Source organism: Pezoporus wallicus, unplaced genomic scaffold, assembly GCF_028554395.1.
Source record: "Pezoporus wallicus isolate ANWC-B61680 ecotype Strahan unplaced genomic scaffold, APGP_CSIRO_Pwel_v1 contig_4012, whole genome shotgun sequence".
In the NCBI taxonomy this organism is placed as follows: domain Eukaryota; kingdom Metazoa; phylum Chordata; class Aves; order Psittaciformes; family Psittacidae; genus Pezoporus; species Pezoporus wallicus.
The window spans coordinates 545,931-690,109 of NW_026637828.1; the positions used below are offsets into that span (position 1 = coordinate 545,931).

Below are 144,179 nucleotides of genomic sequence, written 5' to 3' on the forward strand. Positions count from 1 at the left end.
GTTCAGCAGTAGCAGTCATGTTTCTCCTTCTTGGTAGCTGGTGCAGTGCAGTGTTTTGACTTTCGGCCTGGGAACAGAGCTGATAGCGATGTTTTGGTTTGGCCAAGGACTTTGTGAGCCTCATGCTCTGCCAGGGAGGAGGGGAAGCCGGGAGAAAGCAGAGACAGGACACCTGACCCAAGCTAGCCAAAGAGCTATTCCATACCACAGCACGTCATGCCCAGGATGTAACTGGGAGTTAGCCGGAAGGGCTGGGAGACTGCAGGGTTGGAGGAGGTATGGGTTGGTGCTTGGTCGGGCCTGGGGGGCCGAGTTATCAGTTGGCTGGTGGTGAGGTGATGTATTCTCTTCCCTTGCTATTTCCTTTATCATTGTTATTGGTGGTAGCAGTGGTGATTTATGTTATACCTTAGATACTAAACTGTTCTTATCTCAATCCGTGGGAGTTGCGTTTTTTTTGATTCTCCTCTCCATCCCTCTGGGAGTAGGGGGAGGGAAAGAAGGTGGGGAAGTGAGTGAACAAGTTACCTGACTGGGTTTAAACCACGACAGTGGTTTAACTATACGGTTATAGTTTATGGTTATAGTTTATGGTTAACCATAAACCATGGTTAACCATAAACTAAGAAATGGACCATAAAAATGGTAAGAAGGTTTATCCAATTCCAAATAACAATTGTTTGAACACCAAGCAGCTTAAGAAAGCAAGCAGTATGATCGTTCTCATCCAGAACAGCAAATCATTGCTGAGGTAAAATCGTTTGGCTGGTGGTAGCACAATGAAAATATTAATCCTAGTTGTTAATCCTTTTAATTTATACATATTATATAAATCATGTTGCTTATTTTTCTAAGCCTGCTGTTAGGATTGGCTGCACACCGTTCTCCTTTGGAGGATGGCTTGTTGAGGACTCCACTGGTGGGCCAGCTACTTTGGGCATGTTTCAGATGTAATTACTGCAAAAGTTAGCCTGAAAATTGCATCAGGTAAAGTTAAGTTACTAAAAATGTCTATACAAATACCCTACCTATCAAACACTTAGAAAGCAAAGTAAATTTTGTGTATAAAACAATTTGTATTTTCTGCCATTACTTGACATCTCTCTTTTGCTTAGGATAGCCAGAGATGAGCATTTCTGTGAATAAAACAGGAAGACCTATTGCACATTTTTGTAACTGGCCTGCATATGAAGGAGGATTTCCACCAAAGGTATTGCCAATATTAGGTTTTGGTTTGCCAGTACGGGGTTTTTTGTTGGTAGTGGTGGATTCTACATGTCTCCACAATAAAACATTGAGTATTGCATGCAAATTGGGCTCTCTAACAAGGCAAGTTAAACTGTAACTTTTATGGCATGAGCCTGAGGTTAGCTATAAAGATTAAGAAGCTACTTAGCGTTTTTCTTGCTTGTTGAAACATTGTTGGAAATTGTTTAAGCTAGTGAAATACGGGGTTTTGCATAGAAGTTAGCGTAGAGATCCATCAATCATAACCTTTACATAAAAAAATGACTATACAATAGAGAATATCTTGATTTTGTTTCAATGTCTCAGTCCTAATTTGAGGCAAAAGTTAGAAGTCAATAAAGATTCACTCTGTGATGCCTAGACATCACTTGGAGATTGTTTTACCAAATCCAAGATGAATTCTACCTTCCATAGCAGCCGAGTCAGGATCTAGTAGACCAGCAGAGGGCATAAGCCCCATTCTGGTGCATCCTAGGGGTGCTGGCCGATTTGTCGGAGCTGAGTCTTGGCGGGTAGCTACAAACTTAGGTCTGACCTGAATCCACAAAAAGTAGGAAGTTAATTCTTTTAGGTTGAAAGGTTCAACATTAGAAAGGACTTCTTGAATTTTTTTTTCTTCTTCTTTAATGTCAAGCTGTTTCAATATTTTAGCACACAGAAAACAAATGTATTATTGTTGGAGAGAGTCCAGAGGAGGCCACAAAGATGCTCCAAAGGCTAGAGCACCTCTGCTCTGGAGACAGACTGAGAGAGCTGGGCTTGTCAGCCTGGGGGAGAGAAGGCTCTAGAGTGACCTTAGAGCAACTTCCAGTGCCTAAAGGGACTACAAGAAATCTGGAGAGAGACTTTTTACAAGGGCATATAGGGATAGCACAGGGGGTAATGGCTTTAAACTGACAGAGTGGAGAGTAAGATGAGATCTTAGGCAGAAGTTCTTCCCTGTGAGGGTCCTGAGGCACTGGCACAGGTTGCCCAGAGAAACTGTGGCTGCCCCATCCCTGGCAGTGTTCAAGCCCAGGTTGGATGAGGCTTGCACAATCCTGGTCTAGTGGAAGGTGTCCCCCTGCCTGTGGCAGGGGAGTGGAACTGGATGAACTTTAAGGTCCCTTCCAACCCAAACCAGTCTGGGATTCTATGATTATGTGTGGCTGGCTGAAATTTGTTACTACCAGCCACTATCAGGAGCATTAGCTTCAAGCCTCTGAATAGCCTCAAAGGATAATCATAAGTAAAATATATGGCAGTGTGCCAAAGTTATGTATGATTGGTGTAATAAGGATGTGAACAGAAAAGATAACCATTTTTTAAAATGGGTGACCTGTTAGAGATCTGTTAGCCAAAAATAAAGTGCCACTCTCTGCTTTCAACATTCTCTTAAGAGCAGTAAGGGTTAGAATGGGCAGTAGGTTTCCCTAGCTAGCTTTTTCCTAAGTTATCTAAGTTACCTCCCAGTATGCTTGGAAACAAATCAAAATGCATCACCTTGCTTTGGCAGTGGAAAGAAAAAAGACGTGCTTGTCAGGCTGTCAGTGGTTTAGTCTGTCTCCTGATATTGTCACATTTCAATAGGAGGAGTGGCAAAACTGGAACCACATGGAGCCATACCTGCAAGTGCCTCTAGAGTGACTACTCAAACCCACTCTTCAAACCCACTGTCCCAAAAATGCAGCAGTTAAATTTTTAATCATTACAATCAAGGTACTTAGCTAAGATACCCTTCTGAAGTGTTAGCTGCCCAAATTATGTAAAAATATGCAAATAAATTTTGTTGCTGGGCTAGAAAATTTAAGATTCATTTGCACAGCCATGCAGAAAGCTTTGAAAATGTGATTTAAAAATTAAATAGAAGATGTAGGGCATTTTTTATTAATTCAGATGAGAAACACTAAAGAGTAAATAAATTTGAATGACTGATACAAATAAAAGTTCTGCGCTGTAAACTTAACTTCCATTTTTGAGCTTACTGAGCCTTGACACTGCATACCCTTAAGATCTATAAATCTTTTAAGGTGTTTTACCATTTTCTTAAGGGAGTCACATTTGCAAAATTTCTTATGATCAGACAAATGTATCTGTCTGGACACAAAGGCTGTTATTTCATTACGAACCATAATATACATGGCTTCAATTCTTAATTTAATGGTATCTGATCTATTCCAGGTGATGGTAGGTAATTTTGGCCAGGGTAATGAGCAGTGTCAGTTCTGTGGGCAGTTCTCACAGCACCTCACTTCATATCCAATGAGCTAAGCAAGGACACTTCCTTAGAGTACAGAACATATCCTGAAAAATGAGATATTGATTTATACATATCAAGATGCTTCAGAGCTTCAAGGAAAGCACATCATGAAAGTACTCATTTGTCAACTTTCTTCTTTGAGAGAAGGTTTTAATTCTTAACACTGTTAGTCTTTACAGTTTCCCTAAAGAGTATCGGATTTTCTTGTACCCTTTAGAAATACTCTTTTCCTATGCCCATTTAATTTATTGGATTATTTTATTCTGTTTGATTTTCTCTATCTGTTGTCTTATTTGTGCATTATAAACACACGTTGGAGATTAAGGTGAAGAAAATTACACCTATTATCTGACCTATTTGCTAACATAATCTTTACATCACTGTTGGAACTAGCTAACCCATTATCATAAGCTTCAGCTGTTTACATCAGGTCTTAATTTTGTCATTTTCTTTTCTGTAACTATGGCTGCACTGATGAATTTAACAATATAAGATGTGTCTGATACTGCCTTGGAAGACAGAGAATGTCACTGCATCCACTGTTAGTATGAATCTCTGGAAGTGTTTTACTCGATATACAATGTTTGTTGTAGCTGTACTTTACAGCAGTACGTTTTTGTTAGATACAATATCTTGAGTTTTCAACTCAGTAGTCCTGTCTTTATTTGCTTTTGTGTTTAGAGGTTAACTAGAACAGATATTTAATGCTGAAGAATTCTAGTGTAACTCAAAAGATGGAATTTGGGTAAAGTTAATTGATCTCTTTTCCATCACAGGTTATATATGAGGTTTAAATCTGTCCATAAAGAAGATGGAGAGGGGAAAACAGTGGTTTATAATCCAATTCATTTAAAGAATGGTGCTTTAGCAAATAACATGGGCAGATGTGAGGAATACCTCTCCTGTCTCATTTTACCCAAAGGAATCCAGGTCACATGCTCTGAGACAACTCTATAAAAAGCACAGTACATAGCTTACTTCTGAGCCAGACTAAAATGCTAACACTTTGCCAGTTAGATTGCTCGTAGCAGGAGTCAGTTCTTTGAAGAAAGTTTTGCAAGAGACCTTTGCATAAACAAGCAGGGATCAAGCCATATTTCTCTTTTTGCAGTCAGGTATCCTAATCACAAGATAGAGTGTCACTGGTGCATGGTTCTTTCTCTCTCACTTGAGTAAGAGACACTAATTCTTTTCACAATTTCAGCAAAAGGAGTAGAAGCAGTAGTTGCTTACAAACCTCTTTAAGCTGACAATTAGATTATCCTTTTAGTAGGAATGCCAAGTAGGTTAAATATCTTCAAGGCCTCTAAACTGCAGCTCTTCGATCCTGAAAGCTAGTAACACATTGGCACTATGTCTGATTCCCTGCAGTCTTAGGTCAAAATGGCTAAATGTTGCACCTCTCTGCTGTGTTTAATCATATCCGTGTGGCTAAAATAGAAAATCCCCAGTCATCATGTTGGCTCTTAAGAATTCTTAACTCCATACACTATGGAGAAAGTTCAGGCCCTTCCCATAGAGAATCAGCCACCACAATGCTCAGTTATAGACCAATACCTGCAAACAGTATAAGAAGTTATTCATCAGCTGATCTTAACTGTCATCCTTATTCCAAACAGTCAAGCAGTCATCTGAAGCTCAGGTTTATAAGCGCTCGTAAAAATAGCAAAGCATTTTCAAGCTGACTGAGTATAAAAACACAATTAAGGAATTCTTCAGGCTTACCTCTGACACATTTGAAGGAATTGGAGTTTCAAGTTTTAACAGTAGTGTTTACTTTTTGTTTTATATCATTCTACTTCATATTAGAGAACCTGAAAACCAAACCCAAAACCATTTTAATAATCTGTCTCCTAAAATGTAGTGGAACAAAAGCCACATTACAAAACTAACAATTTTATGTATACACTGAAAAACTCTGACTGAATTTAAGTAAAACCTTAAATAAGGGTGTCCAGACTTGTTTAGGTGCTTTTGACAGAAAACCAAAGGAGGCTGAAGCTAGCTGGTGTGTTCAACCTAGCTTATTTCCGATTTTATACTGCTGAGTATTGAGCTGATGACAGATTTTTCTGTTCTCTTTACAATCGTTACTGAAATACAGGATTTCTCTTCAGAGACAACTCTTTCAGAGACAAGAGTCTTCCCACCCTCTCAACACACACATGCTTTTCCACTAAATTTGCTTGTAGAATTCACCTTTTATTTCTTCCTGGCAATCTTCAATTCTTGACTTTCCTTGACCAACAAACTGGTTTAAAATAGAAAAAGGATAAAGAAAGACAGCATTTTTTTCTAAACTGCAGAAATTACTGATCAGTAATGCTGCCGTGTATTAAGAATTATAAATAGGTACAGGAGTGTTTGGCAATGGGTACATCAGTTGTCATCAACAGTCATGTCACTAAGAGATCTATCTAGCCAGCAACTGAAACTTTAAAAATGTGTCAAACTTAGATATTAGAAAATTGTATGTTGTCCTTTCACTCCTCTCTTTTATGGAGAAGCAGAGTCTTCGTTTCAAAATAGAAAAAAACCCAAACAATGCTTCATAACTGAGATTCTGTCAAAAGAGAAATATTTTAAACCAGCACATTTTCAGGAAATCATAGAAATAGAGCAGAAAAGCATGAGAATGCTTTGCATGGGGATTGGAGCAACTTGGTCTAGTGGAACATGTCCCTGCCTGTGGCAGGGGGTTGGAACTAGATGAGCTTTAAGGTCCCTTCCAACCCAAACCATTCTATGAATGCTGCCATAGACACCCTAAGTATTTTCTTCCTTGGGGATCATACATTGCATCCCTCTGTTCAGCACCTTGGTATTCAAGCTGGTGTGACTCTAAAAATATGAAATCTCAGGGATTTAACTGATTTACCACTGAAGTTGATATATGAACAACACAATCAGAAATTAGTGATTCCACAGGGAATTATTCCGAAGGAATTAATTAATATCCAGAAAAATAAGGTTAGCACATCTTATCTGAAAGAGCTAGGATGCAGACTCAAGAACTGTGGGAAACAAGTGTGAGCTACTGTGCTACCACTGCATAATGTAGTGGCGCTGACATAACTGCAGCGTGAGCTGTATTGTCAGCATCTAGGTATGTACAAGTTATTTCTTTAAATACACACAATTTCAGAAGTGATTTTCAGAGTTCCATGACCGTAGACTAACACACTTAGTTTCACAAAGTTCTGATTCTGAAGTATGAAAGAGAATCCAGATGAATCCAGTTTACAGTGGCCATTACAAATAAAGGCAATGATAGAGCAGTAAGACCTTTCACAACAATTTTTGTCCACATGGGTATTACAAGACAGGATATAGGATACAGGAAGTAATGGAGAAATGTTTTTAGGAAACAACTGCAATTGCAGCAGGATTACACTGCCATTAACATAGAAGTTGCTGCAAGAGGCAGAGTTCTGCTGTTTCTCACAACTGTGCACTAATCAACTTTTCATTAATTTCATGCTCTTTTAATATGTTTTATAAATCAGTTTTTGTGTTTCTAATCACTTGTGCTTCCACAAAATTTGAGTTTTGAGTTGGTATGCTGTCAGACTCAAAAGCAACCTTAGATGGTTGAGTTTTTAACTTGGATGCTGTGGCACCCCACCCACTGGCTGTATACAAAAGGTTTTAAATTGACAGGGGAATTAACAGTCTTCCAAACTTCAGTCTGGAGAATGTATAATTACACTAAGTCATTGTCAGAAGCTATTTTAAAAGTAAATGTTGCCTGCCTTCTGAGGTTTTTCTATATCTATATAGTTTGGGCATGTCAGCCTTTCTTTAAAACTACAGCAGCATTGTTCTTGATAGAATAAGCAGCAACTAGCACACTTAAAAGCACAGAAAATAAGACGAGCAGCTGGGCTTTTCCAAGTCTCTATGGCCACCTTGCCACTGACTTCGTATAGAGCTTCGGTGATCTTGGGTCTCATTATTTAAATTTGGGAAATGCAGCTTTCAGATTTTAAACTTAAGCAGTTGTCACAGTGATTATTTGTTTACATAGAAATGGCCTTTCTTCTGCAAACTGCTGAATCTTAGGTATTAAATAGTTTTATACCTTTTTCTTTGTTACCTTTTAGAGATAATAGGAATGTACTGGCTTAGCTGAACCTAACCTATAATAAATATTGTTTACAGTTTATATTTTCTCAAGGCTAGAGTTTCTTTAGCTGTCAGTTGAAACATTTTAGAATTGAGCTATTGCTATTCCTCCCTTTACTGAAAGCTGTCCCAAATGATTATCCCTACGAATATTTGAATGACTAAACCACCTTTTTCTTGCTCAGAAAAGAAAGTCTGTCTTCATTAAATTTCATTTTTACTATAAAAATGACCCACTTCAAATGTGCATAGGCCCATCTTACTGTATGTCAATTGGTTTTAAATAAACTCTCCCCTAACAAGGCTGTCCCATCTCTACTGCTGGTGCCTACTCTCGATTCAACTCTTTTCCAGCCACAGCCCCTTACTAGACGTTCTTCTGTTAACAGAACAGGAAGTTCCTTATCTTCTAAAATTGTCTGACTCCAAGTTTAATTACATGCTATAAGTAGATAGAAAATATTACTTGCTCAAAGAGAAATTACTTGGGCTGGTACAAGAAATTTCAGGGCCTGTGGCTTACAAGTCAGGTGGAATGATCTGACCTTCAACTCTGAAAAAATGACAAGTGACTTAAGCTGAAGAAGAAAAGATGATGGGCAGAGCCCAAGCCAAAGTGATGAAAAGCAAAATTCAAAGACCAAAAACCTTGGAAAGAAGCAGCCTACCGTAAGCAATTACACTTGTTTTGATGGTGACCCTTCTGTAAGGGATTGTGCTGCTCAAGGTTCTCACACAGGTTCCTGAGTCCAGTATTTCAAGTAAAATGAGAACTGCTGCAGCTCCTCCTCTTCCTTCAACTTACAGTCATAATGATCATAAAAGGACCCACCTAATTCCAGTCCTTCCAGTTGTGGGGTAATCACCTCAATATGCAGATTACAGAAAACTAAGGGGGATGCAATATATATGAAATAGCACAAAATGCTTCTTTTTTATATGAAAAAAAAAGTGTTTGTTTAGTGCTTATATTATTTAGTGCTTGCTTTCTGCCCGGAGGAAGATGCATTCGCTTCCCTACTATCAGGATGAAATCGTTGCAGAGAATTAACTGCTTTGCTTTACATTTTAATTCTACTTCATTATATGCATATGCAAAACACATTTGCACACATCTGCAGGCAAACTTAAACAAAAAGTAATGTTGCTTAAAAAAAAGTAACAAATGAAAAATAACACTTTTCTGGAGGTGAAAAAAATGAACCTCCAGCAGCATCTCAACACAGTTATCCTTGAACATCCATGGATTTGACAGTGACGTACAGTCATAACTTTTGTTTTTTAAAATAAATATTCTACAGGTATTTTGTTTGGTGGCTCTCAGAACAAAACAATCTAAAGTAAAATTCAGTATAGTATTTTACAGAATTAATTAGAATTGCTTATGTAATTCAGTTGGGGTATGCCTCCTCTTGACGCTCCATTCTAAATAAGACCTGCACACAAGCAAAGGTTATCTGTTCCTGGCAAATCCTTCATAGGGATTATATTGTGTATAAACTAATAAGGGTTTATCTTTTCTTCTTTCTGGCAGAGGAAATAACTAGAGCAACATTTAAACATTAACATGGCATTGAAGAATTCCAAACAGAATTAGGAAATGAAAAGGTTGGGATTCTCAGAGCAATATCAAGTCACCATTAAGCATGCAGATCTTACTTGCGGACCACATGTAAAATTCACAATACTCTGTGTATGCGGTACCATTTTGCTCTGTGAAGCAAAAATGTCAAGTATGCACAAGCTGTTTATTTTAAAAGATCATCTAATATTATCAGCATCAAATTTTATATGAAGTCCCGTATTATTCCTGTTTTTTGAGATGCCATTGACACAAACCAAAGCTAGACAAAATTTTTACCATTCTACATCATTTAAAAGAAAATGCCTATTATTCCTGTTTATTCCTGTATTATTCCTGTTTTTTTGAGATGCCATTGACACAAACCAAAGCTAGACAAAATTTTTACCATTCTACATCATTTAAAAGAAAATGCCTATGGTGAAGTAACTGAGAAACAATTAAAATGTGCTAAGCTTTACACCATAAAAGAGGAAAATATATTTAGTACTTGCCATCTGAAAGAGTTTCATGAGCACAGAAAAATGGCTGTTTGGGAACATGACTGTTGATTTCTGCAAAATGTGAAAAGCAAGTCAGTGAAAGCTATAATGTAAATTTGAAATTAGGAACTTACCAAAGAAGGCCTTGGAGGAATGGACTGCTTTGTTCCTAGTCACCTTTCAGCTGCTGGTTCTTGAGATCACCTGTGATTTGATGCTACATGTATTTTAGGTAAGCTTTAGTGCTTCAAAGAATTTAAATCCATTTAGCAAGATTCACAATCCTTGTGAATTGAAGAGAAATTGTGAGTTGAAGAGAAAGCTATTATTTTTAAAACTTTACTATGACTGATTCCTTGCTCCTGCTTTTTCTTGCTATCTTGCACATCCTGATGCCAGTTAGCAAGGCCTGTTCCGCGCAGCATAGCAAACTTCCTGATTCTGTATAGTAAATGCAAAGAGAATGACAGTTCCATCACTGTTGTACAAATGGGGCAGTTTGTGGTATATGATGTATTAATTTTGTGGTGGCATCTCATATCCAGTTAGAACTTTTTATACGTAGGAACAATTTTCTTCATATATGTTATTTTAAAGCATAGAGCCCCTCTATGTGTTAAGGATGGTATGAACTTTATTAGTTACAGGAGCTGTAGACAAGAATTTTTCGACTCTGTGCAATTCAGTAAATAAAGCATCATCATTAGGAATTTGTTTTATTTTAAACCAAGGAAGCAATATATGTATTTGGATCAGGACATCTTCCTTGTATTAAAATGAAACCAAAAAGAACAACCAAGGCTTAAAACTGCCAAACTGACTGGTGTCCTAATTTTCAATATGTACAATGGAAATTTTGCAGCATTTCTATATGTGTTTGAAGATTTAGTGAACTCTGCAAGTTAAGCATCAGTATTTTGCCTGAGTGCTGCATATTTACAAGGTACTGGGACTTCACTACAGCAGCTACCTTCAGACTCAACTGTTTTCTTAGCTTTTTCTGATAATGAGTCTGCAAGTCTTCTGTTGTAAATGTCCTGACCATGTCTTTTCTTGTCTGTAACTGATCACTTTTAAGGAACTATAAAACCTATAGAATCATAAACGCCTTCTTAGTTTTAGGAAAAAGTATTCTTAAGCCAGTAACTGATACTGCAAAGAAGCATAAGCTTAAGTCTTTATAATTACAGGATATATAAATTGTTCTAAATTGTTTATATAACATAATACTCATGACACTTGTGTTTTCTAAATGTGGTGGAAAATAGGCCTACATAGAAAACTTAATAATATGCTTGTCACGATGGCCCAGATTAGAGAATGCATTTAAACTCTTGCCTTGTATTGAAATGAAAATCCTTGCTTCTCACTGGAAATCAAAACAGCAGCTAGTGGCTAAACAATAGCAGCTAAGCAAACATTTTACTGAACATTGCCCTGCATGTTGTGCACTTACACTCCATGCATACTCCTTGGCAAATGACTCTTACATCTTTTGGCTGATTTGGAAGTACCTTGTTTATTTCAGGTGTAGCAAATCATGATGCTAGTGCTGACAGTTCTCTGGTTCAATTACTCCTCATCCCAACCACACTGCAAAGCAAAAGTAAAGATGGGAGACAGTCCAACAGCAACAGAAAGATACTGTTGATACTTTTTGATCTGAGATGTCTTAAACTACCACCATATTTCTGGTATTCACTTGTTTCCTACTGATAAATTCTCTAGCTAATCCAGACGTTCCCCATCCCTCAGTACTTTGTCTCTCAAGAATACACTGAATTTCCTAGTTCCCAAAGCAGTCTTGATGGCATTTAAGCTGTTTAAAGATATGTAGCCCTTGTGCTGATTAGCCCAGAACAGGCAAGGGCTACATTCTACTCACTCTTCCTTTGATGGACACATAACTTAGGCATTTTATCTTCTGGCAAGCGTCCAGTTGCCATTAAACTCTTCACAGCTGAGGAAGCAGACATCATGAACAGTAAGGTTGTGAAAAGTAGACCAGACAAATGGGGTGTTATAGAACAAGACAATAAGAGGTGAACAAATAAACAGGTAAGAAAAATCTGCATTCTGTTTTTAAGCAATTTAAAACAGTTAGAGACAACAAAGAGCCAGTAGACATACTAAAAGGAAAAGTTACACAAAATCATAACATGCATTTCTGTCCTTCCCTCTTAGCAGAATGTGGTCTTCACAGTCTCTATAAATCCACCGTCTGTCTTCACCTTGAATACTGTACAATTCTGCAGTTTCCCCCCATCTCAGTAAAAATAGACATGGAAGAAGATTCAGAAATGGTCAACACGGACAAAGGCACAGAAATGGGGTTTCAGAACAGTGAGTCAGATTGACAGTAAAGTATTTCTTTATGAAAAGGGCACTGGTGCTGTTTATGACAAAGCTGTCTATTTAATAAAGTAGGCAAAGTCTCAGCTCTCTTTGAATTCAGTATGGATGATTTCCCCAATGCATTTACATAGCTTAGTTGGTGATATGTGGGAAAAATAATTAATCAATTAATTTGTTATTGCAGTAGAACAGGCTACTGCCTTCCCTGCCTGCAGGGCATAGTTTCATGAACACCTTTAGGCAAAACAAGCAGCAGTTTTGGAGTCTCTTTCCCTCCAAGTCTGCAGTCCAACTTTCTGCTCAAGGCAGGTTCCATTAAAGCAAATGCCTCTTGTGCACCTCTGGGAAGAATCTGACTCCATATTTTCTACACTGTTCCGTGGGGAAGTAGTAGTCAGCATATCACTTCCCCTCACCATCTTTAAACCTGATGAAATCCAGTGCTCTCAGCTTTTTGTATGTCATCAACTGCAGCCCCCTGAACAGTTTGGTGGCCTTTACGAGTCTTGCTTAGCATGTGAATGCCTTTCTTAAAATGAGACTTGGAACTCCAAATGTTGTCTCACAAGTGTCACGTGGAAGGGAAGAATCTCTTGCCTCCAAACCTATCAGTTGTGCTCAGCCCAGTAAGCAGCTGGACATGTTTGCTGCAAGAGCACACTGTTGACTCACATTCAGCTTGTGCACCATGACCCCCAGCTTCTTTTTTATAAAGCTGCTCTCTATGCAGTCAGTTCCCAACCTGTCACAACACATGGGGTTATGCCAACCCAGATGCAGGGCTTTGCATTGGCCTTTGCTGAACTTCATGAGGTTCCCCAGCAGCTCCTTTTTCCAGTCTGACTGGGTCCATCAGAGTAGCAGCCCTGCCCTCCAGTGTATCAACCACTCCCCCAATTTGGTATCACCCACAAATTTGCTGAGAGGTCACTCTATCTCATCATGCTGGTCATTACATCAACCATTTCAAGAATCCAAGTTGGTGTAACCTATGTAAAAGCAAGCAAGTCAAACATCCTTCCAGAGATATGCTAGAGATTTAAAATTTTGTTTTACAGAAATGCAGGAGTTGCATTGCTGAGTATCTTTTCCTTTAGATATAAAAAGTAGCCCTAGGTTCCAGAAGAAGCAGGCCCTGGTCTTTTTTTTTGGATGCAAATACTGAAATGTAGAACTTGATTTACTGTAAGAAATCTTCTGGAAGGCAGAGATGCTTGTTGAGACCGAAGAACCAAGCAAGTCAGAAATTATTTATAGGGCCCTTCCCCAGAATCTTCCTGTCTGTGGCTTTGCTCAAAGACAGATGATATATTTCTGTATCTTAAAATGACCAGAGTTGCATCAGTCTACGTGGTACTCCGGGAACATACTTGCAATCTTGTTATTTGCCTGGGTGGTTTTATGCACAGGATGGACTTTGTGCTTGTAGCTGTTACACTTAAGGAGCAGAGGGTAGAATCTGCAAGAGAACAAAACCAGAAAAAGAGAGATGAAAGAAGAAACCTGTAGGAGTAATTTAGCTCCTCTGCATACATTATAAATATAAACCACTTTCAAGAACATTTATGTAATGACAGCTTTTCCAGCACACAACTGTCTGTTATGGGCAGCTATGCACTAGCACAGTATTTCTCCAGAATGGACAGAATAACATTACTGCCAAAGGGCATATAAAGGACAATGCTACAAACACGCTCCCCAAAATTCTCTCAGAACATATTATGCCACTCATAGGCTTACTATTACCAAAGACATGACAAGTTATACTATAGGCTGGTATGGTCCTAAATCGAAGTTGGATTTTGTTCTGTATGCTAGAAATAGATATAATACCAAGTACATTGGAAATACTATAAAACAGCTCATCAGAATGTTTTCTGATCTTCCACATGGAGCTTGTCTCTCCAGACTATGTTTTTTAACTGTCATGGGTTTTGGAACAACATTCCCAACAACATGAGCTGAAGAAAACATCCGTAAACAGGAAGCATTGGTTGTGAAAAGGAACTAAGAGAAGATGGAAGGACATGAAAGAGAAGAAAGTCAGCCAAGCCTCTAAAAATGGGAACAAAGGCACTGCATGTTTCCAAACAAATACTTCAGTAAGCAAGGCTGTTTTGTTTCTTCTACGAAGACAACGATGATAAAAGAAGTTGATTGTGTACTACTTGGACATCCAGTACCTGAAGGAACTTAAACTTGTAAGGGATGTATTCCAGGCCAACCCTGTGTCCCAGTCCAACGTTTAAGAAAATGTGGTGTAACTTCAGGACATAGGATCATAGAGTGGTTTGGGTTGGAAAGGACCTCAAGATCATACAGTTCCAAGCTCCCTGCCATGGGCAGGGGCACCTCAACCTAGACCATGTCACCCAAGGCTCTGTCCAACATTTGCCAAGTACAGCAATCAAGTAAATTCAGGCAGTTGACTTACTGCTGGAAAGCAGCTCTTCAGTTCTGGTTATTCTGATACCTTCACAGTGTATCAGGTATGTGTTTTCTTTCCTTATTTTCCTCCAGGAGTCAGTGCTGCAGAAGAACCCAATCTGGGACTTGTGCTGGGTTGCAGAACACCAAGGTACAGCTCCTCAGCTCTGCTATAGCCATCATATAACACCACGAACAGATCACCCTGTCATCTCTAACAATGGGAAAATAATTTTCACCATTCTTTATTAGTTCATTCATTCAGTGGGGCAGTAAATATATCATATAGCTTAATTGTCACAAGCTTAATGCAGCAGGATCCTAATTTTGTAGGACTTTGCTTAGATACCAAGAGACCATATTATTTCCATACTCATCATCATTATTACTGATTTTCCTAACAGCTAAATGCAGAATATGTATAGATTTCACCAGGCAGGTGGTAAATGCTTTCTCATTTCTCTGTAAAAATAACTGCTCTTACTAAACAGAAAGTGTTAATGGAACTGACTTCTTCTGTTACAAAAATACAGCTTTGCAGCTGTTTAGTCAGTAGTAAATATACTATTACATTGTTCTCAAAGTCACTAATTTCACCTGCTCACAGGAAAGTGGTAACTTGATTTACATTAACCATACTTTAGACCATTCTAGCACTTTCCATCAACATTTTAACATTTTGGATTAATGTACTCGGTCATCTTCCTGCATATACAGGATCATGGACACTGAGAAATGAGTCTTTTACAATTGACTTAACAGTTTTGCCCATAATATTGTTATGCTGTGAGAAATGTTCCTCAGTACAACTGTGTGTCTCAACTATATTAATCTATTTTTCAGATTTAAAACCAACTCAATTAAAGCAACCATTGAGCACATGCAACCTTGTTTGATAAAGTATATTTGAAAAGCAAATGCTTCTCCTCACCTATGCACAGCTCCAGTTGCCAAAAAGAATTCGTCAGTGAGAAGGAAAATGCAATTTGTCATAAATGACTTACACCAGTCACCAAATGCTTCAGATAAATGAAAAGGAACACTACAAGAAGCAAATACAACAGGTCTGCACTGCCACATAAGATTTATTTGAAAATTTTATGGGAATTGGAAATCTCATTTAAAAAATAAATCATTATCATTGTAATCCATATTAACTTCCAGTCTGCAACTAGTATATTTTCTTAGCCATATGCCATGGCACTTAACTGGACAACCTAAATCTACCTCAATATAAGTATTTCCTTCTATGAGATTTCTCTGCCTTCCATCCCGGTTTCACTAGATGTTCTCCTTTGAACTCTTACTACAACTTGTAGGAAGCAGAACTCGTGACTTGTATTTCTTACGTCATGTAGATTTTGTCACTTTCACATCTTTGACTACTTTCTGGTAGAAGCAGCTGTAGTCTGAACACATCAGTCTCACTTGATTTTTCATTGGTTTTAAGATTACTTTCCTTCCTTCAGTGAAAAACGTATCAACTGCACTAATCCAACACCAAGTACACTAAGACATTTCATCAACTGGTCTCCTGAAGAACATTCACGTTTCTCCTCTGGATACTGTTTTCATTGTCATATCCAATGGTATGCTGGATGGGATACTGTTCAACTGGAAGTTGCACTAAACAGCTGTTGAACACTATTAAAACGTTCTAATAGGTGTGACTTATGGACCGGAAGAGTCAGTAAACAAATGCAGTATAAGTGACAGTATGAAAATGGACTAACAGCAATTAGCAATGAGACTCCATGAGTAACAGGGAAATTGCCTTGACCCAGTTGATGGCAGGAGCAGCATAATCTTTAAAAAAAAAAAAGGATATTTAAAAAAAGAAAAATCCCTTTTTTTTTTTGTTTTCTGTTTTGACTGGTTTTCTCTTATGACTTGTACATTTACCAAGACTTCTTAGGGTCATTGACAATGGTTATGGTTGCCACAGATTCCATTTCGCTGGTATTCTAGTCCATCCCCACTGGGAAATGGTCAGCTATGTTCACAGACACAACAGAGTGTGGACAGTTTTCAGTGGGCTAATGCATCATCTCTGGTGTTCACCATGTAGTGTTCACCATGTGTATCAGGTGTACTCAGGCATAACAATATCCTACCTTAAACTGATGTGCTTCCATATTTATCCCACACTACCCTAACTTCAGTGCCAACACAAACATTTCATAGAGTGTGGATTAGTAAGAGCATAACAAAAACAAACCTCATCTGTCTGTGCATGCTTTTAGCCTTTTGGAATCAGACCACATAGGATTTTCTACTTCTGATTAAAGAGGAGTGATGTAAGGCAGAAATCGGAGCACTTCAATGCAAAAGTAAAATTATCCTTCAGTATGCACATGAAAAAGCATTTCATTTCTTTCATGAAAATATCATTCGGTACCAAAAAGCCTACCAGCTGCTCTCCAACAGTAAGATGACATGATGAAGAAAAAGTTCTTGGTAAGTTCTGTAAAATCCCCTTTGTTTCCCTCCTTCTTTATCCTAGCAGTGTAGGCCTCAGTGGGATCTATGGGGGTCATATCCTGGAATATAATGATGCCACAAAAACGCCAAAACAGAAAAAAAAAAACAACCCAACCCAAAAAGAAACAAACAAAAACAACCCCCCAAAAAAACCCAAACAAACAACAAAAAAAAAAACCAAATCAACCCAAACCAAATAAAACCCAAACAAAAAACTTAAACATAAACACACACACAAGATCAATACCCAGAATTTCAGGGGTCCCGACTGCTTGAACAACTGCCAGAAAATGCACTGACTGATGAAATACTTGGAACTTATGCGCAAGGAAAAATAAAATCACACAAAAGCAAGCAGTATTTTCTGTGGGTTGAGAGGCAATGAAAGTGTGATTGCAATCTGGCATCTAGCTGTAGGCTTTACAAAATATTATAAGAGCTGGAAAGGTAATGGGAAAAAATATCCAAAGATTATACAAGGTACCAAAAAATACTCTGTTTTGGTTGAGAGAAACTTAAAAAGTTGTTTTGATCCAGCTACACATATTCATAACCAGTTCAGGAGTTGATTGTTCTTTAGTTCTCCAAGAGAAGTAGCAATCGGGAGGTGAAGTTTGGCAGATTCAGAGTACAGGCACAGCGCTTGCATTCAGCACCGGTTATAATTAACCACTAGAAGAATTTACAACACGGCTCACTTCCGTCTTAACTCTTCGGGTCGAGATTAAATAACCTAGGTAGTGCTGTAACTCAAAGAGAAATAACGGCTATAGGAGCAGGCGAGCCCTGGGGTACGGAGGTGAGCCTTCCCCTCCCCCCCCGCCACCCCCCTTAGGGGTCCCTTCCCCCGCTCCGTGGCCGAGTGTCCGGATCCAGCGCTCCCGCTCTTGCAGCGGCAGCTCCTCCCTTCTGCCTAGATGGACAGCGGGGCTCGGGGGACCTGGCTCGGGGCAGAAAGCAGCCTCTTATAGGCAACACGGAGCAGTCAGGCTCACACCTCCTCGCCCCGCCGCCGGAGCCGCACCCGCCGCGCCACCCGTGGGACCCCGCCGCCCCGCAATGCCCCTGCGCCTCCTGCTGCTGCTGCTGCTACCGGCAGCCGGTGAGTAGAGCCGCCGCTGGCTTGTGTGGGGCTCAGCATAGGGTACCGGCCCCGCCGCTCCGTGCCCCGTCCAGCAGCGTCTCCCGGGCGGTTGCTGCGGGATGCGTTAGCCCTTCTCCCGGCGCTCAGTACCCGGAGGGATGGGGCTTGGCTGCATCTGGTGGGGGAAGAAGGAGGAGAGGAAAGAGCGTTAGGAGACATGACCGTGGCAGATGAACACCTCCACGAGCTGGAAAACAGTTGTTTGAAAGACTGTCGCTTGGGCGCAGCCTGGGTGTAACTCACCCGAACGGGAAACGAGGTGCTGGCAGAGAGCTGCAGGCTGGAGCAGTGCTGACAGCCCGTCCTGTCCCAGCCTGCATGTGGAAGGCAGGAGCTCTGCTGGAGGGTCTCGCACTACTTTTGTAAAGTTCATCAGTAATGTGCAATGGTGTTAAAAAGTGCGGTATTTGGAACCATACTGCAGGTTGCACGTGTAATAATCATCTTTCTACAAAGCAAATACATCTACCCACACTCTTCTTGTGGGATTAGAGAGCTACCTCCAAGCACTTCAGTTACGAAGCAGTTCAAAAGCCAAGAACTGCTCAAACTGTGATCACCGGCAGAACCATAACTGGGTTATTCTGAAAGAGTGAGTCAGTCTTCATGAATAAGTTATGATGTGAGGATGTAATTAGAGGACCCCTGCCTCAGACCTGAGTACAGCAACTACTCACTTAGCAAGTATTTAATTAATTTTTTTGTCTTTTATGTCCTATGTATTAAGCAGTATTAAAGGCCAGTTGTAATAATTTACAATTCATTTCCTCATAGGTTTTCTGAGGTATTCATCAGTGTATCTGAATGTACTTAATTCTTTCACACTTCTGTGAAACTATGTTATCATCCCTCTTTTTCACATAGGTAGGTGGGCTGACACAAAAAAGCATCCACTAATTTTAAGTTCCCATGGTGACATGTTAGAACCTGATTTTATCTACAACTACTTACAATTAATGTAGAACTTTAACTCCTCAAAGCCTGGCTCTCAGAGTGTTGCAGCAGGTTGGTACTCTAACCCCAGGATATGCAGCAGGCATGAGCATACGATTAGTAAACATGTACAGGCATTGTTTTAAAGTGATTAAACCTCATGCTGAGTCTTTGTGACAGCTGTAAGGATAAAATCCAGTTTTCCAGAACAGCATTCAGCTGCCTTAATTCAGAGATTCTCTTTCGTCTTCCTGCACATTTTTACACATACCTGCACAACTTGCAGAAGCAAGGACAAGAGCCTTGCTTCATTCTTATAACAGATTCTGTGCCAGAATGAAGCAGGGTTGGGATGAGGAAGGGGGGTAAGGCAATCACATGATTAAAGGCCATAAGGTAAAGTGCTTGCATAATGGGGCCAACTTAAGACCCTACCAAGCTCACTGCCCCAGTTCTATTGCCTGACCTCAGCATGCCCCTGTTATTCCCTCTGCGTATTGATCATCCTCCAGATCTCATCCTTTGCACGGCACAAACCTCAGAAAGAACATGAAGGAAAGCAAGGAAATACTGTTTCACTGCTTCTGCCAGCCTGGAGTAATCATTACAGAGAGCCTGGCTGCTTTGGTCTGATAGCTCTGAGTCAGGCATCCCAGTCACCCATTCCATAGGCAGCGAGGAGGATGGGAAATGCAGTTTACCTGTTTCTTGGTGCTTGGTCCACAGTATCAAAACAGGCAAATTTATCATTTTGAAAAATTTACATGTGACCCCAGGCTATGGAGATAGCACAGCAGCAGTCTGGGCAACAAGACAAGGTGAACAAGGTGTCATGATGGCTTAAGTAACAAGAGTAAAAAACATAAGCAAAACCAAAAAACATTTCAGTAACTCACACAGTTCAATGGGTTCCACTTCTGGCAAGATCTTGGAGATGCATCAGAAAGTCTGCTTAGTCCCAGGCTCCGAGTTCTGAACTACTGGAGCACTATGACTGTACAAAGAAAATATCACTATAGTAAATACTACACATATTTAACATCAGAAAACATTTCTGTAGCCCCAGTCTTTGAAAGAATATATTAAAATTTCTTTTAAAACCCACAAAACATAAATTGTATTAGATACTAATGACTAATGTAGTATGTATCATAAATATGCAAAGCTGTGCATCTCAATAAAAAACGTAATTACATCTCTGCCAAAATAATTATTATGTTTGCATTGTGCCCATTGCAAGGAGTAAAATCTTATGGGAAATGGGACCTTTCACAAAAAATGAATGCACTTCTAAACATTTTTTCCCCTCTATGCATCTGGAAATATAAGATTTTTAAATACTATTGTAAGCTATTCGGAAAAGTAGGAAAAAAGGAGAGGAGGAAGGCAGAGTGGAAAACAACTTGCAAAGACATAATAAGGTCTTTGAACTCTCTAGAGCTTATACAGGCAACAAACCAAGACACAGGTCAAGCCCTCCAAACATGGCAGGGTTCCAACAGGGATGACAGTTTTGAAATCAAGCACGACACAAGCATAATATGATCACTTACCATTCCTTTCTCTCCGTCTGTCTTTAGTGTTTCCTTAATTTCAGTCTTCAGGAAGCCACCTCAAGGCTTTTGATCTCTCTGACTTAGCCACTACAATCACAAAGACACCTGCATAGATTTGTTTGTTGGTTTGGTTTTTCTATCTGCTACTCTATGGTACCTAAAGCAGCCTTAGGATCCATATAGCTTTGGTTTCCCTTCAACCTTTACTTTTAAAGCAGCTACCTCACATCCAATTAAACCTGAGTTTGCTGATGGGCTGATCTCTTGGGGTTTTTTATTCTCCCAAATATCCGTCTTGAACATTTTCTTTCAAGAATTAGAACAGCTGAAACTTTAACAAAGTTCCAATTCCTATTCTGCAATAAACACTGGAATTAAATATTACAATATTAAAAGCCATAACAAGACCAGACTCAAACTGTCTAATGCTAAATTATTTTTGTACACTTAGATGTATTTACATTCTGTGACCTCTAGTTATAAAAACAATGTGGGCTTAATTTATTTTTATACACATTACAAAGCAATGAAATTTAAATAAACACAATCTGGTTCCCTCCCTTTTTCCCCACCCACAACACTGTGTTTGAAGAGCTGCACATACTCTGCAATCTGACAAAACAAAAGACCAGACCAGACACAGAGGGAGGACACTACACTTTCAGGAATGTATAATCAAACCTAGAGGAATATTCTTGTCCAGAGGAGGGCCACAAGGATGCTAAGGGGCCTGAAGCCCCTTTCATATGAAGACAGGCGGAGAAAGCTGGGGCTGTTCAGTCTGGAGAACAGAAGACTCTGTGGAGACCTCATAGCAGCCTTCCAGTATTTGAAGTGGGCCTATAAGGATGTTGGGGATGGACCCTTCATCAGGACTGTAGTGACAGGGTAAGAGGTAATGGGTTCAAACTTTGGGGAAGTTCAGGTTAGGTGTAAGAAAGAAGTTCTTTACTGTGAGGGTGGTGAGGCATTGGAACAGGTTGCCCAAAGAAGTGGTAAATGCTCCATCCCTGGCAGAGTTCAAGACCAGGTTGGACACAGCCTTGGGAAACATGGGCTAGTATGAGGTGTCCCTGCCCATGGCAGGGAGGTTGGAACTGGATGATCTTAAGGTCCTTTCCAACCGAAACCATTCTGTTATTCTATGAAACGCGAAGTCTTCATAAAACCGAACAAAGCCACATAGGAGATTTCAAAAACATACCTTAATCATGAAACACCTGGAAACAGGCAGAATGTCACTTCACTCTCTGGGTATATTCCACAGAAGTTCTGATCAACTACTTTGGAAATGTTACAATGTTGCCAGTATACTAACACTACCATCATCATACTGATACTCTTATTGACAGTTCTGCAAATTATAGAATGGTCTTTCATTGCTTCTAATAACCTCAGGTTACAAGACACTTCTCCTTCAGTCATATTCAGAGTATCTACAGCACAATACAGTCTTGCTTTGTTGTGCACATCCAGATGCTGTAACACAAACTCCAAGGATAAAAAGTTCATGTCATTTTCTGTAAGTTACAAGACAATTTTTAAAGATTTCCACTTGAGCTCCTCAGGGAGCAGACAGTTCATCACTTCTACTTTACACTGATATAAATCAAGGGAGTGGCAGTTGTCCAGTGTTAGCAAACAGTTCTCTGATGAAACCAGGAGTATGACTTGGAAATTCTTGTTTTCCTCTTCCAGTCGCGTAGCTCCCCTGCACCATCCTTCCCCAGTTACCACAACTGAGGCATAATGTAAAACTTCTTCACTTTCTTCAGGGATTTCTTCAGTATCACATATGTCTTGCAGAGCAAGCCCAGCTCTGCCTGTCAACCATTAATATGGTTCCTTCAGCCACTACTGACTAGCTACGAGAGTCTAGCCAAATATTCCTAAACGTTTAAGAGTATAAGCAGTTGTTACTCATAATGCTGCAGCCTTACTGCAGTGTTTTTTTTCAGATGGGACTTTACTGAACCTGTACTGACAGTGAAGATAACACATTTAATGCTACTGTAAAGATAAGAGTCTGGTTATACTCAAATGGATGCTTCTGCTACCCAGAGCTGAAACACATACTGAGAACTACCCTGGACTGGGAAATCCTCAATCATGTGTCAGTTCCACAACATGACTGTTATTCTGACATCTAGAACTACAGGTTCTAAAGAGTCCACTCACTACGCCTTCCATTCCCCTTGGGAAAGCATCAAGAGAATCATCAGAAAACCTGGAATGGGAACCATGACATAATAAATACTATTCACTATCTCAGCAAGGAGGTTTTAGTGCCAGCAAAACAGTTTTTAAGTGAAACTGCAAGTGACTACATAACCAAGGAAGCTTTTTTAACTCCTTAAGATGTGACTGCTTTTAATCAATGGGCCAAAAACGCATGTGCAAGTTAAACCACTTTTGTTTCAACATCTTCTCCCTACATCACCTGCCCACAAAGCAAGACGGAACAGGATCTGGGAGTCACCTCCAGTCAGAAAAGTAATAAATACTGTCTTAGGAAGCATAGCTATTTTCATAAGTAAGGATTACCTACATTCTTTCTAAAGCCTTTTTTACCATTCTCACAGAAAAACAAATTTTATTTCTTAATGAGGTGATTTCATGAGGTGTTTAAATCCCTTTGTTTCATGAAATTACAAGTGCTGGAGATCACCACGTATTTAAAGTTACTAAACTGTGCTGGAAACAGTGTTTTTCTGTCAGATTTTCTATTAACTGATTATATAGTTAATTATAGAATCTATTATAAAAGTCTAATAGTCTATTATAATAGATGACATGATTATACAGATTATATACAAACTGTATAATCATATAGTTATTCTGTAGGAAAAGAACTGTCAAAGCCTTCAATGACAAAGTCTAAATGTTTTTTCTGCTCTCTCTTACACAGACATTACCAGTTATTAAATGTTAATGTCCTTCCCAATCTGTATCCAGTACCGAGAGCTAAGATTTATAAACTGTTCCTCTCGTATCAAATCATTAGTTTAATCTGTAAGAGAACTCTAATCAGCAGCCTTGATTAACCCCCTCATTTGTTGAGTGCTCATCCAACTTCTTAAAAAATGATGCGAATACCTTGGTGCCTGAACTACAAGGAAATGCTGCCTGTTACCATGAAGGGTCTTTGATGCATTATCTCAATCTGAAGGATGACACAATGTCCTAAAAAACGTCATCTGGTGTCTCAGTATTTATCTGCTGCTCTGGACCTACTTTAATACTGACACAGAATAGTTAAAATTCCTAAATACAGTCTTGTTCCAGAGAAAGAACAATGAGAATCCCTTAAACAACAATTAAATGCAAACACAATGAAATAATAAAAAAGGTAACCCTTCTTCTAATACAAAAAATATAAATATAAAAAACGCAACCCTGGAAATAACTTCAAGCACCCACTCATTTCCTTGCTCTGCAACCTGCCCCACCACCCCTGTCAGTTATTTGGCTTTGTCTATAAATGACAAAAACCAGAACCCCATCAGAGAGGACATATTTGTTCAAATGTAAAGCATTACATTTTAGAAAATGGGCAAAGTTGCATGTTGTGACAAGGAGAAAATACCACAATGCTTAGGGCATCTAATTGTAGCAGATTAGTGGACCTAGAACCACAGAACACATGCTAGCCCTTGCCAGATTTAAGACTGGAAATGACTTAAGTCTGCCGTTGTATGCTGTGCTGATGGGAAGAAACCACTGCAGCTATTCAGAATGCTGTGAAGTGTTCTGCTCACTCTAGGTGGGGGTAAAAAGGGACTGGGTCAAGCAGTGCGATGCCAAGCATCAACAAGAACACGGTATTAAGTATGGACATTCATTATCAAAGTTCAATTTTGTATCTGCAGGTTTGATTCGATAAAAAAATAAAAGAGGTTTTCTTCCACAGTTTATAAAGGCACTCTTGGGGAAGCCCGTTTTAGAAATCGAAGAGGAATACTTGAATTAGCTGGAGCCATTAGATGTACTACAGGTCGATCTCCTTTTGCCTACTTACGCTACGGATGCTACTGTGGTCTGGGAGGAAGAGGATGGCCCAAAGACAGAGTAGACTGGTAAGAGTTAACTATTTACCTGAGTAATTAAGTGATGAATGTATGCAGATGGCAGAGTAAAAGGACTACAGTATGAATTAGGCCTACTTAACACCAGTGAGGGAATTGAGTTTAAACTCATCTCAGACTACCAAGAAACTGAGGCAGTAAAATTATGTTCCTGTAGATCTGTGTGAGACCTACTTGCCTTTAACTCAAACTCTCATTGCATTAATACTGGATTCACAGTACAACTGAGGTTCTTTGCTTTTGCTGCTTCGCCAAAGCTGAAGAACTAAAGTCTAATTGTAGAAGCTTTAAATGTCAAGCATTCAAGCTATCTCTTTAGGGTAGAATATAAGGACAGTTCAAATCAGATTTTTTTTTTTTTAATAAGCATTCTAGTTGGAATTAGACCTAAAACTTCTAGAATCTTACCCTACATATTTCAAATTTCTGGATGTGCAATCTGTTATTTTAAAGACAACTTAGGAGAATGTAGTTGCTACTTTAAAGACTGGGAACACACATTAAAAGAACAGACTATTATTACTTCTATTCATCTGTAGCACTAAAGATAATGATGGAGAATCTGCAGTTTGCTGATCTTTCACTGTAGGCCATTTTTCCACATTGTAGTAAATCCCACAGCAACAATAAGCTGCTTCTTCACAAAACATGGTTAGCTATTTGTGGTCTGGGTTTTAACAGCTACAGAATGTTAAGAACAAGCCAGAAGTCAGTGTTCTTAGTCTATCTACTGCATTTGACTAGAATCAAGAATTGAATGTAGACACAAACTTTCTTACCAAGTCTGACTTCTTAAAAGTTTTGATATACATCGTGAGCTGTTTACATTTAGAATGCATGAAAACAAGTTAAGAAATACAGAAATACTTAATCTGAAGTAAAAACATCACTAATGGAATTATTCCAGTCATAGCTATTGCATTTTAGATTTTTGCCTGCCACTTACAAGAACTCCTTTGAAATGGGGACAATCATATACTGCTTTCATAAGCTAAAATATAAAATCCTTAAGCATCTGTTTTTATTTTAAATGCTTAAAAGAGGACTAAAGTAATTCTAAAAATTGTTGTAAACACATGAAGATAGTCTGCACACTAGCAAAAACCTGGGTTATTTACCCCAGTACTGCTACAAAGACTCATTAGATTCATTTTTTTTATTTCTATGGATGAAATGGAACTATGCTACTTCACAAGCATGGGCTTTTCCATTGTTACGTACCACAGGATCTTTAAATGGCAATTCACGTGGAATTACCCAGTAATTATTTAATAAGCGTAGGACAGAATAGTAGTTCAAATGAGATCTCACAGCATTAACTTTTCTATTGCAGACACAAATTCCTCAATCTAAACACCACCTAAACAACATGTGCCTACTGTAGTAGACCAGGAGGAAAACAAATGAGCGAACATGAAGTGTTTGCAGATACACCTTGGTGTTCTTCCACCAAGTCAAAGAAGAAACAGTATGGTTACTTTGCAGCAAGACCTTACAAGCTATCTAATTTCAGGTCTTTGTTACCTCCCCTACTTGGTATACTGGGATTCCAATGAAGAACAGTTTTTTTCTAAGCTTTAAAATACACCGTTAATGCTTTTCTGTGACAGAAAGTCTATGAATGAATTCATTGTCCCAGTTGTAACAAGAACAATTTTTGAAACCAGCATTTTGGGCATTTTTTCCAAATTCTTTGATGATACTAAGCAAACAGTTTTAGTTCTGACATGGCATTAAACAGCACCTATGCTTATTCCTTACTGAACACTTCATCTGCTTTCAGCTTTTCTGCCACCAAGGACTTTCCTATATGACAACATTTATGATGCTACAGCCCAACAAATCTTGTCCCCTTCCTGTAACTAACTGTTACAATAGCATTGATAACTGCCAGAAAAATACATCATCTGGCAGACTATCCTGGTTTTTCATCTTTTCTTGGAAAGGGCTAGGAGAGAGTTACACTCACATAAAAATTTACTGTGTTTAAATGGAGAATGCTTCAAAGATTCCTTGTACTTTCATCTATAAGGAAGTTCAACTAGACTAATGCATATCAGGCATTATCGTCAATTACATGAAAGAGCAGTAATTTTTCCAGGTGATCTATTAAACAATTACCCTGTTCTGCTTCCTGGGCAGGTAACTGGTTGTACATTCACATATGTTGACTGTTTTATCATTTCACAGCCTGTAGAAACATGCTGATGATAAACACCCAGATTACATGGACAAAAAATAACCACAGTTTGAATTAAGGCAAACCCACTTCTATCACTCTCAGGTGCTGCTTTAACCATGACTGCTGCTACGGCAAGGCAGAACAAGCAGGTTGTCACCCCAAGATAGAAAGTTACCACTGGGAATGTGAAGACAATACTGCTGTGTGTGGTGAGTGAACAGTTCTAGCTGGGGGGTTTGTGTGATTTGGGTTATTTTGGGGGAGGGGTGGGGGAGAAGCAGAGAAGTAGCTTTGTTTATCCTTTTTTACTTCTCCCATTTGTCTCATTGATTTAATAGAAAAACATTTTTTTTTAATTAACTGTAAAATTTTTATTTCACCTTCCTTCCTTTCACAACTTTTTTTACTCTCTGCCTCCAGGAAGCACAGCTATGCCAACCAGTTTAATGCAGTTTCCTCTTCTAATCCCCACCTACTGACATACATAAAGCAAGCAAAATTCTTATCTACAAGCTTTTATTACCCTTGCATGACACACTACCAGAAACCCTCTCTTTTACACATATTGAGGAACCCATGTTTGGCTAGTCTCTGCAGGTCAAAACCAAAAGCACACAGCTACAAACAGGAAATTACAACTGTTTAAAAGGATCCTTTTTATACTTAGAAGGTATTTCACACCATTTTAAGTCTACCATGAACAAGTCTTTGACATACTTACCACTGATCAGTTGCACAGCCACTGCTAGTGGCTACAACTGATGAATGAATTCACAATTACAACTTCCAATTTCAAACAGGTAACAAAATATTTGATGGCTATGTTTATTTATGGAACAAGCCATAACATGTTAATTTGAAGCGATTTATATAATTAGCATACAAGTTGCAACAGATGGTTGACCACATCCTGATATTGTTCAATTGCTCGGAAATATGAATGTAATATACTGGCCATGCTGTAAGTATGAAAGGACAAAGAGACCTCAAAGAAACAAACAAAAATGTGTTTAAAAGGAAAAGCAGCATTTCTTTTATATTAATTGTTCATAATTCCCAGGGTTCTAGCAAATATTTCCCAACACACTTCAAAAGCTTTTTGAACTGTAACTTCTCACAAGCCCCCAAATTTGCAGGTTTTTTTCTTCCTGTTGTTAGGTTTTGGGATTTGTTTGGGTTTTTTTGTCAAGTCAGGTGCTAGGTCAGTTACCTTGCATGCTACTACCTGGAATGCAAATCAGCTTGAGAACTGGTTATTATGTGCTCCACAAAAATACAGCCCCTCACATAAACCTGTTTACAGTGAGTCTGAGTTTCTGACTACCATAGTTTAAAGGCAACACAGTAGGCTCTTCACAGAAGACTCAAAACCCTCTAATTTCATAACTCAATTTAGAATTTGCCTGACCTGACATAAAATTAAAGGTTTTGACACTATTTTATTTCCTCCCTTCCATTCAATCTTTACATTTACTTTTACTTTGCCCAGGTGCCTACCTCAAGCAGAATCTCTACTAGCCAGTTTCCTCCTCTACTGCATAAGTACTACATGTCTTCTCTCTCAAACTACCTAATTAACTGTCAGGTTACAGTCCTCCTGTATCTGGCTGTAAAGCTTCGGCTCCTGTTCCAGTCTAGAAGCTGACAATATTTTAAAATACTGGCAAAGACAGTAGGGCATACCATGGAGAAGATTAACTTTCAAGCAGTAACAAGAGAACGAATAATTTTTCTCAGTTACAGTTTGTTGGTTTTTTTTAATTTAGTCATGTTGTTTGTGCTTCTTAGGCTATTGAGTACTTCTTAGGGTAGCCAGTTGCAGCTTCAACATATATACATTAAGAACTTCCACAGCAGACTTCGAGTTCATTCACAAAACTGACAATTTGTTCTGCTCCTAGATAAATCTTAAGGAGAGATTTAGCTAAGCTTTTAAAATGTTAACTACTCAGACAAAATATAATAAAGGATTCTTCAGTTTACAGACAGTTGCATAGAGAAAATGCACACATTTCTGGGTTGGCACAATAAAACCAAAATATATTGCTGTAGGAGAAAATGTTCATGCCAAGAAGAAACGTTCATGCCAAGAAATCTGTTAAGTTACAACACTAAAATTATAAAACAAATATCGCCAGACATGGATATTATCGTTCTTAAAACACACTTTATCTTACTACTGAATGCCTTAACAGAAAGAGTTGGGCAATTTTAAACAGGGAATATCTTTGCATCCTTTATTTCACATATATAATTCAAATGTGACATCGTTTAGTAGATTAAAGTGTATGCGAAATGGAAAATACCTTCCAAACTCCAGTTCCACTGGAGCAACAGGGTGATCGGGGAGGGTCACATACCACTTTCTAAAAAGGAATCAACTATCAGAGTTCCTTCATTGAAGAACATGAGAAGGGTATTTAAGTCTTTATCCAATTATTATTGTATTTTCACCTGCCAAGACAGTTCCAGTGATTATCAATCATCGCTAAACTAAACCATGCTTGTATATTCTCTGCTGCTGAGATGTTCTAGCATGGAGCTCTACCTAAAGAGCACGAAAGAACTGTAAGACTTGCTAAAGCTTGCTGCAGTTCCTATTGCACCTGAAATATAAGAACTATTTATATGGCAAATATGGAACATGAGGTAGCAATTCTTGGTATTCCATTTGGTATTTTTAATTACCTGAGACTAACAATAAACTTACTGTGTTTTCTTTCAGAATCACTAGAAGACAAATGTCAAAAAATGGCATGTGAATGTGACCGTGAAGCTGCCAAATGTTTTTCTAAAGCTCCCTATCATACAAAACACCTTTTATGGCCAGACTTTATGTGTGGTGAGATTCAGCCTTTGTGTAGGTATTAGATATATGACATCAGTCTTCATGAAATAAACTCTGTATTTAAATCTAAATTACTATTTTTTTGAGTCACAGTACTGACGACAGATGATTTTCCCCCCTTCTTGATCCTCCTTCTGCCACCTCAGCCTCTCCACTCTAGAATGGCAAAAGTAAACATGTATCCTCTAATTTACCTTCTACATTGCACAGACTAAAAGGAAGGTCATCAGTTCTGTGTAAGTTCTTACTGACTACATAGAAATTTGAGTTTTTTGAGTAACTGACTTTAAATTAATTCTGTTTATATTCAGATTCAGAGATTTTTCAGACTCATATCATTCACTGTAAACTCCACTGGCTGTAAGATAAAAATCAAACTTTTGTACTAACATTTACCTAAACGTTTGTTAACTTTGAACTGACCATTAAGAAAGGCATGAAGTGACAGCGTCAGCATGAAGACCCCTCTCAACTATATTAAATACTTATTATAACGCCTAAGTGAACTTGTGTCTCATTTACCTTCATCTTACATGAATTAAAAACCCTAATTCTTTTTTTCTAGTATTTACTTTTTAAATACAATTTTCTAAGAAGTTCATTTCATGTGGTTCCAGCTTCTTACTCTATGTGCACCTCAAGTATCCTGTGAGCACAGAGAGAAGTTCTACAATTTCATTAAAAACTTCAAAGCCAGGTTTAAAAGTGCAAATACAACCCATCACCAAGACAGATGAACGCAAAAAGCAGCAGTGACTGGGATCAGCTGCCTTCTCTGTATTTGAACAGCATGACTTTGTTAAGTTCAGAAGCATATATACCTCATAAGGCTGTACAGAGGTTTCAGCTAGTGTCACTTTGTAGTTTTTCTCTTATGAAATCAGTAACATGAATTGATGAATAATACACTTTTTCATAACTGCTCATTTTAACTGTTCAAGAAGCAGGAGTGTTTTATGTCTACTTTCACCCACCTCAACTTAAACATGCAGGACTACACAAATTTGCACAAGTCATAGCTAATGACAAGTACATCAATATAAATAAAACCAGAACACGTCTTTAGGAAGGATGAAGATTTCAGAAGAGATCTTTAATCTTTAAAAATATTCATATGCAAATTTAAAATTCATATTAATGATACAGATGAGGAAAAAAAACCCAAACACAACAAAACCAACCAATCAAAAAAAGCAAACCAATGGAGAATGCAAGGGAACAAAGCTCTTAAAAAAAAAAAAAAAAAATCTAACTTTTGCTTCAGTCAAAAAGCATACACTAACAAATGGCAATTCTGATTACACAAAATAAACTTTCCAGTCAGTATTTGCTCACAGATCTAGATACACACATTATACTACAGCAAGATGTGTCGTCACTTTCCCAAACTAATTCTTTTTTAAGAGATAACCCTGAATTTAAGGATTAACAACAGACTTCAAGAGGAGAGCATTAAAGAAACTACTGATGAAGTCTAACCGATCTGGATCACCACATATTCCAGAGAACAAGAAAACTCAAGCAGCTTTTGCCTTCAACAGCAGGAATTTTAGAATTCCCTGCTGTGAGACTGCGTATTTGACAGTCACATCTTTACACAGAAAGCTGAAAACACTGAAGTACTTTCAGTATCAAGCCTATCCAGGAAGAGCCTTCCTTTGGCGTACTGAAGTAGAGGAACACACAGTAGCTCTTCAGAAAACTCTCATTTTAAGGCAAGCTTGAAAATAACTGGAATGCTCAAGATGAAATAGGCAAGATTGATCTGATGTAAAATAGAGTGACATGACTGTTTTAAGTTTTATATGGCTAAATCAGGAATGCAATTATTTTTCCCCCATAGAAGATTACTATTGGATAATAAAGCCCATCCTCTGATTTGGAATCAGCTAGTTTAAAAGTAACTTATTTTAGGGATTTTTTTTCTGTACGTTTAAATTAACATAGTCTACCACTTTCACTGCCACATATATAAAGAAGAAGAGCAAAGTTTATTTTAAGTCCATTTTTACAAGCTAAACAGCTCAAATGTTCCAATAGCAGTCACTGCACTTAAGTCTCATGACGCCTTACTTCTTTAACCAGCTGATCAATGTTTGTAATTGGGTTAAAGTACAAGGCCCAGTAAAACAAACAATTGCAGACAAATTGAGGAATGAAAGGCCAAAAAATGGCAACAAAAAGACCCTGGGTTAAGGCTTTCCAGAAATGTCTCCACATTCTGTGAGGAACAGTCCTGTGAAAAAGGAAAGGGAGAGGCTTAGAGGAACTTTTCATTTTGCTTTTACCCATTCTAAGAAAAGCTAGAATGTGCTATAGCTGCAAGTTATTTAGCCCTTGCTCGGGAACCCGTAAAACAGTATTTTGCACTCCAGAAAAAGCTTTCTTAAAATACAGTAATACTAGATTTTGTATGAGGAAGCATTAAATCAATTTATTCAGACCACAAAGCACAGCAAGTTAGAGCGGTTGATCCCAGATTATTTCCATGCATCCCGCTTTTGAACATGCTCTGCCCCCTAGCTGCTGGCACAGAAGGTGAAAACGCAGTATACAACAAAACAAGATTTTCCTTTGCCAGCTCTAAAAAACTGTAACAGCAATTATGAAGTAACATTAACAGCTTGAATTAAAGCAGTAACTGAAAACAGCAATTCTGGTCACCTATCAGAAATAATATCAGTGTAATAAACTTAGTCATGATTCTGAGGACTCATCTTTTAATAACTATACTGTACGCATTTAACGACAAAATTCATATATACTTAGTTCTCAGCTGACAGATAATACCAGTGACCATAAAAGGCAATTCTCAAGGTAAGAGTTAATATTTACCCAATGGTTAAGAACATGCTTATTACCATTACTGTATTTGCTACATCTGATAACTAAAACCAGCTATAAGAAGCCCTTTCAAGTATTCAAAGAAGTATAGTCAAGAGTGAATACTAGTGTATGTGTGGATTCAGACTCACATGTTCTTATTAACCTCAGAGTTGTGGTTAGACACTGTCATTTCAGTGGGTAACTGTCAAATTGCAAGACTGTTGCTTTCTATTTATCAGGCCACGTACTTCCTACCCTCGTAAACAAGCTCAGTAAGACTTACTTCAATTCTCTTCTTGACCAGAGCCTCCAAAAGGAGAATAACTCCAGAACAGAGAGCAACATGGCATTTACAATTATAAATCTTGATGTCCAGTAGTGCACGTCTAGCCAATCCCAAGCAAATTCGGCTATCAACTGGTATGGCAGAAATAAATACTTTACAATGAATTCTCTCCACTGTTTCCAGGAAGGATCTTGAGGGTCCTGTAAATTAAGATAAAAAGACTATTAATCAATTTCATAGTAAACAGATATAATACTGACTTATCTCCACTACAGTTTTGTTGAGAAAACTGTTTTTTCATACATTGAAAGCAGTAATTTCAATGTATGAAATCCTTTCTGGTAGATAATACTATAACCCTGTAATTTTCACTAGATAAAACACTACAGACAGCCAGACTTTACAATGCCATTTACTAAAATACAGATATTTTGAGTGAGCAGCCTTTCTACAGTCATGTGAACCACAAAAAAAACCCAACAAAACAAAACAAAAAAAAACAAAATCAGTTTCATAGATTTAAAGTCTTAAGAGCCTTACATCAGTCTTACTAAAGGTAATGGTCACAACACTGGTGATCACATACAATAAAATCAAGGAATCATTTACATTCTTTATTTTTTCTTTAAAATTGTATTGTACAGAGAAGAAATGGTGCATAACTATATCGTGTTTTTATGCTGCTATGTTAAAATGCTTATAACTAAAGCAAGTGGTATATTTAATGTTTTGAACACTTACTATTAGTTTTATGACAGTATCTTCATACACATCTTCTTGTGTGGGGCAAATTGTGTGGATAAAAGGTAGGAAAGCTTCTGTGTAATCAAACAAATACAGGTATAACATACTGAGTCTTGGAGAACTCTTCAGTGCATACAGAAGAAAAAGGGACTTTCCTGGATTTACTGCCTGAAAGATATCAAATTATTGTTTCAAATAATGAAAAGACAAAATGAAAGGGATGTGCCAGTTCTTAAGATTTTTCTGACAATCATTGTTCAAAGGATCATTTTTCAAATACAAAATTCAGTAAACTGAGCTGTTTTCACAAGGATAATTCTACTACCTTAACATTCCTTCTGGCTTTAACAGGATTTTCATTTAAAGATATTTTTAAAATACTTAACATACATGACAGGCTTTAGATAAGATTTACCTTATATTCCCAAAGGTTCTGTGGTGGTTTAACACCTAAAGCTTTCACACGTTCCAGTTCTGCCATAATAGCTTTCCTGTGGTTACTGCTCTCTATACTGTAAGGCTCTTTTGTGAAATCCTCCTCTGTCAGTGTTAGGAGGAGTCTACAAAAGCAGAATTCAGAAGGTAAACAGCGACTCTTCACCAAAAAGATACAACTACAAATTAGCCATTACATACTGAAACAGTAAGTGACTGATAGAAGTCATCACCTTTTGAATTACAGAACCATAGAATGGTCTGGGTTGGAAGGGACTTTAAAGATGGTCATTACGCTCTATATCAAGTGTCCTAAACCAACTGCATCTCAGAGCCTGTGTTTTAGATACCCCTCATGTTTTTTCTTGCCTGCTTTCAACATGCAAAATTACCAGCTTGTTGGCTGGCTACTGAACACAATTCTTCAGTACTTCACACATTGAATCAGGTCTCCTGAAATCAAACCCAGAGCTCTTCAGTGGAATGCAACAAAGCATATAAAATTTGCATATTTTCACAAGAAAGAAAAGGTGGAGGGGTGGATAATATATTAGAATTCTACTTTCAGTACCACTAAAATCTGCATTGTCAGCATTTAAAGTAGTTTGTACAAAATTTTCAGTTACCTTGCTTAGCACCTACTACAAAAGTTTTCAACTACAAGTGTTAAAACTTGCCTGGAATTTTACTCTTGAAACATCAACAGAATATTCCCTCAATCTATAGAGCAAAGTATGGTCATTTCATAGTGTACCATCCCTAACAAAAGCTCTCCAGTAGTCCTATCAAATAAATGATAGGTGTTTTTCACAGTCAGGCCTCTTACCTTCCATTCACTTTCTCCAGTAGGAATCTTTCCTTATAATGTGAAGTCCATGGGCCCAGCTGCTCTAGCCAAATTATCACTTCCTTAGCAGTCCATTTAGCAACAGGCTTGTGGACAAGATAATCTTCTTCAAACTCTCTGCTGCTCCAGTGATACCCAAGTAGAACTACCTATAGGCAGATTAAAAAATAAATAAATAGAGAGATATCCTTTACCTACAAAGCAAATATACAAATAATACAAATAAACAAGCATTGAGTGGCTTGACATGTCGAATCCTCTGTTTGATGGACCCTAGAATATTCAGGTTATTCAGACAACCCTGAATGCTACCTTATTTACTCTGTTCAGCTGAAGCCTGTTCTGTGCTGATGATGTTTTGTATGTGCATGTAATTTAAGTATACCAGATTGCATGCTTAATGAAGTAAATATGGAAAACCAACCAGATGAAACTTACTGCTACACAAGTTAAAGCTGTCAGAACGCCTGAGAAAAAACCTCCTCCTTGAGGATTAATTCTTCCTGTGTTCCGAACTGTAGGCATCTGGTCATTCCCATATTTTTGGAAGGTTGCTAAGCTGCGTGCTACATCACTGTTTTGTAGAATATCTTCTTTTCTTTGTTCAATGGCATCAGAAAATAGCTTTTCAATAACATCCCTAATGGGAAAAATATTTGTCACTGTACTATAACCACTGAGACTTAATATTCAGAAAAGGGACATATTTGGTGGGTTTTGTTTTCCAGCCTCTACTTGAGACTGTCAACTTTGAAAGCAAGAAAACATTAATTATTAATACTTAGCAGACTTGAATCAATTATTTCCAAACAAGATTTTTTTTAGCTTCTAAAGATAAAGGAAATGAAAATATAGCATTGAAAAAATTCCTTCTTTCTTACATAAACTAGGACTCTGTGTGGCACTGGCAGGCTTTGTTTATTCAAAAATGCTAAGTAAAAGACAACATAAAATCCTACCATCAATTGTACAATCTATTTACTAAAATATTACTAACCTAAGAGAAAGTATTACTAACACAAAAACTTGTGGGTAATTCATGACAGCAAATTGGTATTTCTAGCTTTGTTCTGCAGTCAGATCACATTTCTTCCCATAGATAATTCCTATTACAGAAGTAAATATACAATTATCAAAGATCACTCTAACTTAGAATTATTAGGAAACAACCAGCTATATATAAAAGATGCAAATGTCTCAATACCAAATAAGAATCCCTTCTCTCCATCACCCCAAAAAACCCAGGATAAAGTAAAAAAAACAAACCCAGAGCCCCAGACACAGCCAACCAAACCACCCCTTAGTTCCATGCAGAAAAGTGTGCCTGAACAGATCAGTACAGGTGCAGAACATGAGAAACTTCAGGATTTAAACATCCCTGTGACAGTCTGGATTACCAATAAACTATGAAAATGTGCAGCAAACTCAAGAAAGCAGACGAGTTCTGAGGGTTTTAGAAATCCAGAAATGGCACAGTACACTCACCTAAAGAGGATGTTGACTTTGGGGAATCCTTCCCATTTTTCTCTGCATTCAGGACATTCATTCTTCTTGGAAGACACCCACCACAAAGCTAGGCAATGTCTGCAGAAACTGTGCCCACAGTTCAGGGTGGTGGGATTGACCATAATGTCGTAACAGCAGTGGCAAAGGAACTCACTCACTGATACCCGCCGACTGCCCTCAGGAGCAGCATGTGTTTCAACCTCTGCCCTCTCTGTTTCACCTTGCAAAGTCTCATCTTCTTCCATCTTCTTTTATGCCTTGTGCAAACAGAAAGCTCTCTTAGATCTTCAAAGCAGGTAAGGAATTACTTCTGCCAAGCAACAAGATAAACCTTCTCAAGAAAGATGAGAATTGCAAGCAGTATAATTTATCGTCATTCTTTTGTCACTCTGATGGTTTTAAATAACTAACTTAGCTCTCCCAAAAATAAAACATGACCTTCCCTTTTCATCAACATATTCATTGCAAGCTACAATCAAAATCCAATTCTACATGTAAACAGCAGGGCTCAAATCTCCCTGTATTTCCTGTGTTACAGGACACATGAAAGTGAAACAAAAAACTATGATTCAGATGACTTTTGACAGTTATTTTTAAGCAAAGTTTTAGTAAAAGACACTAATCAAAAGAAATATCATTAAAAAATACCATCAGAGAATAAAAAAAAAACGAAATACCAGTATACGTAATTTACTTCATCACTATTCTTTCCAAGCACATGGAATAAAACATTACTAACAAAGGTCAATGCTGGACATCGCTGAGCAATGTTAAAAAAAATACAGAAAAAAAAACCCCGATCACAAAGTCATACATTACAGCATTACAAGGGATTGATCTGCTTGCATCTCAAGGACTGGACTTTGTATCACTTTACCGGTAATTACTCTTTGCTCGTATTACAGAAAATGTACAAGTTAGAAGAGTTTTAAGATTGTTCTAAGCTTACCAAACTATTAAACCTACTTGCCTGACGTTCCTATTATATTCTCTGAGATTGCTAAACCTAGTTTCTTAAGAAAAACTCTGATCCAGATCATGTACTCGTAAGTCACGGTATGTTAGAAGCTATCAAAAACTACAATTTTCTCTTCTGGCACTACCAAATCAAAATATTTACACACTCCACCACGTGGCTTCTGCTTAGTACTAAGTTATCATCTTTCCACCCAGATCAAGCACAGAGAGATAAATATGCAAACTGGTAACGAATAAACAAAAAATACAGTACAGAAACACAAACCGATAGCGCAACCAGGATCCCTAGACTGCTGAGTCAGTCTTTCCCCAGTAAGGCAAGGATTGCTGGCTTTCCAAGACAAACCTGAAGCATCAGTTAAAAGAGCAAAACTCCCCAAAACCCCCAACGTCTGGCACCCAAAACATTCTTCTGGTTTTCCTGGAAGAAAGAAGCAAAGGAATTTCTGAAGGTGAAAAAGTTATTTCACCAGTCTTGCACCAAATTAGGTAAGAGTCAGAAGGCTCACCGGTCCCTGTCCTGCCTCTCTAGCCTCAGCCCTCTCCCTCCAAAGCTCCCATGTTTCGGGCCTGCACCGGTCTCTTCCTGCCCCCTAGACCAAACCGGGTCCACGGCAGAGGCGTCACCAGCCCACCCCTACCCCCCAAGCGCCGCGGCTCGGGCAACCCCAGGCCACAAGCGGGAGCGGAGGCTCCGCGCGCCCAGTCCGGCCTCAGCCCCACCGCCCGCAGCGAAGGCGCGGCGCCGCACCGTGCCCTGCCCAACCGCCCGACTCACCCGCTGGCGACCAGGGCCCGCACACAAGGGAAGGGCCGCGCTGCTGCGCCCAGCCCCCACCGCCCCTCCGCTGGGGAGGGTCGCACAGCTCCCGCGACTCGTCCCAGCACCCCGCGAGAAGCCGCGGCGGGCATCGTCCCTCCGGACGTATATGTCTTCCTGCGCCCTGCCCGCCCCGGGCTGCGGAGGGAAATTGCACAGGCCCGTGGGAGGCTGCGGAAGGAGCGGGGCTGTTGGGGCGGCGGCATTATTTAACGCCGCGGTCTGCCCTTGTGCCGTGCGGCGGCACCAGGCTGATCGACGCGGTCCGTGTCGGTTTTACCTGCAAGCACCGTGTTTCAAAGCTTTTCAAATCACCGGACTGGAACACTACTGTATACGCATTTTTCTTAATACGCTCACTTCCACATGCGCGAGTGCATACGTCTGCTGAATGTATGCCTACGCACCCAGGTGACCTTCCTTCACAGCAACTTTGTTCAGCTTTTGTTCTACAAGTTAAGGTCTCATCTCAAAAGTAAATGAGACTTTCAGATGCTAGCTTGGCTGCAGTGCTACACACTCAATTTTTACCACATGGACGTGTATCTATATATACACTTATCCATAATTATTTATTATTGGTCTGTTCCCTTACTGCATTTATTTTTTACAAGAGCCCAAAGAAAATGGAGTGATTAAGTAGAGATGCATTTTTTCCCACTGTGCAACATTTTCTGAAATTTTATGTTTTGACACAAGCTGACAGTCCAGTTCCATTTCAATTATCAAACCCAAATAATTGTTTAATTATTCCAGCCTATTTCAATAAATAAACCAGTAGTCTCTCATTGTTTCCTCTCCCATATTATCCAGATTTCTCCAGAATACGATTAGTGCGGTAACCACACAAACTATAGTTTGTAAATCATAAGTGTAGTTACAGTTTGCAAATCTTCAGTGCAGCTGCTTTAATATATACATGGAAGGGAACCAAGCAGGTACTTTAATTTGGAAAAAAAAATCATTTTCTGAAACTAAATGAAAGCGAAGATGTATGCCTTCCGAAACACTTCCCAACATAAAGACTTGCAAGCAGAAAACTAATTAAGGAACATTACACAACAATAGGGATTTTAGGCTTCAGCTGATTTACTGCAAAAGAGAAAAACCTCTGCTACTGCTTTAACCTCTTACTTAGCACCATTTAATCATACAGATGATATGCTGGAAAAGCCTGTAGAATAAATTGCTTATACTTTAAAGGGACAAAAAACTACATCTTGAAGAACCTTGAGCAGCTTTCTCTTCTCAGTCCTGCTTAATTCTGTATATTCTATTCTATATAGAAATTACCTCCAAATTAATGTAGAATTTTCCATTTGTTTTTATTCTGCTAGAATTCTGGAGAAAAATTCACCTGCTGTTTGAACTCTCAACCCACAGCACATACACTGAACTCTGCATGCTGTCCTGGCCCACAGCTGCTCTTTCTGCTCCTGTGCAACAACTCATCTCTTGGGCAGTTGTTCCCTTCCACAGCACACATGCGCAGACATCTTGCTGGGCACTGAGCCTTATTTACAGTTATTCCGCAGTGTCGTGTGAAAGTGATGGGTTTAGCATTTTAACAAGGAACACAAATGCTTCTTCCATAATACCTCAAACCTACAAGCTCTCTGGGACTATCCACTATTAAGGCACAACCACCGCAAGTTCTACATTATGCTCCTGGTATGTTCTCACACACTCCTATTCCCTCTTTCTTGCTGGTGCTAGTTCTGCCTTTCTGGTCTGAAAGGCCAAGGCGGCGTTTTCCCACGTGTAGCATTTCAAAACACCCCCAAAAGAGCAGCTCTGTCAGAAATCCTTTTCAGCCAGCGGGCCCCTTACAGCTTCTCCGCTTGGCGGCGGGGACAGGCCACTTTTCAGGCCTAATAGTCGGCTGTTGCATTGGCCCTAAGTCTGCTGCCGCTCACCCATCGGTGCGAGACCGGCCCTTCAACCTCCTCACCAGAGAGCAAAGCAAAGCAAACCAAACCCTGAACCCCTCCTACAAATCGCCAAGTGCCGCCGCAGGGGAAGATGGCGGCTACCGCCCCGCCCCGTCCCGCCCGCGGGCTCTCACGTGGGCGCTCACGTGCAGCAGGGCGGGAGGAGGGGTTTCCGGCAGCGCTCGGTGGAGGGTGAGGGTGTCGCCGGGCCTCGCCGGTGCGTGATGGAGGTGACCAGAAGCAGTAAGTGCCTCAGCCGCCCATCTGCGCCGTGTTCGAGTCGCACCTCGTTGGTCACGGTGGGATGCCCCGAGCCGATGCTGCAGAGGACGTCCCAGTATCCCAGCGTCCCGGCTTCCCTTTTCTAGGCTGATGGTGGGGCCCAGCCTTACTCTCTCCTTTAGCGACTGAGGGGGTGCGCGCGTCTCCCCTCACGCGTAGGGCACAGCCCGAGGGCTGAGGGGACAGCGGGCGGGCCCGGGGGTCTCACAGCCCTCGCTCGCTGGCAGGTGCGGGCCGCCTCTGCCCGTCTGACGGGCGGCGGGAGCCCGTCAGTGGTCTCAGGTGTGTTTTACCCCTCTATCCGCAGATTTTAAGGATACCCTCAACAAAGTGTATGAAGCCATTGAGGAGTCGGACTTCCTGGCTATTGACGGGGAGTTTTCAGGTACAGTCGCACCTGTGATTGTGAACCTTTGGCGGTATCTGTGTGGGATCCAGGTGCCCATGCTCGCTCATGTAACACGTTTCCGTGTCAGCTTGAAAAGGCTAAGGCTATGCCAGAATGATTTAACTACTTCTTACATGTGGAATAGTAAGAGTTTGGGCAAAAGCAGATGTCATACTCATACTGCTTCTACTCCCTCTATGCAGTAATCTTTTAACATGTTAATTGATTTTCAGCTGTAGCTCAGGAAAAAAAAATTAAAGATTTTGTATGTGTCACAGTGGCAAGAGGTTGGGATAAATAGGGGAGTGTTTGGACGGGGAAAGATGGTAGTAAGAGCTTTATATTTATAAAATTCAGAGGGTTTATGCATCAGTAATAAGTGCTTTGGTTTTGGGATGCAGATTTCACTCAACCATAAAGCATAAATGTCATCAAAACTAGCTTTATTAGATGTGGTGCTTATAAAAATATGGTTGTTAAGTATTGCTTAAAGTGTCATTCAACAAATCTATGAGCAGCACTCTTCCCATTTTTATGTTGACTTTGGTCCTGCATTATGTTGTAAAGACCCATCAACATTATGTTACTAGAAGGTCTTCCCATGTTGCTGGTCATGTTGAATAGGAGCTAGAGCAGCAGAACTTTACTGCTAGAACACTACCGTTGAACTGTGTGGCTTTTATGTTGACGTGCATACTTCTGTAGTAGCAAATCTTTCTCAAATAATATTAACACACACTTTAAATTAAAATGTTTTTCTCAAATTACAGTTGCTCTGTTTCTTTGGTGTGGCTAATTTTGAAAAGCTTACCCAAAACAAAATATGTTCTATTTTTTCAGGCATCAGTGATGGGCCTTCTGTTAGTGCATTAACCAATGGCTTTGACACTCCAGAAGAAAGATATCAGAAACTTAAAAAGGTAAAGTGTTTACCTCGACTGAAATGAAAATGTTGGAAAAAGGTTAGAAGTCCTTAGTTCAGAATGGAGACAATATAAGGAAATATGACAGAGGACTGTAAGACTGGGTTACATAGATCAGATGGGGATTACTTGGCTCAGTGTCTCTACTAACAAGTATTGGGGAGTGTTACATTAAACTCGCAGAAGTCATAGTTGGAACAGACAGATGTCATTCCTCATGCAAGAGTCAGTAGATTGTAGAGCTTGTGACGGGATGTTGCAAGTGTTAACGGGATGTTGTGAGTTCAAAGGGGGACTGGGTAATAGAAGTTCAGTGACAGAGAGACTACATCAGGATTGGGGTCCTTCCCAAACTACCTCCCCTGCTAGTATGTACTGTCCTTAACAAAACGTAAATGCCAGCTGCCAGCACCACCTTTGCCTCTCTGCAGCACACACACACAGAAGAAAGGTGCTGGAGGGTGTGGAAAGAGTTTTGAAAAGTAACCAAATGAACATGAGGGACAACATATGGTGTGTGAGGGTCAAAAGGTACAAACTGTGATGCTTTGGGTTGTGGGTTTGGTGTTTGGTGTTTTTTTTATTTTCTCATATTCTTTCAGTGGTGCTAAAAACCTTTCCAGTATTGATCCAACAGTTGTGAAGTACTAGAGAACATGATGATAAAATGCCTAGTGACTATGCTAGCACATATGTCGCACTATTCACTGTTAACCATGTGGGTTAGAAGAATATTAAATGCATTATTACACTTATTTGAAAACTATACATAGCCAGTGTCCCTCACAGTGCGCTCCCATGTTATAGGGAATATAAATGAATGTTGAGAAGGAGACTGACAGCTGCTTTTAGGTGCAGCATCTCTTGTGTGTGAGCAGTGGGTGGAGAGAAATGGAACTTCCATCAGTTCTTGTCTGTTTATGGAATGGAAGTGCATACTACAAATCAGCCTTGGTAGTAGTTTTTTGGGATGAAAACTTGTTGAAAAGCTCTGGTATATTTACTTCAAAATTACCAGTAGATCAAATATTTGTTAAGAAGATTCAGATTTGCTTAATTTTGAAATGGAAAATAATAATTTATTGTGGATGCACCTACTGATCTTTGAATATGTACGATTTTTATTCTCATGCAAAGTTTTCCTTTCCTTTCCAGCATTCCATGGATTTTTTGCTCTTTCAGTTTGGCCTTTGCACTTTTAAATATGATCATACAGAAGAAAAGTATGTTATTCTCTTATTCCTTGTTTTCTTAATAGAAGAATTTATGAAGTAATATTAATAAGCTCTATTGACATGGAACTCTTCTTTTCTACAGGTATATAATGAAGTCATTTAATTTCTATATTTTTCCCAAACCCTTTAACAGAAGTTCACCAGATGTCAAGTTTGTCTGTCAGGTTAGTGGAAAAAGAAGTTTAATTTTGTTTGGTTAAAGTATACCTGCAATAAACTGAAAAATATTCCCATGAAAACTACATCATTGTAGATGGAGAAGTGGTTGGTTGTTTTAACAGCTTAAAAGGCAGGAAAACATAAGGTTTTGGGTTTTGTTTGTTTTTATTTTTTTTCTCATAAAAGAAATAGGCAGTGGTTAAGAGCAATCCCTAAAACTGAGCTTTAAGGGAATCTTTTTGACTTCAGTTTTTAGATCTTATTACACATTACATTGTGTGGTTTCTGGAATTGGAGATAATGCTCCAAACCTGGCAAGATGATTCTATTTATTTTTTTTCCTTTCTTCTCTGACTTCCTGGTCGCTTGCCTTTTCTGTTTGATCCTTTATTCCCATCTGCTTATCTCACTTTCACTGCTTCCCAGGCAATTGCCAGCATTTTTCTGGTCTCAGATTTGTTCTCCTGAACCACATTTTGCTTTCTTTAGTTTCCTCGCTCCACCTACCTTATTCTTTCATCTTTATCCCTTTTATGCGTTTATTGTTCTTGTAATTTATGGAAGTTAAAAATAAATAACAAAAGTAGCAATGCATAAAATCTCTATGGCTTCTTTAGCCTCAGCAACTTCGGTTGATCTTCACTTTAGACTTCATACAATTTCTTAAAAATTGTAAAATTAACTAAATTGATCATTTTATGCCACAGATACTCTTGCTGATTGTAAGCTATTTTATTTTGTTGTTGCAGAGTTCAAGTATAGATTTTTTAGCAAATCAAGGATTTGATTTTAATAAAGTGTTTTGCAATGGTGAGTTCTGTTTCTTTTCTTTCAATACTTGCAAAAATCATGTTTTCGTTTTATGCAAAAAGAAAAAGGCAGCCATTCATGACATAATGTAGTTCTTAGAATTATTCTTCTGCAATCTACAACTGTGCTGATAGTTACTCTCTTTTAAAAAATTTGTTGTATAGATTCAACAGAATACATAGAGTAACAAGTTATGTGTCTGTGTAATGGATTAGTAGTAACATTTTAGAAAAGGTATCAGTGCATTGTAATAGGAGCTGCTGCCAGCTGTTATTAAAGTGATCCATATAGCAAGGAAGAGGAGTGCTAAGTATTGTGATCTGCAGCTCTACAGTCCTCTTGCAGATGAGGCATATAGCTCTGAAGAGTCCAGTGTTACCAGCTAATATGGCATATGGCATAAGGACACCTGTAGACACAGATAAATAATGGGCTCTAGAACAGATGATTGAAAGGGAAAGACATGTTTTGAGGCTTCAGGGTCATAACACAGGCAATTGCTTGGTTAGTAGTAAGTTTTTGCTAAATCACACATCCCTAATTTGTCTCTAATTATGATGAGCTTTAAAACGTCTTTTTTTTCTTTATTATTATTTTTTTAAAGGAATTCCATATTTAAATCAGGAAGAAGAAAGACAACTAAGGGAACAGTATGATGAAAAACGTTCTCAGGCCAATGGTGCAGGCTCTCTGTCATACATTTCTCCTAATGCCACAAAGTGTCCTGTAACAATTCCTGAAGACCAGAAAAATTTCATTGAAAAAGTAGTGTAAGTAAAATAATTTAATATCCTCTGATGTTGTTGAAATGAAGGCATAAACAATAGCGACATGTTCATATGTTGAAGCTATTTTTATTAGCTGTGCAATAGTTCTCTTTTTGTTACGAAGCATTTTCTTTCTTTTTTTTTTTTTTTTTTTTTGGAGAAAGCTGTAAGCATCATAAAAATAAAACATTAGATATAGGAGCAAATCATCTGTTTCTTCCAGGGAACAGATAGAAGACTTGCTAAAGAATGAAGAAAATGAAAGTTTGGAACTGGAGCCATGTACAGGGTTAGTCTCTGAAATTACACATCTTTTAAAAAAAATATTTATTTTGGCCATATAGAATTGGGGGAGTGATAAAGAAGAAAAAAATCTTTACTTGGGTTAACTATAGTAAAATCTACATTTGACTAATCTCCGAAGGTTGAGAAAACATGGTAATTTATATGGATGTCATACTCTGCTTTATGAGCTATACCTCCTGCGGGCAGTGACAAAATATTTCGGTATAGTCAGGAAGTTTCTTGCATATGTGAGCCTCCTTTTGCTACTGCTGAAGTGCTGCATAAGCCCTGGATATTTTACAATTTTATAATCAGAGTTCTCAATTCTATTGAGCTTTTGGTAGTTTGTAGTTGACGCTTTGTATTGGAACTGATTTTAGTGGGTTTCCTTCAAAAAGTGCATTTAGCTTTGGAGTCCAGATGTTTGGAGAGTACAGTTACTTAAAAATAAAACGTAAGAAAATAATAATTTAAAAATAGTAGAACATTGTGAAGCTTTGGGGTAAGATAACATCACTGTGTCTGTATTTAGTAATGGCCACAGAATATTTACTTATGGGAAGATAGGTAACTATACAATGGTATATTGAACAATTCAGTAAAACCCTTGCAAGGCTATATATTCTGGTAGCAATGACTTATGTTTAAAAAGCTTTCTACAAATGAACATGGAGTAGACTTAAACTGAACAGTTTTGTAAGAAGAGAATTAGTAACACAATTATCTTTTGATTTCAGATTTCAGAGGAAATTAATTTATCAGACCTTGAGCTGGAAGTAAGTTACTGGTAATACTGCCTTACTGTGTATTTTTAGTATTTCTGATAAGAAACCTGGGTAAGATCTGATCTACTTAACCTCAGAGGTGTTTTTCCTTTAAGAGAAGAATTTTATAATGTTTTGAAGATAAATTGCATTAAACTGGTTTATGATATGACTATTTGTTTGAATATTTTGAAGCTTAGTGTTTTTTTATCATTCCTATCTAAAATCTGTGAATGGAACAACACAGCCTAGAATTACATAACAAATGCAACTTGACAGGTTTTTAGTGAACAGAAAGTGCATGTACTTATACAGACTGTAGGCTTTACCTGAGAAACTGCTAGTTGTGTAGTAAATAGTAGGTACTGGTATGTTTATACGTTTTCTGTTAGATACCAAGTCTGAGCATTTCTGATGACTTTAAAAATCATAATTCTAGTAGTAATTCTGTTGTCCTTTCTTGGCTTATTTTATCACTCATCTTTGCCTAAATATGTCCCTTAAGGCCTGAGGAGAAACTGTAAGGCTGTTAGAGATGAGATTTTCATTGTTCTGATTGGATTAGTCCAATGGCAGAATATAGTGGAGATCTTTTTCTGTACATTAACCAAATGTACAGAGTTCAGTGTTGCAATAGTATCTGTCACTCTTGCTACTTACACTGGAAGTGGATAAAATAAAGCTCCTCTATATAATGAAATCTCGAGAAGTGTGAACTAATCTGAAAAAATGAGGTGTTTTTGAGATTTTTTTTTTCTGTGTACATTTTAAAGTATCAATAGCTTCCAGTGACACAGTGTTATGCTGTCTGCTTATTCCTCCTTCTTCTGTCAGTGGATGGAAAAGTGCGTTCATGAATTCTCTTTGTATTAACATTGAGCTGTGTTGCTTTATGTGTATACAGCTCTGTACACTGTGTGTGTACACTGGCAAGAGAAAGCAAAGTTGTGAAGTTAGCATGGAGATAATTAAAGCAGAAGACAGGTTATTGATTGCCCTTGTATCCTGAACCCTTCACAGGTCATTTTCTCTATGTTCTGTGTTCTCAGTGTTCTGTTGTGCAACTGTGTTTTAATGCATCCAGGGTCTGTGACATGTAACAGCTTCAAAGTGAGGTCTAGGTGTAAAATTGTGTGAGAAGTCAGGGTGGAAAGGATACAGTAGCTTTCTAGTATATGTTATCTAGTGCTAGTTTTAGTAGTAACCAGAGGATTAAAGAAACCTGCCAGTTCTGCGATGATTGTATACTTGTGATTAGTATATAATAATGGGAAGATCAGAGATAGTGTCTACTTGCTAAGCAGTGAAAGACAATATTTTCTTTGACTTTTCTGTCATTTGGATGCTCTGTGTATGGTAGTTCTTTGGTAATTAAATGTGATTGTGGTGGAGCGATGCAGCCTTGTAGCAGAGGTAATGACATTTGTATTAATATTTTCTATTAAAGCTTATTGTTAGCAGGAAGTTCAGGGTTGATTATAAATGCTAGAATAAGTGACATATGAAAGGCATGGAGTCACCAGAGAAGCTGTCTTGTGGCTGCAGGTAACCGAGAGCTTTCTCACGAGTGTTCTGGGTTTGAATTTCTTGAAAGCAGAGATTCTGGATTGTAATGAAATATCTAGACGTTTATTTAATATTACTAAAATATGAAGTTACAGGTTCCATAGCAGTAGGATGGGAAATTGCATAAGAAAATAGGTTTTAGTGCCAGTTACTCTTAGATAATGTAAGGAGGCCAATTTAACTAGCCTACTGCTTCAAATTTTCCATTATTTTACATTTAACGGAATTTTTAATAGTTCCTTTGCACTTAAGACTTATAGTAATAATGAAGCATGAAATCTACTGTTGCAGTTTCAATATGCTAAATTAATAACTACTTTTTAATTTTTTTTTCATTTGTTTTCATTTAGGTATCCAAAAGGTATCCATGTGGAAACTGTGGAGTCAGATAAGGTAACTAGTCTTGTTACTGTCTGTAACATTTGTTCTGTTTAAAGGAAATTGTATTTCTTACTTTTACCAACTCTCCTAACTTAGATCAAACTTAAGCTTTATTATACAAAATGCAAAACTTTTTAAGTGGAACTAATTTAGAACATTAAATATGACCACGTGAAGGGTAAGCATGTATTTCTGTGGCTTAATAATTTTTTTAAAAGGGTACTCAAAGGTATTTTAAGATGTAGTGGTTTCAGCAACCTGATCTAGTGGAGGGTGTCCCTGCCCATGGTCCCCACCAGGGGTTTGGTATTAGATGATCTTTAAGATCCCTTCTAACCCAAACCATTGTTTGATTCTTTCTATTGGTGAAAAGTAGATCTCGATCTTAGAGGAAAAATAATGGCATAACATGCTGTATCCTGACTTCCCAGCACAAATTCCTGCTTCAAGAAGTATTTGGAATCTGCTGTTTACAAGGAAATGCTGATAACCTTTCCTCAGAAGTAAAAGGTGGATTCAGTAAAAGTTAAGTTTGGTGGATGAATCTAATGCAGCTTTCTAAAGTAGGGATTTGTGAGTAGCTACTAAAGTGGTACTTACAGTAGAAGAACTCATGTTGCCAGGTAACTGTTGCTGAGGTATGACGTAGTTTTCTTTACAGTGTAAATTTACAAAAAAATCACAGTGGTCTTAAGTATAATCTTCTTGGAGTCTCAAACTATGTATTTTTATTTTTTTTTAAATTTTAGAAGGAGAGATATATTGTTATTAGCAAGGTAAATGAAGAAGAGCGAAAAAGAAGAGAACAGCAGAAACAAGCAAAAGAACAGGTAAATAAGTTCCATTTCATTAGTTTTACGTGAAAAGGGGAGAAGGAGAATCTATGACTTCAATCAGTCATGCAGAATTGTGCGATAGGGTTTGGTAGTATTTCCCTTTTGTTTGGCTGTGGCTGTTGTCTGAAACTGATCCTCCAAATTCTGCGCGATAATTTAGGTTTTGCAGTAGAGCAAGAAGAGTCACCAGGCACTCAAGAGAATTTTAAAAAATGAGCAATTGTAGAATACTGAACTAGTATTTGAGAGCAGTGAATTCCTCCTTCTACGAATCTGCTCTATCACAGAACCATGGTTTAGTAATAGGAAACATCAGCTGATTGCATTTATTAGTGCTGTATGATAGCAGTCATTGCAAAAAGGCTTGCAGAAATTCTCAAACAAGTTTGCACAATTATTTGCATTTGCAGTCTGTCCTTGAGATAGTATTCTGTTATAAAACTTACTCTTAGTTGTCTGAGTTGAAATGTCATGTACAGTTAATGTCATCTGACTTTTCTTGATAGAAGCACGCTGCACACTATAGTAACTACTGTACTACAAGTTGATTGGAAGGTGATGTCTGGTGTATTTGGGCACTCTCATCATTTTTTTATGGGACATGATATTTTTGCTTGCTGAGTCTGACATGCGTTTCAAGAAGTCATAGGACTTGAATCTTGGGAATTCTTGATCACACTCTTGTGCTTTGTACTTGCATGTTTCAAGATTAAGTCAATTTGGCAGAGCAAATAATACTTGCATGCAGAATGCCTCTTAAGAGGGAAAGAGATATTTAAGAGACCTCAACTAATGTGACCTTTTTTTTTTTCCAAAAGGCAAGTTAAGAACAATTTACTGCTACAGTAGGTTTTTCTGAAGCAGTCTTTATAGATTCAATATTCACTCTGACTTGTGGCATTCAGAGCCAAACTAAAATAACAATGAATGTTTTTGTTGAATTTCACTTCTCGTTGAACAAAGATAATGCAAGGCAGAAATTACTCCTCTATTCCTGAAAAGGAAGAATCTGTTACAAAAAATATTTAAGTGAAGCTAAAATAGATGCTGTAGACAGATCCCCCCCAAACTAATCTGAGTCAGTTTAAAATGTGTAGCTCACACTGAATAATATTGTAGTTGTATAATATTTCTTATTCTGTTTATATAAAGAGTGAGGAATGTTTCTTACCCAATCTCAATGTCAGCATAAAAATACAGTTTGATTTAATAGAAATAACAATCAGGATTAATTCTGATGCATCTTACAACAGTGCATGTTGTAATACGGCTGAAGATACGTAGCTTAATTTTAGCAGCATCTTGAGCTATTTGGAGTCTTATGGCTGTTGAGCACTCTAGAAGATAGTATATTGACAGTGAACTGACTACAGCTGTACTGGTCTGGTTTGGCTATTAACTGCCTTTACAGCCCGTATGTTGCTGCACTTTGCATTTGTGGCTAAGTGTTGATACCACATATGTATTTTGGCTACTTGCTGAGCAGTGCTTGTGCGGTGTCAAGGCTTTCTCTCTCTCTTCCACTCTGCCCAATAGCAAGTAGGCTGAGGGAAGTGGGCAAGAGGTGGAGAGGGGATGTCTGTGGTTATGGTGGTGTTTATTTTCCCAAGCAACCTTTATGTGTGCTGAGACCCTGCTTCTCAGGAAGTGGTTAGACATCTTCCAGCTGATGGGAAGTGATGAATGAAGGCCTGTTTTTGCTTTGCTGGTGCATGCAGGTTTTACTTTTCTTACGAAGTGGTCATTACATTGATCCAGGAGTCTTTCTGCCTTCATTTGAATTTTTTTTGTTCCTCTCCCTTTTCCCCAGGAAAGGGGAGTGATCAAAAGGCAGAGTGAATGTTTGGCTTCTGATCAGGGTCAACCCACCACAATAGCTTGTGACTTGTCTGACTTTACAGTGAACTATTGCTACATATGAAACTGGAATTCTGTCAGCAGCCTCCTGTTCTGACCTCATGTATCTTCCAAATACTGACATTTCCTCTGTGGTTTGTTCTTAGCTATATCTGAGAAACATTTTGAGCTAACTGGTGTGTCTGGTAGTTCACAGGTACAGCTTTGACAATACTTGTATTTCTATTTCACTGATGTCAGGATCTTTGCTTGCAGGAGGAGTTGAATGATGCAGTAGGGTTTTCCAGAGTCATTCATGCCATTGCTAATTCTGTAAGTTAACATCATTTTTAGTGTAACTTTGGTTGTAAAAAAGAAAAGAAGGAATTCTTTTGTAGTTACATTTTGGAAGATAAAATGAAATACAAGTTAAAGTGACTTCTTTCTAAGTTGATGTTGCTTCATGTTTCATAGTGGCTGGCTGTAGTATTTTAAGAAAAGTCTAAGCAAGTGACATGAGCAACCTTATCTGTAAAAGTCAATTACTAATTTCTTAGGGCTCTAACAAGATTCTTTTAAGTAACTAGGCTTTGAGGGCTTTTTTTCCTCTGTCCTGAAAAAGATGTTGGTGTTTTTTTTTTTTTTTGTGGTTTGTTGTTTGAGGTTTTTTTGGGGGGGAGGGGAGGTGTGTGTGTTTGGGTTTTTTGGTTGTTTTGTTTGGTTGTTTGTTTTTGTTTTGTTTGTTTTTGTTTGGTTGTTTTGTGGTTGTGTTTTTTTTTTCCTGGCAGTTAAAGGCTTAATCAGAGAAGGTCATCTGGTTCTCTTACATGGTTAAAACAGGCTATAGTTTTACATCTGTCCCCTTCAGACCAATTATTTTCATGTAGTTGTTATAGCCTGTTGTGTAGAAAAGAAATGCGTATCCATATTGTTATCTCTAGCACGTGGAGGATGCAGGGAAGTGGAAAAGGTCGTCATGTTAAATGAATCAAAGTTACCATTTTAAAAAATTACTTTTTCAAGAAGGAACTTGCTTCTACAACATCTGGCATAAGGTTTTGCACTGTGAATACCAGATCATGCCTGTAGTAACTATCATATGTTACAACCATAAAGAATATGTTGTGAGTGTACAAGTTGTAAACTAAAAGGTGGTGGACTGAGATAGCACTTGACTTCAATCTTAAATAGATAACATTTGGAAACCAAGTTGTAAGTGTCTGTTCTAGTGCATCTTCTTAACATTTTCAGCAGCTGCTGAAGGCTGTAATTAGTTGTGAGTAGTGAAGATTAAGAGTAGAGGCTGTGATTAGAGGAAAAAGGAGTGGCTGCTCTGAATGAATGGAGTAGCCTGTGGGTCAGGCAGAGAGCAAATAGGTAGGTTTGGTTTGGGCTTTTTTCCCAGCTGCCCTTGGCTAGCATCTGGGATAGGTGCTTTTCATATATTGCCCTTGCCATAGCCATGATTGGAAGGGTAACTAGCATTTAATGTTCTTTTCACAGGGGAAGCTTGTTATTGGGCACAACATGCTGCTGGATGTTATGCATACCATACACCAGTTCTATTGTCCCCTACCTGATGTAAGTGATCTTCTGAGTGTTCAGATGATGAAATAAATGCCTTAATGTATTTGTGTTTAGTCTTATCTCCAGACTTGATAGTGAATGGAAGCATGTGACTATCTTAAGAGCAACAGAAAAGTATTTAAAAAAAAAAAAAAGTCACGTGTTACGCCTGGCTACTGTCTTATTTTCTTAAATCTTCATGTAGAAAGCTTAGCTGGATGGAATTCTTCCCCTTTACATTTTTTAAATGTTTAATTTAAACATTGGGATTTGATTTCTGTTGTGATTTCTGCTGTATCTGTTAGTCCTTCAGAAACTGCTTGGATAATGGCAGGTAAATTTAACCAACTTGTTAAGATCCTGGTTTGGAGCTTCAGCATTATTATGTGGCATTTTTTCCCTCTGTAGTTTACAGTGTCGGAATACGTATTTTAATATAATATAGTACAATTAACAAAGGATAAGAAATCTTGTAGCAAGATGATGTTCAAGTGAAGAGGTGAAATGTCTGAATAATTGGAGGGAGCATACTTTCATGACTGCAGTAGCCTAGCAATGAAGTTACACTAAACAATGTATTGGAACTGAGGGCATTGTCTGAAGAAACCAAAGATCTCATTGGACGGGTGGCCTGTATAGTAGTTATATTAATTGCAATCCTCAAGGGCTTGTGCGTGTTAGGGGAAAGACTTGATTATGAGATGGGAGAAGAGTCTGGGACCTGTTCGGATGGTATTGGAACACAGGCAGTTGTCAATTGTTCCTGTATGTCTGACACGGAAGATCTAGCCTTATAGGCAGTCAGTTGTCCCCCCTGGAGTGACTGCTGGCAAATTAAATGCTGGGAACATTTAGGTAGAACTGTTAATGCAGCTGGAATTAGAGGTAGTCTATGTTATATAATAGGATAGGGTATTGGAGGTCATTCAGTATTTTTCTTGCAAGTTGTACACAAATCAGAGATAATTAGTCTGTAGTTCTGTGTAATTGCAGGTGGTATTTACATAATGCTGATGAATACATCTCTTAAGATGTGAGAATTCAGTCACTGTTACCTCAATTTTAGAAGCTGATTGGATAATTATAGCTACTGCTATCTATCATCCTGAGACTGATAAACAGTTAACTTATTTTAATTTTATCTTCTGGTTTAATGTTAAATTAGGACCTAAATGAGTTCAAGGAAGTAACATCATGTGTCTTTCCCAGGTAAGTTCTTAGTTCAAACTTTCAGCTGTTTTAGTACTGTTTTAACAAGCTGATATTGTTTGTCCTAGCCCTAGCTTAGTTCTTACTGGAAATAAAATTGGGAACAAGTTAGATAAATACAGTTTTTAAAGTATTCTGTAGCATCTCTTTTGCAGAAGAGCAGTGCTATTGTTCCACTTCTTGGCAAAAGATGCAGCTTTGCTACCCCGTGGTTTTTGGCATGATATTTGGTGTTTTGAGTCTGCGCTACATTTTGAATAAGATTTATTAGCTACTTATTGTTTGCATCTCTTGCTATTGCTTAGTTGTTGTCCTTTTTCATGCTGAACAAAGCCAAGGGGTGTTTTGGCTGCTCTGAAATCTAAGAGTAATTTTTCAACAGGGTGCAACTGCTGTTTCTCAGCTAATACACCAAAACATTTTTGAGGATTTAGCAAAACTGACATTCTTCCATTCCAACTTATTTAGCTATTACTTTGTTTCTAGGCTATTGGATACTAAACTGATGGCAAGTACACAACCTTTTAAGGTAAATTAATATAATATTCTAGAATTATTTGAAGGTACAAGTTTGCATTAAGTGTCTATTGAAACATTATTTTTTTTTTAGAGAAAAAAATACCTAAGAATATTTTCTGTGATGCTCCTTTTTTGAAAAAGAATGAATTTTCTTAGCCCTTTATCTAAACTTATAAAGTCTTCAGGGTACAAATTTTTACTTTTGTACAAGTAGCTTTTGTGTTTGTCACAGTTTTAAGGTAACTTAGCAGCTTTGAATTCTGAAAGTGCATACAGGTTTTACTACTTAAAATGCAATTAGCATTCTTTTGCCTTGTAAATTAGCACAAGACTGCATGTCTCCTGAGGAGAAACCAAGAATTGTTATTCATGAGCAAATAGGACCGGGAAGCTACTTGTATACTTGAAGCTTTAGAATATTGTGAATGCTGACTTAGATTTGTGTAGAAAAAGATGCTTGAATATCATCACTAAATTCTGTTGGGGCCTGCTGTTCAGTGGGTAGCCAGGAGAAAAAATTACAGGCTTCTCTTAAAGCCTCTTGTAGCGTGAATTTTATTTTTCCAAAGAAGTATTGAGATAAGTGATCATACCCTCTTGCTTTTCTGTGTGCCTTTTGGAATGAAATAATTAAATAACATGTTGATGAGTCAACACCTGTGTTTCTGCGTGTTTCTGCATGTCTCTGACTTCAGAGCATTGCATAACATAAAATCTCATTAAAATGTACTTAGTAGATATTTTCAGGTTTGTCTTGCATCCTACTGTAGTAAGAATACAAAAATAAGATTTTGTATTCTGAAAACTAATAATGCTGCACAAGTTTTATGTTTGCTACAGTTATGTTGATATTTGTAATTTTTACAGTAGCTGCTTAGGGTTTAGGCTGTTGTTATTAAATGGTGCTTTGGGATGCCAAAATAATACGTCATTTGAGCTTGTTCATTGTACTGAGTTCTTGATAACTTTTCAGACTGCAGGCTTGATAACTGTAAACAACTGTCTTCATGTAGAACCAAAGGAAATTTGTCCTCAAAAATTTCAACTTTAAGAAAGATTGTGTGAGAGTTTTTGTTTTCTCTTGATATTGATTCTGCATGTTTTTTTCATTGTACTGATTTACATTGTATGTTTTATTAAGAACTTCAGTGAGTTTGGTTTGAAGAAATTAGTTTATGTATCTTTTTGTGACATTTTATGTATACATATATAGATTAAGTAATACAGCTAAACTAAGCTAAAGTGTAGGAATGGCTTTCTGATTGTCATGCTTCTTTCGCTGTCTTTGTGTTACTTTAAATAATCAGTATTTACACTTATAAAACTATTTAAGAATGTTCAGCCAGCAGGCACACTTTAATGTTCAATGCCTTCAACTGTAATGTTCAGTATTTGAGATATTTTGCCTTGCTGTTCATGCTGCCTTTTTCCCTGCCACATGTGTCATGCATGGAGCCGGATTCAAATAGAAATATTACTCTGGCATAATTCACCATCAAAAATTGTGAAAAGTATTAATAAATGCTTGCGACTTGCTGTGTTGTAGGTGAGACAAGTTAACTTCTTGTCTTGACAGACTTCTCTGGTCTGTTAGTTTAAAAGGATGCTATGTATAAGTCCTTAGAGAACACAAGGTGGCAGCAATAAATACTAATTTTATCCAATTTCAGTATCTATGGAAATGTGTTTGGCATTGACAATTAATGGTGTCTTTTCTTGCAGGAGATCATTAATAATACATCCCTTGCAGAACTGGAAAAGCGTTTAAAAGAGGTTCCATTTAGCTCTCCTAAAGTTGGTAAGGATATGTCAAAATGATCTTATTCCTGAAATGTTTTCCTCTTTCAGAGGAAAATGTCTTAATTATTTTTGTTCTTGGTCTGAAATGTAAATTCCCGTATTAATACTTAGGGTTTTAATGACAGGAACTTTAAATGTGGTCAATATACATATACTGCAGTTAAATTTAGACCTATGAGTTGAAGTCAGTAGGAACCTTCTACTTTGTTTCACATTATAGAAGAATGGATGTATGCAGTGAACAGCAGTTTCATCATCTAATGATGGCATTTTGTTTTTTAGGCTGATTTCTTTTTTTTTTTTTCTTTTTTGAGTAACTTGGAATTGTTTTAAAAATGTTTTATTTGATTATTATTGTCCTTCAGATCAAAGCTACTGCATTCTAATGGGCACTTGGACAACAAAACCAAGAAAACTTAGGCAGTTGTGACGAGCTGTGATTTAAGTTCCTTTAGAGCTTTCTTTGCTTCAAGCTGAATGAAAGAATATTTAATCAAAGGGCAAGCTTATCTCAAAATTCTGGAATTTTTCTTAAGCTGCTGATTTAGAAAAGGGCAGGCAATACTGAACGGTAGGTACGTTAGAAGGGAAAGTCTCAATGCTTAATCAAAACCAAGAGTGCTACTTTTTTTGTATCTCTGAATGTGCAGAGCAGATACACTTAAGCTGCAGTAACAGGAGAGATTTATTGATAAGACAGATAATCTACAATCTTCTTGGACAATGAGCAGGAGCTGTTGGTGCCTAGACCTAAGTAGTACCATAAATATGGCATGGACAGTAACTGCATACAGACCTTACTGGCATATCCTCCATAGCATCTTCTCAGGGTGTAACCTAATTTGGCAGCTGTCAGGTACTATTATTTGCTGATGTAATTTAATAATAATTTTACCTTTTTTTTTTTTTCTTGTCCAAAATATGACCATAACAGTTAAAGTGTAAATATTAGATCAGAGATGATCAATGGGGTTCAGGATAACCAAAGCAAAGCATGTTTAAAAATACTAGAGTACTTTTGGTAACAGTTACATTTCTCTTTTCTTTTGGTGTGTATCCATTAAAAAAGTAGAGCACTAAGAAATGTCTTTTTCAGCTCAACCAGTATAGCTTAATCTTGTGTGAATCTGAGACTTTATTTTTTTAAATAAATATTACAAGGGCTTATCTGATAAAAGGCCTGACATTTTGTTCCTCTAGTTTTGTATATAAAAATGGGATTTGGGTTTCTTTTTACAAAATACAAGTAGTATCTATGCTTACGTATTTCTATTGTACAAATTATGCTAATATTTCTGTATCGCTGTTTTAAATCCTGTGTGTTTTTCTTCTTCATTTTAACTTCTTTTTGCTACGTTGAATGCCATAAATTAAATGGAATTGTAGAGTTCACTTTTCAGCCTGTACCTTAATGCAAGGGTCATAATTCTGGCTTTTCAAACAGTTAATTTTGTTCTTCTAGTTCTGTTATCAGTAAAACTTCTACAAGAAGATGAGCAATCTTTTTAGAGGCTGAGAAACTAGCTACAGAGGCGAAATAACTTTGTTGGGAGTGGGAAAAATTTAAATGATACAGAAGAGAAAGTGATGTTCACATATTTCTCTGTTACTGAGACCTTCAGACAGAGAAGTGCCTGTGAAGGTTTCTACTTTGAGGTGTTTCAAGGGATATTTCTCAAGGTCTTCACGCACAAACCAAGCATGACTGTTAATAAATAAATCCTTTAATGACTTTAATTCCATCTTCGTTATTTAAATACCTTGAAGAATCTGACCATAGGTCAGTTGGATGGTTAGCAAACAGGTTAATAATAGAGGTTTTAATTAGGCTGAGTGTCTGTTCTTTTAAATGCAAGGCATTCAGAAAAAAAAAAAGGCCATGTGGGGAATCCTGCTGTTAGAATTAATATTCCGTTTTGGCTAAGTAGGTGTGGGAATTAATAGCTTTATAATAGGAAGCTTTTTAATAGAATAGGACTTCTATCATAGGAACCTATTCTTATTTAAAAATACAAAACAAAATTGTGGGTTTGGCTTTTTTTCCCCAGAACTTCTGAATTTTCAGAAATTCTGAAAATCATATGAACTTACCCAAATTTTCTTTTGATCTGACAAAATAATTGCATGGACCAAGCAAACAGGGTTGCCTCTGGCTTCTGTGATAATATGTTTACAAATTATTCTTTCTCCTCAGAAAGTGCTGATGGGTTTCCAAGTTATGATACAGCTTCTGAACAGCTTCATGAAGCGGGATATGATGCTTACATTACTGGGCTGTGCTTCATCTCTATGGCTAATTTCCTAGGTACATGTGTGACCTTTTTCAGACCTTCTCCTGAGTGCTGTCTGTAGCTGCTTATTACATACTGAATTTTTCTTCATTCATCAGGTTCATTTCTCAGTCCTCCGAAAACTCATGTGTCTGCTAGATCAAAACTTGTTGAACCCTTTTTTAACAAGTAAGTAGTTGTTTTAAAAGACCTGCTAAAATATGGAAAATTAATACTAGCCGTATATGTATATCTAACCTCAAAATCAATGGCTAAGTGCATTTTTCTTTACCCTTCAGTTTTGTCTTTCTGGTTCACACTAGTAATGCTACAGGGAGGCCCAAGTTTATAAAGTAGATACGTTTTCTTTTGCAGAGAGTGGTTTACTTTCTGCTAACCTGTGAAAGGATGCTTAAAAGAGTACCTGGACTGCTTTAATGTTCTTGTCCATGCCAGTGTTGAGAATATTACAACTTGATTTTCTTGTAGTTGAGAAAATTATTTCTGGGGTAACCTTTGGGAATAGTGAAATAGAAGAAAAACAGGACAAGTGTCCTTTATGTTGTAGGACACTGTCAGAAACTTATGATAGTTAAAACTGAGTACACTAAACAGCCTGGAAAAACTAAAATACCCCTACTATAATATCAATCCAAATAACACAAAGCTATTGTGTTAACATTATCAGGTTATTTAAGAAAGCATGATAAACATGTATGGGATTAGTAGTTTGTGGGATGACGCTGTTACCAGTATTTTGCTTTTGAATTGGATCTTCATGCAAATTAGTTGAACAAATTGAAGTAGACTTGAGAAATATAGAAGTCTTTATGGACAGATTTGATTCTTTACATATTTAATCTGTAGATTTTAGCTTATGAAGCTTCTAAAGGTAGCGTAACCTGCCTCCTGAAGAGAAACAAGTTTAAATTAAAAAGGTGCTGGTGCTTTAGTCTGCCTGTTTCTTTAAGGTCAAGAGAAATACCATCACTTCAAACCCTATCTTACAGGAGTTGGGAAAAATAATTATTTTCTCTTCAGATGGCTTACATAAATGAGGGAATAATTGTTATCAATGGCTTTCAGCTTCCATTGGTCTGGAAACCAGATTACTCTAGTGATAGCAGTTACTCTTCACACCGAGACATGTAAAGCAGTAACTCCACATATTCTAGCAGACATTATAAATTATATCTACATTTCTCAGATTGTAGTAGACCCACAGTGACCACTTGATTTGAATGTGAAGGTGACGATAGAATCGATCAGCATAATTTCCTTCTTAGATAGGATTTATCACAGGCCTGTTTTCAGTAATACCAGTGCGCACACAGATGCCAACTAGTAAATGCCAGTCTGGGGGTCGTTTTTTCAATCATTAACCAAAATGGTTTCAGTTCTTTCTAGAGATGTGTATCTGCACAAGTATAAACTGAAGCTTCTAAAACGGTCCGGATAATACACTAAATTTAAGCTTTTCAAGTTACTAAGTTGTATACTTAAAATGTGACTTCCAACAGTGACGTTTCAGAGTTCTGAGAGAAATCCTGATGTGTGTGTTCTGGCTTCAGAGTTAACACTGCCAAACTGTAATGAAAGGGAAAGTTAACAAAAAAATGTAGGGAAATGAGCAGCTTCTTTTTTTCTTTTTTTTTTTTTCTTAAACAAGATCTGAAAATTACTGTTTACCAGAAAAAATGAAAGGCCATTTGTTCTGTGTCTATGCAGAACTTGTAGCTTCTTGTTTCAGAAAAGCTAGGTATTATTTTTAAGTCATGGAAACTTGGAAGACTTGCCATGTCTTTCTTTCACATGATCTTAGAAGCTTTGCCATAGTCTTAACTAACATCTGCCACCTCAGTTCAGTCAGAGCTTGGAGATGAGACTGTCTCACTTTTTCCTTACAAGTGGGCAGGCCAAGGCTTGTATTTTTAAAGCTTTTTTATTCTTTTTTTTTTTTTAATGCAGAATAATAAACCAGAATAAAACAACTCCATTTATTTCATCACTGAAAGAAAAATGAAGTACATGTCAAAAATTAGAGCTGTTAGATACTTAACTGAGCAAGACTTTTGCTCTGTTCAGTATGTCCTTGCAGATCAGATCGCTATTTCCAGCATTTGGTCTGTTTAGCACCTCTAAGTAGCATCTGGAGCTTGTGTGATTTATATAGTTACCCTAAGGTCCCTAGTAAGGATGTTGCTTCTGGGGCTTTTTTGCAGGTATGCTCTGGGCTGCCAGCTAGCTTCCTGCTACATGTAGTTTTCTCTGGTTTGTGGTTTAGAAGCTTTCCCTAGCTGAGCATCCTCTCTTCCTCTTGGGGAGAAAAAAAACTATCTTCCTCCTTCCTCCAGAAGTTCTACCTGATCCTGGGGACAGCAGTCAGAACAAGGAAACCTTTTCCTTTTTGCTGTAGTCATGTTCTTCAAGCAAAACCCAAACTACAACATGCAAACTGTAAGCTAAACAAATGAAAGTTATACTATCTGTCACAAAAGTTTTTCCTGAAAGAAGCTGAACAGAGTAGTTTATTACAAGGCAATTATTTAGAAACAGTGTTCTCAGTTGAAAGTGTTCTTTATAGCAGACCACTTTATGATTCTTTGGGTTGCTTCTAAAGTCTTAATGCCAAGATCTCTGAATATTAGGTGTTAATATTTAAATACAGTTTAAAGATTAAACTTTTATATGATTGGTGTGACTGATCGGATTTTGAAAATGTTTTCTGTTTGAATAGACTTGTCGCTAATATGAATAGAGGGAGGAAATTTAAAACTGAAAGAATCAAGCTTTGTTTTTTACAAATTTAGCCTTCAAAGCAAAGTACTACTTTTTTCAGTAATTATTTTGATCTCTGTGTCAGCAAAGTTATGAAACTTCCTGACTTGCTATTCCAGAGTGGTGGCCGGTGTATAGGTTAATGTTCATATCGGTTAATGATGAATGTAAAATCTCCAGTTTTAACTTCTTGCAGAGTAGAACTGATTAAAAACAGACTTTGCCTTAGGGTTGTTTGGCTCTTTCAGGCATAATGCACTAAGTTGTATGATAAACAACTCAATAATGCAAGCATTCCAGAGATACATTTCTGTAATCTTTATGCTTCATTGTATATACAGTATCTTTGAAAAATCATGTTCACGTGAACAGTCTGCTGTGAGTAATCCTTGATGAACGCTTACAATCTATATTGTGATAACTCTTATGCGTGTAAATTAGATGCTATATATTGTGTAATGTATTTTTGAGTTGATTTGGAGTTTTTGACCTGCTTTGTTTAGAGCAGCATCTCTTCCCTTCTTCTACCTCCCCATCCCCACCTGCAAGACTCTCCCAAACTTTTAATGACAACTTTGTTTTGAATCTCTTTGGGTTGTTTGAATATGGTGGTTTGGGGGGAGGTGTGGGGTGGGGTTATTTATTTTTTTGATGTAGCTGAAGGCAGGGGGTGAAAGAGGCGTAGAGAAATGAGAACATCAGAACAGCATGCTAGTCTGTAGAAATATAAATTACTTTAGATTCTTATTTTCATATAAATGGATTTCAGAAACCAAAATCTGTGGATATAACTTGGTTTTGTGCTATATTTCTGGAAAATGTCTCACCAGGGAGCTAGGTTCTTTCCTTCTCCCTTGGCTTTTCTCTATTAGTTTTATTTCTTTGCAAACCCTCTGCAAAGGAACATCAGTGTGCTTTTCTGCCATTTGACCAGTAACTTCTCAGTCATAGTGTAGAAGTAAACAATTACTGTGCTTGTGCTTTCAGGCACTTGTGGCCATACTGAGTGCTGAGCTGGCTTGGTGAACTGATCTGGGCTTTTTTCAGATGTTTCTCTACGCAGTTCACAGCAACCCTGTGTTTATCACGCCGCTGTGAGAACTCATTCTAGCTCAGTGCAGATGAAGAATGTTGACTACTTGAGACTATGTATGCATTGCTGTGAAGTGACACGGTCATAGTCTTGCTTTCCTTATGTTCCTTGACTTGCCACAGAAAAATTGGTCTTCCAAGTGGCTGTCTTGCAATACCTCCATGTTCCTAGGATATTGCTGCATATTGAGAAACAGACCTCTGTCCTCTGACCATGTGAACTGGCTGGAGCTCTAAACAATGTAGGAGATAACATTTCCTTAGCTTGGTCAGTATAACTGTTAAGTAATTGTAAATTAATGTAGTGTGAAAGCATGTCCTACAACTACATGAATCTGGCCAATTTAGTATATGCTAGGGTTCATGTTGTCATACAGAACGACTTGTTAGTGTAAATTTTCTGCAGAGAGGTGAGGGGTCTTACAGTTGTAATTATGCATTATGCTGCTGCTCAGTGTTCATAATCTATGTGGTGTAAGTTAGTGCTACAAGAGGCAGTTACTGCTGTAACATACTTTAAGTGCACTTAGTATTAAAATCGGTATTTATACCATCTGTTTAGGGAGTGTGTGTTTATGTATGTGCTGTTTAGAGGCATAGAGGATAAAACCCTGATCTGAATTAATCTCCAGTATATGCATTTTTTTTTCTGGCATAAGTGTTCTTGCTGTTGGCCACCATATTGCTTTCCTCAGCATGATAAAACCTGAGAGAGTGCAGCTTCACTAGTACTCTCCCCAGAAGTTTTTGTTGTTTTTTATTAAACTTCATCCTTATTTTTTATGAAAACCTAGGAAACTAATCATTTGAGTAAGAAGTAGCTGGTTTCAAGAATTCTTTGAAAGCTAATTCTTCAGATAGCTCAACTTAAACCAAAGTTGCCTTTTTGTTTTGTTTGTTAAACTTCTGTTATCCTGAGTGGATGATGGAGAGCTAGTGAAGACTGAAGTGCTTTTACTGACTAACTGAAATACTGTGTATTTTGGCTGTGCTTAAGCTATGCCTATCCACTTCACTGGAGTCTGAAGGCAGCTGTGGCTCCTACTAACAGTGACATTGACATTATTTCAGATAAAGAAATGAGCACAAATCATAGGTAATAAATGAAACTGAGTATCTTTGGACAGTCTGAAGTGACGTCCAGCTTACTAGTGGAGTATAGATCCCAGACCTGCAACTTCCTTTCTGTCCAGCTAGGCACTCTGTCATGGTGGTATGAGCCTGCCTGTCTCCCACCAGAGATGGAATGTAGTGAGTGACATCCCTTCTGTTCTTGGAACATGTGTCACATACTCCCTCTTTGTCTCCTCCTTGCCTTTTATCTCATGAAAGATACCCTTATGGCCCGATCACTCTGTCTCCTGTCTGTTTTCTGGGTGGATGGCTTGTTTGTTTCTTTTTTGAGCAATAGCACTGCATGTGCTGTCAGGATTACTGCAGATACCTAGCAGATGTTGAAGTAAGGATATTTTTTTCTCTGTTTCCTGGTGGAAGCTGTGTTCTGAAGCTAGCTGTGTTCTCAAAATGTCACTCCTGTCCTGTTAAACAGATAGCTATAATGAAACCAAGACTATAGGAGTATGAAACCTAAAGTTAAACGTAAGAAGAAACTCTGGCTCTTTTTTAAAATATCTTCATAACTCGGTCTTATGCTGGAATTGTTGAAGTTTCTAAAGGTAATTGATGCTGATGTTTCTAACTTTTACTGGTAAAATTCCTTTTAGGTTCTGCAGTGCTCAGGTGGACACAGTGTATCATGTCTTCCCTGAGACTCAGGAAGAGAAGTTAGGTGGGGCAGTGTATCATAACTAGAGCCAGTTTTCTGAAAACCCTCTGGCTCAAATGTGAACCTGTCATATAGTATATTTGCTCCCCAGTGTGTGTTATATTTTTTTCTCCCGAGTAATTATAGTAAAGTTTATCAACTGCATTCCAGTAGATTTTCCAGTGGTACCAGCAGCCGTAAGAACATATTACTCAAACTCTTAAAAACTAATAGTCAGTGTGGTGTGACATAAAGACTCTTTAGGGAATTGCAGATCAGTCTGTACACTTGAAATGTTTTCATCCATCAGCTGTTTCTATAAAATTATGTAGTTTAATATTGTAACTGTATAAGCATTTTAGAAGCTTTTTGAACTTTTTGTAGAAAAGTTATTTTAGCCCTCGCTTGAACACTGTGCAGAGCAAATGTTTTGTAGCAGCGATGTGGCATCTATACCCATAAGTAGCCTAAAATGCTGTCATCTTGTTTTGGAGGGAAATAGTTTTCAGAGCTGAATATGAATTCTTATTGAAAGCATTTCTTCAATGTGTCGATAAACTCAGTTACATATTAAAGGGCAAAAGACTCATCCTGGTTATCTCCAGTGAGTTGTTGTGATGGCTTTTGCAGCTTTAGGGTTTCAAGATCCATTCTCCCTAAAGCATGATGCCGTGCTCAGAAAATGGGGAAGTGTACATGTATTTAGAATGACAGCTTTTGCACATTCCACACCCTGTAACTGGCTTTTACTGTGCAGATCTGCTGCTTTCTAAATGTTCGTTTCCCCCCTTACTTTAATTGTTTTCAGTAGTAACAGTTGGGTGTTCTTTATTGTTGTTTTGTTGAATAAGTAAAATTAACTAGCATGATGCCAAGTAACTTTTTGAATCTGGATTGTTAGATAATGTATCCGACATAATTGGAGCATCTGTGTGTTTTAATACAGCTCAAGATATGGTTGGGATGAGTAATTCTGCTTCTTCAGAAGCAACATCTAAAAAACTATAAAAAAGACATTTTAATAAAAGGTCTTTAGGCAGAAATTTGCTAATGGTGCTTTTCCATTTTACTTCAGGCTATTTCTTATGAGAGTAATGGACATACCGTATCTCAATTTGGAAGGACCAGACTGTAAGTAGCTTATTTACTACTGGAAATATTTTTACGTTTCAGGTTATTTCAGGTTACAGACCTGGGGCTGTAGAAAGTTGCTAAGACATTAAAATGAAAACATATTTTACTAATATAAAGGTCCTTACTGTTACGGGATGTCACACTGTGAGGGGAAGAACTTCAGATGACTGTTACCAGTTATGTCTTAACATAGAAAAATGTAAAGCTCTGGAGGTCAGTCTAGTCCCTGACCAGATGAAAGCTTAATTTTGCACTGTGAAATCAGATACACAAGTGTCTTTAAGTGATACCCATCTGGAAGCAATATTAATGTGAAGACATTTTCAACTCCATGCATCTGAAAAAGTCTGGAAGATGACCCTTTATTAGATGCTAGTTTAGTAGGAACAGAATGCAGTTCTAGAAAGATGAAATTAACTACTGGAGAGGAAAAGGTGTGTTCTAAGGGCATATATTTAGTTTTTAAACGTAGTTAGGTGATCCGATCACTGAGCTCTGGCTCTGCAGATCTGTTGGGATGGTTATCTAATTATGTTTGATACTGACTGCAAGAATGGATAAATACTTTGGGTCATTGAGAGAATGCCAAAGCTACTAAGCTGTAAAGATGTTACTTCCACTTGCTAGCCAACTTACAGGATTGCGTTGATACTTTGCCAAGAAAAGTTGCCAGAGAAGACTCTGCCTCTGAAAGTCTGTCTCTTTCATCTGAAAGCCACTCCTTTAGAGCAGACCAAATCTGATGTTACAGCAGAATCTGAGGCATGGAGGCTTTCTAAGCTTCAAAACGGAAAGTGCATCTAGGGTGGCGTGTTTGGCTGGCTGCTTTAGAAATTTTTATTGCTGTTCTGAAATTTAAATGCTGCTGTAGTACTAAATATGTGAAAGTGACTTTCATTATAGTCTTTTGTTACTGTGTATGAAAAACTCTTAAAAAAAATGCAGTTGTTGCAGAAAATGACTGCAAAGCAGGATATGAATCAGCTGTTTCTCACCTGAGTAGGTAGAAGGTATAAATGTTTAACAGAGGATTCAAAGTTGTATGAAGATAGTAAGAATAAACTGATACTGAAGGGTCTGGAGTAGTTTCTTCTCCCTAATCAATAGAAAAAAGGCTGTTACAACATCTCAAACTGGTCTTGTTACAGTTCTTTACTACTGCATTGGAAATACCTTGAATTGCTAACTGTTCAATAAGCGATACATTAATGAATTGTTCACTGGCTTGTTAAGATAACTTGCGGGGTTTTGGTGTTTGTCTTGTGTAGAGCCAAAAAAAGAAATCTGATACTTAGAAAAATGTTCTGTCCTTTTTGGTTTTGAAGTAGCAACTTTAAAGAACAGGACTTGACCTGTACTTGTGAAGGGATTACTTGCTTTAGCTACTTGGGTCTCCATCCACTCTGATGCTCAGATGTTCATGCAAACCTGTAAGTTGTTATCAGGAAGTTTATGATAAACTCATGCTAGTGCAGCTTGTTTTGAGCAAAACAGATTGATGCACTTAAAAGCAAGTCACAAGTGGCTGGAGGGTGGCAGCTGTAAGAGGCTGTTTAATCTGGAAAATACTGAATTCCTGTATTTTCCTGTATTTCCTATATTTGGGTCTACAATATAAATTTTATTTTAGCTGGTATGATCAGACAGATGAAAAATTCACCCTTTTATAAGCTGTCCGGGTTCTCCTGGCCAACTGATCAGACACCATGTTACAACTCGCCACAAAGTCATGTTCTGGGCTTTTTTTGCAACTGAAAAACTAGGTTCTTATGTGGAGCAAGACAACTACTTACTCTAAACAAAACTTAGGAAGCTTATTTTTCCCTGATTTCATTAATCACTTGGTATTTCAGTTATGAGATGCTGAGTTACAATTAGTATTTTTATTGTTAGTACATGCATAATGGCACTTCTGTGAAGATTTATTTTAATACTATAATTGAGTTCATGGTGCAGTCTTTGTTAGAAGATAGATGCATTTTGAAATCTCTGTCCTATTTTTATGACATGTTTTGGTTAGAAGTTTTAGAAGGCTTGATGTCACTGTTGTGTTCTGTTGAGGTTATGTAAGATGTTAAAAAATTATTTGGGAATAAAATATCTGTTGAACCTTTGGGCAGGGGTGGGAAGCCTTAAAACCAAAGCACATAAAAAGCTGTTCTGTCTGTTCAGGAAACACTGTAGCTGTTGAAAGCTAAAGTTCTCAAGTTCATGCAAAAATGAAGTCTTATTTGTGGAATAGTTATGTCTAGAAACATACATGCTTTCTACTATAAAACACATACAGGCTGAGGACACTATCACTTACTGTAATTACTAGCCATAACTAAATTGTAGTAATTGCCTATGCTTCCCTGTATTTATGAAATTAACAATACACAAGGCTTTCGTCAGAAAACAGTGCAAAGTTGCATCTTAACCAAATGCAGCAAAAAGACAGCAGGTTTGTCCTTGTATAATGAAGTCAAATACCCATGAAAGCCAGATGTAGCAAGTGGTTGATGGTCTGATTTTGGAAATGTACTCCATGAATGAGATACACATTGAAAAAAATCTCTTATTTTGATGCTGAAAGCTAAGGATAGCAGAAACCAGAAAAGTTTGTATCACAAAAGAATTCAGGAGGCTAATTCACTAAGATGAAAGTCAGTTCCTATATATATCTACACCCAAAGGAGAGAGAAGCTCTTCATCTGAGTGTTTCCATGCGGTCAAGTTAAAATCTGAACATAAAAAACTGGATGTAGTTAACCCTTGAGTTACCTTTACTAAACTGGAGCAGTAAATCTAAAGTGGAACACTCCTCTTTAGTGGTTCAGCTTCTGTCTAATATGAAAATGTAAAATAGCTAGGGAAGATCTTCATTGTGTCATGCATAAAAACTAAATCTCTGGAGAGGCTCAATAAGTGATATGTAAATAGCTTCATATGAAAATTGAAAATATTTCAATATCTTTGCACCTTGAACTATACTATTCCTCGTTTCTTTTTTAGATAGGGTAGGAATTCACAGATGCAAAAGATCAGGTGCCTAGTGAAAGGAACTTCATCCACATGTATGTTGTAGTGATTTCTTATGTGTACAAACAGTCTTCACTGGATGAGGCCGAAGGTCTGTCTTGTTGAGTAGCCTGCCCCTGATGATGAGATGATGACCAAAACCATGTGTAGGGGGAGGTGTGTAAAAGTAAGGCAGATGTGTAGTGATAGTATCTGCTGTGCTCTTACCTTGTCCAGCAGTTGGATTGTCTCTCAAATTCATAAAGCTCTGAATAACTTTCAGGGTACACTGAAGACTTCTTTTGCACATCTTCTTTAGATGTTGGCTTTTATACACTGTTCTTTTTCTTTGTGTAGTTGTTAATAAAAACTCCCTGTCAGTCTGTCAGTATGTCTGTTCTAGCTTGTACCTCATATTGTATGAAAACTGAACATTGTTTCAGAATAAGTCTTTTAATGACAGAAAAATGACAACATTGAATTATTGCTAAAAGATCTCCAAAGCTAGAGCTGGATCATAAAGAGGCTGTTGAATTGTTCTGTTGTTTTTTTTATTCTGTCCTTGAACTTGGTAGTATAACTGTATGTAATGCTGTTTCAGTTTGTTATACATGTGAATTTGTGGCATCTACTATGCCTATTTCATGCATAATTGCAGGCACATTTTTGTTGATGTCTGATGTAGTTTCATAGAGCTTGGCCTCTTTTATTAAAAAAAATAAAGAGGACCAATAAAAAAGCTACATAGTGGATAACTTTTGTAGGATATTCTGTAGGTACTAGTAGTGACTGTTGCATTTACAAATGCTTTTTTGTTTCACAGTGCAGCCAAAACGAGATCATGTTCTTCATGTTACTTTTCCCAAAGAGTGGAAGACTAGTGACCTTTACCAGCTTTTCAGTGCCTTTGGTGAGTTTTGCAGTCTGTCCTTCCTTGTACATTATTTTTCCCCTCTTTGTCATTAGCAAGTACCTCTGGTTTTGCTTGTGCATCTGTGGTTTCAGACTTATTCCTAGTATAGGTAATGGTGCATCACCTTTTGTAATTTTTGAATGATGTCCTGGAGATTTTCTTTGTAATGCTGTGTGGAAAATGTCTGCCTTACTTAACTGCTCTTTAGAAATCTTTTTATGTGATGCTTGTTGAATATAATGAACCTTTAATAATTTTATTTACAACCTCTCCTGGGAGAAGGCAGGAGTTTGTATAGATGGGTAAAGGGAATGGGGATTGGTGTGAAAGGCAGATGGAGGCTTTAGGAATAAGGTCCATCCTGCAGTCTGGGTAAAGGCAGACACTAGCTTACAAGTCTAGGCAAGCAAGCTTGAAAAATAGCTTGCTTAAAAAATTTCAAGATTGTGAAAACCATTCAAATCAAAAGAAACAAGAAAAAAGCTATCTTATAGTTAGTAGTCCTGTTGTTCCTTTACTAAGTATTAGTATAGAATGTAAGGATATGGAGATCCTAATTAAGTGATATCCTAACTCTTGCAGCAGAAAGGAGTGGTTATGCTTTGCATCTGTGGCTCAGAATAAGAATGATCTTTCATAGAGCCCTATGGTTTCCAGGTTTTGATTCCTGCATAAGGTACTGCTTCAAGAGATCTGTTGGGCTTCCAAATAAGTCTTAAGTTTTTTTTTGGGGGGGTGCTTTTTTTTTTATTTTTTTTTATTTTTTTAAGAGGTAGCTTCTATTTCTGAAGCCATTTAATGTAAACCAAAAGTTACTAAAATATTTTTTCATTATTTTCCAGAAATACTTGCTTGCAATACTTACTAAAGTAGCTTATTGTTTCATCTAATAGACATTTATATATCTTGTCTTCCTCAAATTCCCAAAGGATTTTAATGGGAAATTGCTTAAAAAAACCCAACTGTTTATCAAATAGCTTTCCTGGGAGGGATCGGTTTCTTATTTTCTCATTTAAAGAAGTAAAATCTTTGCTTTACATTACATAAGTCTTGACAGCTCCCTATTTGTAAAAATTTTCTGCTTGGCAGTATAGTTTCCCCTTTTTCCTGCTCCCAGTCTTACTTAAAGTTCCAGTACTGGTTTTATCCACTGACATATAATTACTGTAAAACCTGCATATTTTTACATGTGTTTTTAAGCAGATAAGTGACAGGTTGGTGTTCTCTATGATGAAATGGACTTTTTCTCTTTTGGAGACAAGCAAGTGAAAGGGTGTCTGTTTAGCTAGTACTTGATCAGTGTACTGTTGTTTCAAAGTAATGTGCCAGACTTCATGACTTAAGTCAGAGTTTATAGTGTGGCAAATGGATTTGGAGCAAACCTGAACCTGACCTCCACTGAAATAATCATTGTAGTATCTCTAACGACTTCTAGTCGCCAGTAAAAGGATGAAGTCCCTCAGTGTACTCAGTCTTGTCATTCCTTGCTTGCTGTGGGTCACCATGCTGGTTTATGGGATAATGCTGCTCTTCTCCTCTTCACCTGGAAATGTGACTTGGTAGTCTGTGAAGGGTTTTTGGACCTGTATAAAATTCACCCAATTCCTTCTGACTTTTTGATCTGTACTGGAGCATGATGCCAGTATAATGCTGGGTAGGACTTAATATTCCTGATTGTAGAATGTTACTGAGATTATTATAGAGTTGCCATCAGAGGGGTAAGAAAAAATTGGATATTGTTTCTATAGGCTTTTAAAGACTCAGATATGTCATTGTTCTTTATCAGCTCCTCCGCTTTGTGTGCAAGGCAAGCGCAGGTCACTAGCGCCAGGGGGCAGACTTACATATCCCAAAATACTCAGTTGTAATCTCCCATGAAGCTTCTGATGAAAGCAGTGAGCTGAAGGGGCTGCGGTGTCAGAGTCGGAACTGGTTTACCTTTGCTGCTCTAGAAGGGGTGTTCATGATTCTAAAGTCTTTCAGTGCTGCACACATACCAAGTGGACACCTGTTCATGCAAGATGTTTTCATAGTCTCGTTGGTTAGTGTAGTTTCACTGTACAAGTACTTGCAGTGCTGTGCAGTGACTTATAACACTTTAGATTCTTCTATTTATGTAGTTCATTTGGTCATGCTGATGTGAAATACGAAGGTATTAAAATAGTATTCGCTGGAATACAGCTTTTGTGTATAGCCTTCACTTCTGTATAAAAGAATATTGGGTGACATGGTTTAATGTGTGGTGTCCCTGCCCATGGCAGGGTGTTGGAACTAGATGATCTTAAGGTCTTTTCCAACCCCAGCTACTCTGGGATGTGTTTGATGGGCTTTGATTAAAACAGCACACTGTGAAAGTATTATAGAAACTGCTGCTTACAAAGTTTGAGTGGCTGGAGTCACTGATGTAGTTCGTGGAGCCATAGTGATCTTGAAGATGCATGTATTACTTTTAAAATGTAACTAGTCCTTTCTATGTTTAAATCTTGTTTAATAGTCCAGGCTGCTATACAAGTGAGTTTTAACTGACTCTGAATGCATTTTTGAGATCCACTTACACATTCCATACACTGACATCTGCTCCTGCTAACCGCTGCACCGCAAAATTACTGCTGATAAAAAAAAGTGGACCTTAAAAATGACCCTTTCAAAGGTGACAGTGTTATTCTGAGTTCGTTTTCATATAGACGTGAGCTTTGACTGTTGGGTTTTTGTTTTTTTTTTTTTTTTTTGTCTGTATGTGTGTGGGGGGATTTGGTTGGTTTTTAGTTTGTTTTTTTTTTGACTCTTTTGTTGTTGTGGGGTTTTAAAAACTTTAATCCTATTTTTCTCTACGCATTTCTGGCCTTTCCTCCTCCTTCTTATGCCAGTGTTTCCTTCATCTGTTCTTGCTTTCTTTGTACCCTGTCTTCCTGCCAGAAAGGTGGAAGCTTTGTTAACCCTTCTCAGTTATTCACTAGGAAAATGTCATGTTTAATATATGCTTCAAGCCTTACTCATAGAATAAAAGGTTCAGCTATATACATTGTCTGATGCAGAGTGCAGAAACTGTTAGCAGTTCTATCATAGTGTCAATGTAGTCAAGTTTCCTTTCTTTTTAATTCTAAGAAAAAAAAAAAGGAATATATAAGTAAACTTTTTTTGGTTAAATGAAGGCGTGTATAGTCCTAGTATGTATCCTAAATGCTTAATTGCCAGTAACAGTTTAGGAAATGTGTTAAGAACAGAGCCAAAGTAAAAGAACTTTTCTGCCTTCCAGCAATCTGTAACCTGGGCACTCATGAGCTAGAGGTCATACTTGCATTTTTTAGTTTGAGCTTTCCCTGGCTTTCTGAGGATTCTGTGTGGTTCTTTATCCCATGTATATTTTTGTCATCTGCAGCACTTGGTTGCAGTTCCCTACCTGCAATTAAGCATTATGTGATTTTTTTTTTTTTTTTTTAACTCTGTATTTTATGTTTCTTAGTTGTTTTATAATGAAAGAGTGAATCCTCTCTGTACATCTTTCTTGTAATTTCTATTCTTATATCTTCCCCTTAGATATTCCTTAGAACTCTTTTGAAGGCTGAGTCGCAGTTTACTTGGTCTCTGATATGGAAGTCATCTGCTCCTAATTGAGTGAAGATGTTTTATTTCACTTGATAATCTTTTAATTGACTTTTTTTTTTTTTCTTTTAGCAAGGCACATTGCTTGACATTGCATGTAGTAGCAGACAGACAAGGGGTCATATGGGATAGCAGTGGTGTTCTTCAAAGTAATTGAAGACATTTTATCTGTTCTAGAATTGTAGAGAGAGAAATCTTCAGTTTGTTTCTTTAGAGCTGGCATTCTGTTCCGTTGCTGTATGTGATTGGTTTGGATCAGCCTTGCAGTGAGCTGGCATGTGTTGATGTTGATTGCTAAATACTGTATTTCAAGTGCAGATGCATTTGCTTTTCAGATCTTTATTGCCCTTTCACCATACTTTTGAAATGCACAATATTTATTGAATGCTTAGCAGTATTGCTGAATGATCTAATTTATTAATCGCCTCTTAAATTCATTAATAATAATGAAATGTTACATAGTCTGAAAAGAGTATCTTGAAGTGTGGAGAACTGCATAAGAGCATTTTTTTTCAGTTCTCTTCAGAATGCAGCTTAGTGTCCACTCTTTAATGTTTGACTTGTTATTAAAATAATACATTTTAAATGTATGAACCTGAGTGTAAAGGTAACAGATGTGGGCAGGTATTGGAACCCTTACTTATTTAAAATGCTAAAGTAATTTAGAATTCAGCAGCCTTTCTGCAGCAGTGAATAAATATCTGATACTGAAATGATGTGCCATCAATGGGTTGGGTTTTTACTTACTTCTTTTTAATTGGCACTTGGTGAAAATATGAGCACTGAAGTCCATTTGGGCAGTAGCTGAACTCCTGAAGGAGATTTTAGTCCATCATTAACTGTCTTTGATATTTTACACTAAGGGCACAATAAGAATTTTTTTTTTCAGGAGAAGTTTTCTTCTCTTTTGGTCTGTTCAGGGTGGATATGGAAAAAATTAACTGTATATGTAGGAAAGGTACAGAATCAGGACAGCACTTCCCCATTGAAGAATTACATAAGAGTCTGGTCTCAGATGTCTCAAGTGATCGCTTAGAAAATTTTGTCATTAGTAATGCAGAAAAGAAGGACTTGATACACAAAAAAAATTCAGAGCAAAAACTTGTCAATGCACTTGGAACAGTGTTAAATTGTTCCATAATTTCTAATATTGAAAGGAAGTTCAGTGTTGGGGTCCTACCAAATGCCCTGTGATTTTTGGGTTGTAATCATAAATCAGCTTGGGCTTCTCCTGTGTTGTGAAGTGTTAAGTGTCCTTCTAAAAGGCTGTTATCTCTACAGCAAAGACCCTTACCCTAAAGGCAGCAGAGATCTATGTTCTTCAAAGACTGAATTATTAGAAATTGAATTTTATTTGCCCTACAAGTGTAGGCTCTTCTTAAGAGCAGCCTTAGCCCTTTAGTACAGGGAAATGTCGGAAACTATATTGAATTAATTATGGCTTTGGCAATAATAAAAATGATAATAACTTAGTCCTAAATAGGTAGCTACTCAAACGTATAGCATGCAAACTGAATCTAACTTTTTTGATCATGCTTTTATAATTAGAAAATCTTTATTATCTGGCTGCACTTCAGAAGAGACTTCTATAACCTTGTAACCTGTAGGCTGAATTAGATTTACATCTGAAACATCTGAAAGGACATTTTAAGCCATTTTGCATCCTTGGTTTCATTGTTGTCATGTCTGAAGGTTAAATGGTGGTGTAACATTATATATAATTTGATTTCGTAGCCTACCTGAAAAAAAGAATTGCACCAATTTTCAATATCTGAATAGTATTAACAGTAGAGCACTTAGATGAGGACAGGAGATGTGAGTGGATTACAGACTATAATAAAACCTTGTGTCTGGAATGAGAATCCTTTTCTCAGCTTTTGCTTGATTATGAGCTGTTCTAGTGCTAATGTGACATTTTGAGCCATTCACAAAGAAAGTGTTCTAACTGCTTCATGAATGGAGTAGCTTATTTCCAGTCACTGTTCCATTGCAATAGCTTTTGAATGAGGTCTGTGATTTTGTGCATTTGTCCTCATATTTGCTTGAATTAAGTTTTCATTGCGCATCCAGGAAATGGAAAACAGTGGGATCCAAACAAATCAAAGTTTGAAGATCTAGTGTGTTGCAGTAACTGGAGTTCTCCACTTGCATGATCAGTCTTCTGCACCTCCCCACTCTACTGGAATTTCTAATCTTGGGTGTCTGTATTAGTAAAGGCACAGTGAGTGGTAACTGGAGCTTGTCCACAATGTGTCTTTTGGAATGCAGCAGTTCTGAAGAATGGATTGTTTTTAAAAGTCAAAGAGATGTTCTTTATTTTAGTACAGAGCTGAAATTTCCCAGAAGAAATTGCTTCAATTTTTGTTGTAGAATTATATAGAACACATGAAGGGAGGACTAAAAACCCCCTAAGATTATTTGAATTGTTACAAGATTTATTAAAAATGAAGCTACGATGAAGCAGTTGAATACTCTGGGAGTGAAAAAGGCATTAGTTGGGTCTCTTCCCTTTTGGTCCTTAGTCTAGTGTGTCTGAAGGTATACAGGATGATTTGCAGCCCTAACAGTCACAGCTTTCTGAACAGTTCCAGGCTCATATACAATTGTGTATGTGCTATGCACCTTTACAGTGGACAAAAGCCTTCTCAGGTGAAGTTATTCTTAGTTGACTCTTATGTCATGGCACATCAGATCAAATCTGTGACTGAGCCTAAGATAAATATAGTAATTTATTCTGTCTTTTCTAGGTAACATTCAGGTTTCGTGGATTGACGATACATCAGCATTTGTATCACTGAGCAAGCCAGAACAAGTACAAATAGGTAAGTGTTCCTGAATTTACTTCAGTAGTAAGACTTGACTTCAACTGGCTGCTGCAGAATGCACTGAGCCAATGGGGTCTGTGATTCTAATGACAGAACTACTGACTTGGTTCAGATGCTATAAGAAGAATAAAATTTTTATAGTACCAGCAAATGTGTTGTAGCAAAAACAACCACCCTCAACTGGACTTGGTGAGAGTTCGTGTTTCATTCCATGACCCTGTAAGTACCTGGTCCTGTAGACAGAATAATGCCAGTTTCTTCACTTGATGTAGTATTTATTGAAGTCATTTATTGTTACTTTGCACAAAACTGAGCTATCAAAGACTTTTATGGTCTTTCCTTCATATATCCTTTGGAGTGATCTGCATGTTCGCTTTGGTTGACATTTGCAAGTAACAAATGCAGTGGAAAGCCATTTGGTGTACTGTAGAACGCATGCAGAATAATAGTCTCCTGACAGTCTGAACTGCTCATGTGCCTACAGTTGTGTATTAATAATGTGCAAGGTCTCCAGACCTTAATTTTTTAATTCTTATTTGAACTTTTGAGCCTAGTTGAAAAAAGTTCGTGGGCAGAAGTTCCACACAAGTTTTACATGTTTAACTTGTTTTCATGAGAGTCCCTAATGGTTTGGTTTTGCTTCTTGGTTTGGATTTTAGGAGAGGGATTAGTTTAAAAAAAAACCAAACAAACTTGTATGTGACTACATAGATACTGTTGGTGAACCCACATTCCTCATTCAGAGAATTAGGACAGAGAGCACTATTTTACTATCTACAGTTGTGCAAGGTACTCTAAAAAGAGCCGTTTCTAATATAAGTGAACGAAAGCATAGAGCAAAACATTATCCATATACTATAAGAAGAATATGGAATAACTAACACTCCGGAGAAATCATCAAGAAGTAGTCAAAAAGCAAAGAAGAGACCAACATATCTGAGTTCACTGAAAATATTGCTTCAGATATGAGGAAAAACAGTCTTTTCAGACTGTAGATTTTTGGATTGGTTCTTTGTTTGGGTTTTTGTTGTTCTTGATGTTGGGTGGTTTTTTTGTTTGTTTAGTGGATTTATGTGTTTGTGGTTTTTTTTTTGTTTTTTAAAGATTTTTGGTTGGCTGGAGTTGGATCACTGAGCTCTTTGTGGGTTCTGTAGTTCTTTTGGGCATGTATTTGAGGACTGACCCATAAGCTTACTTCTGGTTACAATGATCAGGAGGTGGACCTTATACATGATTAGTTGAGATATGTTATAGTAATGCCATCCCTATTTACTGAAAAGCATATATCAACTGCTGTGGAGCTGGTAAGAACAGCAGTATGCATAGCACTTTTGATTAAGTGACTAAAGTGTTGCATGTAAGAGCTTTCCTACCAGTATTCCCATGATTAAGTTCTAAAATGAGAAAAAAAACAACCCCAAACCCCACAAAATTGAATTAGAAAGCCCCACTGTGTTCACCAAATAAGAAGCTTTCAGGTTCTGGATGCATTAGAGAGTGCATCTCTTTAATTAATTATTAACATCCTGTGAGTGTTCATCATACTTCCTCATACATACGTGCCTGCAAAGGATTTTGAGTGCTTACCACAGCCTCCTTACAGCAAATGTTCCATATCAGCAAAAGCCACTGTTTCTTCATCCGTATGTAGATGTAAGAACTGTGTAACTTCTAGTGAGAAATTCCAGGTAAAGAATTATGTCAAAACAAATGTGACCCTATTTTAGCTAGCTCTGTAACTCAGGAAAACATTGCTAGCTCTTCCTGCATGTGTTGTCTTAGTTTCCTATCTCTGAAGCCTTCATAATTTGTGAACTGTGTATTATAGTTAGTGATCATACCAGCACACCATCAAATACTGTTCCTGTAGCAGTGAGTACGTTGCAAGTTTGGAGGGAATAAACCTTAATCTAAACTATTTTACGTAAATATGTGCTCAGGTGTGCAGTCACAAATGATATGTTTGTGAGCTAGCAGCGTATCTCAAGTATCTGAAGCTTTTTATTTCAGACCTGGTTAATCTTATTCAGAGTTTGACCTCCATGTGTGAGGTATAGGCTGAGGGGAAAAAAATGAGTGAAGGATTGGAGTTGTTCTACCTTTTTGTCATTCCAAGAGAACTTGTCTTTCTGATGAAATATTACAAAGTTGTAATTTCTGCTTTTTAGTTCAGTTGTTCTGATATACAGAATATCTATCAGTCACTGCCTTCCTTTTCCCTCCTCTTTTCAAGTTGAATGCTAGTTTCTCTGAGTGGGACTTGCAAGATTGTTTTCAATATAAAACATGCATGTTATGCCATTTCATATGCTGAAAGCCTTCCTAGATGCTACTGCAGTAACTTCACATCACTGTCACCTCAGTTACATGCATGTCTGAATGCTTGACATTCACATTCACCACCACTTTTTGTTAGTTATTATTTTTTGTTACAGCAACTACATATTGTAGAAATAATGGAAAGTCTGCAGAGCATTTATACTGAATCTTTCTGGTACTGCTCTGTGTGTGGGTCTTTTTTTATGCTTCAACAGACTTGTTCTGTGGGCTGCATGCTAGGAAACAAGTTATTTGTTTGAAAGCTTAGGTGATTATAGTCTTTTATAGATTTTTATGAAATCAGGTTAGTAAAATCTTGTGTACTGAAAGCAGCCGGGCAACCAGCTGGTCTTAGAGCAACCTCAGTTACCAAAAAGCTGTGTGATTTTTGCTGTAAGATTGTTTAAACCTCTTGGGTTTGGTTTGGTTGTTTTGTTGTTGTAATAAATACATCATAAAATGTTATGCTGTTTTCTGATCTTAAATTCTTTAATGAGCTGCTTTGGCACTGGAAGTCACTATTCGTACTCATGATTTAGTGAACTGTGTTTAAGTGAAGAACCTAGGAAAAACTAATTATGTGGCTTGGGTTTTAACCTGTTTATATAAATATGTCTGCATCTTCTGGACTATATGAAAAGCTTTGGAGAATTGTCAAACTATGATACAGTGCAAGATGTTGCTGCAGACATATGTCTATGCTTACCTCTTAAAGATGTTTCTGGCTTTGAGTTGGTATTAGTATGTATAGTTAACAAAGCACACATGTTGCAGAAACATTTGTGGAAAATAAATGGATTAAGAACATGAAGAGTGTGTGGAAGTTTCCCTGCATTGTTAAAGTGGTCAGATTTCCATTATGTATGAGTCTAAGCACTGTCAAAACATAGACTTCTTTTGCATCCTTTTAATAAGGTAGCATGTGATTTGTTCATTTTACTAGATTTGTGCAACTGTATCTAAGGGTTGTATTGAATTAATTTTCATGCTCATGCTTAACTTTTACATCAAACAAATGACAGTTTTCTTAAAAAATGGCGCTCATATAAGCTGTTCTATGCTGTTTCTGTTGCTTCTAACTCCCCTGGCTTCAGGTATTTTGAGTGGACTAAAACCATATTCATATACACCCTGGGAATATGTTGGATTTCTCATGTTAATATGCATAGAAATCCATCTCCAATATGGAAGTAATAAAATGTATCTGTTCATCCCCCAGTGCTCTTTAAAACAATGTTCCTGAGTTACATTATACCATGGATGATAACCATAAAGACCTAGTCAAAAACTGATTGATAAAACATTGGTCCGTACGCTTTTCTGTTTAAAAAATATAAATCTGGTTAGCTGAATTAAACTAATGAGTAGCTCTTCAAATTTCACATCGTAATCAGTAGTTTGTATATGGCCAGGAAGAATGCACATTCCAATTTTTACTTGTTAAAGTGTTACCCTGAAGGACCTACAAATCTTTGCATAGTCTAGTAAGACTTGTTCCCTCTTCCACTTATTTTCCTCTGAAAAAATAAGTAGGGGAAAGGTCAGTATTTTTATAAGCAATTTTAGAGCTGCTTCTAACTTTCAAACTGCATATAGCATGCTTAAAACACGTAAACCAGAAACCTTGGGGAAACAAGAAGCAAACCCCTTAACCGTCTCATTTTGCATCTCACAGTAATATCCAACAATCTTCACTTTATTTGGTTATTCATGTGACCTGCATATTGGCAGACTCTCTAATTTATTATGAATAGAAAAGACTTGTTCTCGTATAAAATCTTATTACTCACGGTTAGAACATAAACTTCAGCTTGAAGTGGAAGCTGCATCAAGAGAAATGTTAGTTAACCATTTCATAATCACCCTGGGGTTTAAGTGCCTCCTGTGTCTATGTATGCAAGCTGTACCTGTATGTTCAGTGGGGAGACATTATTCTTGAGTTCCAGTGGGCTGTGTTCTATGTGTCACTTACCACTGTTGAAGTATTATGTTGTCATGTGAAAGCCAGTACTGAGTTTGTGAAAGCTGGGTTTAGATGGCTCTCATTTGACACTTTTTGCAATATGCTCTGCTGTAAATGGATTTCCAAGTTACAAGCAGCTGAAGACAATAATGGACTATAAAGACAGTTTGTTTTCTGTTGAGATTTGTTGCTCAAGGTAGGTAATTAAGAATGCGTTAAATGGTTGATACTCCTTTAGTTGGATGTCTGGGAAGCAGAAGCAAGTTTTGGGGTACAACTTCTGGCTCTTAAAACTTTCAGCTTGCTAGATAAGCTTGCTTTTGGGTGCTGTTCAGCTTTGAGTATTTATAAAGTTGGCTTTTCATCTGGAAAAGTTGGTATGAAATAAGTCCTGTTTCAATGTTTCTTGACTTACAGGGGTCTAGACTTCATAAAAATAGTCTGGAAGTGGTGGGGAAGATGGGAGAGACTTCAGCTTCTCTTAAATTTAAACCTAAGTGTTTTACTGTAATTAATAAATTGATGTAACCTGAAGTATTTCAGTGTTTCGATCGTTTCAGTATCTAAACCATTCTGGGCAGTTAACTATTTTGTGAGTCCTCAGTTAATGCTTTGTATCAATGATAAGCCCTTGCTGTTCATGGTTTACTTGAATTTTGTTGCCAGCCAACTTTCAGTGACTATTTAGGTCACTGGTCGAAAAAGAACCTAGTCGCACTCTTAAAGGAAGGTTTCTTTAGATGTCTTTGCACTTGTGGAGTCTTTATAGGCCATCCAAAACGTACTCTTAAAAATGCTGTTACTTGAAGTTGGGTTAATTTCTAAAATATGGGAAAAGTCTTACAAATATATTAAACATTTAAAGTACTTAAAAGTAAAATTGGTTTTCTGTTCTGAGACATTTGACATAGTTATGTGTTAATGGAAATAATGGGCAAGTTTAAAAGTGATATTTCAAAAACATGCCTGATTTATTTTCACTTAGTAGCTAACACTTGCTCTTGATTCTCTTTACTTAATTAGGTGCAGTTTAATAACATCTGTGTTCTGATCATGAGCAACTTCTACAGTACACTGGTTCAATTTAAGGGTAATTTTGAGAATCTTCCTGAGAATGTTTTTCTTGCAGTTGCAAAATGCAGTGAATACACTTAACCTGAAATTTTGAATGTATGTGAAAAACAACTGCTTGTCATAAATGGCAAGCATTTAAATAATGTTAAGTTGTTCCATGTGTTGGTGCCCCTGATACATGAGCTCATATTGAATTTACGGAGTGTAAGATAATCTTCTTCCTCTAGGCATTGAGTAGACCAATGTATTTGGACAGCAGGGGAGCAATGGACTAAAGCAGGTGCAGCAGATGAAATTGTGATGGCCTTTCAATGATTCTTGTTTAAATCGTTAATCTTTCTGAAGTTGCAAGTTTCTCAGGCAGGGCTGGACTTTCTGGTTTATTAGTGTTTTACAAGGTTTACTACAGAGCCTTCTACTTAACATGAGTGCTTACCACCACAATTTAAAAATGCACACTTGTATTTTGAGATTCTGTACATGTCAGTCTCTTCTCACTGAATTTGGGGAGATGGCAGGTAGTATCTAATGTATTACCTGGATTCTTTGAAAAATTATATATATAACATGAGACTGTTCTCACCAATAAAAAGTGTGAAATTCGTGTCAGATACATATTCAGGCAGGAAACTTCCTTAAGGGTAGACTGAGGAAGCTCAAGTCATACTGCACTATGTCAAATCTCAGACATTTCTGTTCTTTTACTTTTTATTCAAATTATGTGCGTACTCGACCAGTTTCTCTAGCTTTTTAGGATTTCCCCTCTCCTCCCTACCTCAGATATTGGATTCTTAAAATCCACAAGGTTGTGATGTTTTGGGAAAACTTGGTTTAAATTTTGCATCAGCATCTTTTCCTGTGATGTTTTTTTTCAGTGTTGAATTTTATGTATTTATGTTGCAGGTACACATATGAAAACATCTTGGTATTTCTCATGTTAATGCTTGAGTGGCTTGAATTCTTAAACGACATTTAAGACTAAAAACTAATAGTTATAATAACTGTAGTAAGATACTATCACCTTGTAGATGTGTGCTTTTACATTATTTTCACACAAGCTGGATTTCTTAAAAACGTGTTATCTTGAAACTGCATGTAGTGTTTCAAAAGATCATAGTGATTTGTTTTATATTAGGACTTGAATAAAATGGTTTCACTAGGAAGATCTGAGCAGTTGGTCCGTAGGTCTTGCACTGTCATGGGTAATAATACCATATCAAAGTAGAAAACTTACAGATTCAGTTTTATTTGGGGTGCCTTTTTAGATGGGATTGTATCAACACTGATACTGTTGTATGTGTGTCAGCTAGTGACAGCTGAACGTGGGCCAGCTTGTGCCTATCAGCACTAGTGGGGCCAGTGGGACTACAGCAGTGATCATCCCCCTGTACTGGGCACTGGTGAGGCCACACCTCAAATCCTATGTTCAGTTCTGGGCCCTCACTACAAGAGAGACATTGAGGTGCTGGAGTGGGTCAGAGAAGGGCAATGGAGCTAGTGAAGGGTCTGGAGCACAAGTGTTGATGAGGAATGGCTGAGGGAACTCAGGTGTTCAGTCTGGAGAAGAGAAGGCTCAGGGGGTACCTTACTGCTCTCTGCATCTACCTGAAAGGTTGGTGTTATGAGGTGGGGGTTGGTCTCTTCTCCAAAGTAACAAGCAATAGAACAAGAGGAAACGACCTCAAACTGTGCCAGGGGAGGTTTAGATTGGATATTAACACAAATTTCTTGCCCCAAAAGATTGTCAAACACTGGAACAGGCTGCTCAGGGTTGGTGAGTCCACCACTTCCCTAGAGCTATTTAAAAGATGCGTGAATGTGGTACTTAAGGACATGGTTTAGTGGTGGGCGTGGCAGTGCTGCATTAATGGTTGGACTTGATCTTAAAGGTCTTTTCCAAACTAAATGATTCTGTAACACACTTGTTTGATGCAGTAAGGCATATGTTAATTCTGACAATGAGTGCAAACATTCCTGTAGCAAACTGTGTCTGATGGATGAACTCATTGTCTGGATGGCTCTTTCTGAAGCATCTGACATGTGGAGGTGTGTTTATTAATCTTGAAGAGTCTTCTGGAGAGCACTGCCATGAGGATGTTGCCAATCTCAGTTCACTAGCTGTTGTTTTGAAGTTCTTAACAAGTGTCAGAAATGTCATCAGATTTTGCAGGGCTGTGCTTCCTGCAACTGCTCAGCCTTAGTCTGGGTTGTTTTAATATGCTGGTATTAAAATAGAGCTAATGGTTTGTGCAGTCTTAATCTTTCATAAAGGGGATGACACTGTTCCCCACTCCAGCAGTGAGCTCTTGCTGTTTGATTTTTGGTTTGTTGCTTTTTGTTTTTTTTTATTTCTTTTTTTTTTCTGGTTCTATGTCTGGAAGAAATTAATAAAGGCAAACTCATGCTGGTTCAGTGAAGTGGACTGGCTCATCAGCAAGTGGCTTCGAGCAGGGGCTGAGGAGCAAGGCATGGGGTTCTCCCATTTGTTGACAAAGCTGATAGGTGAAATGAGCTGCCTAGCCAGACTTGAGAATTCTGTTTCTTTCCAAAATGTCTTTCAAATATGCTCTCTCTGTGCTTTGAATAAAAATAGACTTTGAAAGCCTTTACCTGATTAAAAAGGAAATGTTCTATACACTTTACACTTCTAATAGTAGAGTAACAGATCTGAATAATTTACTAGTACTCCTGGAAATTAGAATTCTCCAGTGTTGATTAAAAAATATTTCTGTACCAGTAAATGCAGGGAATGAGATGTGGTGAATATCTACTTGTGTTGTTCAAGAATCTTGACTGTAACAAGAAATGAATTGCTGGTTGATACATTCTAGTCATGGTTTTACAGGGAACCTGCAGTATAAATCATAATATAGATGGCTATTTTACAACTTTCAGCATTACTGATGAAGTGTTAAAAGCACTAATTACATGTTTGCCTTCAGGCACCTGCAGCCATTTTTTTTCTCATCAGTTAAATAACCAGACTAAAACAAAAAAACCTTTACTCTGTAAGTTTGAATATAGTAGGTTTCTTCTTAATATGATGTTGGAAGCCTTTTGACTACCTTCTCATTTGATTTGGATTTTTTGAAATGAGTTAATATGTTTCACAGATTTTGTTGCAATTACAGAGGTATTTAAACAGGGTGCACAGGTTAAGTACCTTGAGTTCTTTCACCAGTTAAGTAACTTCATCTTTAAGAGAGTTAAAATTATTTATAGTCTACATACATATGCAGTGTCTCAGTGAACTATACTATTATCTGTGTTCTTTGTTGAGAGTTTAAAACATTGTTGAAGGATCCTTCCTCATTCTCTGCCATACTTTGTACTTGGTGTTTTATGTTTTTTTTCTCTAAAACCATTGCCTTTCCAATCACCTGTTCATTTCTCTGTTTTCTCCAAAATGGAGAGCCAAAGACTTAATTTGGTTTGCTCTCTAACTCGCCATCCTCCCTTGCAAGGTGAGCAGTTGCTTTGTCACCACATTGACACTGCTCCCTGCTCAGGACTCGGATGTCAGAAGAAATAACTCAATCTTTGTGAAACAGTTTTTTTTAAAAAGTCTGTTTAGAATCCGTATAGGAACCTTCTGCTATTTTAAGCCAGTACAAGAGAGGAAAACAGAAAGGAATGGTCAGTGCCACGTGCAATTAGAGTTTTCAGCTTTGATACAGCCTGCAGATAGTTTCTATTATCAAATATAATTCAGAGACTTTGGATCCTTCAAATTTTAAATTACTTTTCTCCATCAGTCTCTAGTACACAAATTCCTTATAGCAAGGAAATACATCTTCACCAACCTTAATTTGTATGTGTGTATTGTCAGTATGCAGCTTGTAAAATCAGGTATGGAGTTAAATGACAAATTGGATGTATTTTGTAACTTGGAAGAATGTTTTCCTGGCATAGCAGTCTGTCCTTGGACATGCTGTACTTAATTCTGTCGCTGTGTCCCCAAACAAAAGTGTTTTTTTTACAAAGTTAAGATTTGCTTCATGGGTGCCAAAGATTAACATAGTATTTTACCTCAGTTGATTTCTTTTTGGGTGTTTTGGGTGTTTTTTTTTTTCCCTAAACAAACATTTTTAGACACGTAAATTTCCAAGCACGTGAAAATGATCAGTCAAGTACTGTTGTTATATTTTAGTAAATGCAATACAGATGATTTCAAAGAGCTGTATTTTCTTAGAGTAGTTTGAACAGGTGGTCTGTATTGGTGAAATTGATAAAAATGTAAGTTCTCTAGCAAAATGTTGAGACTTGGCACTTTCTAAATACAGTACATTCCAGTCTGTTCAGTGTTAGGGCAACTGAGGAGGAGCAATGCATAACCAGAGGGTCGATAAATTCCCTTGGGAAAAGGGGGGAAATAGGCATGTTAAATAATTGAAAACTTGCTGAAACCCACATTTTATGATTGAATGCTGCAACTGGTACTAAGAGACTTGAGACATCCTAACAGTTACAGTGGGGCTGCTTTCCTTAACTGGGTAAAAGACGGAATAAATCTTGCTGCTAATCACAGAGACAGTCAACTGGAGTTGTATTTCTGGAAGTACATTGACTAACTAAACACTTTTTAACTAAGGAGTTTTGAATTTTTCTAAGTGATGCCAGGATCCAGAATGACACTGTTAAAGGTTTCTAACAATTAGGCTTTGGCTCCACATGGTTAAATGTTTTTACCAGTAAAAGAAATTATAAGTGAATTTTAATTATATCCTCAGAGTAAACCAAGGCTTTCCCTTTATGATGTTTCAGTGCAGGATGATCCTGAAGGATCTTTCATGACACCTTGATACCTTGATTTACTTAATTCTCTGGATTATCATTTTTTCCCCCCAATAAACTGTTTGCAGTGAGGATTTTTCTTCTCTCTAACCTTCCTTGAGGACAAGGATCTTGAGAAGCACACTGATGGTGTGTCACTTTGTTGAGCAGTGCTGGGCAAGCCTGCTGTAGTTACGTTGGCATGTGTAAAAGGGTTTTGATACAGCAGCACAGCAATTACAGAAAATGGAAAGTAGGCACTCAGGCTTCTGTAGCTGAATTAGCAGTTATTTTTGACTCCCTTCAGTCACAGTTGCAATATTTGACTCTATTAGAAACAGACCTGTGCAGGATAGTTCTGTTGAAAGTAGAGAAAGCTATTTTCAGGTTAAGGTTTCATCTCAATAAAAGCTTAAGCAGAGGGTATGCTGAATACATCTCAACAAATTGCTGCCTCGCTAGTGTGGGTTGATGGCCAAGGCTTTAAAGAATCCTGTCTACCACTTGTAGGTGTTTTTCCCTGTTAAATTAATGAGGCTTTAGGTCAGTTTTGACAGTATCAGGTTAGAGTGGTTTACTCTCTTAAAACTCCCCTGTTCTGTTCCACTGACTGGCGGTAAGTTGGTGTCAACATTTCAGATGAAACCCCAACACTTTAACAGCAGGATTTAAGGAAACATTTCCATTTTTTTTCTGTTGAAATACAGATGAATTTGAATCCTTCTACCTGCTAACTGTCAAAAGTAACACAGCTTAGCTAACTTATTCTGTAACCAAACTTGAGAAAATGGTCCTATCAACTACATTTAGTTCTTTTTTGAAATTATTCTTTTGTCAGGGCTGAGTAACATACTACATAGGGCAGTTACTCCCAGGATAATTTCTTCCCTGCTAGAGAAGCAGACTTGTTTTGTAATCTTCTAGATTCTTTTGCATACCTATGAAATTTTGAAACTCACTGAGTAATACAGTAAAGAAGCCAACCCAGCTAGTTTAGAACATCCTTCTCTCTATGTGCTGAGAAAGAAGAGAGCACAAAGATAGTGAGACTGAATCTGAGCTGTATTTCTGTATTTGAGCAAATGCCATTCATAATTAACTCTGGGATAGATACCACATGGGCTTATTCCAAGTGAAGAAACATGAAGAAAACTAAATACAGTAATTTATTGGTAGCAGTCAGTAAACCTGCCTCCTTCCTAATCCTGAACATTGCACATGGTCCTAAAAACAGTTCATTTAGACTGATGGGGAAGGAAAAGCTGTCCCAGAGCTGTCCGTGTTCTTCACAGTGTTCTTTATTTTGGCTTTCAAACCAGACTATTTTAAGAAAAAGTAGTAATGGAGTAATTTTTATCATATGTATTGTTTGCTTGTTTGGGGTGTGCTGTTCATTTTGGAGGTGGACCAAGGTTTCATTTCATCACGGCTTTTTGTAGTACTACCTAGACCAGTGCATGGTTCCATCCCCATTGCCAGCTCTTCTTCCTCATTTTAGACAAGGCATGGCCAAAGACCTAGTGAATAAGGGTGCGATTGGGAACTATATAATTTATGTGTTTAGATGTCATTGGACCTGTTTTGAAAAGAAACTGGTTTGGCACTAAAGAAAAATGCATTTGACAATGACTACCCTACATGAAAACATGGGATAACGAACCAGAAATGAGTAATGGGATGTAGCTTGGTTAAGTTGGGGAAAACTGGTGCCTAATGGTAACAGAGGCAATTTAACAAGGAGATAGCGATACTGCCTTGCCAGTGAAAATTCACCTTCACAGGTGAATTTTTACTTTGTATTTCATAAACTTGAGTGTTTAGTATTGCAGCCTTATTCTATGTAGTTCTGTGTATTTATTTTATTTATATATAGTGGGGTTTTTACCTACACAGTTCACTTACATATTTGTCTATAAGCTTAAGATTGGCAGCGGCCACCTGTCAGGATTTTGCTCTGCCCAAGAGCAAGGGCTCGGTGAAAGAATATCTTTGCATATATTCCTCTTGGATCACTCAACAACAGTCAGCCTGTTTAATAGCTTGCCTGATAATCAGGGACAATATCAGCCCCTAGAAATGCTTTTCCTAAAATAATATGCAATTACTATTATTCTACTATAAGACAGAAACTTAACTTTACAACTGCAACTAGTGTAATGAAATGCAGCCGTGTGGTGTTGGTTACTACTAGGTTAGGTTTCTCACAGGAAAATCTGTCTTCTCTCTTATGACTTCAGTAAATAAATCCCCTAAGTTCTCCTTAGTTTGTTAGAATTCAAAAAGCATTCTAGCAATGCATTTCTTCTGTTGGCAGGGCAGAGCAATGACACTCTATTTGCTTTGCTTGACAAGATGGACAGCAGTCAAAAAAAAAAGCAGCAGGGAAAATGTATTTTAAACTTTTACAGGGAGCTGATCCTCAGTTCAAGAGCATGCAAGATTTATTTATCTGTGTGGCTCTTTAGAATTCTCCGTATGCCTTCATTTCAGTTGTTCAGTGTATGCAGCGATATATTTAGTCTAAAACTTTTCATATTAAATATATGCACATATATATACATGTGTATATTTGTGTATGTTTAATATGAATGGATTGCTAGAAAATGCTGGCCTTATTTAAGAAAGCAGAGTTGTGTTTGTTCAAAAATTTTGACTATTACACAGATTTATTTTACAATTATCTTTAGGCTACATAAAAATTATTTTTAATCCCTCCCCCTCCTCTTAAATCAGGCTGGATTTGTCAGGGAATTAAATGAAGAGCCATAACTTTGGCTCTTAGTTTACAGTGAAACAAATGATGTGAAATGCTTATTGTGTTTTAACAAATCACTGTTTATCAAATGATCCATGGTAACTATGTACTTGATTTTTAGCAAGTAAAATCATGCTTGAGTTTAACTAAACAAATTTTACCCTGAGGAATGTCGGCTGGCACGCAGTAACTCCAGGGAGCGTTATTAATTCATTCATGATGCCTGCACCATAACTTCATGGGCAGTAAATATGCTTCTAATTCTTACAAAGATATCCTGTAACTCTGCAGTTCAAAACAAATATAAAGGGTGTGAAAGGAGAAATGCGTAATATCTCTTTAGTTAGTTCAGTGATCTCGTGAGACTATCAATCATAATTGCAGGTTTGAAGTTAAATATGCATCACTGTTGCATAGTTTTATGTACATTTGAAAGGCTTTACACAGCAGGATCAGCATCATCTGTATGCCATGACTAGTATTACAGGTAATTAATTTCACAGTAGCATAGCCGATGTGCAGAATAGATGATCTATTTTGAAAAAGGAAAATAGCCAACACAAATACACCCATCTTCGTCACTTTATTGGAGCTTGCTACTTCCACTGCTTGGGCTTGAGGTAATACAGCATACCTGTTTTCAAGATGACAACGCTCCAACTACGATCATAAAGTTGGATACACATTTGAAATGTTTACAAAAAGATTGGAAATACATAATAAAATCAGGATTTTGTCTCCACTACAGTTATGGCATTTTAAAGTGTGCAGCCTAAGAGTAAGAAAAACAATGGGGTTTATTTGTTTTGTTTTATATTTGAATGGTTTATTGATTGGTTTACAATACTTCCTTTCAGTGAGTTAGGCTGAAAACAGCGGAGGACATGAGGTGACAGTCAGTTTAATCTGCTGATTCATCCGTTACAGTGATGGCTTCAGGCCAGAATAAAGCCTGAGAGCTGTGAAGATGCTGGGACTTGAAGGAATGTTGGTAAATTGTTGCTGAGTGAAGGCAGTGAAAGTTTTTTATTTTTGAAATTACTCTCATTTTGCACTGACAGAAATTCTTCTGTCTTGAACTTGCAGTTTCTTATAGTTAAATGGAGACCGAACATTAGAAAGATACAAGGACGGAACAGCTGGATATTAGTTAAGTGCTGCTTCCATAGATACCTTGTGCAACCAAAAATGCAGCTCAAATAAGCTTATGTTTCACAGCAATCAAATAGTTTTGGCAAAGGCTTTGCAAATGTCGTCTTTTCCTGGCAGACTTGCAAAATAAACCTGCTGGGTTAAGTAGTGAGACTAAAAGGGAAAAAATCCAGGAAATCTCTTCTTGCCAACAAGCAATCTGGAAGAAGGTTACAACTGAAGAATTGATGGTTTCTAATTTAAAAGAAAAGTCTTAAGTAGATTTAACCCTTTTTTGTATGAAGTCTGACTTGGAGAAGAAGATTTTTGAATATCTGATTGAAATGTACCGTGTGAATTTAGGAGAGTATAGCATTTCCTACATCACTAACAGTGGAACTGGGAGTTGTTTATATGAACAGAACAGATAGCTCACTGCCTTCTGTTTTTCAAAGTAAGTTCTTACAGGAGAGGGCTTGCTGTCATTTAAGAGTGTTTTGTGTATAATATCGCTTTTGTTCTCCATAGCTGTAAACACCAGCAGGTATGCCGAAAGTTATAGGATCCAGACATACGCAGAATATGTTGAGAAAAAACATGAAGATAAACGGGCAAAAAGAAAATGTACAGAAGATAGTTGGAAGGAGATGGAGAGAAAGCGGTTAAAAACTCAGAGCACATCTTATGTTTCCCAGAGTCGATACTACTGTGTTAACAGGTGAGACTTTTCATGCATTGTCAACTCTTGTATTTTTATCGTGTTTTTATTAGAAGTCTAGCAATTTTCACGTAGTTCTTAAGCAGTAGGAAACTTTAATTTTTGTTATGTACATATTTGTTTGCTGTCCATCAGTAGTGCTACATTGGCTGTTGCAAGATCGTAGCTGAAGGAGCAGAGGGAACTTTATCACAAATGTGATCAGACAGATTTTTAAAACATTGGGATCTTGAGGGCAGGTCAGACCAGAGCTTCTGAGCTTGATGTAGCAGTACCATGTCTTATAACCAAAATAAAAGAATGATTTTCTCTGTTTATTTAACACCTCTGAATGTCCTGTGTCATGTGGAAACTGAGCTGTCATCTTACACCCTTGTAAAGGCTCTCTTGGTTTTTGAATGACTTTCCATGTTGATAATACTGCCATAGAGAAGGGTATGAATTACCGTCTTGAGCAGTCCTGATGAACTCATCCTTATGCTTCAGAAACAGGAAGGCAAATGATGACACTTGCATGGTTTTGAGCTTTTGGAGTAAAACTTGAAAAGGGCTTTAGTTCATTATTGAAAGGCAAAATTAAGTCAGGAGATGCCTGTTTTGATTCTGGTCCAGTATGTTGCTGTGTGTGGTTCCATTTTTAACTCTCTCAGACTAATGAATGGTTTGAGATATGATGGTAACAGGAGGCTTCATAGTCATCTGTGTAGCTGTGAACGGGAAGGGTCGTATATTACTGTTAATATAATTGTATAATTAACCTATGAAGTTATTACCATTCCTCTCTTTTCCTCACCGCCCCCTTTTTTTTCTATATAAAAATGAATTTCAGTGAAGTGCATAAGTTACATTTCTGAAAGGTGGTAATTTGGGGCTTTTTGTTGGTTGGTGTTTGGTTTTGTTTTTTCCTGATACGGACCAAATGAGATGGTCATAATACCAACACTGAGGTCTTTCTGCTGTTCCTTTCTTGGGAATGCCTTGATAAGTTCTAGCTCTTACTATATTTTCCTTTAAATGTTATCTGTTGTGTAACAAATATACTGAACTTGTTCTGTTCTTCTCACTTACATGAGCTTATGATTTGCCTACTCTGCAAAATTAAATGCAGGTGTGTATTTTGGCTAGCTGTCAAATGTTCATAACTTGTATTGTGGTGGGAATTCTAAATGTGTTGGAGACATGTTTGATCCCGAAAACCCATATGGAGGACCTGGTGACAAAAATCCATATCAAATGAAGTTAGTTTAATTGAACTATTGTACTTAAGAAAGCTTGGGAGTGCATGCTGTGAAGAGATGAGGAGCTCTGAAGATTGTCCTGGCAGTAGTTTACATATGGCTAAGGCTTAGGTCTATAATTAAGTCTCTATTAAATGATGTGAAAGTGCTTACTACATCTTGAGACTACAAAGAAATACCAAGTCCTAAGATTAATTTCTACTAGAGGAAGTATCTTTTCTCAGTGAAGATTGTTTTTGGGGTACCTCAGATTCTAGTCAGATGGTAAGAGTGGCAGTTTATGGTTTGAACCATAGACAACTTATTCTTGTAACATATACTTTGGAAAACAGTAAATGTGAAAAGCTGATTTGTTGTTATCTCTCAAAGTTTGAGGCCAACCACAAATGTGTAATTTGGGAAATGGCTGAATAAGATTTTTGGTGAATTTTTTCCTTAAAATTAGGATACATCATAATGATTTGTATGCCAAAGCCCTTAATGTCCTTGAAAGTTTTTATTCAATTTTTTCTAGTGTTGTAAAATTCCACAAGAAGCAGCCTTGGGTTTAGATGAACAGTATTTTGATAGTGTTGGATAGCAGCCTTTATTTTCTTGGCTAGAACTTCTTTTGTTATTGATGTTACATGAATTTTTATTCCTTCATTTTTTCATTAATAAAGTAATTTGGATCCGTCCCAGATTCCCTTTCATGCAGGTCTTTTGACATGTTTTTCTTAATTTTATTTGTGTTTGTCACTAGTTAGTTTGTGTTCTCTTGTCATCTAAACTTTAGTAGATGTTTTCTCTTAAATGTAATCTGGTTAGGTATATTGTGGAACTGCAGAGCTTGTGGTCTTTCTGTTCACTCAAGATGAACATTTTCCTTTTGTTTCCTGACAAAGACATCTCAAAAATACATATTTAATTTTTATATGTGGCCATTTTTATATAAAATGTAATAAATATTAATACAAATATTTTCTACAAAGCAATCAGGGCAAATACATTTGTGTGCATGTATATGTGTGTCCAGATTAATTTGAATCATACATAGTTGAGCATTCAATACTGTGATGTGTCTAGCAGCTGATGTCTTATAATAGCTTCATGTTACTGCATCCTTTATTTATTTATTATTTAATAAGCTTGCTGCATCAGTTTCTGCCAGGGAGCACAGCTGCAGAATAGCTGTTCCTCTCCATGCTGACAGTATATCCTGGCTACTTTTTCATTCAGTAATGAAGTTGTTGGGTATTTCTGGTAAGGAACTTCTGTCTTAAATTGACAGATCAATGAGTATCTAACAAATTCTTTAATTCCTGTCTTACTAAGAAAACTGCAGTCCCATATTAGAGAGGAACTACTTTTCAGAAAATGTAGTATAATAGTATTAATAGCAGTCACAAGGTACTGTTTTTCCCACAGCATTCTCCTGGAGAAACTGGCTGCTCATGGCCTGGATGGAAGTGCTGTTTAGTCGATTAAAAACTGGATGGACAGCTAAACCCAAAGAGTGGTGGTGAATGGAGTTAAGTCCAGTTGGTGTGGCTGTTCACAAGTGATGTTCCCCAGGGCTTAGTACTGGAGCGAGTTCTATTTAATGTCTTTATCAATGATTTGGATAAGGGAATCAAGTGCACCCATAATAATGTTGCAGGTGACACCAAGCTGGGTCAGAGTGTTGGTCTGCTTGAGGGTAGAGAAGGCTCTGCAGAGGGGTCTGGACCAGCTAGGTCGATGGTCTGAGGCCAGTTGTACCTGAGATTCAACCCAGCTTAGTGCTGGGACCTGCACTTGAGCCACAAAAACTCCATGCAACGCTACGGGCTTGGGGAGGAGCAGCTGGAAAGCTCTTTGAGGAAAAGGACCTTGGGGTGCTGATCGATGGAGCTGAACATGAGCAGCTTTTGCCCAGGCAGCCAAGAAGGCCAATGGCATCCTGGTCTGTATCAGCAGCAGTGTGGCCAGCAGGGCCAGGGCAGTGATCATCCCCCTGTGTACTGGGCACCGGTGAGGCCGCATCTCAAATCCTGTGTTCAGTTTGGGGCCCCTCACTACACTGAGGTGCTGGAGCAGGTCCAGAGAAAGGACAGCAGAGCTGGTGAAGGGTCTGGACCACAAGTGTAGTGAGGACCGGGTAAGGGAACCAGGGGGTTTAGCCTGGAGGAAAGGAGGCTGAGCTCACAATGGAGAGGAGGTTGTAGCAAGGTGGAGGTTGGCCTCTTCTCCGAAGTAACAAGTGATAGAACAAGAGGAACTGGCCTCAGGTTGCACCAGGGGAGGTTTAGATTAGATATTCATAAAAATTTCTTGCTCAAAAGGATTGTCAAGCGCTGGAAGAGGCTGCTCAGGGAAGGATGTCAAATGCGATGTTGGCACTCAGGGACAGTGGTGGACTTGGCAATGCTGGGTTAATGCTTGGACTGAATGATCTTAAAGGTCTTTTCCAATCTAAACAATTCTACGATCCTAATAAAATTCCCTTTTCTAAAGCAGTTTACTATTCGGAGCACACTTTCAAAACTAAATGTAGCCTCTTGTGTATTGCCATGCCATGTAGTGCTTAGCAAATAACTGCCTGCTAGCTCTGCCTTGACTCTTAAATGCATGGATTTAAGATCTTTTCCTTAACAAAATGGTGTTACACCATAGCATGAAAAATCAAGTAAGGTATGTTCTATGTAAAACTAAGTATCTTGTTCAGCTTATACTTAGTTATTCTCACTTTCCTGATCATGATCTAGGAATGAGTAAAACAGAATAAGGCCAGTGGCAAAAGACATATTCTAGTAAGAAGTACAGGAAAGTGATACATCATTTTGCCTTACGAATGTTCTTCTGTCAAGTAAGGGTGCTGTTGTAGCACTGCTTCCTTGAATGCCTTTATTTTCCAGAGAGAATATAATTTATCTCATTTTTGAAATGTTCATGTATTTCTGCTAATGATTCTTTTGGGTTTTTTTTTACAGAAATGGTTGTTCATAGTGGTTTATTTTTAAACAAAGTATAAGAATTGGGAAAAGCTATGTCATCAAAGATATGCACAATAAATATTGCAAGCAAATTATTACAGTGTTCTATTGTTATTTCAAGTGATTGCACTAGCTCTTAAGCCGAAATAGCTGATTTTTATGATAGGTCAGTAACTCCTCCCCCCACATGTTGTTCAAAGTGGCAAGAGAAGACAGGGTTTATGTTTTCATTTAAATTATATTTACTTGGAGTTAAAGGTCTGTATATATCCAGGCCAGTTCAAGATTCTCTCTTGTGATGAAAGTAGGTGGTCCGTTTGAAAGGAAGACATACTTTTCAAAACCAGAAAATGTTTAATGTTGCATCAACACAATTGTTCCGTCCCCCCTCCTGTTGCTGATTCTTTCACAATAATTACCATACTATTCGGATTGCTGCTATTTGGTAGCTGTAATGATGTTACAAAGTGCATGGGCAGTTTAATCAGCTGAAGCCTGAGCTCTTTTTGGCAGTACAGTGATATATCAAGTCCTCCACGTCCTGTTGATTCGTCAGATTGTGTTTAATACTAATGCTGCTAGTCATACTGCTGGAATTTAAGAAAAATACTGTATTCTTTGTTGATTACAACGGTATTTGATAGTAATAGAAATCAAGAATAAAATATAGATTCTTTGTTTGTTTGTTTCTACCACTTTCCTCTAGTGGCATTCATCCTCATCAGGTTTGCCTGTGTGCTAACATTAAAATAAGTCAAGAGGCTTGGAACCCCACCTGCAACCAGCACTGACTGGTGTGAGAGCTGTATTATGTTCACTAAGTAGATTTGCTAACTGGCTAATGTATGATAGGCTTTTCTTCTGATGGGCTGTTCTGGTGTCCCACCCGTTGTACCTGTTGTCCCCATCATCACCATCGCATCCTGTTCCCCACCACCACCCTAAAACCTAAACAAAACCAAACAACATAAAACAAACGCAAATCCCCCACCCCCAAAAAAAACCAAACCCCAACATCACCAAAACTTGGCTATTAACTTTATTTTGTCCAGGCATACTCTTTTACATGTGTGTTTTGAAACTTCTGTCTCTAAATGGGTCAGCTATTCAAACAGCTGAGGATCCTGAACAAATGTATCTGAATTTGACAGTTATTGATAGATATTAGTTTGTTCAGTTCTTTCACTTATTGTTTCTCAGTGAGGAAATTGAGAGAGAAACATGGGCATATTCCAAAATAGCTGGTATAACTAGTATCAACCGCTAGCCATCTAGAATCCATGCAATGAATGAATAAATGTAAAATAATATTTTGGGAGAAAACAAGAAGTCAACAGTCCTTAATTATAAAATATCAATATATTTTTGATTTTGAGCTGCTGGGTTTTTTTTTGGTGTGGTTTTCTTCCTTAAGGTATCTACAGGAAGAAAATAAGGCCTAAAATTAATTTTTATTTTGTACTTCGGTACACAGCTAAATGCACACCTTCAGTTCAACAACTTGTTTCTCTTTTTTTGCAGTAATTTCTCAAGAGTCTAAGTAGAAAACGTTTAAATTCAGTCGTAAGTCCTTTCAAAAAGGGAGCTTCTCCCTACAGCAGGTGCAGGTTCCCCACTAAGAGCCAGATGCTTATATTATGTCTCAGAAATCCTGAAATCATAATTTATGGCTCCTGAGCTTTTCTTTCTTACATATTCTTCAGAATATCTTTCTTAAAAGTAGAATTCTTAAAAAAATCCCTAAAAATTATTTGCATGTTTGTTAAATATTGGTTTTAGTATTTAATATATTTTTTATAAACGTGTTCAATATGTTTGTTAAATATTAGTTTTTAATTTTCCAAGTGCTCTTTCTTTACTAGACTTTTTTTCTTTCCAAACCTAGTTTTTGCCTATTTTACAGTATTAAAGTGTGTATGTAGGGTAAACCGTTCTCTCAAGCTTTTTGGCTTGCATCTTATTACTGATGGTAGTTGTGGTGTGATTTGAAATGATGATTTGTAAGAAATCATGCAAGAAGGCCTTCTGTGTGTGAATGTTTGGAGGAAAAGCCAGCTATTCATCAAAGTAAATGGTGTTTGTGCTTCTAAAGTTGAAATAAGAGCAAGAGGCATAATCATATGTTTCATGTTTGTTTATTGCCTTTGGACATCCCAGAAAGACTCTGTTTTAAATTGCAAAATGTTCAGCTGAAAAAATTCCATTTCAAAGCCAAAACTACACAGTCAGATTTAACAGTCCTTTAGCTAAAATCTTCTTGAAACACCAGAATTCCCTACTATTATTGATTAGAAAGAAAAAATAAAGCAGCTTGTAAAGCTTTGCGCTATAACTGGGTATTCATTTTTATTTAAATAAAAGAACAGAACATGACTTAGATGCATACAGCAATTTTGTGTAGTTCTTAATGGAAAACCTAAAGGTTTTCTAAGTTTAATTGGTGGTTCTAGAAGTGCATTAAAATAAACGTTTAAGTAGCTGATATTCACATCTAGGAGTTTGCAATAAGTTTTTTAATTAGCCCCTTTGCTGCTGTATTCTTTCTTATACTCATGCTAATTTGATTTTAATATTGTCATTTGTCTTTCAAGGAAACATGACAATAGCACTACAGTCAAACAAAAAATTTGTTCAGTGTTTTTTCAGTGTGTGCTGAATGAAATGGAGCTCAGAGTTAATCTTCATACTGTATTACTCATTCAAACACTACCTGTGAAATGATTGTGCAATTTTTCATGCTGTTCATTTTACCAGCCTGTTGGATGGCAGGACTCTTAACTTTAATGCCCAATTTAAAGTTTGTTATATGGAACTTGATGGGTTTCTCTACCTATATATAATAGACGTGCTTTTAAAACTGCATATAGTTCCAGGGGAGAGGATGAAGTTATAATCTAGAATCATTCATCAGCAAGGTGTGTGTTGGAAGCTTAACAGTTGTGTATAACTCAGTGTCTATTGAAAATGCTTTACAAAAGCTTTCATAACTAAAAGAATAAAAAATAATACTAAGCAGGGAAGAGAGAACAGCTTTAATTACATTTGAGTTGAGTGATCTCATCAGAGTAGCAGCTAAGCCTGAGACATCTGTAGTACAAAGAATGAATAGCTTCATCTACGTAAGACGGGATTAGATAGCCAATTTACGGAATTTTATAGTTAAATCAGATCTTCCAGATAATGTAATTTCATGGTACACCACTTAATACAGTTTAATCTATTACCTTCATAAGCATTTAATAGATGTACAACAACTAGTACCTATGTAATAGCTATTCTTGACTTGTTCATAATCGTATTTCTTCTACATTTCAGTTTTACAGGTACAAGTACAGTGGGAAAAAGAAGCATGAGTCCTATTCAGGAAGAAACTAGTTCTGATGATATGGAAGAGGGAGAAGGACAAGATCCAGAAAATGATCAGACAGACTCCTGTGCAGAGTCCCTCCCAGATGGTAAGAAGAGAGCCAAAAAAGTCAAAAAGATCAAGACAGGACAAGTTCCAGCAGGTAAGAGCAATGTTCATGTGCATGTTTGTCTCTTCTGTTTGGAACTACTCTAGGCCTGAGAAGAATTGAAGTTATCTTCTTGAAAGTCTTAACTTATTGCAGCCCCACCAGAGACTGGCCAAAGGAAGCAGGATGTAGTTGATTTCTTACTTGCTTGCTTACTTTCTTGAAATAAAGCTCTTTGAATATTTTTAGATATTCTTAATATTTTTTCTTTTTATGTGACCTTCTACTTATGGTTACCCAATATGTCTTGCATATCATAATCAAAATTGAAGGAATTCTAGAAGTAGGATTCTAGAATAGACTTCCCTGTTAATCCAATACTTCATCACAAAATGTAAGTTTAACTTAACGTGGACATTTTCCTTTAAGCTTGATTGGATAGTTACTGCGTATTTGAATGAACATAGTTTGCCCCGCCAAATGTGTGTCATTGGACTACCTCTGTTGCTTGCAAATAAGTCCAGTTTTAATAAACCTGCCTGCTGTTCTGAAAGCTAATATATGTGCCCTTTTAATTCGGACTTTATATACCCTGATAGTATCACACTAACTTCCCTTGTTTATAGTTATTTGTGAGACAGGGTATTTCTGTATGCTGAGAAAACTTCTTAGTCTGTTCAGAATATTATTTGCCTCTACAATTAAGCCAAAACTTGACAGTCTACCTGCCTGCCCCTCACGACTTCTTTGGCACACCTCTTGCAACAGGCTGTTTCAGGTTGAGTACAGTTTGACCCAGTTGCTGTTTTATATCCCCTAGTATAAATAACCATGCTGCAACTATACTGAAACCCTTTCCTCTCTGGAACGTTTCCTGAGAATGTGTTCACTCTGAGACAACTCCATGAAGGAGTAAGCTGCCAGACTGGTGCTGATCTGCTTACAAAGGCCCGTTAGCTTTCTGGGTGCTTTGCATTTATGAATCACTTGGCTTTGTGGTTTTTTTTCTGGTAACACTTGGCAAGATGCTGATGAAGAGTGAGTGTGTTTAAAATGTCTTCCAGACATTTTGGACAGGTGGTCATAGTCATTCTTAACATTTCTTGCAGTCTATCTCATGCTCTGAGTATGCCTTTGCTTATTTGAAGGGCTTGCTGGACTGTGAGCAAATCATTCACATTTCATGGGCTGCTAGAGGAGCTCACTTTCAGGAGATGGAGATTTTGAAAAGTAATAGTATTGTTTTTCTTGTAAAAGTGTGAACTTGTGAATTTGCCAGGTGATACGATTTTTTTTTTTCTTTCTTCCATTTTATAAATTTTCTTTTTTCATTAATCTGATATAGGACTCGCAGTGTAATGCTTGAACAATAAATAGTGTTTCTAATAGAGATGATAAACCCAAATAACCTTTTTCTTTCTTCTAAAACTGATGTATATATTAGTATATGCAGTGTTCTGTGTGGTGTTTGTAATCATATCCTTTAGTGTTCTTTATTTGGTTGAAGAATTTTCACGTAGGGTTGATATTGCAGAGTTTAATACCTATATAATCTTTTTAATTTTTTTTAGCAAAAGTACTTTGTACTGTATGTCTGACTGAACAAAGGCAGGTGACAGTCAGATGACTGGTTCACCTGATATTTTTGATGCCTTGTGTAAGTTACTGCAGCCTGTACAAAAACAAAGTAATTAAATAACCTTAGGTCACATGAATTTAAACATCAAAAGATTTTCTTTTCATTGATAATATCTATTGTTGATTCTGTTTCAAACTCTGTAATTTCTTGCAGAAATTAGACTAGTAAAAAAATCATATCTTAATTATTGGTCATGTGGAGCACTGACTGTATTGAAGTATATTCAAATATTAAGAGTTAAAACTTTATTTCAATATCTACTCTAGTCATTTTTATCCAGAAAGTGATATTGTATACCAAGCATCATTTCTTCTGATTCGGGAGAGTAAAATCTTTCTCAGCCAATTCAAAAGCTGTGCTTGGAAATCACTCTGTTTTTGTAATTCAGTAGGGCAATTGGGCCATACAAGCATGTGTAAAAGGACAAGACTGTCTACTGTAGTTCCAGGTATTAAAATTTGTGCTATGTATTTGGAATTATGGAAATATATATTATCCCTGTTCATCTTTCTTCTCCAGTTAATGTGGACTGGAGATATTCTTCACTGTATTCCTTAAACAAGAATGGCTGCAAGTAGACTTGGGGAAAGAGTATTGTTTAACTTTGTTATCCCAGTTATTGCAAAACCAAAATTACTTGGATTAAAAATTCATTAATTGCAAAATACAGTATTTACCATTTGGGTAAGAAACTTGCCATTAACTTTTTTTTAAAGTATCTACTTGTAAAGTCTCTTGGTTGCCCTTTGTAAATATTGACTTGCCAGTAAGGTATTTAGAGCCTTGCTCAAGAGCAGAAAATGTACACTCTGAAGGAAAAAAAATACTCTTGGTTTGATTTTTATTGCTCTCAGTGTTTGTATATTGAAGTCTTTAATATATTGTTCTGCAACTCTGTCTTTTAGGAAGCCTCACAACTAGTTCCACTGGAATTTTTGAAGTCCCTGAAACGTGGTAGGAAACGACTGCCTTAACAAGTGGAATTGATTGAAAGCAGTTGCAAGAATACACCTCTTGGAAGCCATACTTTATTTAAATAAAGTGGTGTTAACAAAGCAGTATGTGTCCTGAAAATCAGTTTAATTATTTTAAACTGTTTACTGAACAATCACTGTCAGTTTTACCTGTGTGTATATTAACTAGTATACGACTCGTTGATCACGTGAAATCCTTGCTGTCGTAAATGTTAGGTTTAAGAAGCAAGACTAAATGTATTTTGGTCACCTACTTTGGCATGTTAGCTATAAAATGTACAAAAAGTACTGGCACTCTATGATTTTGTGCTAGGTTGTTTCCTGTGCTTGAGGTGATTTGTTACCACAAATGTCCTCATCATTGGCTATTCTTAAGGCAATATCAGTATGCTATTGGTTTTCCTAAAACAGGTAGAACTGCAGTTTCACATACTGCTTTCTACCAGTTACTTTATCTGGAAATTTTGTTTTGTTTTCCATTCTGTACCCCCTGTTCAGTAGTACTCATCTTAATACCAGCTTTACCAGATACCTTACCCTTTCAAAAACCTGAAACTTCCAAGTTTATCAAACATTGATTTCCTCAATATATGGAATTAATGTTTCTTCCCTCCTTCTTCCCCAGCTTGTGGGGTTTTTGTAAAAATATTTTTTGGTACCTGTGACAAACCTGCTAACTGCACCAGCCCTTTATTTGTTTAAAAAAGGATCTGCATTGGTAGATTTAAGAAAATGTTTGATATTTAACATTTTTGTATCAAGGAAATAAAAACAAAAGATGTATTTCCATAAAATGAAAAAATTAAAGACATTTTCTTAGGAACTGTTTTGGTTTTATTTATTAGTTTATGAAATATTTTAAGTGAACTCTTTTTTTTTTATTATAACTGTTTTTTTGTCAGCCTGTCATTAGCTTCTTTTCCATGGATGACTTTCAAGATATTTGTGAAGTGTAACCAAGAAAAGCAAGCCTGTTGTCTTAAGATTTAAATCACTATACATTTCCCTTGGAAGAGGGGTGGGGGGGGAAAGAAGCCAGTTCTACAAATCAGCAAGATCAAAACCATTGCTGTGGAAAAGTGGAATATTAAGAAGTCTTCATCAGATTGTATTTACAGTAGAATGGGGACCACTGTCATTTGAGCAATGCAATAACCTGTTTGAAGGTATGCCAAAATTTGTGGGGTTTTAAATGATTTTGAGAGCTATCTTGAACCTTCATTGCAAAGGGAAAAATAATTTAAAGACATTAAACGTGACATGTTTTATTTCTAACCTTGGAATACTACCAGAAGTAGTATAATTAAGTTGTTTTTGTGGGTTTTGTTTTTTTTTTAATAGCTGCCGTATCATCACATTCTCACACTAAAATGTGGGAAAGAAGAGAGTGTTATTAGTGATGCAAGGGAAAATTAGTTACTGAACTCTCCTGCTGCCAAGGATCCAGAGACTTTTCTTCTCTGGGACTCATGACCTTAGGAGTAAATATTTAAATCACTTTTATCTTGCGTATCCAAACCTACAAAGAAACTACAAATTTAGCTCTCAGAATAAATACAACACTTAAAGAGAAGTTGTACAAAATACTCATGTCTTATGGAGACAATCCAGGTAATTAACATGGTGTTCTATCCAAATGTTGACAGGGGTGTTATTAACTGTATCCAAAAGAACTGGCATAACTTCATTTGTGAGGGAGTCAAAACAATACAAAAAGTATTTAAAGGGATTGGCAGAAGTATAGGTTAAAGGGTGAGGAAGTTGCTGCTCAAGAGATACACAGAGGCCCTCTCTGTCATAGAGAATCCACATGGAGTCTTTACCCTGAGGCCATTAGGATCTTCATGGTACTGACTTCAATCTTGAACACTGCTTACATGCCTGCAGGGAAAATAGAAATATTAATTGCACTGCAATTAAATAATATCCCATACAAACCTGTTTTTTCAGAGTAGGCCATGCATATCATTCTCTGAACTACAAAGGTCAGTCGATACTGCCACTGTTTCTACCCCCTTCCCCTCCTGAATTGTCATTTTGAGGAGCAAGATGTTATTTATCTCTACCTTAATTAAAACAACTTAAGAAACTAGTGCTCTCCCATTTTGTAGTCCTTATGTGTTTGATTTTACTAGTTAACACCTCAGTAAGGTACTAAAATATGACCAGATGTGAGATACAGTGTTTCAATACTATGTTTGGGTGGAGAACTGTCAGGGCCCAGTGATGGGGACAGGACACAGTGGTGTGCTAGGAAGGAACTGACCCCGTTCATACCACATCAGACCTGCTTATTCTGTGGTGTTTGGTGCACTTCCCTTTGTTCTAGATGGAATCATTAATTCTAGAAGGGAAGGAATGTAGCTTCTTAAATTAGATCCACATTTGTTTCCTAATGTATGTTTAAAATATGTGCATAGAATTTAGCTCTTTACAGCGTTTGTTTCTGGAAAACAAAGCTGTCATCACTAGTCTTCGTGGCTGTGGAGTTTCCTGGGTCATGCTCTCTGGGGGTTTTATGTACTATTACTTGACTCCAGAGGTACGGTAAGGCATTTCTGGCTCTTTTGCTGTGGAGATAGGAAGTTGCTGAGAGGCTGTTTTGGCCTGATAAAAAGTCAGACGCATTTGTGTAATACTTTGATTGAATTACTTTTTTTAATTACTTTCTTCATTCCTGTTTGTCCCTGAGAGCGGGGAGGACACAGATCCGTTCATTATAGATCTGTTCTGCTTTCCACTTGGGGTAGCAGCGATGGCTACACCTAGATCAGTGTCCTGCATAGCTGTATCTGGTCAGGGCCAAACCAGCTCAGGCAGCAGGACCTGCACCCGCCCTTTAGCCTTTCTCTGGTGAGCAGTGTGGAATGGCCTCCCCACTTCCCGCAGCGCCGGGCAGGAGGTGGGCTGGGCTGGACTGGAGACCGTGAGGAGCCAGGGCAGGGAGGGCTGTGTGGGGCAGGGGCTGCAGCCACCTGGGGGTTGATCAGCACAGTTTATAGTAAGTTGCTGGTAGACAAGATATAGGGAGAAAAAGGTAATTATGGTAATGTAAAGGGAAGAGCATGAGTGGCCCTGTAGCATGGATTTGAACGGATAGGTAAGAGAAACGTAGACTAAGGGAGAATGAACTATCCCATATAAAATTAAGATTGCTGGGAGTGCAAGTCTATTCTTGGTATCAGGGTTGAGCTTATGGTTCGGAGCAAAAAGCTAAAGGCTTCAAGTGATTCAGCTGGAAGACTAAATTCAACTATCCATCCAGTGGAGAAACCAAGAGGTAGAAAGCTAAAACCTGTGATGGTTCTGGGGAATAGTAAATGTTACAACTCTTTCTTTCTTTAAACTGTTGAGTTCTGTCATGGTGCCAGAAAATGTCTGGTACTCTGGATGTGTTCTCTATCTTTAAATCATGGTAAATGTAACACAGACAAAAATGTCCTCTGCAGTTGAGCTTCAGATCATACACAAGAAGACTCCTGATAATCAAAAGTTCTTGGCTTCTGAAGCGTTGAGACTTGCCAGCTGACCAGATGTGTACATTGAAGAAGATTCCTAAGTCACTCCACAGTACGTTCAGTAAATGAATAAACACTTGTCTATATTGCACTTTTGTAACTTTAAACTTACACTGAACTAACCTTCCCTGTGTGCTTTCCAGAGATGAAGAGCAATAGCTGGTGGGTTAGGCTGGGATTTATAGGGTCAATATACTCATAATTAAGATGTTCCTTTTGCTTTAATAAATACGCGGGAAGCTTCTTTAAAAAGAAGTATTCTTTTTCCAGCAAAGCAGTTATTGTCAGCCGTGTCCTTTCATGAGCACTGTGGCAGAACATGGGTTGGTCCCAGCTCATGAGGAGCTCATGGAATTCATCTATTCGTAAATGGAATATAGAAAACATTCAGCCAAACTGTATAGATTTCCCTGCCTTTATGTTGATTTCTTAAAAATGACTGAGAGTGTATTTGTACATGAGCAGTCTGTAGTCTGCAAGTTCTTGCGAACAATTTTCCCATTTATTGCCAGAGTGACCCTATATAATGTGACTGACGTTAGTAGGCAGTTGAACACGAAAATCTGGAGGTTGTGGCCATGCCAAGCCAGCTGCACCCTAATTGGTGATCTGTTTATAACCTATCAATGAGTGAAAATACATTTGTGTTAAAGTTGATTGCTTCAGAATCAGCCCTTGAAGTTACCAGTTCCTTATACAAGCCTCAAAAAAAATTGCACTGTTAACGTTCTAAGAAGAACTATTTTGTTTGATTCGAGAGACTTTGTGAATAATTTTCTCTTAGTAATGAGTGTAAATGTTCATATGTATGCACATATATATACTTTACCTTGAATGTCTTTTTTAAATATGATTTCAAACTTAGAATGTTCAGAGAAGGCTGAACACGTTTAGTTCGTGTCTATATTCAGTTACCTTTTTTTTTATTTTTTTTTTTTTAGTTAGAAGTTAGATGTCTTCATTGTGGGCTGCTTCTTACCCTTCAAAAATAAGCCTGCTCTGAGCATGTACAGTGTGCATGTCTGAGTCTGCCATTTAGATTTTTTTTTTTGTGATAGGGGAAGTTGCTTGTCACATTCACAATAAATAACTGATATATATTTGCTAACAATTCCACAATAATTTAAAATTGTCCCACTTCAGCCTTCCATTTTAATTATCTCATGTTGGATTTAATTTCAGTTATAATGTTCTGTTGAAAAATGACTAGTGATCAATAGAGATTTTTTACTACAGTAGTGTAGAACTGCTGAAAGTGAAAACAATAGTTCAATTGTGTGGTCCTTGATGAGTGTATTGTTTTCAACTAATAATGGGGTGTTACAAAGAGGGGATTTACCAGAGAACTTCACCTTGATGTTACTGGAGTCCCTTGCATGTAGTCTAATAACCCCTTCTGCTAGATTGTACCATACTAGCCTACGTTTTTAAAGTAATTGTTACTAAAACAGATTAAGGAATGTTTATGGTAGTACTAAATGATTAGTCTGTGAAAAAGTTAATTGGAAGTGTTTGTATTGGTAAATTTTAGGGAGTAAATGCTTGAGATGTTGAATATTCCATTCTCCTAAAACAGATCACTATTTTAAGTACTTCAATTAGGACACTGCCAGGTTTCCTAATTGAATTAAATTCTTCAGTATCAGAGGGTGCAACTCTTAAGGTGTTCTCAAGTGTTTATAACATCTTGCTAATAATTTCTTACATTAGGAATCAATTACGATTATGCATGGTGACCCATTCTTTTAGTTTCAGTTCTATCCAAGAACAGGAATTTGATACCTAATTGACCATTTCATGTCCAACATGAAATCTGGGGTAAGTGCTTAGTAGGTTGAACAAAATAACCTTTTCTTCCTGTTCATCATCTCCTCACATGTCAGCAAAACCATCCTGTCAGGAAGTTTCTTGAGGCTTGTCTGCAAACCTCCCACTCTAGCCAGCCAGCCTATGCTAATGTGATATATGTGTTGTACATTAGATACAAAACACCAAATGTTGTTACCACGATCCCATTCAAAGGCCTTCATCATACAAATGTATTAATCTATAAGCTATGTGTATATGTAAACATAGTCCAGTTGTTAAAAAACAAAGTGACGTGTACAGAAATGAGCACCACATTTACAGACTTAGTAGAATAAGTGTCTGATAAAGGGTGAGCCTGAATTAAAATCAGGATTCACTGGCAGAATCACTTATTTAGTAACCTTTAGTGGTTTTATGCTTTGCTTTTTTGCGGGGTGGAAAGAGAAGAATTGGACTAAATATGAAACAGTATTTTAGACTGACAGTTTTAACAATACTTATTTTCCTTACAACTACCCTGGAAAACATTTTTAAGCACTGGTGATGACAGTGGTAATATGCTGATTGCTCATACTGAAAATCTAAATTTGATTTAGCTTATCTTAAAACCTTAAATAGCACCTATGCATGCTTTTATAAAAGACTGAAGAAGACAATGATGCTCAATTTCAACACATTTCCATACTAGTACTACTCTAAAGTTAGCAAGGTGGAGCTATTTTTTCACTTTAGAAGGAAAATCTGTAAAAGAGATGCTTCTAAAATTACTACTCTAATATCTAAAATAAGTCAGTAAGTAATAGTAGAAGGTAGTACCTTTCTGAGGAAAGTGTACTATTTTTCATGGCAAAAAAAAAAAAAAGGATGCAGTGTTATGTGAAGATTCCCAGTTACAGTCTGCTAATTTTCAAAGACTTGATGAGTGCACAAATACAGGTCTTTGTTTTTAGGAGAGATTGTATCTGTTTCTTTTTGTGTGTATGATACTTAATCTGAGGGTATGTATGTTATGAGCAAGAGCTAGATGCTTTTTACAGATGTGTTCCAGTATCTTAAAAAGCAGATTTTCTTCTTCTGTCTTGCCAAAACATACGCTCAGACCGATATAGAAGATTTTCTATCAATGGGTGCTTTTTAATCTAGTGTAGATGTTTTCTTATTTTAAATAAGGAATTTGGTAAGTTCTGTATTTGCTTTTTTTGTTTTGCTTATACAGGAGCTCAGGTGAGACAGAATTGTGCTATGTTCTGAATTCCAGTTTCTTTAATAAAGGTAGTTCCCTTCTTTCCTTCCCATGCATGCTTCAACAGTTTCAATTGAGGCATAGTAAATTTAACTGTGGCTACCACATTCTCATTTATTTCTATTTACTAAAATGCTTACTCAGTGTTAAAGAAATCAAACACTTTTTTGTTCCTTAAATACTTTCCTGAAAAACTTAACACACATAAACACAGCTGTACTATTGCATCCAGAACTCTTTGAAAAATGTTTTATGTTTCCACCACAAACAGTTTTTAGTTATGTGCATATTTCCTTTAGGAAATAATAATAGGAATAAATTGTTGGGATGAAAATACTGCTGTGAATTGAAAACAGTACAATATCAAATGTAGGCATTCAGTCTAAGGTACATTTGTGAACTGTGATCAGTATTTAGATCTCCATTGCTCATTTTGGCAAATAGATTTCAGCTTGTTTCCCTCTGCAAGAACTGAAATTATCACTGTGTTTTGAAATTGAAGTCTCTTTACCTCCCATAGGCTGTTTTATGACTCAGGCAATCTGTGAAATCTCAGTGTATCAATGGATAAAGCACTCCATTTCCATATGCAGAATATTTACGTGAAATGGAACATAGAATTAGTAACCTGACATGGTGACTATTAAACACACTGCAAAGGACTGTGGAACCAATATGTGCCTGTTCAGCCATGCTACCACCAATGCAAAGGAATTCTGAAAGCCGAGGCTGGAAGCACTGGAAAACTGCTCCTAGAACAGCCTGGAGAACGATACGTTGTTAAATATTGTAAGAGCTAGAGGAGACTGGAAGAGTTTTCTCCTTGGAGGCTGAAGAGCTAACCAAAAACCTAAAAAATCCTAAAATATACTATGAGAAAATGGACAAAGGATATCAGTAAGCATGTTAGTTTTTTTAATACGTCTACACATTTAGTATTTCTTAAATAGAACTGAAAAGGCTTGTACAAATAAGCCTTCATGTAGGCAGTGTTCAGTGATGCTCTTTGACAAGGAAATGGCTAGTGACTGGTTAATTGTAAAATTAGATTGAGTAAAAGGGTTAAAGTGCTTTCATGTATTGTTGCATAACATGCAGCTATATTAATACTATGTAAATATTGAGTACTCAGATGGAGTGCAGGATATAAACATTCTACACAGGAGCAGAGTCATACCTTCTGTTTATCACAGAATTGTAGAACCCCAGGTTTCCAAGGACCTCAAGGATCATCTGGCCCAACCTTTCTAGGCACATCATGACCTAGACTAGATGTCCCAACACCCTCTCCAGCCAGGTCTTAAAAGTGTCCAGCACTGGGGAATCTGCCACCTCCCTGGGGAGATTATTCCAATGGCTGATCATTGTCGGTGTGAAAAATTTCTCCTCGGGAATTACTTATGTCCATTACCCCTTGTCTTTTCCACGTGACTCCTTGTAAAAAGGGACTCTCCATCGTTGTAGCCACCCTTTAAATACTGGAACAGGGTGATAAGGTTTCCCCTGAGTTTTTTTTTTTCTCTAGGCTGTCTTCTCCTTCCTAAGGGCAAATAATGTGTTGTCACTAGTGTGGTCTGTAACTGTTCACATGCATGTAGAAAGTTTTAGAAGCTCTACAGTTACTATTTATTTTCCATAGGTCTTCTCTTAAATGCCAATAGTGTGTTATTTAAAGCAGAAATCTTTGCAAAGTAACTACATTTTTGTACATTAATAACAGTCTGGGCACCTCAGTCATTTCATTTCAGTTTGTAAAAGTGAACAATATTTCCTTATCAAGTGCTCCTGCTAGGTTTACTGTCTGTATTTTTGTCTGAGACAGCTGGAAGATTCTATAGAGACTCCTAAGTTTTTTCAGTTTAAAGATAATTACTGAGGGTGTTACCAGATCTTGGAGCGACAGGTACCACTACAACAAGACCTGTTTGCTGTAGCAGTCATCTTTGAACAAAATATTCAATTTCTATTCCATCATGGTTTGGGGGGATTTGGGGGGGGGGGGGGGGGGCAGGGGGATCAGGAAGTGACTTGAACTGTGTTGTCTAGCTCTAAATGTATTTGATGTCTGCAATCAAATGGCTATATGATATGAAGAATAAGGCCAAGCATTGTCATCTCAGTACTGTGGGAAACAGAACAGAGTAAATGATCTTTTTGGCCTGTAAATCTGACTGAAGTTTTATTTGCTAGCAGTCCAACTGTAGAAACTTCTGGGAAAAAATAGCAGGAAGCTGACGCTCATCTAATATTCTGAGTAACTGAAGTGCTAGCTAACTCCTGTTCAGGAAACTTGAGGAAGGGGGTTGTCTTTTTTTTTTAATGCTAAAATGTATTTGCATTTCAGATAGATTCAGGGTTGTGTCTGGCAAAATAGTCAGATGATTTTCAAGTTTTGTCTCAGGAAAAGTGAATAGCTTTCCAAATTCAATGTAGTCTAACCTAGAAAAAGTAAATATGTTTACTGGAGTGAGATGTAAACAAAGTGGCTTACAGTAGATGAGAAAAAGTTGCAGGATACTTGCATTAGCGTTTACATTTTTTCCATTGCTGCTCTTGCTCTGTATATTCTGAACCTAGCAGACATAGATTAGGAAAGCCTTACTGAGATATATGCACACTCAAAATAAATAAATAAATAAAAAAAAAATCATCACACTGAATTTTCAAAGCTTGTGGTGCAAGCAGCACAGTTAGCATTGTAGATAACGAATTGTCAGAGAGCTGCCATGTCCCAGACTTCTTTCTGTGGAATTGAAACTGGAGTGAATCTGAACTACGCTACTGATCCCTCTGGATGGGTGGATCCATTTTAGCATGCTCTGGCTGGCTTTTAGGTAACTGAAATTAGTACTGGAAACTGGAATGGAAAAAATGGGTAATATAAATAAGTTAAATCATCCATAATCATAGATACACAGTATCTGCTTAATAATAAAACCAAAGCAGGAACTTAACCCTTATAAAATTCCAAATATCCAAACAGAAGAGTAACTGGAGAACTTACATAGTTGAGTTGCAAATCTTGAGTGCTTCACTTATATTTCATTTGAAGAAGTTAATGGCTTAGTGATTAAATAATATTATGCCACATTTAAAAGTACAGTCTCCCACTCCCCCTTCATTTCCTGAAGTTTGAGCCCTGTTTAAATCACTGTAAAACTGCTTGGTGCTTAATCATATTCTAACATGTCAGTTCATGCACCTCTCTGGGATCCAGCTCACTCTCACGTGTCTGCAACTGTCTCACACCTTCCATGCTCCGACTTTTTTTTAGCAGAGTTGACTGTGAGCTACAAATTCAAGCCTCAGACTTGAAGCAGCTGCATAAGTTTCCTTGTACAAAGCCCAGTTTTCATGCAATATGTGCTGCTGAATATTATAGTCTACAGAACCCCAAACTTGAAAGCTGAAAAGCTGCTAGAAATTGCCTGAAACTTCAGTAATTCTTCATAGGGTGATTTGTCTGTATTCCACCCCAGGATATTCGTCTGAATTTTAGCACTGAAATGCAGTTGGTGGGAATCTGCAAACATCTTGGTCTGTGTGTTTACATGCGGTTATATCAGAATTTGTAACACATACGAATAATGACTTTTTGTTCCTCTTTAGTTCACTTGTATTTCTACTTCTCTGTGGAATATTATACAGCAGCATGAAACTTAATCCTGAACAGTTCACAAATAGATTTTCAAACTCAGTGTGGAATAAGGTACAATTTAAGGGATTCTCTCCGTGCCTTCACAGTGCTTTTAATTCTTGCCACACAGTCTCATTCTCAAAAGATAGAGATCTTCTTTGATTACTGAAACTATATGTAAGTAGCTACGGCTCAGAGACTTTAATAAAGTCAGTATCTTCTGGAAATGCTTATAGCTTGTAGATAATATTTATTAAGATTAAGTTGTGGAATTGACACAGATAATGGTGGCTGTAAACATAGATTTTATGTTTTTCATCTATAGTGGTGGTAAAATTTGAGGTTTTATTTTGTACTTAAAAAGAAAAAATCAGTTCGATCTCAGGGACTCAAGGTTATTTTTTCTGGGATACCTATATTTAGTCATGAGCTAGATAAAACCTCCCACCTGAAAAGCTTGCATTTTTATGGTCAGGCTGCTGTTGCAAAGCTCATTTAAGCTAATATTGTCATTAGTTTAGACTTAACTTTTGTAAGTTTTTGGACAGAGTTTTAATATTCTTTATTGCTGACAAATTAAATTATTCTGATTTTAACTTACTCTTTGTATAGTTTCTGGGGTACCTCAGAACATTGATTTATGTAGGGCTGGACAGTGCATAGAATGAAGCTCAGCCACGCAAATCTACATAGATTTAGAGTGTTTTGTAAATGTGAATTTAATACTTTATTTAGCTCAAGTTTCTAGTTGAGGATAGTTGTTTTGTGAACCTGTAAAGATTTACTGCATTATGAGAAGAAACAGTATAGTATTCCCTGTTTTTGCTAGCTTTATACAGTGTAATTGCTCTGGCAATTTTACTGGCACTTCTTTTCTTTCACTTCACCATAAAAGCATATCACTAAGAAGTTCACATTTTCACAACACAATAAACCCAGAAATTTTAAGATTTGGTACATCCTGGGGCTGGGCTGACTCCAGGGTTTAATCTGGTTGATATTGTAGAGCTGGTTTACTGCCATAAAGCTAGAATTATGGTCTGCTTATATTTCATGTTTCATTAGTGTAATATAAGTGTATTCTCCTGTTTTGTTTTGTTCTCTTTTTCTTCCCTTTAATAGCCACCTAAAGGAACAGCCATTGAAATGCTCAAAATGAGAGTGAATGACACATTGTAAGGAAAGAGGCTCTACGCCAAATTCCACACATTTACGCTGCCAACATTTATCCACAATGTTGGCAAAGTAGAGAAACACTTCTGAGCTGCTGTGTTATTTATGAGACAGATAATTTTTTTTCCTGGTAGCACAGCACTGGATAATCTGAGTTTTGTCACCATCAGCTTAGCCACCAGTTTTTAGTGTGACATGGGGTAACTCACTTTAACCCATCCTTGTCTCTAGTGTCTTTATCTGTAACACAGAGGTAATAGTTATGTATCTGATATTAGTACTCTGATACTGAATTCAGTTAAGATCCAGGAGGGTATTCTATCTTTATATGAGGTATTATTACATATGAAAATAATAATTACTTATATGAATTTAATGAGCAGTTACTCATGGTGTTGTGAACATAGTCCGTAAAAGTAATACATATTGAATACATGTTTTTCCATCTATTAATAAGGGTTTGAAAAAGTCAGGTACAAGAGTTTTCTTCAATTTCATTTGACAGATATATCTATACACACGTAAAGGTATTCTGCCTTATTTGTCTTTGTGAAGTCATTCCACCATCTGCCGTCACTGTGAAATACCATTTTTTACCATCTTCATCCTTTCCCTCCCCTGTCTCTCCAGTGTTGTAACTAAAATGTATTATTCTGTGTTCTAACTAAATTTATAGACATGGTGTTGTGTTATAGAATCATAGTATATGGAATTGTTCTCTTCCTTCCTCCCCTTTTTCTTGTCCTGAAAAGACCTATAACACAGCTTTCCTGGTATTGTAAACTGCCAATAGAGAGCATGAAGTTAGAAACGTATGTTCAGTTCAGTGAGAATGTTAGTTTGAACAATGTGTACTAAGTCCTTGTGCATGTAGAAGTTAATTACTGTGTAAGAGATTTCATATATTCATTCTGGGAAGTTGCCTTAGGCAAAAAATACAAATTCTTACTTTTTGAAATGTCTTCACTGCAGTAGGCGCTGAAAGCATGTCTAAGTTCAAGCAGATAAATATTCACTGTAAATGTAACCTGTGTAGTTATACAGCTATACAGAAGCTGTTTTCCTTTGCCACTTGAATACTACAAAGAAACAATGCAGCTGGGGGGAGATGGGGGAGTGAAGTAAAAGAACAATTAGAACAGCTATTTTTCAAAATCACAGTCCGGGTTTTTTTGGTTGATATTAAGTGTGTGTTTGTGTATCTTGTGTGTTCAGTCTTCCAGAACGGATAGGCCAAGACTTTAAGGTCCAATTCACTTACTTGTATTGGTCTGATTGCATTAAAAATAGGGGTACATTGAATTTTTTTGTTTCTTTTTCCTTGAACTTTCCCTAGTAGAAGTATCTCCTTGCAACAATCTAATGTGCCCTCCTTTTTTTGCTTTTGAGTTTGTGGAACAAAGAATATACCAAAGAAGAAACAAGGCTTCAAGTTGTTTTTTTTATTTCAACTTCCATGTATGCTATTTGTATGTGTACAGGTTTAATTTTTTTTTTTTAATGAAAATTTCAGCATTAATTTCACTTTCAAGTTTTTTTTGTTTTGTTGCCTTTTTGTGTCATTTTTGGTTTTTTCTTTTCTTCTTTTTTTTAAAAGTGTTTAATTTTAGAATGGTTTTAGACTGTTGTTTAGCTGGGTTTTTTTTTGCTTTTTCTTTTTTTTCTTTTCATTTTAAGTTTCAACAAAGTCTTTGTTCTGTTTTATTCCAGCACAGTGTTTTCTCTTGTACTTTGTTTGCACTTATTAGGACTTCAGAATAAAAAGTAAAGATTTCTTTTTTTAAAAAGATCACATACATTCTGCCAACTAAGAATATTGCTGGTGAGCCACATATGTCCAGGAGAAGGGTTATAAAGGTGCCTTGAAAGTGTCTGTGGTTTAGAAGCCGCACAGTGCAGACACTCATAAAATACATGATTTATGCAGACAGAGAGAGAGTTATTTGGGTCTAGAGAAAACATATGTGGGACTCATGAAGAAAGGTGACAAACTCTAAAAAATACTTTTTATTTGCTCAGGATATAATTCCTCCCGTATTATATGTGTTTCCTGTGAAGTGCAGTATTCGCCTCTTTAATAGAAGCACCTCAAACAAATCATTACTTAATTTGGTCCAGAACAATTTAGCCAAGGTGAATATGCATAAATCATTACACATTTTGTTAATTTACAGTGTAAATGTTAAAAACATTTTGCTGTGATATAAGTGTTGAATGCATGCAGTAAGGGAGAAGTTTTTGTGCAGACCAACTTCAGCATTTATAGATTCCTGACTGTCAACTGACTCTTTTTTCCAAATTTCTGCAACAGAAAATCACCCCTGTAAGCAGAAATAATGTAATTAAAGCTTCTATTTAAAAGCTTGTAGAATTTTTGTGTACATGGTGATTTCAATTGTAAAGGCGAACAATTGTTAGTTTTCACATTATTTCTCTTGTCTTGAAGGCTGAAGTAACATCTATTACTTATGTCGATGAGAGAGAAGTTACCAAGTTTGTGATCCCTCCCTCAGCTCCCCAGCAGGAGCCATGGTAGCAGACTGTCGTGGTTTAAACCCAGCCAGACAGCTTATTCATTCACTTCCCCCCCCTTCTTGCCTGCCCCCTATTCCCGGAGGGACGGAGAGGAGAATCAAAAAGAATGCAACTCCCACGGGTTAAGATAAGAACAGTTTAGTAACTAAGGTATAACACAAATCACTGCTGCTACCACCAATGATAACAATGATAAAGCAAATAACAAGGGAAGAGAATACATCACCTCACCACCAGCCAACCGATAACTCGCCCCCCCCCCCCCAGCCTGACCAAGCTCTGACCAATACCTCCTCCAACCCCGCAGTCTCCCAGCCCTTCCGGGTAACTCCCAGTTGCATCCTGGGCATGACGTGCTGTGGTATGGAATACCTCTTTGGTCAGTTTGGGTCAGGTGTCCTGTCTCTGCTTCCTCCCAGCTTCCCCTCCTCCCTGGCAGAGCATGAGGCTCACAAAGTCCTTGGCCAAACCAAAACACCATTGTTATCAGCTCTGTTCCCAAGCTGAAAGTCAAAACACAGTGCTGCATCAGCTACCAAGAAGGAGAAAAATGACTGCTACTGCTGAACCCAGGACACAGGCATTAGGCATGGATAAGGTCTGTGGTAGGAAACCTTTATAGTTCTCTCAACTTTAAATCGGCAAAATGAGTTGCCAAACATTTTCTTTCTGCATTAATTTGTCTGCCATTTCTAAGGGTGAGAATCACTTGAGCATCTACTCCTAAGTCAAAGACTGAAGTACTCATATTCCAAACATAAGAGGATTGATTTCACTGAAACAGCTAATTAAAGTTTCATCTAGTTGAAGCTATACATCAGTTTCAGTAGGAACAAACCCTTCTGAAGGATGGTTCATCTCATGCTAACACAAGTTTTGAGGTCTAATGAGAACAAATAGTTTTCTGGAACTGCCCAGCTCTTTTCTCATCAGCTGCAGAACAAAAGTAATGTCAAGAGCAAATTGAACTTGCCTTTCAGTGACAATTTATTTGAGAAGAATCTTACCCTACGTCCTGGTTTCAGCTGGGATAGAGTTAGTTTTCTCCCTAGGAGCTGGTGCAGTGCTGTGTTTTAGCTTTAGTCTGAGAACAATATTAATAACACGCTGATGGTTTAGCTGGTGCTAAGTCGAGCTTACACTAAGTCAAGGACTTTTCAGTCTCTCTTGCTCTGCCAGTGAGGAGGAGCATAAGAAGCCATGAGGGAGCAGAGGCAGGAAACCAGGAAACCTGACCCAGACTAGCCCAAGGGGTGCTCCATACCACATTGCTCAGGCAATAGAGACTGGGAGGAGCTGGCTGGGAGCCACTGATCACTGCTCAGGTCGAGCTGGTCATTGGTCAGCAGGCAGTGAGCAATTGCATTGTGTGTCACCTGAGCTTCCTGGGTTTTATTCCTCTCTCTTTCTTTGTTATCCCACTTTTAATTAAAAATTATTACTATTACTTTATTATTACATTTTACGTTATTTCAGTTATTAAACTGAAGTAATTGTTTTTGACTTCCCTTTAAAAATTCTAAAGTGCATCTCTCTATATATACTAATAAATGCATTTTATTAAATGCATTTTAATAAAAATACAGAATTAATATACAAAACACCCAAAGCAAATGTACTTAGGTTGAGATTAATTTTACTTTTGCACAGGCCTGTGTAAACCAATAGATCTTCGAAATGACTGTGTTAATAAATAAGGGTATTTAATGAGATATTTGGAAACAAAATCAACTTCAGACAACAAGTTACAGTTCAAACCTTGTGCAAACAGGTGCAGTTGAAGTGGCTTGAATGGATTTGGTTCTTGACTTTTCTTAGGAGGCTGAAAAAGACTGAGAGAAAGCTTTTTGAAGGGCTATATATAAGGTAGAGTCACCAGTGTATTTCTCCCCCGAATTTCAAGACATCAGTTTTACTTCCTGGAGAAATTTTCTGCTTGAAATGTTAAAACTTTGCCATTGTTACATTTGCCAATATTATGTCACATTTGCATCATGAAATTTGCTAACTTAGCCTGCATTAGCTTGGACTATTGCACATACGCAATTAGAAGTGATTAAATAGGTTTCCAGTTAAACTGTCTTCCCCTGACAAGCTTAAGTAAAATTTATTTCAATAAACCAAGCCATTAGGAAGCCATCTGTTTGAAAATGATCTAAGACTTTGATTTTAATATTTGTGTCTGCGTTACTTGTTACTGAATTGTTGACTCTTGCATTTCTATTATGTGAAACTCACAAGCAGAGATATATAAATCTTGGGATTTATATACTAACTGCAGTAAATTTTTGTGATTGTTTGCTGCTATAAATTGTCAAAACAAGATTTAGTCAGCCTTCTAACTCACACTTCCTTAAGAACTGTAAGTCTCCATCACTTTTCTAACCTGAATTATTGTTTTTCCATAAGTTAAGTGGAGAAATAATGTCATTCACACAGCAAACTGTTAAAAACCTTATGCTTTGTTACCTTTTGCTTAGCAGTTTCCCATTTGGTACTTTACTTTGGATGGTATATAAAGCAAATATGTAGGTGGAAATTGGGTCATAGGAATCTTTCTAGTGCCAAAAACCAACTTAGCGGAAATTGTTGAGCATGGCTGTATTTTCTAAGCAGCTTTACTTTTCTCATCTGATTTTGGTATAATGTTGCATAGTATCAGGTATGTTTGAAACAATTACAAATTAATGCTGGATCCATTTGTCTCTCATCAGCTCCTTTTAACAGCAAACACATTTTGTACAGATATATGTCCACTGGAAGTAGGAAATCTTTTATTTGTAAAGTTACAGCTTTACTTTCACATATTTTTATGATCTTTAAATTTCAGTACTCTTCATATAGACAAGAGCTGAAGCTGTAAAACTCCAGTCTACTGAAGGCTGTTCATTAAGTTAATGCATACTTTGAATATTATTTAATAAAAATAGGGGTTTGAATAGGACTAGAAGTTGAATGCATAGATTATATATATAGTCTATTTATTTATCTGGGTTTCTTATTCCTTTTTCATTCTTTTTTTCCCTTACTATCCGTCTTTCTCAATAAAAAAAAATTACCCTTTGGTATAATACTAAGCTGGGAGGAGTGGCTGACACACCAGAGGGCTGTGCTGCCATTCAGCGAGACCTGGACAGGCTGGAGAGTTGGGCAGGGAATAACTTGATGAAATTCAACAAGGGCAAGTGTAGAGTCTTGCATCTGGGGAAGAACAACCCCATGTACCAGTACAGGTTGGGGGCTGACCTGCTGGACAGTAGTGAAGGGGAAAGGGACCTGGGGGTCCTGGTGGATAGGAGGATGACCATGAGCCAACAATGTGCCCTTGTGGCCAAGAAGGCCAATGGCATCCTAGGGTGCATTAGAAAGGGTGTGGTTAGGAGGTCAAGAGAGGTTCTCCTCCCCTCTACTCTGCCTTTGTGAGGCCCATCTGGAATATTGTGTCCAGTTCTGGGCCCCACAGTTCAAGAAGGACAGGGAATTGCTTGAAAGAGTCCAGCGCAGAGCTACAAAGATGATTAAGGGAATGGAACATCTCCCTTATGAGGAGAGGCTGAGGGAGCTGGGACTCTTTAGCTTGGAGAAGAGGAGACTGAGGGGTGACCTCATCAATGTTCACAAATATGTAAAGGGTGAGTGTCAGGATGATGGAGCTAGGTTTTTTTTCAGTGATGTCCAGTGATAGGACAAGGGGCAATGGGTGTAAACTAGAGCATAGGAGGTTCCATGTGAACATCTGGAAAAATTTCTTTACTGTGAGAGTGACAGAGCGCTGGAACAGGTTGCCCAGGGGGGTTGTGGAGTCTCCTACATTGGAGATATTCAAGGCCCACCTGGACAAGTTCCTGTGTGATGTACTCTAGGTTACCCTGCTCTTGCAGGAGGGTTGGACTAGATGATCTTTTGAGGTCCCTTCCAACCCTTAGGATTCTGTGATTCTGTGATTCTGTAATCACTCAAGGTTCCACAGAGATCAACAGAGACATTGTCATTACATTAGTCACTCTCAAAACCATCTTGAAAGCTGTCATTAGCTATAGCTAATTCAGAATGAAAGCTTAGGATTTCCCAGATGAGGCTCCTGACAGCTGTCTGTCTTTGTGCACTGGTCAGAGCTGATCAGTGTGCTTGTTCTCATCTCTCTGTGACACAGATTCTACCTAAACACCATATAGTGATAAGGAAGAGGGAAAGATGAATCCAGAATTCATCCATGTTGCTGACCTTATGTCTTGGAGACACATTCTCTCCCTCCTGGAAAGAGTATGCATAATAAAGCTTGGGATGAATTATTTATTTGCCTTTAATCCATAGATGTTCAGTATGAGCTGTTCTGAAAAATGTGTAGATGCACAGGGAACTTTGTCATAGTGATATCTTCAGGTTCCTACAGATGTCAGGAGATTAAAAGGATCATCAGAGTTTTGGACTTCAGTATCCAACTACACAAAATCTTTTTGTCCATCCAGGGTTTCTCTGCACAAGCTGCAAGACTGTGCTTAAAACCAACTCACAGTACTTTCATGTATGTAACTGGTATTTCAGAAAATGTATTTCCTGCTGGTTTTGCAGAATAATAATTTAAAGTCATCAGATAATTATTGTCTTTAGGGAGCCAAGTGCATGTTCATCTGCAGCATGCGTTGTAGTTACAGGTACATGGTGTACAGCAGCCCTTGTAAATCAAATGGTGTGCACTGGCTGGGTCGAACAGGGATTGATACCCTACTGTGGATGTCTTAATCTTTTTCAGATCTTTTTTTCTAGACACAGAACATATCTGGGACAATCTAGTGTCTTTTCAACTGTGTCACTTCAAAGGTGACAAGGTCTTACTTGGGCTCATAACTAGTTTTCCCTGCTGGAAATTCTTACCAGGAAATGAGTGATGGTAGTGTATTATCAGCTATTTGGAATAGCAAGAAAGTAAGGTAATACAGGTGCTAGAATCTTCAAAGCAATAATTGTATTCATACAACTTTCAGTATTGACTGAGCATTGTAATTGAAGGTTTCCTTAATGCTCCCTAGAAATTAGAAAGAGATCGGTGGGTTTGCATGAAGGAGAAATTCATATAAAGCTTTGTCCACTGAAAACAGACACTTGTCCTGTCTGTAATGTATAGTTTTAAAGTACTTTTTATAGTTGAAAAAACTGAAACACAATAAGCTTTGCATTTTGCCTAGCCCCAAATGATTGCTTTAGTGTCTTTTGGATAGATTTGATCAATGATTCATGGTCTGCAATTATAAAACCCAGAACTCTTTCTCAAGAAATAAGGTGTAACTGAAGGGGAAAAAAAATATCAAATTATTTCAAGTAAGAAGGGTGGGTAATCTGGCATTCACAGGATGTCTAAGTCCTGATACATATTAAAATGAATAGACTAATTTAAATGAAATCACTGATTCTGGGCCTCTTAGAATAGGAAAGCATCTCTCGGTTAAAAAAGCAGCATGGACACACTTCAGAAACAAGAGCAATGCCGTAATTGTTGCCTTCACTTTAAAACAAAACCAAACAAAATCAACCTCTGGAAAGTCTGTGAGTCAACAACACTTGATTTATAACACTGGAGAATGATACAGTGGCATATTTATGAAACACATCAACACACATGCTCTCTCATTATGTTTTTTGGTAGTTAATACTTTTCCTGATGGATTTTTTTTTTCCCGAACAGAAAAGCTTCTTGTTCATTCTTTCACTTTGTTTTCACAACTTGTGTCTCATTCTTTTATGCCTCTGTTAGCTAAATTTCACCAGCTATTTCAGAGGTTGACAGCATTCATATTGACCCTTAAAAACCAAACAAATCTCTTCAGTTCTGACAGAAGTCAGTGTACTGTCTCCTTAGAGAAGATGCTGAATGAGTGGGTCATGAGTGGCTGGAAGAAATAATTTACCAGTCTAGATTGCTGCCCAGTTATTTCAGAATAAATGTGAGGTTCTGGAACCAGAGTTAGCTGCATGAGCCTGCCACAGCAGTCCAGGAAGGATGGCTGAGTGAAGCCTTGTCCCAGTGTGCAGAAAGAGTAGAAGAGGTGGTGTCATGGGCTCACAACTGCAGATCACAGCACTGACTGCCTGAAAGCAGACTGGTTTGTCAGAAGGAGTTACTGATGTGTGGACAGTGAGACTAAAGAAAGCTAAATGTACCCATGTTTGAATTATTATAGAATCCCAGACTGGTTTGTGTTGGAAGGAACCTTAAAGCTCATCCAGTTCCAACCCCCTGCCATGGGCAGGGACACCTTCCACAAGACCAGGTTGCTCCAAGCCCCGTCCAACCTGGCCTTGAGCACTGCCAGGGATGGGGCAGCCACAGCTTCTCTGGGCACCCTGTGCCAGCGCCTCAGCACCCTCACAGGGAAGAGCTTCTGCCTAAGAGCTCATCTCAATCTCCCCTCTGGCAGTTTAAAGCCATTCCCTGTTTTGCTGCCACTACATGCCCTTATAAACAGTCCCTTTCCAGGTTGCTTGTAGGCCCCCATTACAGTTACTTTTGCCAGGCTGCTTCATAAAAGACATTTCCCCCAGTATGAAAGCTGTTAACCTGTAAGCCCATATCAGCCTTCATCTAACTAACATTTTTATTTCTGATAATTAATTATTTATTACCATTGCAGTGTGAGGTTTGGTATTCTGCAGTTTGTGCCTGAAATAGGGAAGCTTTAATATCCTCCCGAAAATCTTACTTATGAAGCTACTAAGAAACAGAAATATTCCAAAGGAAAGGTTTGTTGGGGTTTTTGTTACAAACTTCAGTTCAGACTTGAGATGAATCATCCTTTTGTTGATTATTGAATAGACTGGACAAAGAAGTTGATACCTAATGTTGCACAAGAATATTATATTTCCAATACTTTCATCTCTGACTCTCTGTTCTTGAAGACAGACTTTTTTGACAGTTAGTAACAGCAACTACTATTGCTGTATGTTTTGCTACACAAAACTGGTAATTCAGTGACAGATCTCAGATGTTGACTTTGCCACCCTGAAGTGAAGGGCTTTTCTAAATGAGTATGGAGTTCCAAAAAATATCTGAACTTCAGATTTCATTCAGCTTTGTTTTCCTCTCTTTTTTTCTCCCATGAGATTCAAGCCTCTGATTCTAATGTATTCTCAAATGGATATTCATAAAGAAGAAAAAGAATGAAATGCATCTTGTCCTATTTTGAGCACTATTTGCAAGATTGGGATATTTGACTGTAATTGTATGGGTATGTGCTTTACAGAATTCTTTTTTGTTTTGCTTTTAAGAAAAGGAAATGATGTTCAGATTTGGTAGAGCATCCCCTGTCCTACACTGACACAAGTATGTTACTTTATATAGTTGGAATAGAAATCAGTTTTATATCGCTAAGAAAAAAAATGAAATGCTATAGAAGAAATATTTCTGGGGAAGTATTGTACAAAACAAAATTTTGCAAGCAGCTGGGTTTTTTTTATATACCGTTTAAAGAATGGTTTGCATTTAAAAATATGGACAGAGGAATAATTTTGTTTAAGGACATGAAGATCTTCTCATTCAGTAGGGATCTGATGACAGTCCTTAAAATGCTTTTCAATAGAAAAGACAAAGATTTCATAATCTCTGTATCAGAATTTGTGGTAATGCAAATTCATTATATACATTAATGCTTCCCTCATTAGCTTTGATGTCTAGTTTTACCAAACATTGAACTTCCTATGAGCTACATGACAAAGACTTTGCCATACTTGATTTTTTTCTTTCTAAGTGATAAGCCCAAGAGAAGATGGAATGCTCTAGATTAAGTGACACCAAACTCTGTCAGATTTGGAGACATAACAGGTTTCTCTTTGTCAGGTTTTGTTGAAGAGTTAAGAATAGGTTAAATCTGTGCTGGGCACTGTAGCATGTGAGTCACAGTGAGATCTCTAATAACAAACGCTTTGACTGGGTGTCCCAGGTGGAAAAAAATTGGCCACTTTGATCTGCCTAAAGAACACTTCTATAGTTCTCTCTTGACCTTATTTTTTATTAATGTTTTATTTTTTCCTGTGTGGAGAATAAAACCCCAACAAACCAACATTCACATAGCTTCTTTTACGGTCATGATTCACCACTATGGAAATCAAGCAAAGCTTGGAAGAATGCTGTGTGGTGGCTTGCCAGTGCTTTGAAGTGCACGGTGGTCAAAGCCATTTGGACGTGGTTTAACTTGAACACAGCGCTAATGTGTGATTTCCAGAGTTTCTGCATGTGGTTCTCCACCCAGAAAATAAGAAGACAATGACAATGCATCCTCATACTTTTGTCCTAAGAATACATTAGAAATACATTATAATGACGAGGAGTTGAAAATATTAAAAATGCAAATGATTATCCTGAAAAGTTGCAGCCAAATGGTTCTTATAAGTAAAGAAGTCAAGGACAGAATTAGTTACCTGCAATGTTAAGAGCTCTGAATGTTGTCCTTATTTTTGATATATGTATCTGTAAATGGTTTGAAATTCCAGTTTAGTAGCTTGGATATAATTTTACAATGTTGAAGAATATGTATTTTCATTAGGAACAAGTGCTTACCTCAGGCAGGAAATCTTCCTCTGGTATTTGGCTAAGAACATAGGAAGAATATCAAAATAAAAAGCAGCTCAAATGTAGTTCAAGTTATGTAATGAAGAGCACTCAGGTAGTGAAGACCTATTTGTAAGTATAACTGCATGGAGTGTTTCATAACTATGTTAACTTTTATTGAAAGTGAAAATTGGACAACCGACCTGTCATGTTCAACTTTTGCAATAGTGAGAAGAAACAGGCTTGTCACAAGCTTCATAATGTCCTGTCAGCTGGAAATGGATTGAATTGCTCTGTTTCCATTCTAGCCCTCTAAGCTCATATACATTTAAGCTTTGTTTAATCAGAGTTGGAAGCAGGTTTCTCTCTGGTTCAGTTTCCAGCCAGGATGATTTGTTTTCTATTTCATGATAAATATGAGACTTTACTGTCTCCACTGCCCTATCGGATGAGTACTGATGCCTGTGTCTCTATGTTCTCTGGCAGATTACACACATCTTTTCCTTTAGCCCCCGATTTCCTCTCAGGATTTACAGTTTGTCTCTTAGAAGCGTGTGAAAATTGATGTAGACAAATAGAGATGTAAAAGTTCCCTAAAATCAATGATTCTTTATATTAGGTGGCACAAAAAATCGTACAGAAGAGCAAACACTAAATATGCTGTGTATGCTTCCTCAGTGTTGAGTGTTGTTTTGGCAATAGTCTGTGTGCTCCATGTCATCCATTTCTGTATAGAACTTTTCTAAGTTATGTTGCATGCATGTCAGTGTCAGAATTCTGAAGCCAGTTTCCTTCTCACTTGGCTGGCCCACAGTTAGAACAGCGTGCCTTGCTGTTCCTTTCATGCACAAGTTTTCTGTCTCTGTGATTCATGGCATTTCGCAAATGCTTTAGCTTTTGAGGTTCTAGTCATAACATTTGATCTTCCTTTCAGCTCTTTTTTTTTGGAATTCCATAGCTCCAAACGCTGGCTTGCAGGAAGGGTTTAGATGAATTGATTGCTGTCTGGCTCAGGCGCCCCATTGTCCTTTTATTTTCTCTCCTGACTGGGAGCTGCTAGGGTGGGATGTTTTCCGCAGTCCCATGTCTGAGACATGTATGACTCAGCCCTGACAGCATATGGTTGACTTCACATCCTCTGAGGTATTTAATGATACAGCAATTTCATAACCGCAACCAGGATTCATACTTTGTTCAGGGATAGATTTCCCACATTGTAACATATGCTGCCTCAAATGTAGTTTCTTAACAGTTTTGAGTATTTTATGTACACGCTGTACTGGTGGCATTCTCCGTTTTACACAATACTTAACCTGACTGCTGCTTATCTGCAGAGTATATAAACAAGCGTTAGAGTGGAATAAAATATAAAACCTGAGAATTGACTCACCACAAAACTTCTAAGTAAAAGGTTAGTTACAAAGGCAGGAGCTGCTTTATGTAAATCTTAAAAAGATATAGCCAGTAGTTCTCTGAGCAGAAGAATTTCACATTGATTATAAATCAGAAACATAAGAAAAACTGATGCAACAAAATCCTATTCCATACCTTTCCAGGTTTTTTTTAAATAATTTGATGTTTGCTCTGAAGATAAGCCGACAAGAAGTTTGTGAATGTCTTAAAATTGTCTATAACAAACCTGTATCTCAATATAGATGTTTTTTTTATTGGACTGCAAACATTTAAATAATCAGCATTTTCATACCTTAGTTTTAGGACAATATTCATGGGCCTCAGAAGGGAAGGTGCTTGTGGAAACTGTGCCTGACCAACCTGGTTGGCTTCTTTGGTGAAACAACTGGCTCTGCACAAGGTAAGGTTAAGTGGTTATTCTACTGTGAAGTTGAATCTAAGTACTGCATCTGGTTTTGGGCTCCCCAGAGATACTGACAAACTGGAGAGAGACCAGCAGAGGACCACCTAGGTGACTGGGGGACTGGAACAAAGCATGCAAGGAGACACAGTGTTTTTTCTCTCCAGAAAAGGCTGGGGTGGGAGGAATCTAAAATTAACTAGACATGTTCCAGAGAAACCTGCTCTAACTTCAACATTAGTTGTGCTTTGAGCAGGAGATGAGAGATTGCCAGCAGTCACATTCAAACTTATTTTATATAATTCTAAAGTATTCTTTCGGTACTTTTGTTTGTTTTGTTTGGTTATTTTGTTTTAAAGATCACATTGAGAACATCGTAAGGTCTTGAGCAGCATTAAGCCTTGTATATTACAGCTTATTTCTTGATACATCAATAATAATCCATTTCTATATGCTGTATTTATTAATTTTCTACACTCAAAATAAGAACCAAGTCTCATTTGGTAGTACTTTATAAATAAAAAGATGATACCTTTAAACCTCATACCAGGCTAGAGGCTTGGAAGCAGAATTTTGGCTTACATCACCCCTGGAGCCACAACCTTTTTTTTTCTCATGCTATAGTTCCAAGGAGAATAATAGCAGCATCTGTTACTTTTGACTTGCACACAGTAAAATTCCTGCAGCGGCACTGGAACAGCATCACTTCTGCTTGGTTTTGTGCTACCCTTTGCGTGCAGTTTGCATATCTGGCTGAACCAGTCTTAAGAGCTACTCCTGATGGCAACAGTCATCCTGATCCTGGATCCTTTCTCTCTGCTATACCAGTTCAGGGAACTAATCTGGCAGAATCACAGAATCAGCTAGGTTGGAAAAGACCTTTAAGATTATCAAGATGATTTTCCTTTTCTGTAAGGTTAATCTTCTGCCTGCTTCATTTCCTGAACTTACTGGAAACTATCAAAAGAGGTCTTCTGATAAGGATCTTGTCAGAAGATGCTGGTTCAAGGGGAGAGAATGACAATGTGTGGCCAGAGACAAGGGAAACCTTTTATGTCAGCACCTAAACTGTATCGACTTCGCTCCATCATCAATCCTTTCACTGTCATGTTAACCATTTTCACATTCAATTGCTTTGCTTATACTTTTACAGACTGATGTTCATATGAATTTGATAGCTAAAGCGCACAATGTTAACAGCTTTTCAGATATCAAATGACTGACTTTCAAAAGTGAAAAATGCCAATCTACAATAGAGCATTTAGGATTAAAAATTACTAAAAGGCAATTTTAAGTGTTCTTACTTTACATCAGTGTACATTTCATTACAGCTGCTTATAATCTTGTAACGTGATATGTTACATATCATGTGCATATATGTCATATGTACATATTTTCCTGCATATGAAGAATATAATTAAGAATGAAAAGAATATAATTGAGAATGAAGCTGCACAAGCTTCAGATTGTGCAGGATGAATGCTTTGGTGCTTGGTCCAAGAGTCTGAGTGTTCTAAATAAGTATTCCTAGAAATTATCTTGCCGTATCCAGATGTGATAGCCTGGGACTTAGTTTGGCTACTTCTCAGTACTGTAGCAACCCTTAAAAAAAAACAAGTCCAAGACCAGAACCTTCTCCAAGCCCCTGCAAACCAACTTAGAAAACAAATTTGGGCCCATACTTTGTAGAATGATTTACATTAATAATACATTCTCTATTAAAAAAGAGAGATTTATTTTGAATATTTTGAAGAAATATTTTGTATTTCCAGCATAAACATGGTAATCTTGTTTTTAAGTAATTTTTCTTTTTAAACTTAGCCAGAGGCCAGTGTTCCGTATTGTCCTCATTAAAAAACAAAGGTCTGGCAATTTATTTTTCTTTGAAATACTGGAATGACCCAAAGGCTTGGAATTGAGATTTCATGTTGGCAGGAAAGTGGCCTGCCTGTTGAGCATGTGCTTTTTGTTATTTCTGTGACAATCTACATATTTTACCAAATTTTAACCCTTTTGGGCATAACCCCCGATGTGATCACTGCATGCTGAAAATTGGAACAGCAGAATCTTTGATAATTCTATTCCTAATTATTCCCACAGCCTCCACATGGAGTATAGGCATGCCAGCTCCACAGATCTGTTGGGTACGCTCTGTCCCCTGAGAGGTCTTAGTGTGACTAGAATGCAGATGCCTTTCAGTGCAGACCTAGGGGGCATAATGAATTCAGTCATCTTTAACTGTTGAAGGTGATTCAGCTGGACCTAGCCGGTTCAGGAAGTCCATTCCACTTCCTGGGACTTGAGGATGGTGAAAAACTGTGAAAGAACTATCGTCACAGCTGTTTCTGAAGTGTTTGACCACAGCTGGGGAGCTCTGGTAGAGGAATTTCTTGGCAAGCTGCTGAAAAAGTTCCCTGCATCTGTCTGTGTGCTCTGCAGCTCAGCTGGCAGTGCCTGGCCCAGAACAGGGCTGCAGATCCAAAGGAATGTTGGCTTTGTGGTCACTGGAGTTCACAGCTCTCTATATTAAAATTTAACAAATAGCAGCTTAATTTTGCATGTTCAGAAGTGAACTGTATTAGTTTCCCCCCCCCCCCCCCATTTTTTGTTTTGAGGACTTAGCATAAAAAGTTACAGACCTAAATTGTAGATGTGGCTAGCTGGAAAAAAGTGCAGTGTGTAAAAGGTTGGCTGTACTTGATATTACCAACAGTTAATGGTTATAAAGCATTTGCAGTTACTTAGCCCTTTCACTTGCTCCTAAGAGAGTTAGGAGACATCACAGTTATATCTGATGCTGTTAAATTAAGGAACATAATCTGTCTGAGGGATTCTGCAAAACCACTGAATTGCAAAAGATCTGCATTTTAATCATATTTGAAAGTTAGAGATTTTTCTTTACAATATCAGCTTAATGTATGAACCACCTTACATGAGTTACAATAAGGTAGCTTTATAAATGAATTATTTTCAAATCTGTAACATTAATTCTGCTCTCTTTAATTCCTGTGACTCCTTGTAGTAGTATGTTTTTAAATTAGTACTAAGTGTAGGGATTTTATAATTTAGGATTTTTGTAAGAATCAAGATGTTTGGGGGAAAAAAAGAAGTAATTCACTGGAATGTTGATCTTCCTCGGGCCTTAATCATCTTTAATAATTAATATTTTTGGTGACTGTTTATGATTACTCTTTAAATTTTGGGTTCCTCACTGCACTATGACTAATCAGTCTGGGTGCTTACATCTTCAACTGAAAGCAAAAAGAGTTCATCATTCAGGCAGAATGATGCAGTGAATTAAATCTCCAGCAGCAAAATTCCAGTCATCTCATAAGCGCACATAAATGCACACAGAAAGTCACATGTGTAACTTGCAAAGGGAAATCGGCAAGTCACCCCTCACCTTGTGATACCTCCAGTGTCTGTTTGATAAAATTAGTGTGACTGTCAGAAATACTGAGTAGACAATCTTAGTTTTACAGTTTGTGCCAGAAGTTAGTACATATATGAAGTGCCATAAAGGAGAGAAGGCCCCCAAAATCAATACCCTTAGCTCCAGATACTTTTTATTTTATGCTATCATTTTATGGATGTAAACATAGTGTTTAGAATTAAATAATCTACATCTCAACAATTATTTTATACTGACTGTATTTATCTCCTGAGCATATTGAAGTTTTGCAAAGTTTGTGCTGTAAACAAATATCCTGTGCAAGTCAACTATTATTTTTCTTACTGCTGATTCCTAATGAGACACTGGCAGAGGTATCTCTGGGATTCTAGCATACTCCTCAATATTTTGCTTGTCCACTAAAATCTCCTTCAGTTGTGCCAAAAAGCTTTTCAGTTCCCGTCAGTCTGTGGAAAATACTGTTTTGCTGGTAAGTCAGTGTTTTGGGGAGCTGACTTTCAAAAAGTTACTCCAGTGCCACAATCTAACTCCAGTGAGTTTGCTGCATCCTTTGCATCTTGGAGCTTTCAGAGGCTGCTGGATCCACCTTATTTTTAAACCTACTAGAAGTATCATTAGTTATGGGGTTCTGCTCAGGATTTCCTTTTTCTTCAAACATTACAGCCATGTATTTTAAACATGTTGGATATCTAACCTTTGCATACATTTGTGTACTGTTCAAATATGTACGTTCCTTTACTTAACTTTCTTCTGTTAAGTCTTTGAAAGAGCCCTGGGTTCTAGTACATAAAAGATACAACACTTAGGGGTGATAGTGGAAATAGTTGAAAGCAAAAGCATTGCTTCACCACCTGTCACTGCAGCAAGTATCTTACCAAAGTGGTATGAACACAACAGCCAGCAATAGCAGCAGTCACTGAACTTGTTGAAGAAACGAATTTACTTGTAGAAATACAGCTCTAGAGAAAAAACACAGCTGCATCTGCTACTTATTTTACTACTTGAACTTGGGCATTTAGCATCATTCCAGCTGTAATGAGGTTTTTGCAAAGATTTAATTAGTTTGTAGATCATCTAAAATTAATGTATGAGAAGTGCTTGATTATGCTTTTGCTCTTTCCTTGTACCTTCTTTCTCTCTACCTTGGGAGAGTTCTTTGAGTTTACTTCTTTCCAGTTCTCATAGTAGCAATAGCCAAACTTTTGTCTAATTTTTTGCCTTGCCTTAAGCCTGGATCTAAACACCACCTTTTTCTGTTCTGTTCTGTTTACCTCAATAAAAATACAACTGTGTTGGTATATTTCAGGCTTGGAACAGAATCTGGCTCTGATATTCTGCTCAATCTAAAGTTAGTAGAACTTTGCTGTTGATTTCAGTAAGATCCCAGGCTGGCTCATATTCTGAAAATCAATAAGTTGATTATGCTTGTCCAATGCTAGTTGCTTTTTCTTTGTTTCTTGGCATGCACTCTAATTGCTGTCTAGATTTCTGTGTTTCCTACATGAATTAGATCAACTGTTGCACTTTCCTCCTACAAGACCTTGAAAAGAAAGCTACTCAGCTTTCCTTGGGTTTATCTTAGATTCGGTTTGTCATTTGGTATAAAATCCACGTGGTCCAGAACCCTGGAGATAGTCATTGTCAATAGCGAAGCGGAAGCAAATTTAATTACACTTTTAAACATTGAATTGTGATGATCTTACTGTATTTGTTTTCAGTTTCTAATAAGTCTTAATATCCAAGCATTAATTTTTAAGGGTGTTCTTACAAATAAACCGTGGAATAACCTAAACATTCATTTTACAGATCTGTAATCTGACTTGTAGTTTCATGTTTAACAGTTTCATCCACAATCTGCCAGATGATACCTTTGATTTTTTCAGATCCTTTCACTTTTGGAAATATATTAGTACTATTTACCTGCTGAAGATGGGTGGTCTTGCAGTTTGGGTTGTGAAGGTCTGTAGTATACTGTTCTTTTTGAACAGGTTGAGGATTTATTGGCATCCCCTTTGCCTGTATTTTTTTTTCATTTACAAAGTACTCAGTCTTCCTTTGCATTTTGTTTTCTTCTCTGTTTCCTGGTGCCTTGTATTTCACTTTTAGACTGCTGCACATGTCCAGCCTCTTCTTTATTTTCTCTCTGAGTCCTTCATTAAGTATGAGTGACAGTATGAAATAATTTGGGACAAACATCACTGTGAACCATCTGAGTTCTGTGGCAGTGGATTTGCAATCAGAAGCTGACATCTTTACTGCAAAGAGAACATCTGTGGACTGATTTGTAACATGTACTTGAAGCATTTACTTGTGGATCCTCCAAAGAATATGGATTTCATCACTGAAACGTGCATATGCAGCAAAGAAAACCACTTTAGTTAACATGCTATAACAGAGTTCACTTTAGGCTGGTGCACCCTCATTAAGTAGCAGTAATAGGACTCATAAGGAGCATTAACCTCAGAGAGAGGCAGATGGAAACCATGGTAGAGAGATTAATTCCGTGTGTCACTATATTGTTGGAAACATTATCTTCCCCTTTTCCTTGTAGGTGAGGAAAAGTTGAGATTGTTACAGAGCTACTGATGACCTTAGGGTCTTATATCCTGCTCTTCTGGAAGCCCTCTCAGGGGAGCCGTTAAGCTGGTCTGTATGCTGTTGTCCTGCTGCACGCTGTGATTCACAGATAGCTGGATTTCACTACATTTATTTTTGAAAGAATTGATTATCTTGTTTGTATTTGTTGTTGTGTTTGAAACCTATTAAATCAATAGGTCTTGTATTTTATAATCTTCACAGTATTCTTCAAAATCACAAAAATTGTTACAGGCTTTCATTGTTCACATTCTCTTGATGCCACCTGTACCATGGGGTATAGTAAGGATAGCAATACCTTGCTTGCTTCTCTGCTATGAAATTTCCAAAGTTTTAGTTATGTGGGATAGGATTGTCATTACTATTTCTCTATTTTTATTCCATTTTAGCATGCATACAAAAGGGAGATGCTGCAAAATGGCTGATATCCTGCTGAGGTATGTAAAGCAGATTTTAATTCCAATGAAAGATTATAGTTGAAAATGCTTAATATTTAGAATGTCTTTCTTAGAGTTAAGTTAATCACCAGAGTCAATGATTCTGGAAATTACAGAAGATGAAGGAGAGGTATCAGTTCCAATTTCTTTGTAATTTTATTGCATTTTGGTTAAAACAGCTCGTCAGTAGCAGTGTATTTCCTGAAGATAGCAAGATGAATTATAAGTAAGTTGAAAATTTGAAATTACTAATACATACATGTTACTTACAAAGAGATTTGCAGTTTGTCACTTGTATCAGTTGATTTGTATAGTTAATATATTAGAAAAATATAACTAAAGAGAAGGAGATGAAAGGGTGGAAGGGTAACATGCAATTTAGTGAATAATAATTCCATAGCCCCCCTCCTCCATGACACAGGTAGTCAAACAGCTGGATACATATTCCAGTGAGAAGCAGAGTGGTATTTTGAATATACAGCAGAATTTCTGAATGTGCTGGCTGGGGAAAAAAAAAAAATACATTGACTATCCATGCATTGCTGCCATAAAACATTGACCTAAAAATGAATGAAAATAGTGTAAAGCTTGATTTCCATTGCTCATGTTTTCCCTTGCAGAATGCGTTGGTTTATTTTTCACCAGTAGGAATGAAAGTGTGTTAATAGAAAAAAATAAAAAAAAAACCAACCAACAAACAAAGAAAACCTCAAACCCACCAAACCCAAACAAGAAATTGCAGTTATCTCATGGGGCAACTTCTGATCCATACAGACCGCAGTCTGATAAGCTCTGATGGAGAAGGTTAGATTTTAACCAGCTGGCTCTTTCATTGAGAACTTAGAGAATGAGAGAAATGGCAGTTGCAACATAATTTATCTTGATAACTAGGGAGATTGTCTCCCTTACCACATTCCCATAGTGCAAATATTTATGAACTAGGTTTTCTGGGTCCTTTCTTTGCCTAGTCAGAATCTTTGACAGCTTTCTGTTATGCCTTTCTGATACAGATTTTTTTCTGTGCTTTTCCTAGTCAGGTATTGAAGAACATGAAAGGTGTGTAAAGACTGTTTCTCATGTTTAATTACCAGTGCTCCTCATTGTCTTTACCTGCTGTATTATAAATGCTTACACTATGAATAAAGCAACAGCAAACAACAGAGGCAAACAAAAAGTTTCAGAAAGCAGAGGTCTCAATGGAGGGACATTTTTTTGTACATATGATTTGGGAATATGGGAAAAGAATTAGAAGCCTAGTTTAAAACCTCTGAAGCTTAGTCAGGGTTTTGTGGAGTGTTTAATTTGTTGAATTCAGGTGGGTTTATTTTAAATTATTCAAATTTAAAAGCTAGTTAGGAGACCTTGCAAAAGTAAAAGAATTTCATCCATAATCAGATGTGTAGAAGACTGTACCTTTGATGCTAAAATGGATTAAAACTCATACTGGATATAATGCTGTGAAAACTTAGAGGGAAAAAAGAAGCTTATAAAAGGTGGCAGCAAGGACAGGCAGCCTGGGAAGAATAAAGTGATATTGTCTGAGAAGCTAGGGACCAGGTTAGGAAAGCTAAGGCCCAGTTAGAACTAAATCTGATGAGGGATGAGGAAGATAAGAGGAAGGGCTTCTGCAGGTATGTAGTAAACAAAAGACAGACAAGGGATAATGTGGGCCCCCTTCAGAAGCTCTCAGGAGATCTGGCTACCCTGGATTTGGAGAAGGCTGAGGTTCTCAAAGACTTCTTTAGCTCAGTCCTCACTGCCAAATTCTCTGACCAGGCCACGTGAGTCCTGGAAGGCAGATGCAGGGACTGTGAGAATGAAGACCTTAGGGCCACTGTAGGAGAGGATCAGGTTCAAGATCATCTTAAGAACCTGAACGTGCACAAGTCCATGGGACCTGATGAAATCCATCCGCGGGGACTGAAGGAGCTGGTGAATGAAGTTGCTAAGCCACTGTCCATCATATTTGAGAAATCATGGCAGTCAGGTGAAGTTCCCGATGACTGGAAAAAGGGAAATATAACCCCCATTTTCAAGAAGGGAAAAATGGATGACCCAGGGAATTACAGTCCAGTCAGTCTCACCTCTGTGCCTGGCAAAATCTTGGAGCAGATTCTCCTGGAAGGCATGCTAAGGCACATGAAAATCAACAAGGTGCTTGATGACAGCCAGCATGGCTTCACTGAGGGGAAATCCTGCCTGACAATTTGGTGGCCTTCTATGATGGGGCTACAGAACTGATGGACAGGGGTAGAGCAGTTGATGTCGTCTACCTGGACTTGTGTAAAGCATTCAACACTGTCCCACATGACATCCTTGTCTCTAAATTGGAGAGACATCAATTTGATGGATGGACCACTCGGTGGATAAAGAACTGGCTGGATGGCCGCACACAAAGAGTTGTGGTCAATGGCTCAATGTCCAGCTGGAGACCAGTAACGAGTGGTGTCCCTCAGGGATCGGTGTTGGGACCGGTCTTGTTCAACATCTTTGTCGGTGACATGGACAGTGGGATTGAGTGCGCCCTCAGCAAGTTTGCCGATGACACCAAGCTGTGTGGTTCGGTTGATACACTGGAGGGAAGGAATGCCATCCAGAGGGACCTTGACACACTTGTGAGGTGGGCTGATGCCAACCTCATGAAGTTTAACCATGCCAAGTGCGAGGTCCTACACCTGGGTCAGAGCAATCCCAGGCACAGTTACAGGTTGGGCAGAGAAGAGATTCAGAGCAGCCCTGTGGAGAAGGACTTGGGGGTGTTGGTTGATGAGAAAATGAACATGGGCTGGCTTCAGTGTGCGCTTGCAGCCCAGAAAGCCAACTGTATCCTGGGCTGCATCAAAAGGAGTGTGACCAGCAGGTCGAAGGAGGTGATCCTGCCCCTCTACTCTGCTCTTATGAGACCTCACTTGGAGTACTGAGTGCAGTTCTGGTGTCCTCAACATAAACAGGACATGGAACTGTTGGAACAAGTCCAGAGGAGGGCCATGAGGGTGATCAGGGGACTGGAGCACCTCCCATATGAAGAATTCTGAGAAAGTTGGGGCTGTTCAGCCTGGAGAAGAGAAGGCTGTGTGGAGACCTCATAGCAGCCTTCCAGTATCTGAAGGGGGCCTACAAGGATGCTGGAGAGGGACTCTTCATTAGGGACTGTAGTGATAGGACAAGGGGTTAACAGGTTAAAACTTAGAGCAAGTTTAGGATACATATAAGGAAGAAATTCTTTCCTGTAAGGGTGGTGCGACACTGGAATGGATTGCCCAAGGAAGTAGTGAATGCTCCATCCCTGGTGGTGTTCAAGGTCAGGTTGGATAGAATCTTGAGTGACATGGTTTAGTGGGCGATGTGCACGCCCGTGCCAGTGGGTTGGAACTAGATGATTTTAAGGTCCTTTCCAACCCTAGCTTTTCTATGATTCTATGATTGTAGCTGCATAGAGTTTTCAGAAAGTGAGAAATGTCAAAAAACTGGGTGAATATGCATGGGTTTGAATTTATTTTTAAAATATTACTATCATTTCCAGATTAAAAATGAAACTTTGAACAGCTGTGGTATGTCAAAGGCTTGAGTGGATAAAGGGAAAAGAAGCCAACAGCAACTGAATATTTGTAAAGATTTTAAGTATTATATAAATAACACATGCCATCTTTAAAACAATGTTACAGAGTACATCAAAGCTATTAAGGACAGATTTGTAGTCATTTGGGGTATTCTTTCCAGTCCAGTGCTTTTCCATAGTATTGTATTCTATGGCCATAAGAGTTGCCCTAAGTCACCTACATACATGCTGTTTTCTCTTGAAAAGTGATTATCCCATATAAATGAGTGCTTTCTTTGGAAGGGAAACATCTCCTCAGTAGTTCAGAACTGCCACTAGCACAGATTCTAGAACACCTTGCTGAGGTTTTTTCTGATTGTATCCACCATGAAGAAGCAGAATGTGTACAATAGCCACTTAAATTCCAGATATTCTCAAGGGACAAAATACTATTATAAATTCTCACTAGTAGATAAAAAGTACTATGATAGAAGCACAGTGCTTTTTCTCAAGCTTCTCAGGAAATACTTTGCAGTTATTTTAGCACTGAGAAGCCAACAGTCAGATTATACAAATCTGATTAACCAAGCAGCTAGACAGGAAAGGTAGTCAGTGTCATGAATTACCTCCTCATCAAATTCAGGTTTGCTAGCCCACATTGCTGTTCCAAACTCCAGATTGCTAAACTCCATTTTAGCAATCCAAAATTCCATTGTAGCAATCTGGAATTTGTCCCTTTCACTTGTGAAGCCAGATGAGAGAGAATTGTCTGTTGTGTTTGTATCTTTCCAGCTTCCACAGAAATCTTTGGTTTAGAGAAATCTTTAGAGTTCTTTTAGAATTTCCTCTCTCTTGAATCCTTTCTTTTAGGAAATCTGATGGGGTTGTGTGGAGGGAGGATATCTTTCTTTAATTACGACTAGTATAATTGTATCAAATGTTGTCATACTTTTATAATAAATGCAATAATATAATGGAGTAGAGAGACAGTGACAACAACAGGTTGAAAAACTGTAAGACTACAATTTTATAAAATGCCTGCTAATTATTTCCAATCCACTTGATATTATCAGAGATTTTTACTTCAGAAATGGTAGCAGGAGACAGAGCTGATTTTTACAGAACACATATATAATAAAATACTAAAAGAGCAGACTTGTTGAGGCAAACACATTGAAGTCATTCAGAAAAATTACTGCATGACATCATGTGAGAAAGATAGAACCAAAAAAGGGCAAGTTTTATATGCCAAATAGCTTCTATTCATCCCCAAAGAATTCATCCTACTCGCACAAGAATTGGGAGAGTGAGAGAAATAAAACCTTCGTCCTTGGAAGCTCACAAAATACAAATATGTTGTCCCAGATAGAAAAGGTCAAAAAAGTAAAAAACTAAAATCAAGTAAAGCCATGGGTCTAATCAGGAATGCTTACTGAGAAATACTGACTCACTGCTCAAAACATCAGAGCTGAAAGTTACACCAAAGAAGTCCTGGAGCCATTGTGAATCACTATGTTTTTGTTATCTTACCTTTTCAGCAAACTCATGTTTGCATATAAAAGGATGATTTTTTGGACACTTTTTTCTATGTTGATCTCTCAGAGCAGCAGGAAGAGTTTTACACCTTTATGAATTCCAGCAAGGTGATTCCCAGGCACTTGCTTGGCACTAGCAGATTTCAGAAACATGACCTCCTACACAAGCTGATCCCTGCCCTGTAGCTTAACTAGTATGTTCAGCATCTCTTTCATGGACACCCCCTTGTCGTGGGGAAAGAGCTTGCGTGCCCTTGTGAGGTTGGGAGCTGTGCTGGTGATGGGTTATGCCTCCAGTAGGGTCTCCAATGCCAGACAGGTCTCAACTGAAGGGTCAGACAAAGTGTGTCCATGAGCAGGACGGGCTCACTAGCCTTCGGGCAGCCATCCCAGGAGGACAGCTCTAACTTCAAACCCGGGCAGATGGAGCTCGTTTAGCACTGTAAGGCCATCCATCTAAGAGAAGGACACTCTAACCAAACCTACTACATGAGGACTTTTCTGTCACAGTCCAAGCTCGCTAGGCCCTGGCAGATAAACCTCAGCTGTAAAGGGTGGGGCCAGTTCTGCACACGCTGTGCCTCACCTAAAAAATCCACTGCGCAGTCCAGAAGGGTTTACCCACACTTGCAAAGCCCTGTAGAGACAGGCGAGGCACAAAACGGCAGATGATAAGGGGCGCTGGAAGTCGCAGTGGTGAATTCACCACCGGTTGCCACAAGAGAATTGCCCCAAAGAACAGATATAAGGACTTCCTGACACAATACCTCAACCCTGGCCATATTGACTACCATCGGTGCTCCACCTTGGCCTCCAATCAGGAGACTTGGAGACACACCATACGCTGTTGTCTCCTTTGAGAACTCGCACAGAATTAGTCTCGAGGAGAAAAGACAACATAGAAAGTATCACGCCCCGCCTATACCACCCAAGGAGACCTTTCACTGTGCTTTTTGCAACTAGATTGGCCCTTTTAGTCATCAGCATGCTTGTATTAAGTGTGGGTAAAGCCACGATGATGATGATGATGATGACGATGGTGATGGTGATGATGTTTGGCATTCAGCATGGCTGTTCACCGGCTCTGTTACTCTTCATGTTGTCTGGTAGGACAAATTTTTCACTGTTTTAGGTCTGTGTTTTTTTTCCCAGCCATCAGAATCTGCACTGTAAGTTTGCTGCACAAAATTGAAGATGTTGATTGTACAGGCTTTTCAAAGCTCACTTCTCAGCCAGTCTTCATAGGAGAGTCAAACTCTGTGCAGAATCGAATACCAGGTGCTCTGAATTCCTTGTTAAGAAGCACAGTCTTCACAATTGCATTTACTGTCTCTTACTGTGTCTGTAAATGCAGTACTCCTGCAGAGGATGGAGTGTTCTTAAGGAACATAGAGAGGGATGATATTCCTCAAAGTCTGGTTTCCTTTGAGTAATGTCTGGATCTGCTGAGTGGAAGCATGTTTCCTATTTTGATGGCTTTGGTAGGGATGTGATAATCTGCAACAGTCACCACACCTTGATTGCTCCACAAACCAGAATCCGCACCCTTAAATTTGACTGTATGGAAAAAAAAATAAAAATCTACTTCATATTAAAATCAACATGGTGATATTATTGATTGATATTATAGATATGATATAGATGTATAACACAAAATGCATAGCCTTATTAACATTTTTCCAATTACTTTTGTCTAGATGATTTATTGACAGTTTTTCACCTTATACCTCTCCTGTAACAATGGTGCTTGGAATATTGTTTTAAAAATCCATGTATGCTTATTTACCTGCCCTATTATTTTGTGGCTTTCTGTACTTCAAGGGCATCTGTCTCCGGACAGATACCTGCTCCCTGCCTTTTCATTGTTTCTGCATTGTCTTATGATGGCCAGTTGCCATTACTGTACTTTCCTTCCATCTGTTAGCAATTTTCACATCATGTAGTTCAATCCACTTTCTTTAATAGAAATCCTATTTGCCCTTGAACATGTGCAACATGCATAGAAATGAGTATATTATCAAGTTAACATATGAAAGTCCTTGAAATTGATAGTTCCAGGAATGTGGAAATATCATGCACTAAGTCATAGCACTCTGCTTTTATCAAGCAGAATGAAAGAGCTGCTCGTCAAAAAGAAAATAGAACAGCAAAAAAAACAAAGTGTCAAAGGTTTGAGAAAGCAACAAGATAGTATCAATAGGAAAATAGCTGTGCTATGAAAGATGAAAAGGAGCTACTTTAGGCAGGTGCAGTTGGACAAGATTAGGATAGTTGGGTACCTTTTAGTGCACAGATGTAAGTAATCACAGCTATTGTCTTGAATCAGTCCTGGACTACCTTCACAAGGTGGTGCATCTCACAATAGCATCATTGTCACACACACATCATTTCCAGGAATAACACCTAAGACTTCAGAGGTATATTGGTGTTTCAAAGCAGAAATTGCAAGCTTCCAGGCATAAGGATTTTGATCAGCTTTATTGGTAAAATAATGACATGGAATATTTGAGGTACTTTTATCTTTGTGATTTAAAAACAAACTAAGAGTAATTCTAAAATGCTACAAAGGAAGTGCCATTCTTAGGGGAATTTATTTACACTGTGAAAATTGCTCTTTGAGACCATGCAGAGGTTTAAGGCAGCAGGCCAAACCAGACAAAAAATATGGCTGTAGTGATGAACAGTGCCATTTTAACATTTTACAATACTAATATGGGAAGTAATGTGGGATTTCTAAACTTCTGTGCACGAGCCTAGCACTGCGGAAACATGATGTTACTGTTGCCAGTAATTTTGGCTCAATTTATTTCCCTCATTATTTATATTGATATTTATATTGACATTCACAGTTTTTATTTATAATTTAATTTATATAATGTATTTTAATCAGCTATTGGAATAATTGACCAGGGAAATGGTGAACTTCTCAACACTGAACTCTTTAAGATTTGGCTGGACAGGGTGCTGGGACATCTAGTCTAGTTCATGCTTTGCCTAGAAAGGTTGGACCAGATGATCCTTGAGGTCCCTTACAACCTGGGATTCTATGATTCTATGACTTGTCTGTGTCTATGATATGTCTGTGTGCATGTAAAATCACAGTTGTATTGGAGTAAGTGTATATCATACATGCATATGTATACTCCTAATGAAAAATGTTTAATGTCAAAGTTAAGGAAGAAGAATGTGAAGAATGGGAGTCTAACCTTTTCAGCAATTTTTGGTAAGACAAGATGCATTCTTTATATGATTGTTGGGCAGAGGGAAAGCAAGGTTACCCACACACATTCAGGTGAAAGCTACATTTAGGTGCAAACCTAATGGTGCAAACTAACCTAAATGTTAGTTTAAATTTTTTCCTACCATTACGCTTACAAAATATTTCTGTAGTAACAGTGTTGTTTTCATAATAGTCTTCAACAGTGCATGATATGCTACATAATACAAATTGCCCTTCTGTCTGTAACTTTGATTGCTATGCAGCTGTATGCAGTTCTGCAGGATTGGATTTAGGGAATTACCAATTGAAAAAACCAAACCAAAATATTAATTTTGGAGCTATGAACTGTGTTGTTATTCAAACATCCACCCATGATGGACCAGTTCCATTGGAATATCAGTGACTAGAGCCTGTTCCTCTGATCCCTGCTCAACTCAGAGAAAGTTCGAATCTCTTCTTTGATAATGTGCCCACTCCACCTTTTCAAAACTTGGCTACTTAGGCTCAGTTAGTTACTCTAGCATCCCTCAAGAGTCAGTGCTCAGGGAAAAGGCACTTCTTTCTACGCCTCAAGAAGCGGGCCCTTCCAGAAGGCAGCTTTTCTGTCTTTCATCTCTTTCCTCAGGCTGCACAGAGTGTAGACTTACATGAACATCTTTTTTTGCATATCTACAGAAAATGAATCCTACCTGAATCACGATAGGAATGGTCCTGCTTCTTTTGTCTTGTTTTCATACACTGATAGAAAGCATTGAGAAAATCTTCCAGTTAATATTTTATGAAGGCAGAGTCCTCTTTAGAAAGTCCACGTGGAATATGCATATCTGGTAACAACAAAAAAAGCCAGACCTTTTCTTTTGCACTGTCCGAGATGAATTCCACATATTTGTTTCTGTAATTCACTCCAAAAATGTAATTGAATGAGCCTGCAGATTTACTTAGTAACTCGTCATAGAAATCTATTGACCAAACAAGTCTTTACTGCAACAGTCCAGAAATCTTTATAAATGTAATAGTTAATCCCTTATAATTCCAGTTGGAAAAAGATGTGCACCAATGTTACTTTCTCATAATTGAAGCATATTCATCTTTCTAAACAGATGAAATTCATTTGACATATTTAACAGGTGACCTAGGTGAAGGACACAGTTTTCTATCTGAATCTTTAGTAGGAATAGGGGAGTTCTGGGTGAGGCATAAAAAACCCCAAGGGAGTCATGACAAGATTTTTTTTCCATGTAGATCCACAGAAACCCCCCCATCACAAAGGTGGTCAAGGGAGAGCTTTCAAAAACTTGTGGTTTGGATTATTTCAATTGCAGTCACTTTGGAGCCTGATTGCCAAAACAAGAAAATGATACATGGAGGATAAATAGAAGAACATTCAGTGTTGTATTTTTGGCATTGTTAGTACATTTTAGATGGTGTGCACTAGTAAAACTCAGAGCAAAGCATTGGAATTTGGCTTAAATTATAGGTTTTATTTCTTCCAACAGAGATAAAGTGAAACAAATCCTGTGTGAGCTGGTTTGAATTCAGCATTTCACAATCAATACAGTTAAGTAAGTAGTTGAACTGACCTCTATACTATGTGTCAAATATTTTTGTATAAACCAATGCTTTCAAGTTTGAGTATATAAAATGCACTTACTAACTTACTGTTATATTCCAAACAGAATATATAGTAATACATAAAATAAAAATCCATGGAGAAAAAACACTTTTAGTCTCAATAACTTGTGGACTGAATTTAAAAAGAAATCCAGAACTCTCTGTGATGAACAATAAATTTTAACCCTTAAAACTAATAAAACCATAGCTGATATGCAACCTGGCTCATAGAACAATGATTTCATGTCTCTAGCTCTCTGAAGAAGCTTGGTGTGGCCTTCAGTTTCAAAGGCAATTTATTTCACCTGTTGCAAAGCTTATCTGAAATCCACGTATTCTTGTATTATCAAAACATGCCTAAGAATCAAAAGCTGAAGGTTTTACTAGTTTGTTGTTGTTGTTTTAAAGCCATGTGTAGCTGTAAAGGTTTGCTTCTATCCATCGGAATAGGAAGAACAGTTTTCATAACCCACATGGCAGTATTATTGCAATGGATTTTAGGCATGCATTGACTGTGTATTCTTTTTTCTTAACTATTTTAAAGATTATTGATATTAACCTTTAATAATATTGCCATTGATACTTGTAAATAAAACGTAAGATTCCAAAATGGTTAGTATTAGGATAATAAGAAACTGTCGTGAATGATGGTCAGAAAGAAAGGTGACAATGGTACACAAAACTGCTACAGAAAAGAATCTGATGGACCTGTAAAGGGTACTCATGCATTTTAAAAGCAATACAAGAGAAGAAGAAAAAGGAAGAGACAAATCCATTTTAAAGCTCTTGGTGAAATGAGAAGTGTTTTACCATTGTAATCTGCAAAGAACAGGTGACTTTCTCATAACTGAACTGCAAGTATTACTTTTATTCAGGAATCCGATTCACTCCTTTTTCACTAGGTATAAAACCAAAAAAATGTAAAATAAACTAATACAAATAATTCCTTCTATGACAATGTAGTGGCTCTTGTGAATCAGGGAGAGGGAAAGTAGAAGTTGTGTATTTTAATCAGGCTTTTGAAAGTGTTCAAATGGCATTTTCATAAGCTGTCTAGGGAAATACAATCCAGGTCATACATTGACAACAATAAGGGCTGTATGTGAGACTGAGTTTCCCTGTCCAGATTATGTAATTAAGAACCTGATGCAAGTTGGAAGATGTCACATCTCAGACAAGATGCTTCTTACTGGCAACATGCTGCCTCTATGAAACATAATGGCTTCCGATAAATAACCCTACCAATGTGCTGTGATTTCTATTGTCAGGGCAGGCACAAGAAAAGAGACAGAAATATAGCATAAGGAGGCTGTAACAAGTAATAGCTCAGCCAGTTTTATTAGCTTTCCTGATGACAACTTCAGAGGCTACTGAAAACATAATATTTACAGAATACATTCTGCTTTGAACAGGTACAAGTATAACCCTGCACATATCTTCTGGCCTTTCTTGCAGCAACTCAAAACTTAAGCATAGATTTTTGTTACTACTACTCCTCTTGCTGTAGATTTAGTGGTGGTTGAAAAGTACTCAAAGATTATCATCAATTTGGTGGGGATTTACAGAGGGTTCTAAAGTCTTGTACTTTTTAATTTTTGGTGTCTTGGATAGAATTGGATATTAGAATATAATCATTAAGTTTCACAAGATTAAAAGAAGCTCCCAGCATGCTGAAAGGCAGAATTAGAAATGAGAATAATCTTTACAAATTCAATAGTCTGAAAAATATAAGACACAATTTCGTGTGGAAACCCACAAAATACAATGTTTAAGTATAAATAATTCATCCACAAGGGTTATACAGAAATTGATCTGAATGATATTAAACACTGGAAATAGACTATATGTTATATATATATATACTATATAGTAGTCTATAGACTCCCATGGGAAAAGTGGGATTTTGTCATGGCCTTTTAAGCAGCTTTACTAGTGTTTGTTTGCCCATTCCTGTGAGCCTTTCAGAACTGTTAATATCTTTTGAATTAGGCATCTCCACACCAGTCATCATCTTACCAATTCTGTGGCTTGCTTTCTTTATACCTGCAAATTAAGTCTCCTGTGAAGCACATTTATAAAAACTTGCATGACTACGGAATGTGGTTTCCATCCCTTACTATGGAGTATTTGAGTACTTTGCTGAATTCAGGTCATGATGACACACACCGCAACTGTGCTGCTCAAACAGGCTTAGAGTAGCCCTGTTTTCCACTCCTGCCATTCATCCTGACTCTCATGCCACTCTCTTTGCTGTGTGGTGCTGGCATAACTATCTGTGGCTAGTATGGAGCTGGACTGGGGAACTCATCCACCTGAAAAATGACACTGGAAAAACCTGCTGCCAAACAAAAGCTAAAGCCCATAAACAGAAGGTAGGGAAGTCTCTGTGGAGATCTTGGGAAACACCTAAGGCACACGAGCACCAAAGAGATTTATAAATCTATAATCTCAGGCATGTCCACAAAGGGCAGCTTCACAACAGTTACTCATTGTGGTATTCATCCTGGGAGTTGTCCCATTGATACTTTGCACTAACAAAGCTCAGAATGGTTAAGAAAGAGTGGTTGATTGGGTAATGAGACATAACACTATGGACGTTTTTTTTGCTGCTTGGTCCATAGCAAGTGGAAATGTAAAGAGTAGCATTTGGAGCCACTGCTGACAGCCTGAGATGTAACAGGTGATGAACAGTTCGCCAGCACCAACAGTTAACTGTTCATTCTCTGCTAAACAAGCTGTCAAAAAAGCAAAGCTTGTCTTAGAAGTACAAGAATGAATTAGCTGATGTCATGAGTGGAAGCGATGATTGTTAAAGTGCCACCTGGGCATATCCACTGTGTACCACTGATATTGCTGATATCCGCAGCAATAGAGAGCACGACAAATTCAAGCTAAGAAAGCAAGAGAGACCTGGCTCAGCTTCTGAGTTTGTTTTGGAGGTAAATTAGCTGCAGAGTTCTCTGTCTGGTGAATGACTCTGATCTGTTACTTGTCAACTAAACAAGCCAAAACAGAACTGAAACAAAGCAGCTCATCACCTCCAAATGGAGTACGGGTGCCAGATATGCTCAGCTATTCACTCCAGAGTCAATCAGTCAGCCCTAAACCTGCACATTCTGACAGCTGCTATTGTTACACATGGGGAAAAGGATCAAAGAAAAATATACTGAGAGCAACACAGATGAAGTCTGGAGTCCCCAACTCCAAACACTTCCCTTATGTGGGAAGAACAAAAAAATCTTTATGAAAAGTTGAAAAATACTTCCATAACAGTAATGAGGAAGTATTCTTCTGGTGACACAGCTTAATTCAGTGATTCACAGACTATCTCTTGTCCCACATAACTTTAGGTACTGTTATGTAAACTCTGAGTGTAGTCATCTTAAGCTATTGTATGAGAAAGTTGCTTTCAGGGTTCAACCTTCCTAAAGTCTGAGCTGCCTCTTGCTGCAGCTGGAGTCACTGTTTTTGTCGTTTTTCTGGCTTGCAGTCACTCTGTGGCTGGAGCTGATACAATCTCAGTTATAGACGCTATTGACAGTTACATAATACCTTTGGCACAAAAGGTTTCTTTCTCAGCTTAGTTCTGAACAAATGCAACAGCAATATTTCCCCAGAGGTACCTCAACGAAGAGGAGTGAAGGGATCATAGCTAAAATGCATCATGAGCTGCATATTCTCAGCTCTGGCTGCTCTTGCCGTTAGATAAACCTCTAGCCAGCCCAAGAATGACAAAATGTGGTTAGCTCTCCAGCAGAGACCCTTTATCAGTAAGATCAGTACTGAGTACGACTGGAAGCAT

General features: G+C 37.7%; 3 protein-coding genes across 12 annotated transcripts; 2 read left to right on the forward strand and 1 right to left on the reverse strand.

Annotated features, from left to right (window-relative positions):
• The first annotated feature begins 622 nt into the window (after positions 1 to 622).
• Positions 623 to 29,758, forward strand: PLA2G10 (phospholipase A2 group X). 8 transcript variants are annotated; one of them, XM_057407901.1, is made up of 8 exons: positions 851 to 987; positions 1,116 to 1,210; positions 9,803 to 9,908; positions 11,637 to 14,609; positions 15,400 to 15,522; positions 24,469 to 24,648; positions 26,942 to 27,048; positions 29,565 to 29,758. In XM_057407901.1, exons 5-8 carry the CDS (start codon positions 15,488 to 15,490, stop codon positions 29,708 to 29,710), a joined length of 468 nt encoding a protein of 155 aa, XP_057263884.1. In that variant the 5' UTR covers positions 851 to 987; positions 1,116 to 1,210; positions 9,803 to 9,908; positions 11,637 to 14,609; positions 15,400 to 15,487; the 3' UTR covers positions 29,711 to 29,758. The 8 variants fall into 8 exon arrangements, 4 of the variants coding, with proteins under 4 accessions (XP_057263884.1, XP_057263885.1, XP_057263882.1 ...); XM_057407902.1 differs by having other exon boundaries at positions 11,637 to 14,520; XM_057407899.1 differs by lacking the exon at positions 9,803 to 9,908 and having other exon boundaries at positions 11,637 to 15,522.
• On the reverse strand, positions 19,912 to 38,250 carry BFAR (bifunctional apoptosis regulator). Of its 3 annotated transcripts, none has more exons than XM_057407898.1 (9): positions 38,088 to 38,250; positions 37,575 to 37,655; positions 36,311 to 36,641; positions 35,264 to 35,465; positions 34,805 to 34,974; positions 33,959 to 34,103; positions 33,541 to 33,711; positions 32,797 to 32,999; positions 19,912 to 20,010 (listed from the first exon to the last, which is right to left on the reverse strand). In XM_057407898.1, exons 3-9 carry the CDS (start codon positions 36,574 to 36,576, stop codon positions 19,956 to 19,958), a joined length of 1,212 nt encoding a protein of 403 aa, XP_057263881.1. In that variant the 5' UTR covers positions 36,577 to 36,641; positions 37,575 to 37,655; positions 38,088 to 38,250; the 3' UTR covers positions 19,912 to 19,955. The 3 variants fall into 3 exon arrangements, with proteins under 3 accessions (XP_057263881.1, XP_057263879.1, XP_057263880.1); XM_057407896.1 differs by lacking the exon at positions 19,912 to 20,010 and adding an exon at positions 30,760 to 31,923; XM_057407897.1 differs by lacking the exons at positions 19,912 to 20,010; positions 37,575 to 37,655 and adding an exon at positions 30,760 to 31,923.
• A 1,980-nt stretch (positions 38,251 to 40,230) lies between these two features.
• PARN (poly(A)-specific ribonuclease) lies at positions 40,231 to 99,843 on the forward strand. Its single transcript, XM_057407895.1, has 24 exons — positions 40,231 to 40,303; positions 40,650 to 40,727; positions 41,571 to 41,650; positions 42,809 to 42,876; positions 42,971 to 43,052; positions 43,797 to 43,857; positions 44,462 to 44,627; positions 44,848 to 44,913; positions 45,647 to 45,685; positions 47,590 to 47,632; positions 48,370 to 48,450; positions 50,569 to 50,625; positions 51,796 to 51,873; positions 53,024 to 53,067; positions 53,554 to 53,596; positions 55,309 to 55,384; positions 57,581 to 57,691; positions 57,776 to 57,845; positions 64,367 to 64,422; positions 68,249 to 68,335; positions 74,689 to 74,763; positions 89,310 to 89,499; positions 97,007 to 97,200; positions 99,691 to 99,843. Exons 1-24 carry the CDS (start codon positions 40,285 to 40,287, stop codon positions 99,741 to 99,743), a joined length of 1,917 nt encoding a protein of 638 aa, XP_057263878.1. The 5' UTR covers positions 40,231 to 40,284; the 3' UTR covers positions 99,744 to 99,843.
• Positions 99,844 to 144,179: the final 44,336 nt, after the last annotated feature.

Coding starts and splice junctions, on each gene's coding strand:
- PLA2G10 (XM_057407901.1), top strand. CDS start 15,488: ATGAAAAGGAACACTACAAGAAGCAAATACAACAG. Junction 15,523..24,468: donor ACAAGAAGCAAATACAACAG/GTCTGCACTGCC, acceptor AAAATAAAAGAG/GTTTTCTTCCACAGTTTATA. Junction 27,049..29,564: donor AGACAATACTGCTGTGTGTG/GTGAGTGAACAG, acceptor GTTTTCTTTCAG/AATCACTAGAAGACAAATGT.
- BFAR (XM_057407897.1), bottom strand. CDS start 36,576: ATGGAAGAAGATGAGACTTTGCAAGGTGAAACAGAGAGGGCAGAGGTT. Junction 34,104..34,804: donor CTGGAGAAAGTGAATGGAAG/GTAAGAGGCCTG, acceptor CTGCTTTTGTAG/ACTCCTCCTAACACTGACAG. Junction 33,000..33,540: donor ATACTGTCATAAAACTAATA/GTAAGTGTTCAA, acceptor CTTAATTTACAG/GACCCTCAAGATCCTTCCTG.
- PARN (XM_057407895.1), top strand. Junction 40,728..41,570: donor TATTGACGGGGAGTTTTCAG/GTACAGTCGCAC, acceptor CTATTTTTTCAG/GCATCAGTGATGGGCCTTCT. Junction 47,633..48,369: donor AAACTGTGGAGTCAGATAAG/GTAACTAGTCTT, acceptor TTTAAATTTTAG/AAGGAGAGATATATTGTTAT.